The sequence below is a fragment of the Lytechinus variegatus genome, chromosome 9 (assembly GCF_018143015.1).
Source record: "Lytechinus variegatus isolate NC3 chromosome 9, Lvar_3.0, whole genome shotgun sequence".
NCBI classification, from domain to species: Eukaryota; Metazoa; Echinodermata; class Echinoidea; order Temnopleuroida; family Toxopneustidae; genus Lytechinus; species Lytechinus variegatus.
The window spans coordinates 30,042,287-30,186,465 of NC_054748.1; the positions used below are offsets into that span (position 1 = coordinate 30,042,287).

Consider the following 144,179-nt stretch of genomic DNA (forward strand, 5'->3'; position numbering starts at 1 on the left):
ACGTAATATCTTTGATCGGTCTGGAGTCGACTTTGGCAGTGTGAAGAGCAGCAGTAATTTCACCAGCATATTTTGCTGATTGTTGAAAGATAGTCCTTAAACGTCATACTCCTCCGCGCTCTTGCTCATTATATACCATGTATACGAGGGTGGATGTTTAGCACAAGCCTTGGAAATTAAAATCAAGAAAAACTTTTTCAATACAAATTCGGTGAGTATGACATTCTAATTTACATCATACTTATAAAAGTCTTTCTGTTCTCTCTTTTTACATTTCATTTTATCAGACATGCTTGTATTCATAATTTATGAGGGAAGTTATACATATTCAACTTAGAGAAATGACTTTGTCGTGGAACACGAGAATCTTTATTAAACCATAATGTATTATAGGCCTTCATTTTTATAATTTTCTGAGTTTGAATGCATATTACCCCTACCAATTTTCATTTTTTTTTATCTCATAGTGAAAATCCTTCTTATCTCTCTCTCTCTAATTTCTGCCTGCCTGTCTCGCACTCCCTTTATCTCATGATTTAAATGTATCTTTTTACTCTTCTTCTAGGACTGCCCTCGATAAGCGTCTTTTTGCTGTATGGCAATTCCTCATTATTCAGATTGTATTTTGTTCTTAATTCTTTTTTTTATCATGTTTTTATATTGTACAATTTAAATTTGAATATGTAAATAAACGAGTTAATTAAAAAGTTAATCATCAGGAGGTATTATTCAAAGTATTTTACAAGTAGGAATTTGATAGATTTCCCTGAACATGTTGAATTTATAGGTGATTGCGCCGACTTGAGACGGTATCGAAATTCCTCTAAATAGCAAAAGGTCTTTATGATAGGCCAATCATTTCATATTCAGCTTACTATCAAAACCTTTTTTAATAGATATAAGTGAAGCGAAAATCAAGAAGATTTTTATTAATTCAAATATATTTAGCAAGCTGATGAAAAATATGATTAGTTAGAAGTGACGACGTATGGTATGGTATACCGAAATAAGGAAGGTGATCGTTTCAAAATTGAAATTCAAATTCAGATTGCTATTGACTTTTCAATTCAATCTGGAATTACTGTTCCCATTCTAATACCAAGTTACTTTCAATGTTAAAATCAATACCAATTTCAAATTTAGATTGAAATCGAAATTCAAATTCAAATCCAAATCGAAATTGGAATTAAAATCTAAATCCTAATAAAAATTCAATCCAAATTTAAGTCAAAATTTAGACCCGAATTCAAATTCAATGCTAATTCAAATCCTGTTTCGTTTTTCAAAAATTGTCAATCTAAGGTTGATTGCCGCCGATAACCGAATATAACAAAATAACTGAAAATAAGAAAATCGGTCCGTAATTTGAGAAAACATTTTTTTTTATCCAGATTTAAATGATACTTGGTATATATGATATGATATACATTTAAGGAATTAAGATGAGATAATGATAGATGCGTAGCGTAGGGATTTTCCACAAGTTGTTTGTATTCATCTGATGTCTTTTAAATGATGATGATGATAATGATAATGTGTACTCATCTCATAAATTCTATTTCATACCGCATATATATATATATATATATATATTGTGACAAACGTGTTTTATATTTCCAAACTAGAAAAACAGAAAAGGGGAAAAATATGATTCATTGAAGAAATCATACTTTTCATTATCCTGATTGGAAAAATGTAAGATTTCTTTTTATTTATGCAACATATTTTTGCCCTTTCCCCGCTTAATTCACAACTGTTTTATCGTATTGATATGATATCATAGTATGTCACAAATGATTTGTAAAACGTCATTTTTTATTGTGATGACAATTTTTACTCAAAGCGGTTCAAGATGTATGAAAGAAAAAAGATCCAAAGATCAATATATATTTTTGAATATCTTTTATTTTTCCTTCTGTAATAGTTTCTGAATCTGTAAAATATGTTTGTTCTTTCATAAAGGTGAAAACATCATTTTCCTTCTAAGGTTCTTACTTGTATACCAAAAGTCAGCATGATGGTTTAGAAAATACTGCTGCACAAAGTACACTTTCTTCACCCACTCATTACTCATGGAAACAGTGGGATAACATAACGGTTAATTGAGAGGTCATAGGTCAGCATGAAGGTCAGTGAAGGGATGCCCAGGCCTGTTAAGCGGACTGACCTTTTAAGAACAATGTGGGGGACAATATTTTTTCTCATCATGGTGAGTCATACTTTAACTTCACTAGTCTGTGTGTGTGTGTGTGTGGGTGTGTGTGTGTGTGTGAGCGTGATTAAGGGTGGGTGTGTGTTCGAGTGTTTGTGCGTGTTAAAGTATTTGTGTTTTGAGGTTTTAATAGACGTTTATCAACCAGATATGAATACTCATGTGTGAATCTGACCTTGAATGTCATTTTCCGAAAGATGTCACATACAAGGGCGCGGATCGAACCACGAACCTACGTGTATCAGATTGTAGCTGGGTGACAGACGGACCGTTTACGCCTAGTTCAATCATTTTCGAGTATTTCAAAGAGGTACTCTGACATGAGGTTGCTATCGTCTCAATTATGTCAAATAAACTCAGTGACATAAAATATTTTACATTCCATTAAAATCAGATCTTGATCAATTTTCTCATAGGGTTTGGTGCAATGGTCATTTTATTCGAATCATTTTTGCGGCTATTCTGTAGAATTTAAATTGTTAATTTTTTTTTATTCATATGTGAGGGCGTCGCACAGTGGGCCAGAATGTGTTGAAAGTGCGCCATAAATATATTCCGTGTTAGATCTTTACTTTAACATGTTGAATATGGAAAAATTTCGGCCGTAGAATCGACTGAATATAATTTAAATCCGATATGACGTCACTTTTATACCAAATTTTGACTGGCTACTTAAAACCTATCTGTGAAAAGACAAATTACGATAAACAATGTGCAGTGTATAAACTTTGTGTGTTAGGTGTTACTTTAAGATTGACCAGAGTGAATGTTTGTTTATGCTTCTCACATGCCTTAAAGTGTGTATGAGATCCTGAAAACAATTTTATGGCATCAAAATGATCATTACATTAAAATAAATATTTAAAAATAAGATAATATTAACCGTGCTTTATTAAGCGGTGAAGACTTGGGTAAAACGCAGAGTATATAACATTACGAATGTTTTTACTACGAGGAAGATTTTGGGCTGAAATTATTCTACAATTTACTTTTATCTTCGGAAGAGGGGCGGGTAGCCCTGTATGCGTTATCAACTTTTATTTTGTTTGCATTATGCCCGGAATTCATGTCATTTTCACGGAATGGAAGATGAATCGTCCTCGCCGTGCACAAATGAACGGCAATGTACACCCCACACGTTGCGCTGCAATGACCGTGCGGTATAAAAATGACCGTTTTTTGAACAGTTTTTGGGGTGTTGTGTCAAGTAAAATCGGCTCTATCATGAAAACGGGCAGCTAAATTTGGTATCTACTTAAAGCTGAGATATTTGGCAAAATGATGAAGCAAGAATTTAAACGGAAATCCAAGTGAAATCCAAAAGTTTCTCATGTAAATGCAAAAACATGGATTATCAGCCTATTACGAGGAATGATTATCCTATAGACCCCCTGAAATGTGTCTTTTATCTACTTTGAACTATTTCACACGAAAAAAAATGACATATCAGGATTATGTGGGTGCCATTTCAGATTCGTACATTAAAAACCTCCTGTGAATTGGCTTGGTTTTCAACTGAATTGTCATATACGCGGCATATGTCACATTCTACCATTTGAGGTAGGAAATTAACAACCTTTATGCAAATTCCCGAATGAAATATTTTGCTGAAGTATTTTTCAAATTGTTTTCTTTCAGCTAGGCATGACAAAAATTAAAAATCTGAAATTGCCCAAAATGTCTTTTGGCGCACTTTTTTTTCGCCCCGGCCACTGTGAGTCGTCTAGTGGTTACAAATCTCGTCTTTCAATAAAGGGACGTGGGTTCGAATCTCAGTCACGGCGTGTTTTTCTTCAGCAAGAAATTTATCCACATTGTGCTGCACTCACCATAGGTGAGATGAATGGGTAACTGGCAGGATTAGTTCATTGAATGCACCAAGCGCCAAACTGGAGCTACAGCTGGGTTATAGTGCGCCATTGAATTGGAGACTAGATAAATAGGAGCCTCATAAAATGCTATATATTATTATCATTATTCATCTTTAAGTTGAAAATAATTATTTGTAACACATTCGATTAAAATCATGTTTCTATATTCTTGCAACAGATTAAGATTGAATAATTACATGTTGATTTGATTTGATTTATTTCCGATTCACAATATGATAAACATAACATAACAAGGTCGAAAATACTACAAGACAAAACATAATATGTATAACATAATCATAGATTTAAGGAACACAATTCAGCAAATAAAGATATCTCAAATGATATTTGTATTAAAAGTAAAACGTAGGGACTTGCCGAAAAAAGCAAAGCTTGTACAAGAGGCAAGCCCCTTTCTTCGTTACATTGCAAAATTACAACAAATAAATATTGGGTCTTAATAATAACTTTGTTTAAAAATACATTATGTCGGTGTTACGCAAGAAAATACCATGTGTACTGGCTGTATAGGGTTTAGGAAAGGCGGGTGAAGTAAAGATATCAGATATGGGATAAAATGGGCAGCCTATTTATTGCATATCCATGACGACATTGTTGTTTTCATACGATGATGTAATCAGCGGTGTACCTAAGTTCTCCCCCCCCCAAAAAAAAATTGATCTTCAACCAAATATAAAGGATTTCTTACCCCCCAAAAATTGACAGGCAAAAAAAGAAAAAAAAAGGTCTTCAGGTTCAAAAGAGGGGGCACCGATATACTAGTTGTGACTCGTCAGGGGGTAGTCTGCCCCCCTTAGGTACGCTGGTGGATGTACTAATCAAACGAGTTTTTTTTTTTTTTTTTTTTTGGGGGGGTGTTTTACCAGTACCATGTTTTTGATTACCCTAACTGATATGACACAGATTTCAGACCGCAGACTTCGTTTGAACTAAAATGAGTCAAATAGAGGGTGTTGACGCCGTTTTATACACATAGTGAATATTTAAGAATGACAAATGATTATAACTGTTATTACAAAATGCTCAGATTCTTGTAAAAAATATACAAGAAACTATTTGTTTTTACTATAGGTCATAGAAAACAACTTGGTGCCTCTTTTATAATGCGTTCACATTTTATTTCAGGAGACCTTTTTTTTGGGGGGGGGTTGTACTATAAATTGATAAGATAAAATATGTATAAAAAAATAGCGCATGGGAAATATAGGATTAATAAATTACCAGTAGAAATAAAATAAAAAGTGATCTTGACGTGAACTGCTGCACATCATATGGGGTGGATTTGAACATTTGATTTATTACATAACTAAATGTAAAGACAAATTGTATGATATAAAGTTTTTATAACATTTAGTAGGAATTTACTTCTTCTAAAATTAGGTTTTGGTTGAAAAAAAAATCTCGACCGATCAGAACAATAACTGAACTTTTTTTCTCTCCGACACGCTGAAAAAGTCATCATTTTATAAAGCAAAACAATTATACAGTTTATCAATTCCAAATTTGGTCAACCTTTTCCTTGCAGAAAATGAAAAACAAACTCAAGAAAATAAAAAAGATGCTCAATCCTTATTTGTTTATTTATTTACTTTAATTCATTTACTGGCGGCAGAGACAAGGCGAATCACATTTTGAACAGCCAAACGAAGGATCGCACAGTTTATGAGAAACAGAGTCCTCTACAGTTTACGCGCATTTACTTCGCATGCCTAGGGGGTGTTGCAAGAAATTGAAAATTTCTGCGGAATGTTACATTTAATAGAGAGATAAAGCAAAAATCAGTTTGCACTCCAAAATGCTGCAAACAGACGAGCAATAACAAAAAATGGAACGAATATTATACAAATAATGCACGTAAGCGCGTGAATGCAGGGCCGAGTAATGAACGATGTGCGAGAAGAGCCAATAGATATACCGAACCGAGGTCCGCAGGACCGAGTGCGGTAGATACACATCGTTCATGAGGGGAGACCGACAAAATGTCAAAATCTATACGCTGTACATTATCAACACACTAAATCGCACAGTCTTTAAACAATAACATGATATGTTAAGGGCGGATCCAGGTTATTTTAAAGGAGAGGGGGCACATTTTCCAGAGGAAATTTTAAACAAGCAATAAAAGGGTTCACCCAAGAATGAAGGTCATTTCGTCCTTGTCAAATTTGACAAGGAAAAACAGAACAAATTGTGTTTGAACGGCATATTCCCATTAAAAATATTTGCTGTGACTTCAAACTGGGGGGGGGGGGGGGCAGATTTACATTAAACATTTTGATTATGGCCCTCAAAAGGACTGGGCACTGGATCCGCAAATGACAATATGCCATTATGATAATGTATATGAATAAATGATTCCATCAATGGGAAAATATTTTACCGGTACACCCCATCTCTTTGTGTAAGAAAAGGGAAAGGATCTTTGAAAAATATGATGTTGGCAAACGCGGCGATCAAGGGATGTATTAATTACTGCTTCCTCTTCAGTCCCTTTTCTTAGTAAACGGGTGAGTACTTATAGTATCCCACTGTAGAAAGTGTCCGTTTTACCTTCTGGTAACTTATTATGACAAGTTATCCTTTTCAGCCCAGATATTCATAGCTTGATCTGCCGATTTTATCTTAACCGCTAAAACGCTGAAGCTAATACGTTTTACCAAATTTTGAGAAAAGAAAAGGCTATCTCAAGTTCATATATTAGTCAGATCATACACACTAAGAAATAAAGGTTCAAAATTGAACCCCGAAAGATTGATGCAAAATCAGCGCCCTATGGGTTCAAAAATTGAGCCCTGCGGTTGGGGTTCATTTTTTGCACCCTGCGGGTTCAAAACTGCACCCCTAAATTTTAAATTGAACCCATAGGGGTGCAGTTTTGAACTTGCAGGGTGAAAAAATGAACCCCAACCGCAGGGTTCAGTTTTTGAATCCCAAATCAGGGGTTCAGTTTTTGAACCCATAGGGTGCTGATTTTGCAAATCAACCTTTTCGGAGTTAAATTTTGAACCTTTATTTCTTAGTGTGTATTTGACAGCAACAAATAATCCACAATAATTAGAAAAACATGAGGTCACTTATGCGTCGCTTTGTCCCCCCCCCACCGGTAAAAAGACCAGGTGTCTATTTTAATATAAATAGACTGGATCCAAAAATGCTTTTTACCATGAATACACATAGCCTACTTCTGATTCTACATACAGACGTGATTAAATGCATTAAAGCTTGCAGCACTACGTTAATTTTTTTTGTCTGACAATCAATATATATTAGATACAATTACCCACGTTCAGATTCCCACAATTTCCGAAAATAACGGATATACCATTATGATAATGATATAGGAGTAAATAATTCTATCAATGGAAGGAATTTTTACCGTTACACCCTTCTTTGTGTTTTGAAAAAAAGGGAATGATTGTTGAAAAGTATGAAATTGACAGAAGTGTCGCTCAAAGAAGGATGTGTGTAAACATCCCCTTTTTTCAAAATATCTCAAAGTGTCCTATTCCTATCGAACGGACGACCCATATTTCTATGTTTGCCTTTTTTTGCACTTTTCCCTTGGGCCTTCCGATCACAAAGTTTGATTTCCTTGTAACAAGAGTTCTTTTTCTGCTATGAATTTCATAAGCTAAACTCTCGACGCCATCTTTTTTGTTAATTTAATAACTGCCCCAAACCTATATCTCTAACAGGGTTGGTGATATACGGGGAAGAATAGCGACCGCCCATGTAACTTAAAAATATTCGAGTAAGAAGAGGAGGTCATAAGTGAAACAGAGAGAAGAAAATGAAAAAAAAAACACCCAGACATACTAGTCTTCGTAACTTCATGTTGCTACTTTGAATATATATATATATATTTTGTTCAATGTTAGCTTGCATAAATCATAAATTTACAGCCATTGGTGTGACAGAGACCTGGTTTCAATCAAGTACAAAAACTGATATGTATAATATAGATGGTTATAATCTTGTATATATAAACAGACAACATAAATTAGGAGGTGGTGTTGCCATTTACATAGATGAAAGGTATGATTTTATAATACGATCAGATCTGAATTGTAACATGCCTGAATGTGATATGCTGTTTTTAGAATTAAGATGTAAGAATTATAAACCAACTGTGATCGGATGTGTGTATAGAGTCCCCAACACAAATATGGACATTTTTCTGGATCATCTGGATAGTTGTTTAGATATTGTAAATAAGAATAATTCAGAGGTCTACATTTTGGGTGATTACAACATAAATTTATTGAATGCAAGTACTCATGATAAAACAAATCTATTTTTGGAAAATATGTTTTCTCACAACTTGTACCCATTGATAACGAAACCAACGAGGATATCGAAAACATGTGCAACATTAATTGATAACATTTTTTGTAATACCCTAGATAATAATATTGACTCTGGTTTATTCATAGCTGACATATCAGACCACTTACCTATATTTTGTGTTAAGAAACACATTAGGATTTTTAATCAATGGCAGTCGCAATTACCGAAAAGACAGATAAATGATGATAATATAATTAAATTCAATAGAAAACTGTGTGAAGTTGATTGGAGTCATGTATATAGTACTGATGATGCTAATAATTGTTACGATATTTTTATGTCAATATTCTACTCAATTTATAATACATGTTTTCCAGAATTGAAGTCAAAATCAAAAGCGAAAGTCACTTTTAAGAAACCTTGGCTATCAAATGGCCTCATGAAATCAATAAATAAGAAGAATAAAATGTATAAAAAGTTACTAAACAAATATTCTGACAAGCAAAAGAAAATTTACATTAAGTACAAAAATAAATTGATAAACTTATTACGCAGTGCTAAATCTGAATATTATTCTAAACTTTTTAATCAAATTAGAGGAAACACACAGACATCTCTAGCATTCTTTTACTAATTTGTATCATTTGAAGTGGCTTTACATTTCGTTTTTCAATTAATACTTGTTTCTCCACACTTTTTCCAAGCTTGACAATGATTAACAAAATGAAAATCAAGCCTAAGCCATTTCATATTAATCACAGCTCAATGTAAAGAAAATATCGTCACGATGGTCTCGGTGTGTTGGGGAGTAGGGTGGGGCGCAACGCACTCTCTGAAGTGTTTTGGGCAAGGAAACTAGTTAAAGAAGGTTAAAGATATCTTCAAATTAATTTTACTAACTAAATTATACGTGTTCTTCATGATTAAGGTCTCCTTTTATTCGCATAAGTATTTCATGGTTCTGCGCAAATCATTTTCAAAAGTAGGTGGTGCTCACTCAAGCGGAAATATTTTTCGACAGTAAAATCGTCATTTGCTTCAATGGATCTGTACCAATGTTCAGATGTGGAAAAATCTTCAGGATATTACAAATGCATATTTTTACAGGATTTTATCTATGTGTAAACTTTCCCTTAAGACGCACTGTATATATATATATATATACATAATATATATATATATCACAATTTGGCTCATCTGACCCTTTTAATAAGACCCGGTGCCCGTGTGAAAAAAACTAGACCATGATTTGAATCAAGAACGCCTGCAATCATCATTACAATGATGATTCAAGACGTGTGAAAGGGCCCTAAGAGGGTTCGAACAAAAAACAAAAAAAGTCGCTTTTGAAAGATATTGAGTGTAAAGTTTGGTTATACAACTGCAACTGGCACCAGACCCTACAATTATTTCGCGTGCCTACATTCTTACAAATTCCAGTTTATCAGATTCATTGATATCTTTAGAAGTAGGCCAAACTAGCCAAGACAATCAAGACAATGCACATATCCTAATGAGCTCATCTCATAAATTTTGAAATGCAATATTAAGAGTTCGTGTATTTTAGTTGGAGTCAAGTCACTTGTTTATCTTAGAACGAACAACATGACATGTACGTCTTAATGTTATACACTTGGCAAAAATATGGAATTTGTGATGCTACCACTTCCAAATACCTGATGTTGTCTAAATTCTTGAAACTCATTCTACATACATGTAGTACATTTTTGTAATGCTAAATCGACAAATTTTGTATTTTTTTGTTCATTTGAGAAATGCGCAATGAATTCAATTTTCTATTTTTTTGATATATCAGTTTATGTTGATATTTCGTTAAAAGTGCATGTATTTATTTATATCTCTTGGCTTTACGTTGTCTTTGCATTTTTCAATCAAAATATTTCACTTTTCTAATTGAGCAAGTCAAAAACTGCTATGCTTCTTTGAATTATTCTTTATTCACTACATTAGCGTTTCGCTTGGAGTAAATTTGACTCAAAGCAAATCTTATAGAATCGAAACTTGTAAAGAGACATCACCTAATGCTAGGCTCTGAGTTTATTGACGTCCAATTAATGATTTAAATCAAACATATAATAATTTCTCATGATAACGTGATATGAACTACACATTTACCCCATAAAAGAGATTGTTTAAACAGGTTTTGTAGGATTATAACATTAAAAAACTGATCGATAGCGATAAAAGTATTGAAAATTAATACTTTTTATATACCCAAATTAATCGTTTTCAGTGGGCGGGTAGCACCTGGGCCGGATTCATAAAGATACAAAACGAAGCTAAAAAAAATCATTCGGTTAAAATACAACCATTTCTTGATAACGAGAATGTTTAATTTCCATTTCTTATTGAAATGTCCAAAAATTTGCGCTTGCGATTAGCGCTCGCATCATTTCGCGCGGTATGCAATATGGAAAAACACATTATTTTCTCGGAATGTTCTAACCCCTGTTGCAAACAGACTATTCATAATATAAGTGCCCCTTTTTGCCTTTGCCCCCAAAGAAATAAGTTCGGCCGCGCCCGTGTGATCCCGTCTTCATATCAATTGAAAATGAAACAGTGTTTCTGCCCCCCTTTCCCTTCCGTTAATCCCGGCTTCGCCACATTTTTTTTTTCGGATAAACGAATCTTCGGAATAACGAACCTTAATTCGTTTTCGCAGTAACGTACCTTTGGAATGACGAACACTAGTTTTTTGGATTAAGGGATTTTCGCAATAACGAACCTTTGGAATAACGCTACAAATGTTCGGATTAACGAACCCTTTTCTCTTTTGGATTAACGAACATTTAGGTAGGGCAATTTACGTGTCTCGGAATTACAACACTTCGAATTAAAGAACCTTCGGAATTGCGAAGTGTAACCGGTAAAACAGGTATTACATCCCCTCTTGCACGTAATGAAATACAATAATATTATCAATAAAATTTCAATCTCCATGATAAAATCATCAATGAAGCAATCGTCACGTCCAAGACCTCAATAAAGAAATGATTAAGAACAGATTATAAAACCGTCTTAATGGTGTCTGTCATGGGGGTGGGGGCAGGAGGGGGGGGGGGGGGTAAGGGCATGGTTGGTAGCTAGGATAAGATGTTTGCTGTCTTACTGGTCTAAATAAATACAGATGCAAATAACAGTACTTCAATTATATGCAGGCCTGTAACTTCTTGCAATGACTGTTCAAACTTAACTCAGTGTTTTTACTATAAATTATTTATCATGCATGTGAATATTTCCACCATGTAAACGGATTGATTTGATATTAAAATGCCCTCAGTATTAAACTACCCTTTCTTTTTAAGCATGGGCTAATTTTTACAAACCATCCCATATCCGGGCGTCGTAGCGTATATTCTGTAATCCAATCCAATCTACGTAGAAGGTGTTACAAATTAATGCTGGGGCCCGTTGCAGAAAGCGTTGGAATCAATCACAACTGTAAAAATCATGTGCAATTTGAATTTCGACCAATCAACAACGCGCATTTGAAACTTGCGCATGATTTTTAGACTTGCGATTGATTGCAACTCTTTCTGCAACGGGCCCCAGAGCTTCGAACCCTGGACACATCTTTCGCATGGTGACGCTTAAGTTCTGTCCCAGGCGTTAATAATCATGATAATCATGTGTTGATACACGTCTGCAATAATTTTTTCATATATACACACACACACATATTCTCTCTCTCACACAGACATTCTCTCACACACACCCACACACTCTCATGCATCTCTCCCCTACGGGTGGCAGGACATATACCCCTATTACGAGCGGGTTTTCGTTGAACAACAGTACTTAAAAATAAACAAAATTTTTGATGCTTTGGTTTAACATTTCTAATTGTGAAAATCAAAGGGATTTTTTGCAGGCAATTCCAGCAATCCGAAATGAGCACATGCGTGTATGGATGTGTGTTGTAATATGGGAGCGGTTGATTTGGCGTGTGTGAGGGTGTGTCTGATTATCTGATAATGTGTACCCGCACTTGTTTCATGTTAGAACGACGAGTAACATGCTGTATGTACTGTGACCAGCCACTCCAAAACCAGCAGTAAGAAGTCTCCCTGTTAATAGCCAAAAATATACTTTATTCTCATAAAGCAAAAGTGTTAAAATTGAATTTGAATAGGCAATACTTCTCCTTCAAATGCCACAATCTGAAGTTGTAGAGTTGAATAAGAGCCTAAACACGAGACTGTTTTAACATTATTTTTTGCGAACTTTTTGGAAGGGTCACCGATATTGCAAAGTGTGCACATTCCCAAAGCTCTCGCAGAATTTCTTCTGAAATTCAACCATTTGATATGGGTTATCATTGAGCAATAAAAAAAATCTTTTTAATGACCATGATGTTATTTTCACGCTGAATGAAAATCTCCAAACTATTTTTTGGCCACTTATTGTTGATTATGGGTGGCAAGACACATTTTAGAAGTACCTCTTCATTTTCTTATATGATCCCTTTCATGATAAAAGTCGTTGTGTTAAATATCCCAGAAAAAGTGCAATTCTTACCTACTTATGACTTTTATGTCATCAGAGCAATTTTCCCCTATTGCCCTTTCCTCAACGAAATTCATCCAGTAGTCATGTCTCGATTTTTCTTGCATCTTACAGATCTCCACAGCGTGCTCGGCGCAGGCTACAATGACAGGTAAGTACAGTGTTCATGGCTTCTGAGCTATAAGAATTGTGCCCGATCGACCTTGGACTTGTTTACAGCCTCACATTCATTGGTTCGTGGAAAATGGTCTCAAATATCAGGAATAAATTGCAATGTTAATGTGGGCACCAAGTGTAAATGTAACTAAAACAAAAGTCCTGTAAATCTTATTTTGTTACAAAATTAATGGACAGTAATGATTTTTTAATATATAATCAATCGACAGCCGTGATTTCGTTACTAAAACTAACTGTCAACGGGCGCAGATCTTGGAGGGGATGTGAGGGCGCTTTCCATAGTAAAAAGAGAATGACTCAGCATTTACAACGCATAAATTGAGCACCCCCTAAAAAATAATTGTTCATGGAACAACATGACCTCGATTTGATAGTGAAAACCTTATTTTGGGGGGTTGTCAAAGTTATCCAAGATCAATAAAAATCTATCAGACCTTTTACTTTGGGATAACAGGTCAAATCAACGGTACTTTTTTTAGCCAAACAATTGCACTGCTTGTTCTCGATTTAAATCTGAGTCACAAATATATATAAATGTGTGAAATTATGCATATACAAGAGCTTTGGCAACTCTTTTGTTTTAATATTTTGTGAAAGAAATGGATGAAGACAACAATGGTAGCCGTAGCTTGAATCAAGGTTCCCCAGAGCTATCTGCCCTTTTGGAAAAATTGACAATGCCGAAAAAATGTCTCTGTACCCTGAATCGAACCCGGGCCCCCAGCTTTGAACAAAAATATCATTTGTTTGTTGCCTATTTAAAATTTCTAACAAATTTACTTGCAATTAATTTGAATAAAACGGTCACCAAAAACATGAGAAACAATAAATACCCTTTTAACGTTTGTAGTTTAACTGTTTAATTCAACATTCTGATATAAATCAGCATACAATGACCAGATTAATAAATACATCCAATTCAGAAATGGCCTATGGAATTTCTTTTGCGTAATTTTGGGCAGGAACATAAATAAACTGAATTATCAGAAATGTAATACGAAAACATGTAACTTTAGCATATAATAATAACACATTCAGCAAATTGATAATTAAAGTTCTGTTTCTTTTGAAAAGAAACTGAGTTCCGGTATAACTTGATGATTTAAAATACTATGGTTAAGTCCTACTTTCTTCGATGAAAGCGGGTGAACAATACTCTATATTGGCGAACGAACGTTCTCTCGAGTCGACAGTTTGGGTAAATGAAGAAAATTATCAGAAACATAGCGTAGTTCCCCAATACCATTTGACGGCGAGTCCGTCGAAGATCCAATAACATTTGAATTAAGTAGGGTAATCAGGACCAGAAACCGTGTTCTATCTCTTGACAAGGATATAGACCAAAACTGCGAGTGTTTTAATGAAATAGTTTTCTAGGAAACTACTTTGTCCTATACGTATATTGTATCAAAGAAATATAGCTTTGATCCAGCTGCATGCATGGCGGCTTGTAATTCCCGACCTTTCGTTGGAGACCGCGAACGCTTATTTACGATGGTAGTTGATTTTGGAAGAGACATTTGGGCCCGTCGTCATGTTCGTAAAATTCTGTCCTGCAATGCAAATTGTGTGACATGATATTTTGTGTTCGTTTCGCATCTGCAACGGAAACATTCAATACGCGTTTCGTGTGCAAATTCTGGTTGCTACGATGGTAACAGCGAAATATCAGATTTAGGATGACTTTGCAGAGCCACATTTGGTTCCTCCTAGTATCGGCAGCACAGAGACGCTGTTAGCGTAACATTTCACTAACACTGCGCTAAAAAGGGCCCTGTTACAACCGGTAATCTCGCCGCGATGGCTATAATGCATTATTTACATCTGCGATCAACGCTTGACATCACAATCTGTATAGTATTATCCATTAATAAATCAGCTCCTAACAACATGGATAGAATTACCGCACAGAAGGCAGAGAAAGCTGTTGTTAGGGGATTGGAGTTAGGCAAAATCTATAATTTGTACGTAGTCATGGCAGTGACCTATTCATCTTAGATTTAGTTATGACTAATTGCATATCCTACAAGTTTAAAATCCTGTCTAGGAAAGGGTAAAGGAATGTAATTCATTATCACATAGGCCTACAAAATTGAATTATTACATTTTAAACATGAAATGGCAGCAGGAAGTAAAGATATATTTACTATTTCAATTAAAACAAATATCCAATAAGCTTAAAAAGGATTGAAAAATGCCTATCATGATATTACGATGGAGATTCTGTAAAAAAAAAATGCAATCCCACTTTTCATCATTTTTTTTACTTCACTCATCATGCTCATGATAGAGTATTTGCCAATGATGTTATCATGCGATAATTTCATCAGCTATTGTTCTTCATTTTAATGTAGGGTCTATTCATGAAAATGTATGAAATAGGTTTATTTTGGAAGAAAAAAGTCTTTGAAAAGGATCATATATATATTGGCACTAACTAACATCCCCCGCTATACACCTATTTCTAAAGGGGTACTCCAGGTTGAAGAAAATAATACGGTTTGAACAGTCAAGTGAGGCAAACAAATCACTGACAAATTGAAAAAAAAATGGAAATGAATAAAAAAAAATATGGTATCTTAAAATTTTGCATTAGGCCTTATTTCGGTGAAATTTATAATCTTGTCTTCAGAAATATGCAATGAGGGTCTGTTGTATCATGCAAAGTTAGGTTTATTTAAATTTTGTCAACACAGAATATTGCTTCAAATATCATTATTTTGTTACTCGGGCGACATACATACATTTGAGATTATTACGAGTTAATTTCAATATAATCAGAAAAAGGGGAAAGAGCTAGAGGATATGGCATTATCCTCCCATTCATTACATATTCACGGCCGTATGCTTCTCAGTAATATCAGTTGCAAAATGCAGCGTTTAATTTTTAATATCAAAGAATTTTGTTATTTTTTATGAGATTTTGATGAAATTTTCAGCAATTCGCTTTTCTGATTTTACTCAATTTATTCATATATTGTTGGGCCCAGAATACCCCTTTAATTCTATCGAGGTATATTTTAAATTACTTGGTATAAGAAAGCGAGGCAAGTTTTAAAGAGAAAAATTATTCACTAACATCGTCACTATTGGTGCCCTTGGCACTGTTAGTGATTTGCATTAACATTTAGCACCACCGTTATCTTCTGCTGAGCCTTTTATTGTTAGATTTTAAGGAATTCGGCTAAGTTTCTGAGAGTTTATCGATACTGGTAGACCTACTTAGAGTGCTCTGTTAGTGAAAACAATGCGTCAAGGCGGTGGTCACCCATGAAAGGTGTAATTGGCCCTAATGTTAGCGTTCTGTTACTTCTGTTCGGTCGCCACAGAGCTTGAGAGGCCGTGCGGGGGCCCACTTTGATTGACGAGTGGATACCAGGCGCGACCACGCGTAAAAGGGGACAGAGTGGGGAGTGCGTTGTGTTTATGCCTATGTAACGTTATGAGGGTGTCAAAAACGATGTTTAAAATACTGAAAAAGGGATATATTTCCAATACTTGTAGGGTTTCACCAAGCCAAATACTTGTTAAGAGATGCATTTTCATAATCTGGAAAAGACATGCTTTTCGAAACCCCATGGTCGTGCCTGGTATCCACTCATCAATGGAAGTGGTCCCCCGGGAATTTGAATCTAATCCCCGCCCCCATTTCTGGGGAAAGTAAAACAAAATGCCCATTACATTGTATGCTAGAGGCATATCGTTTGTGTAGAAGGAGTAAACAAAAGAAAAAAATCCGCAAATTCGGCTGAAGTTCAGACGTATATAGGCCTTTTGCATATGCTGGGTACATATCAACGAATGCGAAATAGTTTCGGCTGGAGAGGTGATCTGACCCATGGAATCAATTGCCAGTGATCCACCAATAATCCACATTAAATGCAATATCGATTCGATGGAATGTAATCTATGTCTAAGCCTTAATTCGGTAAGTTTTTCCTCACTCAATATGTACTCGATTTGATTGAGAAACCACTTCCTCATCCATGCCATAATCTATTGTGGGCCCTGCATTTCGAATATCTCCAGCCAGCTGTCAAAGTAGAGGCTGGCCGCTGGCTCAGGGGGCACATACGATGATGACCAGATGTACATACATGAAAACGGGATTAATTTATGGTGTAGGTGTCGCGTGAAAGAATTGCATATGAAAAGCAGATCTATAGGGCCTGTATCACAAAGCTTAGCAATGAATGTAGAACATTTTTCAATGATTGATTCCATTGATTATAATGTACAATTACTCCTGGAAATTGAATGTACAATTAATCGCTAGTTTTTGTGTTAGGGAACCCTAATGTTACCGTCCCTGCATGAGGTCTGCGAAAGGTGGCTATTGTTCAAAACTTACCTACACCCGACAAAAGGAAAATATATGACGTCCAATCGGATCGGGATCGCTCTAGCCACTAAACCGTCTCTGTGGTTTAGTTGTTAAGGCACCGGCGTTCAATGCTTGGGGCCCAGGTTCGATTCCCGGCAGAATTTTTTTTTTCGGCATCGCCAATTTTTCCAAAGTTGCAGATAGCTCTGGGGAACCTTGATTTAAGCTACGCCTACCATTAGTCTCTTCATCCAGTTCTTTCACAAAATAATAAGATAACAGAGTTGCCAAAGCTGTATGTTGTACATGTATAATTTCACATTTTTGTATACTTTGTCCTATCCGTGTGCTGTATCAAAACAATACAGCTTTGATCCAGCTGAGGCATGGCGGCTTGTCAATGTTCAAAACCGATCTACACCGGACAAAAGGAAATTATAATTGGTAAAGTGTCGAAAATCTGTCTATATGACGGTCAATCGGATCGGGATCGCCCTAGCCACTAACCCGTCTCTGTGGTCTTGTGGTAGGGAACCGGCGTTCAAAGCTGGAGGCCCGGGTTCGATTCCCGGCTGAGACATATTTTCGGCATTGTCAGTTTTCAAAAGGGCAGAGAGCTCTGGGAAACCTTGATTTAAGCTACGCCTACCAATGTCCTCTTCATCCATTTCTTTCACAATATATATATATATATATATATATATATATATATATATATATATATATATATATATATACAGTACCGTACCTAAGGAGGGGGTGGGGGGGGGGGCTGCACCCCTGACGAGTCACAACTGATAATTTGTAATGTTGAAATGCAGTAAAAACAGACGTGTGCCCCCTCTTTTGCACTTGAAGACACCTTTTTTTGCTTGTCAGGTACGCCGCTGTATATATTTATATATTTACAAATATATATATATATACTACAATTACTTAAATAATTGTGATTTTGCTAAACATTTTTAAAACTACAATCTATAAAAGTGAACGTACATTGAATGTTTTAGTAACAATATTTTTTATTATGTCAAATCTACTATTCTTTCTTTTTTACAAATGCAGCCGGCACAGCAGCTGGTGCAACTAATGAAGGCACCACAACAGCTTATACAGAAATTGAATATACTATACTAGTAAATATAACAGCAGAAGGCACTACACAAGCTGATACAACCACAGAAGATACTATACTAGTAAATACAACAACTGAAGACACTACGCAGACTGATACATCAACAGAAGAAACTACAGCTGATACCACTGAAGAATCTACACAAGCTGATACAACTGAATATACTATACTAGTTAATACAAAAATAGAAGACACTACACAGGCTGATACAACAACAGAAGAAACTATACCTGATAGCACTGAAGACACTACACAAGTTGATACAACAGCTGAGGAAACCACACAAGCTGATACAACAACTGAATATACTATACTAATTAATACAAGAATAGAAGACACTACACAGGCTGATACAACAACAGAAGAAACTATGACTGATACCACCGAAGAATCTACACAAGCTGATGCAACTGAATATACTATACTAGTTGATACAACAATTGAAGACACTACACAGGCTGATACAACAACTGAAGAATCTATACTAGTTGATACAACAATTGACACTACACAAGCTGATAAAACAACTGAATATACTGTACTAGTTAATACAATAATAGAAGACACTACACAGGCTGATACAAGAACAGAAGAAACTACAGCTGATACCACTGAAGAATCTACACAAGCTGATACAACAACAGAAGAAACTATGACTGATACCACCGAAGAATCTACACAAGCTGATACAACTGAATATACTATACTAGTTAATACCAGAATAGAAGACACTACACAGGCTGATACAACAACTGAAGAATCTACACAAGCTGATACAACCACTGAAGACACTACACAAGCTGATACAACAACTGAGGAAACCAAACAAGCTGATACAACAACTGAATATACTATACTAATTAATACAAGAATAGAAGACACTACACAGGCTGATACAACAACAGAAGAAACTATGACTGATATCACCGAAGAATCTACACGAGCTGATACAACTGAATATACTATACTTGTTAATACCAGAATAGAAGACACTACAGCAGCTGATACAACCACTGAAGAATCTACACAAGCTGATACAACCGCTGAACACACTACACAAGCTGATACAACAACTGAGGAAACCACACAACCTGATACAAGAACTGAAGAAATTTCACCTGATACCACTGAAGAATCTACAAAAGCTGATACAACAACTGAATATACTATACTAATTAATACAAGAATAGAAGACACTACACAGGCTGATACAACAACTAAAGAAACTACACAAGCTGATACAACCACTGAAGAATCTACACAAGCTGATACAACCAATGAAGACACTACACAAGCTGATACAAGAACTGAAGAAATTTCACCTGATACCACTGAAGAATCTACACAAGCTGATACAACAACTGAATATACTATACTAATTAATACAAGAATAGAAGACACTACACAGGCTGATACAACAACTGAAGAATCTATACTAGTTGGTACAACAATAAAATACACTACACAGGCTGATACAACCACTGAAGAATCTACACAAGCTGATACAACCACTGAAGACACTACACAAGCTGATACAACAACTGACTATACTATACTAGTTAATACAAGAATAGAAGACACTACACCAGCTGATACAACAACTGAAGAATCTACACAAGCTGATACAACCACTGAAGAATCTACACCAGCTGATACAAGAACTGAAGAAACTACACCAGATAATACAACAACAGAAGAAACTACACCAGTTGATACAACAACAGAAGAAACTACACCAGCTGATACAACAACAGAAGAAACTACACCAGCTGATACAAGAACTGAAGAAACTACACCAGATAATACAACAACAGAAGAAACTACACAACATGATACAACAACGGAACCACTTACAACAGCTGATACAACAGCAGAAATAACTACATCAGCTTATACAATAACACAAGCTGATACAACTGAATATACTATACTAGTTAATACCAGAATAGAAGACACCACACAGGCTGATACAACAACTGAAGAATCTACACAAGCTGATACAACCACTGAAGACACTACACAAGCTGATACAAGAACTGAAGAAATTTCACCTGATACCACTGAAGAATCTACACAAGCTGATACAACAACTGAATATACTATACTAATTAATACAAGAATAGAAGACACTACACAGGCTGATACAACAACTGAAGAATCTATACTAGTTGGTACAACAATAAAAGACACTACACAGGCTGATACAACCACTGAAGAATCTACACAAGCTGATACAACCACTGAAGACACTACACAAGCTGATACAACAACTGACTATACTATACTAGTTAATACAAGAATAGAAGACACTACACCAGCTGATACAACAACTGAAGAATCTACACAAGCTGATACAACCACTGAAGAATCTACACAAGCTGATACAACCACTGAAGAATCTACACCAGCTGATACAAGAACTGAAGAAACTACACCAGATAATACAACAACAGAAGAAACTACACCAGCTGATACAACAACAGAAGAAACTACACCAGCTGATACAAGAACTGAAGAAACTACACCAGATAATACAACAACAGAAGAAACTACACAACATGATACAACAACGGAATCACTTACAACAGCTGATACAACAGCAGAAATAACTACATCAGCTTATACAATAACAGAAGTTGATACAACTGAAGGCAGCACATCAGTTGATTCAACAGCTGAAAGCACCACAGCGAAGGTCGCCAGTACAGTGACTTCAACTAAAATGCCTACAACTACTCTTATAGTTTCTACCACAGGTGTGTTAATGCTCCTCCTTTTCTCATTTTCTTTAATCTTTGTCTCTCTCTCCCCTGTCTCCTTCGCTCTTTCTATCTCACTTGTTCACTCTTTATTTATATATCTATTTATCCATCTATCCATCTGTCGATCAATTTATCTGTATTGTTGTTCGAAGGATTTTTATATGGTGGCCCTGAAGGGATATCGCAAGTAGATCAAATCGCGAATATTGACGACAAAATTCACGACGTCGCCAATCCCGTCGTGAAATTTGCGACGATATTCTCGATGTCGCCATTTTTTTCATGAATTTTGTCGTGAATTTGATTTACTTGCTTGGGCGGTAGGGGCAAATGAAAGTCTTCCAGAAGACTTTTAGCCACGCTTTCTGTGAGAATGGTAGGTTTTGACTTCAAAGTATGATAATTTTGTACAAAGTGGAATGAGTATGGAGATTTGTTGGATCTTAGGCTGCCATTGCCTAGACCTACTGATTCTAAGTAAGTTGTTAAAGACTACTAGGCTTGATCGATATGTCTCATTTCTTAATTCAGTGCCAAGCCCATTCCAACATGCACAATTTCGACTGAAATCATAGTCGTCTTCTGGCACTTGTACGAGGACCACCCAAGCAAGCAAAACAAATGCACGACGAAATTGGCTACGTAATTTGCGGCATCGTGAATAATAATTATTACTTTGTAAAAAAAAGAAATCGATTCGAAATTAGCCCCAATAATGATTCGACTTTCATCAACAAACCATATATCTATCTACTGCTACTACTACTACTACTACTACTACTACTACTACTACTACTACTACTACTACTACTACTACTACTTTATCACTACTATTTCTACTACTATTGCAGCTGCTGCTATTACTACTACTACCACTGGCTGGTGCGGGGAGTTTCGGCAGCCCGGCATATATCGTTCTGCGCCGTTTGAGCTTGCCGAAGAAGTTCAAGACTGGAACGAGAAATAAATAAATTGATGGTCTCCAGAACGGGGAAAAGGAGTATCTATTGCTTTCTGAATCGTAGATGCTCTGGAACGAAAATTAACGCTGAAAATTGGGGTCTCAACCGCGGAACATACGTATCATTCATTGAAACTAAGTGTCCCCGGGCTGCTGCTGCTACTTCTACTACTACTACTACTACTACTACTACTACTACTACTACTACTACTACTACTACTACTACTACTACTACTACTACTACTCTTCTACTACTACTACTACTACTACTACTACTACTACTACTACTACTACTACTACTACTACTACTACTACTACTACTACTACTACTACTACTACTACTACTACTACTACTACTACTTCTACTACTACTACTACTACTCCCACTACTACTACTACTATTACTACTATTACTACTACTTCTTCTTCTACTACTACTACTACTACTACTTTTACTACTACTACTACTACTACTACTACTACTACTACTACTACTACTACTACTGCTACTACTACTTCTACTTCATCTTCTACTTCTACCATGACTACTATTACTGTTACTACTACTACTACTCTACTTATTCTTTTTCTTCTTCAACTCTCACTACCACTACTACTACTACTACTTCTACTACTCCTACTACTACTATTACTACTACTACTACTACTACTACTACTACTACTACTACTCCTACTTCTACCCGTAATCTCTATTGTTTCAATGACTGATTTAGATGCTGATGAATGTGCTTTGGGGACCGATGATTGTGACGTGAATGCACGATGTGTGAACAACATTGGAAGCTTTACGTGTGTGTGTAATGACGGATATCAAGGCAGCGGAACAATCTGTTACGGTAAGTTATTTCGGCCAATGATTGTTTTGATTTAATTTCCATTTACTTGTCATTTGAGAGTCTTCTCCCCGCGACGCATGGCGGATTCAAGAACACGTATTTAAAATGCCGGTCAAAATGACAGCTGGGAGAACGCCTTTGTCGAAAATTTGTGAACACGAACATAACATAACAATAGTTGCGTCCTAAGTTTTGGAGCTATAATAATAATAATAATAATGATAATAATAATGATAATATGGGTATATTTACCCAGGCTAGCCACTTCAGTTTCGAAAACTGTTCTACCAGCGGGCCCTGCATTTATTATTACCCCGGCTTTAGCTGAGCTGCCTAGGCGCTCAAGCATTCAAGGAATGTCTTCCTACAGGGTCCCCATTCACCTCACCTGGTTGAGTGCAGCACAATATGGATGAATTTCTTGCTGAAGGAAATTACGCCATGGCTGTGATTTGAACCCACAACCCTCTGTTTCAAAGTCAGAAGACTAATCCACTGGGCCACAGCGCTCCACATGACGATGTATACGTATTTTTGTGATTTAAAAAAAATGTAAACTGCTGTTTTGATTGAACATTTTCGACAAAGTCTTCTTATATTCATGGAGGACATTTGACAAAAACATTTTCTAGGTTCTTAAATACGCCTTGCGTCCTTGAGTAAAACTCCGCATTGGTATGATCATGAAAGTGAAAACATTAACCACGTAATAGTCTACTTGTAATGACCATCAGTAATGAATGGTTATTAATAAGATTAATCAAACATTAATAATGATCATAACTATGATAACAACCATTGATGGCAATGACCAGTAAGGCCGTATACTGCCCCCAGCATGCAATTATCATTTTTCGTCATTTCATTTTGTGTTGTAAATTATGTTTATTTGTTGCATTGGAATAATATTATGTTAATGAATAATAATGCGTGCTATTTTCTTTTCTTCATCACTTTATTCAATATTCAAAATCAAACAAAGGAAAATAGGTGAATACCTAATAAACAGGAAATTAGCCCAGGTCATGAACTAATAAAATACATGCAGGGCAACATATGTGAATTACAGATAAAACGAGTCACAATATAAAAAAACAGTAAAAAAAAACCAATAATAACAAAAAAAGGTGAGATTTAATTGTGGTAATAACATTTATAATGATTTTGATAATTATTATAATTTATTTCATTAATGATAATATATGATAATAATCATAGAAATGAAAAATATTAGGATCTTGTTTATGCTTTTTGATAGGTTATTATATTACATTTCTCATACATAATGTTAATAATATATTATTATATTTGCCTTATATAGCGCTTAACAAAGCAACCTTCTATATAAACTAGAAAAAAATAATCATGGAAGTCCCTCATGTAAGGGAAAAGACGTACAAACACTCCAATACACTGTCTTTGAAGCCCATTTACACAATCCCATGGGTCATCACGGAATCTTTTTTATATCATTTTCCATATCATGTTCCTTTGGCGCCATTTTCACCTTTTCATGAAATGCTGACCAAACCAACCACCCTCTCCCTTTTCCATCGACAAAAATATCATTTGCATGTCATTAATTTTGCTGCCACCCCGGAAAGTAACACTGAGTTGTTACACTAACAATGTATTAAACACTGTATTTCTCGTGGTAAAATACTGTAGAATATAAAACAAATAATCTCTTTTCGGTTTTAGTGGTTAGGACAAACTATAACTTCCTCCTCGGTTGGGCCTAATGACCTATAGATGCACATTCTTTCCTCCGGTCCGTTTTGGAAAGAAATAGCTTCATCTGAATCTCTTTGGAAATGACAGAATATAAAACAAATAATCATCTTTTGGTTTTAGTGGATAGCACAAGCTATTCCTTCTTCAGTTACAGGCATGTGAGTTTGCACACTTTCTTTTGTCATATTTGGTTTGGGGAAAACATAGCTACATGTAATTATCGTCTTGGAAATGATAGTTGTTCCGTCACACTCATCTGCTAATTATTTGCTTTATCTTTTATTTACGTCTAGAGCGTATTTACATCGATTATGGCTCCGGGATTGACCGGTCACTAGGATATGTTCGATACAGCTATCTAGCGTGGTTTACTGTAAGACTGGATACAGGGTTTCCTATCAGCTATGGTCAACTATACACCTATATAACAGTGAGTACTATGTTAAGTATAACATAGCCTAACAGTGTGGTGGTGCCACGTTTAAGTTTGGTATTTTGAATCTCAGTTGGGGTGAGAGGGGCGGGGGGGGGGGGGGCGGCTTCAGCTTGAGGCACTCAGAAACCCAGTGCTACCCGGGTTAGAAACCGGGTCTGACGTTCCACATCCCGTTCGAGTTACTCATGTGACCATATACATAGGTAAGATAGAACCCTATCTCTGATATACACAGAGCTGGGTTTGGCACCATTTAAGAGAGCATTTGCGTTATTAAGCATGCATGTGCCCCCCCCCCTTTTATGGCATGGTACTTGAGGAATACAACCCTTGTATTGGAGTCAACAGGAAGAATGCACGTACCAAGATTTAAGACCCCACCTCAATTCCTCCATCCATCTCTAAATACTAGACCTTGTACGATAATATTGCATAACTATAAGCAGCTCAAGTAAAGCACTTTCCCTTGCAATTTCGATAACGAAACATGGCGGTCTTATTTTTCTGTTTCATCTAATCATTACAGTGTACATCAACGGGCATGATACATTTTTCGAACTACTATCCACGCCGCTATCACTTGTACAAGTACATCAACCCGTCGTTATATAACCTTTTTGATATCTACCGCGATCCATCTATTGCGGTATTTGGTGCACCGGTCGACTTTTACCGCGGTAATCCAAGGATCTATTATCAGGTAAGTCATGCAAGTACATCTTTCGAATTAGTATCCAACGTAGCTAAAATATATACAAGTACATCCACCTTTCGTCCTATTAAGCATGTTAAGCATTATTTGTGTATATCTACCGCGAGGCATCTCTCGTGCTATTTGGGGGCACCGGTTGACCTTATGCCGCGTTAATTCAAGCGTCTACATGTATAATCAGGTAAGTTATTCAGGTACATATTTTGCAATACTATCCTCACATCTATAACCTCTACAAAGCCAGTCATTAGTATGTGCAAATATAGGACTAAGTAGCACATTCAAAATAGGTTTACACATTACCTTCATGACAAAGTTACTGCGGTAGTGAGTTAACTTAGTAATTTTTTGTAATTTTTTGTTAGAGATTATTTTGATTTATGACAGAACTATAGAATTGAATCTATCTTGTGTTGATAATATTTGCTATTCTCATCAATAAACACAAACCACAAACCATGATAATCACTGGTTCAATGAAGCGAATTAATATTAAACGTTTTGCTCATATATCCCCAAGTTCTCATTGTAAAAAAAAATCATCACGTCATATAACACACCGATACTCAAAGAATGCAGAGTTTGCCATGCCCATATACTTACTTTTTATTTCCTTCTTTGATAGTTTGCTATTCCCCAAATTTTACAGAATTTGAGAATATGTATTGGACTTTGATTGAAAGTGAACAAAGAAGTACCGGCTGTGAAAGGAGTCGGGTCAAATAAAGTCAATATAAAGCCCCACCAAGCACGTTTAAGTACTTCTCGGCTCGGTTCTCTGTTTGCACATAATTAAACTGGTTTATAAATCATTTAAAACTAAACATGACAAGTCTTTTTTGGAACTGGCATTTGATATCGTGATCAATGCTCGAAGCACGAGCGAATGAATTGGAGGAGGAGGAGGGGAGGGTCTAGGGTTTCCCGCTCCCGCTTGATGCGCAAGTGTTATATCTAAGCCTATAAGATACTACATGGCATGGCCCCCACCTATCTCAGTGAACTCCTTAAATTAAAATCACCCACCCAGTCTTACAGGCTTCGTAGTTCCCATGACACAATGCTCCTCAGTCTCCCAACATGTAAAACAAAGATCACACTAGGTGACCGTGCCTTTATCAGTGCTGCACCCAAACTCTGGAATAGTCTCCCTTCCTCAATGAAAAATGCATCCTCTGTCAACTTATTTAAAACCAAACTGAAATCCCACCTCTTTCAAGATAGTTTTTAATAAGAAGTCACTTTTTCATGTTTTTGATTATGTATTTTGTAGAAATAATTAATCTTCATTTCTTTTTCTTCGATTAATTTAGTGAACTAAATTTTTGCGTATCCTGTTAATAATTGTTTTTCTGCTTATCTGTTATGTATTGTAATGCGCAGTTGAGAATATCCAAATAGAAATTGCGCAATATAAATTTACAATTATTATTATTATTATTATACAAAAAATGAAAACCTGAACACTTGATCTATCGCTGTAGGCCTATAGCTTTTATAGTTTCATTGGGGGTATCAAATTCTTTTGAGAAAAAAAGGCTAGTGTGCTCCCCATTTTTGGTTCATCATTTTCTTTCTTTCCTTCCTTCCTTCCTTCCTTCCTTTCTTTCTTTCTTTCTTTCTTTCTTTCTTTCTTTCTTCCTTCTTTCCTTCCTTCCTTCCTTCCTTCCTTCCTCCCTTTCGTTCTTTTTTTTTCTTTGGGGAGGGCCCCAACGAAACCCATTACTTCCACGTCGCCTCCCAGAATATGGCAACCAAATCCCCCCCTTGCATTAGCGGACTGTGACCCGGAGGAGACAAAGCATTGGGGGGGGGGGGGGGCACTGCATTGTTTGTGAACAATGCCGTGCCCCCCAATGCTTTGTCTCCTCGGGGTCACAGTCCGCCACTGCCGCAATGAGATCTCATCGGGGGGTGGGGGATTCGGTCAGACGACAGATTCGGTCAGAAGTGATTTCGATGTGACTTCCGCAGTGAATCAATGAAGACAACTGCAGTGTTGTGTGTTATATATATGCTTGGGAATTTCCCCCTTTTTTAACGTTGCGTGAATTTAATATTCAAACGCATGTAAACGCAGAACTACTAATAATTCAATCTTTGAAGAAGGGATAGGATTTGAACTGGAAACATAAACGTACTCCAAATCAGACGACTTCTTTTATTTCATAAAAATGGACCACACTAATTCCGCGATTAAAATATTTTCCCCAAAATTGCAAAGTTGAATAAAAAATATTATTGCTTCCATTATCGTGATATTTTTTGTAATTTTTCCTTATCAATTTTATTGTTGTTGTTATTGTTAACATTACATTACAATTACCATCGTTTCGTAGGTATACGACATCAACAGGGGGTACGGAAACTCAGCTGCTCTTCTCGCAGCGGTACAAGAAAGACTGTATGCATCTCTGTCACTTCCGGCAGGGTTGGAGTCCTTCCGGTTTATCAATGGAATCAACTTCATTTGCAAGGTCACTTGGCAAAATGTGCAACCTCAAGGATCAGTGGCAGGACAAGAGGTAAAATGGAAATTATCAATTTAGTTGCTGAATTGTCATTAACGACTCTGGGTTGCTAAAGGGACATTCAATAGAGAGAGAGTTCAGCCAACCCGGTGATCGATTCATCAAAATTTGTGTCCGACAAGTGTCAGATCTGACAACTTTCATTGAATCTGATTGGTGTGAAAAACACTGCTACTATGGTATCTGTCAGATTAAACAGGACTTGTCGGATAAAATGTCCGACAAGTCCTTTCATGAAATGCTCCACCGGTTTCAATGGGTTATTCACATGGCGCAAAACGTTTTGTTAGGCAAACCAATTGTTTTAAAGAAATTGCGCCATGTTGTAACAATTTCGAACCTGGTTGGCAGAACTCTATTTCAATGGCTCTGAGGTGCTAGCTCCTATTGCACCCCAACGTTTCTCTCTGTTCTTTGAATGCAATAGGCCTACTGAAAGAAATATAATTTTGCTCCTAAAATGAATCATTCTCATTTTCTGTTGAATATCAAGTGTAATTAAAGCTAATTCATACACTATACACTTAAGGAAGACTATTGTGTTTTCGTGGGTTTGTTGGTCACACAGTGGGAAACCATTATTTTGCCCAAAGTAGTCTCTTTTTTTGCCAAAGTTCGATACATGACAAAAAAAATCATAATATTTAAAACCTTAATTTGAAAAAGCCCGTGATTTTCGCTAATTTTGTGGCTTTTTAGAAATTCTTTCCTATCGTATATACCACATTGTTTCCAAATTGAAAGGAGGAACATATAATACCAATTTAAAATTCGATGGTCCTATCACTGTAAAAAACAGGTAGGAGGTAAATTATCACAGTTGTACAGATGTCCCTAGAGGAATACACCCTAAGGTTTTGAAATTACATCCTAGAGATTGAACATGACACCAAAGAATATGAGTATAAGGTGTTGTAATAACATCCATGGGTGTTGAAATAACACTGTAAATTAAACACCGGAGTGTGAATGCTGGTGTAGTTCTCTATACACTGCAAAAACTTCGGTATTGATACCACCAGATACATGTCCACACCAGAGAAGTGTTAAACAACACCAGTTTGGTTTTGGTCTAATACAAGATATGTGTTCGCTTCCAAACTGGTGTTACAGATTGCAAGCTGGTAATAAATCAACACCGGACTTTTTGCAGTGTATACACATCTCTTTTATGTGGCGTTGCAAAAAAAGACTTGCGATCAATTGCAAATCTCCTTTCGGTCCCTCAATCGTTCATATGTCTTGTAATTAATTTGAATTTTGTGACTGATTTCTGATAATGGTTCATTAGCTTGCAACAAGGAATGTAATTTGATTTGCCACTACTAATATTGATCTATTGATTGCGACAGCATCTTTGCCACTAAATGCAAATCTTTCTTTTTCTTGCTATGCCCTTTAGACTGTAACCTACCAAGCTATTCTCTTTACTGACGGAAGAAGAAGTGGCGTTCTTACGATGTACCAGGGAGGCAGTTTCAACTGGAATCCACTCTCTAAGTCAGTACCGGCTAGAATCGGTTTCAGCACCAAGCATAATTGGTATAACGTCTATGAAGGAAACTCTCTAGCTGTACTGCAGGAAAGCTATCGTCCTGATTTAAGAGTTGGCAACACTGGTCTTCTGGTAAGATATGCGTTCCCGGGGGAGGGGCACTTCCATTGACGAGTGGATACCATGCGTGACCAAAACATACGTAAAGGGGTCTCTTTTTCAAGATAGGGCACGTTTCGTACGTAACGTAATAAGGATGTCAAAAACACTAAAATAATGAAAAAGGGTATATACTGTACATGTATTTCGCTAGGAAAACTACGTGATTATGGTCCAATTGGCGAATGTACATAAAAAGACTAAAATACCTAGGGTACGATTTGAGCGAACCAAATGAAAGTAAAGGTAAAGCCGACTATCGTGATTGTCCGTGACATAACAATTAAGATATCGTTGTACTTGTTTGTACTGTTTCCAATAATACTGTTAAAGGACAAGTCCACCCCAACGAAAACTTGATTTGAATAAAAAGAGAAAAAATCAACAAGCATAACACTGAAAAAAATTCATCAAAATCGGATGTAAAATAAGAAAGTTATGGCATTTTAAAGTTTCGCTTATTTTCAACAAAATAGTTGAACGAACCAGTTACATCAAAATGAGAGAGTTGATGACATCACTCACTATTTCTTTTGTATTTGATTATATGAAATATAAACTATTTTTTATTTTCTCGTCATTGTCATGTGAAATGAAGTTTCATTCCTCCCTGAACACGTGGAATTCCATTATTTTAACATTTTGTTATTCAGGCAAGGAGGTCCTAATCGTCAAATTCGTAAAAATTGAAATATTGTAAAATTCAAACAATAAAAAACAAAAGAAATGGTGAGTGAGTGACATCGACTCTCTCATTTGGATCTAACTGGCTCGTTAATATAACTATTTTGTTGAAAATAAGCGAAACTTTGAAATGTCATAACTTTCTTATTTTACATCCGATTTTGATGAAATTTTCAGCATTGCGCTTGTCTGATTTTCCTCTATTGATTAAAATCAACATTTTTCTGACGTGGACTTGACCTTTAAGGGTAGGGTTTCACACTCCAATACTTGTTATGGGGTGCATTTTCCGAACATGGAGATACTTTTTAGGGTGCTTTTCGAAACTCAATGGTCACCATGATATCAACTCGTCAATGGAAATGCTCCCCCCGGATAGATTCCTACTTTCCTAAATTTTAGTATTGCGTCTTACAAAATCCCATCAACTGTGGAAAGCCAACAACTGCAACATCTATGGTTCATGTTAATACAAGATGTTTTCTAGATAAGATGTATACTCATACATTCGTGAATATTGTTTTGACAATGTGTGTGTCCGTCTTAGTTTACACAGGACATTGTGCAAATTCCCTGGAAGGGAGGGGGGGGGGGTTGGATAAGGAGTTCCATATCGTTAAGGTTGATCAGATCAATCACAACTCTTTTAAGACGGTGCCCAGAAGTAAATGTTTAATTTAAGTGCCCCATCACTGTAAGAACGCTGTTTAAAATTCTAAGTACGTTTTTTAAGCCGTCGGTCTAGCATCATTTTTGTTTTTTTATTTTCCCATTCAACTTTTTATAAAATTGTTTTAATGTTTGAACAGTCTGTTTAAACCTTCAACCAATAGCTGTTAAAATGACGGACCTAAAGCAACGTGCTTCAAATCTTGAGCAGCATTTTAACAGGTAGAGGCTAAATCGAATTATTAATTAACATGACAATCCCCAAAGAAAAAATGAAATTAACGATGAAATGTCTTGAAGTAGTAGGGGATAATTATTTTCCTATCTAGACCTGTCTTTAAAATTCATGAAATGGCAGAGATTATCACAGTCTCATTCGATTGCTTTGAAATTATATCGATATCACGGCATGAAATATCAATGTCATTAACTCTCTTAAACAGTCTTAAAATCACAACATCTTTATCTAAAATTCTTTTTAAGTCCCTTTAAATCGCTTTAAAGAGGTTCGAGGCAACAAAACGATTACTAGTGACCTGAATATATATACCCTAGATCAGTTACATACAATTAAAATGCAATATGTAGACCACTGAGAAAATCTTTAGGCCTATACCCTAATTGAAACTTTGATAAACAATCCTTCAAGAAATATTTCATATGAAAAAGAAATAAATTTACACACCATTCCCTTCGCACAAATCAAATGATTATTGTCAAACAAATCAAGTAACGCACAAATTTATGCACAACGTAAATTTGTTTGAATTATACCGTATTAAATACCCTTTATTTCCAGCGTTAAAAACAGCGGGAGATTTCATTCATGGAATTAAGCACTAAAAGGAAATGATGAATAACAGGCCTAATCACATTTACACGACAAATTTATCACATTTTGCGTGCAGATGCCTGTCAACAACAGTAATTTCTGTTTCTGCTTATGACAACTCCCGTAGGAACTCGACAGGACATCACTTTGCTATAGTAAACGCCAAGCTGGTATATAACCAAATAAACCAATTACCTAGCAAATATTAACGTCAGGTTAATCATTCATAATGGCTGACCTTATAAACGACTATCGGGCCTTTTTATCAAAAGGGGAGGCAATGACAGAGTGGGGACTCGGGACTCACAACCTTGCGATTATGAGTCCAATGTTCTAACCACTGGACCACACGACCCTCGAATAGAATTCAACAATATTTAGTAATCAATTTATAGGACCCAATTACTTGGCCTAAATTTGCACGTTATCTTCTGCCAACTTTATTAAACAAACCTTGGATAGTATTTAAAAAATGATGGGATGTTATTCTAAATTACACAACATTCAACGAATTACCCAGCCTAATCATGATTTTGATGAGTAATGACATTTCGTTTTCATTCCATAAGAAATAAGTTCACGTTTCGATTGTCAATTCCCGCGTGCATGTTAATATTCCCAATTGCATTTATGTAAATTACGTGACATCAAAGTACACTGTCGAGTAAGCTTAAAGTCGTAAATTATCTACTGCCAGCTTTATAATCAAACAAATTAAAATTTTGACGAGATTCCACATTCCACGAATCATTTAATGATTGTAACAAAAAAGAAATGATCATAATAAATGAGTAATGACATATCGTTTTTATTCCACAGGCGATAACATCCATTTTTATTTCCGGCATCAACGCCCTTTTCACTGTTTTATGAGTACATTTATAAATAAAAGAAGAAACTAGTAGTATTAGTAGTAGCATCAGTAGTAATAGTCGTAGTAGAGGGGGAAGAAAAAGAATAATGATGAAAACAATTGAAAAGTAATAATAATATCAATAAAAATGATAATAATGAAAATAATGACGATAATGATCATGATAATAATAATAGTAATAATAATAGTAAGAAGAAGAAGAAGAAGTAGTAGTGGTAGTAGTGTTCGAAGTAGTATAGTAGTAGTAATGCTGATAGTATTAGTGATGCTAGGGTCAGGTAATAGTAGTTGTAGCATATAGTAGAAATAGTAGTATAGTAATAGTAGTAGTAGAATCATTATTTCTTCTAGTAGTAGGTCTAGTAGTAGTAAATAGGAGACGTACGGGGAACAGTGGTAGTAGCAACTACATCAGTGGTAACAGGCGATAGTTGATAACAAGATCATGTAAATGGCTGTGACAATTAAGCTAAATGATTCTGAAGATAATATTTCCCATACGACTCGTTTTCAAATAACGGCTTTCATAATACTATCCCTAGTCAGCAAGGTCAGATTCATCCGTTTGTCGAACCATTGTTGCTCCATAATATGCGAAAGCATTGCTACTTGTAGGCCTACATGCTTTTGTTTACGCTGGCCCTGTTCTCTGGAATGACTGCCCATGGTAATCCGAGAATACACTTCAGTTTGCACATTTAAACGCTTATTCAATGCTTCATATTCAATAATTGACAAATAGGCATACTCCTTCTCTTTTACCATTACATATACTTTTCTGTATTTCTCTCTCGCTCCTTCTCTCCCTCTTTCATTCCGCCTTTCTACAGAATGAATTTAGGACATTATAGATCAAATATCATCATTATTACCTCTTACTGAACAGGGCAGAGACATCTACCGTCTTGATTCGAACCCTGACTGGTACATCAACCCGCGCCGATACTGTCAAGATTGGTACAGAGATGATCTGAGCAGGCCATCCTGGGCATGGTGGGCAGAGCCATGCCCCTGTACTCGCTGGCAGGCCAGGATCGACCGAAGGTTTACTCGCTGCAACTACCCTATCTACCGCTACGGTTACGGCTACGGCTATGGCTACGGTTATGGCTACGGTTATGGCTACGGCTATGGTTATGGCTACGGTTATGGCTACGGATACGGTTACGGCTATGGAATTCCTAATTATTATTATGGTGAGCATGGTATTTTTCTAATAGTGCATTTTTTTAATTAAGACATTTCTTCATTATACTGGTACGTGGGCCATTTTATAATCATTCTTGTAAGATATCATATTCCTCAGACCTGAAAAAAAAATTCGCAGAACCTCCTGGACGATCATGTCGTTTAATAGAAGACATATCATTTAAGAGCTGTTAAGCTGCATCCAACGACCTCCTTTTTTCTCAACACTTCCCTTGTCTTGTACTCAACCTTCCCTATGCAAATTCACAATCTTAACCCTGTCAAAAATTAAAGTGGACCGGACGATCAGGCCCGGGGGGGGGGGCACTCAGTATATAATGCATAATGGGTATGTGCCGCGGAGGGGACCCCCATTTTTACACTCAAATTTCCGTCTCAAGGCATAGCTTTTTTGTCTTATTGAGAAAAAGAACAAAGAAAGCCGCTCCAAGGGATAGCATTTTCTTCTAATTGAGAAAAAATAAGAAAGAAATCCGCTCCAAAGCTTCGCATATTTTTCTGCTACAATGAGCGGCCGCAGAGCGCTGTCCGACCATCGCTTCTGCGCGAGCGCACCCGGCGGAGGCAGCGCTAGATGCATCATGCACACATGCCCGATCTATAGGGATGCAAACCAACGTACTCACACGCTAGCGATCCGCTCCAAGGCCCCCGTTTTTTGTCTCGCCCGCGGCACACCCCTACCACTTTTTTTTGGTCGAGTGCACCCCCGGGCGATCAGGGGTTAAATCAATTAAATGCCGTCAAGACCACGGCTTTTATTGGCCTCATGTCCCCTCAGTATACATTTGTGCAATGCTCCCATTTGATTTTCTTCCAGGTGCTGTAATAAAGAAAGGTGGGCTTGTCCTAAAAAATAACTAAACGTATGGATCATGACAAAGTGCAATACCACCGTTTAAATCAGGATACTTATATCGCTAAGGTTCATTTGCATTCTATCATGTCTTATGCCCTATTAACAGACAGTAGATGGACTTCCTGTTACCAGCCTCGATGGCCTAGATTTGGAGGTGGATACAGATGTACCTATGAGTTCTCTGCTTTGATCAGGGGCTATAGAAGTCTTTGGCGGTCCAGCCATTACCAAGCAGTCATGCCATCGAACGCTAGATTCTTTTCATTCTTCTATTACTCCCTTAGTTACTATTATGCATGGATTGGTGAGTTACCATATACATGTTGAGAGTTATGGTCTGGTGGATCCGACCCACGCTTTTGAGAGGGTCAAAGGTTCGATTCCCAGCCCATGGCGTAATTTTGTGCAGGCAAGTGAGGCTATTGGGTGCCCTGCAGGATTAATTCCTTGAATGTCCGAAGCGCTTTTTATTAGCTGGAACTAAAGTAAGATTAATAATAGAAAATGTGCCATTGAATAGGCAACCAGTCAACGCCTTCTAAATTTTGTATATTATCACTATGCACCATGACCATGAAGCGGCAGTTTCACCGCCGAAACTCGCTCCAGACCGACAGAGGCTATCACGTTATTACCAGTGACATGCCATCGGAGTCCGTTTCATTCATGGGGCTGCAAGCACTGCCGTCACAAAATACATCCGGTGCATCTTTTGAACTTGAACAGTTTCACTGCGCTATTGTTCTCAATGAAGTCGTGGGGCAATTCGAGGGGGGGGGGTAATACATATATATATATATATATATGTCGTCACGTACTCTGCGATTAAAGGAGTAAATTCATGTCGGGTAACCATTTACTTAACCTGGGTGAGTGTCGTATATAATATGGACACATTTCTTGAAATTAAAAATGGGAGCAGGATTTGAACCCACGACCATCTGATTAACCTGATTAATAGACGGGAGTCATGATCACTAAACACACACCATGATGCTTCCATTTTATCAAAACTTCAGTCATCTACATCTAACTGGTTTGAATAGTGTTCAGAATGGTATCCAGTCAGCAATATGAAAGCTAGGTATGTACATGCACAAGGGAATGTACATCTAATGAAATATGTCGAAATCTAAACTGTATATACATGTATGACGCGTGGCTTAAGTGAACTTTCTACTGATCTTTTTTATATGAGTTCATCTATAATTCAGCTTAATTCCTTGCATTCATTTCCTCTCCATCAATTTATCAAGTTTCGTAGTTACTCATGATGTAATTGCCATTTTATATAGAGAGAGATGTCTTACCCCGTTTCTACTGCTGTGGACTTGCTGGTGGAAACTTCTGTAGGCTTTACGAGCTACGTCGTCCACGGGCTCACTGCTTTGGATATAGGCGACCATGGTGGGGTATGTATATGTCACCAAACTGAAAAAATGCAAATCATAAATTTTACTGTTGTAGCATTTCCATTATTATAGTAATCCGCTTTTACACGGCACATAATACATCGGAACGACGTCTCCAACATGTCCAAGGAAATCACATAAATATCATTTTCTGGTCATCGGATTCTTACTTGCCGTTTGCCCGCAAAAAGGCACTACGGAGTTTTCGCAAACCTCTGCAATGCGAGATTAGGTTACACGATAGTTAACGATTAATCATAGACTCGATTTTCAAAATTGATTGCACATTATAGTCAATAGATTCAAACGTAGAAAACTGTTCTAAAATCATTGCTAAGCTTCGTGGTACAGGCCCTATAGATCTGCTTTTCGTGTGCAAAATTCGCTCATGCGTTACCAGCATGCCATTCCAACATGTCCAAATTGTTGAAATCCCACTTTCATGCATGTACGCGACTAGTCATCAAAGCATATTATGCCTGCCTGAGCTCGCGGCGAGACTGTACCAAGGCTATCATGACTCCAGCTAGCTGGGGACATTGATAAGAAAGTGGCTATTCAAACAAATCGAGTACATATTGAGTGAAGATAAACTTACTAAATTAAGGTTAAGAATAGATCAATGCAGTCCATCTAATCGATATTGCATTTAAAGTGGATTATTGGTGGATCACTGGCAATTGATTCCATGGGACAGATCATCTCTCCAGCCGAAACCATTTCCCATGCGTTGATATGTACACAGCATATGCAATAGGCCTGTACGTCTGAATATCATCCGAATTTGCACATACCAGCATGGCGGTTTTTCTTTTGCTTGCTTCTCCTACACGAACGATATGCCTCTAGCACACAATGTAATGGGCATTATGTTTACTTTCCCCAGAAATAGGAGATTTGATTCAAATTCCGGGGGGGGGGGGGCTTCCATCGGTGAGTAGATACCAGGCGCGAGCATGGGGTTCGAAAAACACTTTTAACAAGGGAAGCAAGTCTTTTCCAGATCATGAAAATGCATCTCTTAACAAGCATTTGGCTTGTGAAACACTACAAGTAGTGGAAATATATCCCTCTTCAGTATTTTAAACATCGTTTTTGACACCCTCATAATGTTACATAGGCCTATACGTAACGTATTTGCCCACTCTTTCCCATTTTACGCGTGGTCGCCTCTGGTATCCACTCATCAATGGAAGTTGGCCCCCGGACGGCCTCTGGAGCTCTGGGAGGAACCAAATGTGGCTCTGGAAAGTCGCCCTAATTTGCATTGCAGGACAGAGTTGTACGACCATGACGGGCCCAAAAGTCTCTTCCAAAATCAACTCCCGTCTTAAATAAGCGTTCGCGTTCTCCAACGAAAGGTCTGGAATATATCCACTCTTTGAGGGGTATTAAAAAATAAACAATGAAAACAACAAATACAGTAATTATAAATAGATAAAAAATGATATGCAAAAATATTAGTAAAGACCTTTAAGATATTGTAAAACTAAAGAAAATGACGCTGTAATCAAATACAAAATTTCTGTTTTTCATTTATGATCATTTGGGCAGTAAGCGAAAACATTTTTTCTTCAATTATTGCTTTATAATCATGATAGAAGTAAGGCTGATAAAAGATGGACACATCTTGTAGAAATGCACAGTTTTTCTGATAAATTTACTATTAACTAATCAATTTAAATGTTTTCCGTAGGTTTAAACTGACTTTCCGAATTTCATATGACAAGGTTTTACGAAACGGTCTTCGGTGATATCCCTGTAGAATCAGACGGGATTAGTTTTGTGAGATTAATTTGATAGACTTGAAAAAAGAATGATAACCCAAGGGACAGGCATCCAAGTGGTTTCGATCTTTTGTTTCATTAGCATAATTTTCTGATTGAAATCTTTGTTATTTATAGTAAGTTTTGAAATGGACTAAGTTTCCAATTCTTTTCGATTTCTTGGTAATTTTATAGGATGGTTTTGGGGTGATCCGCATATCAATACTCTGGATGGGAGGAAATACACCTTCAACGGCCTTGGTGAATACATTACGTTGTCTTACAGTCACGGTGATCCATTCGTTTTACAATCAAGAACTGGCAAGGCTTTTAATAACAGTGAACCCGTTGAACACGGAACGGTCTTCATAGGGTTCGCTGCTACACAAGATATCACGAAGGTACGTGCGATTCAGAATTCATTTCATACAGTTTATTCATTACAAGAACAATTGTGAGAAGTCAAGGATCGTCTTGATGTCATCCAATTTGGTTTGACCTTTCAGAGACTAGATAGACCTTTAACTGTACTTGGATAGTGAAGCAAAAATGTTTTGAGGGGATAATTGTTTTGATACTTGTTTTGGTAACATAGTTATTACGGTATAAAGGTATTGAGTAGTTATTTAGTATGTTATCATTCAGTGGGTCTATATTTCTAGATTAAAGAGAAATTCCAGTAGTTGCAGTTAACACTGATTTCATGAGAAAGTCTGTAAAACAAGGCTTAATTGCCAGTATATCATCGAGGATCTAGATCTGGTACAGTTACATTAACTGGACTTTGTGAAATCTTGAAATCTACGCTGAAAAATGTTCACACCGAAAATCCCCAACACAGATAAGCGCACGTGGGACAATGTATAATTATTGCTTAGGGCGTCGGGCCCGACGCCCTACACGAATCCCGTGCTTATTTGCTGATTTCTCAGCAATTACACAATTTCTTCCAGAAACCTTTGGCACATGCGTTTTATTTATACAAACAGACACTTTAGTGGTCATTTCATTGGATTCTGTACGAACTCATTTTGATATCGTTACCAAAACTAGCATTTACCTTTAAACTAGCATTATGGGTCAGGAAACTTGCCAGGTTTGAGTAGTTGAGGACTCGAGATGGCGCTATTGGTTCGTATCTGCTTTAAGGTTTGGAACGCGGAAATAATCCACCATGCTACATAAAGATAAATCAATAAACAAACACAAATAATAGCATGTACAACTGGATTCACATTTTACAAGTTTTTAATATCAATTTACTGTTTTTCTGTTATTTTGATCTTCTTACTCTTTTCAAGAAATCTCAAATTAGTAACTACTACTCTCTTGAAATCTGAGAGCAAAGAAGAATTACTATTTTTTAAAAGTGAAATGAGTCAGCATAAAAGCCCAATGAATCGGATATTGTGCGAAAACCAAACTTATTTTCAGAAAGGCCATGTTTCCATTTCCAACACCGTGGCCAATCAATATTTTTTTCTGATTAATTTGAATATACACATTAATCTGGTTATTAATGAAATAGATTAGTTCCTGCCATTATGAAATCACATGTGGACAATGCATCAATACATGATGCATACTTTCGATTCGTTTTCAATTTGTCACATTCTTCTGCAAGTGACATCCTATCTTGCCAAACATATAACACCATAGGGTGTAAATTATTTCTGAATCTACAAAATATGTGAAGATATGTTTTTTTTATTTTGTAATGTCAGTTGAGTCACCGGTTTTAATTCAAATCATTTATCTTTTTGCATTGGCTTATCACGGTGATTTTCAGGCTGAGCAGTGTTTAATTTATCAAACCAATATTTTGCAAAGCAGTTTTAATTTAAGCACATTGAGATAAGATACAAAGAGAATTCATCGACAGTTCGTCTGTATTACTTTCAGTGTTTCCATAATCCTTTGTCACATAAATGGCTTCCTTTTACTATACCCTTATCGTACCATTTTCTAAAAGACAATAACTAGTTTACATGTGTAATATTTGAATTTTCCTACATTATTTCATTTTCAAATTGAGTTACTTCAAATATATTAAGATAGTAAAGTTCAGCCCATGAAGTGAGTAAGTCTGTATAAAATGTGGGTACTGAATATTTCTTTACATATTTCAATTTTGTCTACTGGAGAACAGTAAAATTGAATGGATAATAGTATACCGCCTAATTTATGTAATCAAGACTCACAAATATATTTCTATGGTGGTTCATCACCTCTTACAATTATTGGTAACCAGGAAAGTGTGTGTGATATAAATCTAAGATTTATGTCAATCATGCCAAAGCTCCCAAATTGGGATGGATTAATGATGTAAGCTCTTGTCGCTTTTCTCTTTTATAATTCCCATAAATGAATTATTTATTTTATTAAGTTCTTTGGTATAACTTTAAGGGAAGATGTAGCATGTGCCTAAATATATCTATTGTGATATAAGTAACATTGTGATAATAACTATTCTCCCGTAATATGGTAGGTCAGATTTCTCAACTTCCAAATATTTATAATATGCTTGATTTTATCTATCTTGACAGGCCTAATAAGTACATTAAAGTCATTTGTGTTCTTGCATTATACAACCCCAAGATATGTAATTGGCTCATCAGATCATTCCCAGTTGCATATGCCATTTGTTTCATTATAATTTATGTTAAGTGGCATAACTTTAGTATTGTCTAATGTACGTTTTAAGCTTAACTGTATACGTACGTTTGATTTTTACGTTTTAATCGTAAAATGCAACTTTACATTCCTTTTTTATTTCACTGTACGCTGATTTCTGTGCTATTTTATTATTTAACATTGATCAGGTTGAATTCCAGCTGAACGACAACAGGACAGAAATGAGTATTCTTGTTAATGGTTCCTCCATTAATATGACAGATTTCCTAAATGGTAAGCATAGAATATTAAAGATTGATGGTGATGATGACGACGACGATGATGATGATAACGATTATGATTATAATGATGATAAAGATAACGATGATCGTTACGATGACATCTGACGATCTAGTTAATGCCTTGGTTCCTCCATTAATATGACAGACTTCATAAAGTAAACTAAAAAAAAGTTTGGAAATCTGACTTTGATCGAAAATCTCTCCCGGGTTTTAAAAAATATCAATATGTAAGTAGTATCACCGAATAGATCATATAAATTTCTTAAGAATTATACCCTACATATGATTATGGTTCACATGAAGGTGCAGTGCCTTGAAATGTGGGCCAAGGTCAAAACTCAAAAGTTGCAAAATGACACAATATTGAAAGTCATTCTTCTTTTTTCGGTCGTGATGAGTGATTTTCTCAGCGGTTTCTTTAGACATTGATCGAAAAATCCTCCTATTTTTTTTAGTAAACATCAATGTGTAATTGATAATAATGAATAGATCATTTAATTATCTTTAAAATGATGCCCTATATGATTTGATTATGGTTTACATGAAGGTGCAGTGCCTTGAAATGTGGGGCAAGGTCAAAATTTAAAAGTTGCAAAATGACACAATATTGAATGTCACTGTTCCGTGGTGATGAGGGAATTTCTCAGCGACGTCTTTAATTGGTTTCATGCACCTTAACATCAACATTAAAATGGACTCAAACACACCTCTGCACAAGCAAACACATAACAAACAAACCATGACTCAAACCATTATATTCCACAGAACCATCAGTACATAAACCACAACAAAACATTAAAAAAAAATGATGAAGCAGGGGCTTGATTTGATTTGATTTTCATTTCTATTAACACACACACACACACAGAAGAATCGTGTTCTGTATTGACCCTTTATCAGTGATCATGACTATTTCTGCTCTTTTTGCAGCTTTTCAATTCAGACCTCATCCAACACTTTTGAACCCTGCTCTTTTCGTGATGGCATAATCATAACAAGCATGGTATCATTTCAAAGAAAATTAAATGATGTTTTGAATAATATGAACTATGCATTGTTTAAAATTGGAAGTTAGGAGAAATTGATGGAAAAAACCCAGATTTCCAAACTTTTTTGAGGGGTTTATTTATTGAAGTTTGACAAAGATGACGGTGACGGTGGTGGGGTGGTGGTGTCGATGATACTACTTAATGATAATGACGATTTTAAAGTGTTGGTGTTGTCTTACTTTAATGTGTAGTTAATGGTGCCTCCATAATGTGCCAGATCCCCTAAACGTTAAAATAAAGTATGAATAACGATTTTGATAGAAGTTCTGAAAACATCTCATAGAAAGGCTAAAACTATACCAATAATATAACGGTGATGATGAGGAGGATGGTGGTAGTGGTGGTGATGATGAGGAGGATGGTGGTAGTGGTGGTGATGATGAGGAGGATGGTGGTAGTGGTGGTGATGATGAGGAGGATGGTGGTAGTGGTGGTGATAATGATAATGGTGATGAAACTGATGATGATGATGGTGATCATGACGATGATGATTGCCTTGGTATTGATGGTGATATTTTAAGCTCTAAAGTGATCGTGTTGATGGTGGCTAGGAAGTTGCTAAGAACTGTAGTCAATATGACTACAGATGATAAAAGCAATAACTTAATTAATATAACTTTAAAATATGCCCCAAATGAAATTGAAAAAAAAATCAAAATACTTAAATGAATCCAAATGATAATTTCTAGGCCTACCCAACAGCTAATGCCAAATGATGAATCTTATAATCTGTCTATGTTCATACCTAGATGGATATGACTCGCAGGATCCGACTTTCATCTTATCCTTGGATAATGAGACCGAATCCGAGGATGAGATCAAGGTCACAGCTCTCTTTCAACCTGAAGGCTATTCGAGTACGTCCTTTACAGTGACCTTTAAGAATGGGATCTTGGATATAACCGTCATGGTCCCGCCTGAGTATTCTGAGAACGCAACAGGGAGGGGTCTGCTTGGTAAGCCATCTACTCTGACCCACTCGTCAGCGATAGTTTCAACCCTAAGTCATGTAATTCATATAACGATGTAAGATGTAAAAAAAACACAAACATAATTAACACAAACAAATATTGAACATTTATTTTTCCAATTTTACCCAACGTTATTTCTATTTGATCAGTTTCTAATTCTAATTATCTTCATTGTTAAAAATGGGGGAAGAATCATAACAGTAAGCACAGTTTACCTGTTTTAAACGAACATGGTGTTCCACAGAAGTCGAAGAATGTGAAATGTAGAGTTATTTTTTTATGACAAGTATCTGCATGTGGTTTATTCATCGTCTGGCAGCGTTACAGGAAGTCTTATTCCCTTAAGTAGTGTTTTTCGAGCCGAATCCTCAGTCGTGCCGGTAGAACATAAAATTCGGCAAATTCTGTTTGCGATTATGTATTTCTAGATCTTGCCAGTGCATGATGTCAAAGAGATCGGGTCAAAACTACAAATTTTGTCGGATGGATCTGAATTAGAAGCGATGCTTTTGCTACAAAAAAAAGTTTGGCCATGATGAGTCAATTGCAATTTATGTAGAATACCGTTCATGACACATCTGGGCTAATGGCCAAAATGGGTATTGTCATTGGCGGCGGAACCCGAAAAAAAATTAGGGGGGGGGGCACCTGAGTTTAGGGCAAGGGGACCAGGAAACAAAATTGACAAGCATGAAAATAAAATATGGTTATTAACCATTTTTTTTTGGGGGGGTGTTGCACCCACAAATGTAATAACGCCCACAAATGTAATAACACTTTACCCACAAATGTAATAACGCCCACAAATGTAATAACACTTTACCCACAAATGTAATAATTTTTGATCGCCCACAAATGTAATAATGACTTTACCCACAAATGTAATAAATTTTAAGGGATTTTTGGCGAATCCGTTCTAAACTAAAATCCTATAGTAATCATAAAACACAAAAGTGCAAAGTCTTTTTTTCAGACCGGGTTAATAAAACATCAAAGTACAAGTCCAAAGTCTTCTTTCCAGACCCGGTTGTTTAAAAAATTATAATATAAATCCAAAGTCTTTTTTCCAGACCCGGTTGTTTAAAAAATTGTGATATAAATCCAAAGCCTTTTTTCCAGACCCGGTTGTTTCAAAAATTATAATATAAATCCCAAGTCTTTTTTCCAGACCCGGTTGTTTAAAAAAATATAATAAAAGTCCAAAGTCTTTTTTTCCAGACCCGGTTGTTTAAAAAAATTGTGATATAAATCCAAAGTCTTTTTTCCAGACCCGGTTGTTTCAAAAATTATAATATAAATCCAAAGTCTTTTTTCCAGACCCGGTTGTTTCAAAAATTATAATATAAACCCAAAGTCTTTTTTCCAGACCCGGTTGTTTCAAGAATTTTAATAAGTGCAAAGTCTTTTTCCTGACCCAGTTATTTCAAAATTTATAATATAAGTCCAAACTAAGATACGATAATGATATTCCTGTGGAAAAAAATGGGAATCGAGCTTAGTCTTTTCTCCAGACCCAGATAATTAAAACTGGTGGAATAAATGTCTTTGTTGTTGTTTTAACTTATACGGTGTATATTGTGAATATATGCACTAAGAGTAAATTGAGAATCAAGCGTAGTCTTTTCTCCAGACCCGGTTACCTGTTATTTAAACATTATGAATAACAGTTTAAAAACAGTATAAAGACCCCATAATCTTATTAATGCTGGATATATAGCGTAGTCTTTCAGCCCATTTTTTCTTAAAAACGCTAATAGTAAAGAATTTAAAAAAATCCAAGTTTAAGACCAAACAAACCTTCAACCTAAGAACCTGTTTTAAAAGATGTTTAGAGTGTTGTCTTTATTCCAGACCTAAAACAGTTACGAAAAAAAAATCTTCTAACATAAGACCTTATATTCTTATTCTCGTGGAATAACACGAGGTTTAAAACGTACTCTTTCCTCCAGACCCGGCTATTAAAAAAAAGTAACTGAAAAACTTCGAATCTAAGACCAAATTTCCGAAGTTTCACCCAGTAAAATTATGTCTTTTTTAAAAATAATACTACTACCCCTACAAAACATTGTAATAACGCGTGGGTAAAGCAGACATCCTTTCTCCAGACTTGGTTACTATTTGAAAAATAAAATAGTTTTTACAAATATTCTAAAACGAATATCCAATAATCTAATTACTGTGGAACAACATGAAGACCGATTATCGAAGATCGACTTTCCTCCAGACACAATTATTTCAGGAATAAAAAATCAATAAAACTCAACCCCCAACAACGAATCTAAGAACCAACAATCCTCCAAATTAAGACCATGCATGTAGAAAAGCACACGTTTAGAGCGTTGTCTTTATTCCAGACCCGGTGATTTAAAAATGATTTAAGCAATCCTAAAAACAAAAGACTCAAATTCTTATTCTTGTGGAATAATACGAGTATTATGCTTAGTCTTTCGTCTGGACCCGGTTATTTAAAAGATAAAGAAATATTGAAAAAAAATTGAGAGCTGAGACCAATCTTCAAAATTAAACCCACTTAAAATGCTTGGGCTTAGAGTGTTGTCTTTACCCCTCACCGACGTATATTATAACTTTTGAAACGACCGGGTCTGAAAAAAAAGACTTTGGACTTGCATTATAATTTTTGAATTAACCGGGTCTGGAAAAAAGACTTTGGACGTATATTATAATTTTGAAACAACCGGATCCGGTAAAAAGACTTTGGACGTATATTATAATTTTGAAAAACCGGGTCTGGAAAAAGACTTGGACTTGTACTGTAATATTTCATTAACCGGGTCTGGAAAAAAGACTTTGAACTTTTGTGCTATATGAACGTATTACTATAGGATATTAGTTTAGAACGAATTCGCCAAAAATCACTTCAAATTTATTACATTTGTAGGTAAAGTCATTAACATTTGTGGGTAAAGTGCATTATTACATTTGTGGGTAAAGTGTTATTACATTTGTGGGCGTTATTACATTTGTGGGCGTTATTACATTTGTGGGTAAAGTGTTATTACATTTGTGGGCGTTATTACATTTGTGGGCGATTATTACATTTGTGGGTGTAACAGGGGGTACCACCAAAACTTTTGGACAAGCAAAAAAAAAGGAAAAAAAGGTAACCAACAAAAAATTGAGGGGGGAACGCCCTCCCCCCGCTTCCACCCCTATGGTTATTGTTGGATGCACTGGGATGAGCTACTCTTCAAGGTCTGGTCCCACTGGCCGATGGACACAAAACGCATTCAAACGGATACAGCGGACAAGTAAATTTCGGAATGGTTACATCCGTCTTCATCAGCTACAAACAATGGCGCAAAATGGTCGAATGATGAAATCACAGTGAACGAATGCTATATTTATATAGGGCGTGTGACACACCTATGCAAAGAATGGTTACATCCGTTTTTATCCGCTACAGACAATAGTGCAAAATGGTCGAACAATGAAATCACAGCGAACGAATGCTAGATGTATATAGGGCGTGTGACACACCTATGCAAAGAATGGTTACATCCGGTTTCATCCGCTACAGACAATGACGCAAAATGGTCGAACAATGAAATCACAGCGAACGAATGCTAGATGTATATAGGGCGTGTGACACACCTATGCAAAGGATGGTTACATCCGGTTTCATCCGCTACAGACAATGGCGCAAAATGGTCGAACAATGAAATCACAGTGAACGAATGCTAGATGGATATAGGGCGTGTGACACACCTATGCAAAGAATTCACGACGGATACATACCGTTTTCAATTGGATGGCAAGATTCTCTTCCGTTTTACATCCTCTCTGCATCCGTAAGTACAATGGGACCAAGCCGTTACTCCTTTTCATTTGAAAGATGGGAGGTCGAAAGATTCGTCTCGGGGACAGGGACATCCAGGAAGCATGACAATGATGCACGTTCGAACGACTCCATGGCCTTGCAGTATGGGGATCGACATAATCATTTTTGTTTCCAAACGAAAGACTGCGGCAATGGCTTTCTGCATCGTCAACGGTATATCCACACAGAAATTTTCTGCTTCTGATGTTTTATGAATCTAAATTGCCCTATGGATCTTACGGGGTTTCCTTGTCACTTGATTAGGGTTTTGGGGTCTGGACAACTCTTTTGTGACCAATTTTTCATGCGAGGAGATGAATAACATGTATTTGTTATTCATCTTCCTGAAGTCCTGAATAACATGTTTTATCTGATAGTCGGCTCTATCAGGCCATTCTCGATGGAAGGCCAGTTCATGGTGTAACAGAGACAACAGTCCCTTAATCCGGTGTAATCGCATCATTCATATATTCATAGAAGGAATTTAGAGAAGGCTCTGGTTAGAAAAAAAGGAAAGTCAATGCAATTAGCATAAAAAAGACCGCGAGAATTTGATTAACTGCCATGGCCAAGCGAAGGCAACGGTCGTTTGCAAATCTTGTTTTAATGAATGATGAAGCGGATTTTTCTCCAAACGTTTGGTCGAGCGCAAACAAATTTGGAGCTGATATATTTGTTTCTTTTTACCCAACTTAATGTACATTTTCTTAGGTAATGTCAATGGAGATAAAACAGATGATTTTCTTTTACGGAATGGAACGTTACTTACCGATCAACCCGGGAGAAATCTAACAGAAGAAGAAATATACCAATTTGGACAATCATGTAAGTTGTCATGCTTTATTGGCACACGTATTCTTGCAGATGATGTTGATGAAGATGATGATAACCATCATATGATGGTTATAATAATGATAAGCAAGATGGCAATCATTTTAATATTGATAATGGTAAGTATGATATGTTGGTATCTATAATGGTAGTGGGAATATTGGTGATGATGATGATAACGATGTTGAAGACGATAATAAAAATGACATTGCCAATGGTTATTATCTTGACGATGACGATGATCATGACGATGACGATGATCATAATGATCATGTCGAGACGATTAATTCCGTGGTTAATGATAAAAATGATAATGCTGACGACAATGATGACGACGACGAAGACGATGATTTTGATGACGATAAATGGTAAGCTCGACCTGATAGTCATCTATCACGAATCAAAACAGCCATTAAACATGTTAAACCTCCTTACCTAACTGAACAGAATTCTTTCTCTACTCCTAAAGGGATGATAACGAAGAACGAGTCGCTGTTTGAATACGGTGATAGGGACTGGAGTTACTACAACCCAAGTAACTACACACCAATATTCTTAGACGCCCTGCTCGCCCTCGACCCAAACAGGACCAGAGACGCCCGGGAGACTTGCGGGGATAACGAAGCGTGCCTCTTCGACTTCCTCGCCGTCAACCCCGAATTGGGAAAACAGACGATGGACACCGGGAACCAACTCGACAACGAACTCGTAAACCTTGGTGAGATTCGTCATCGCTATCATTAATCCCATATAATCATGATAATGAGTATTATCATACATTCCTGTTTTTATTTTACACATGATTTCGTTATATTGACATTTTCACATTGGACTGACACTATAAGAGCACAAATACATTAAGGTGGCAGCTGAAAATGGGCAACCAGCCATAATTTTACTTAATTACGTCATGCATATTTTCAATATATAATTTTATATGAATTTTCATTTTCTGGAATATAAACAGCAGCTAACACCGACAGTCTTTAAATATAGTAAGCCTTGAAATTATGATTACATGACATGATTTTTCTTTAAAGGAATTGAAATAGTTTTCGAGTACCATTTGTGATTAATATGAAATTATTTTTTTTTCTTTTTTTTGTAACTTTATAGATAATTTCCCTCCGAACATAACAAGCGTCACGGAACTTACAGAAACAGATGCACTACAGGAGGATGACGTTCTCTTCGTGCAAGTGGGCGTGAACGTTACCTTAGAGATTACTGCACATGATCCTAACGATGATGATGACGTATACTTTACTTTCAACGATACAACTCCAGATGGCGCCAATATCAGCGCAGGTGAGATATTTACGCGTGCGAGTGCGTGTGTGAGTTTATTGTTTCTTACACTCCTTCTATCGCCTGAAAAATGATTAGTTTTTATTGACATTTCCAAAGATATATTGTAGTCGCATGAGTGAAATGAAGTTTGAATGATTACGCGTGCTCTATCATTGCTCTCTCTTTCCCTTCTGTCTTTCCCTATTTTTTTTAATCCAATTCCTGTCGTTATCTTTCGACCTTCTCTCTCAATTTCTCTCCCTTTTGTCTTCCTTTTTTGTATCTGTCATCTCCCTCTTGCCGTAATATCTCACGTTTTCCATTTCCGCAGTTTCTCCCACATTGTCTCTTTTGTCTGTTCGTCCCTCTCTGACTCTGCTCGTCTCCCTGCTGTTTCCTCTTATCTTAACACTTTTTCTCACATTCTTTCCCATTATATCTCACTTTTCTCCCCACCTAACACCTCTCGCGTAGATGGTATTTTCACCTGGACACCCACTAATCTGAACATCTCCTCCATTGAGATCATCGCGATGGACAACCGAGGCGCAGAGACTTCCCTCTCCTACAAAGTCCTCATCTGTCAATGCGAGAACGATGGCGAGTGTGATTTCGAGAGCCAAGCCGAGGGACAGGACCTCAATGCTAATGGCTTTGCTGTAAGTACATGTATATTCATTGACGAGCTTTGCTGGGGGAGGGGGAAAATCGTTAACAGAACACAAAAAGTAGGCCCAGTCACATCTTTCGAATCGTAGTGTTGAAAAAAGCCTTAAATAACGCGTTCGTGCGACATGAGGTATTGCCGGTTGTAACAGAGCCTCTGTTAGCGCATTTTCTGATGTATAGTGCTTTAAACGTCCACTTAAGTTTGTTCTGTCGAAAATGAAATAACACATATCCAGTTGAATTGAATAGAATTTTAGCCGTCCGCACTGATCTACTAACGCTTGATAACTGACATTGGTACTGACGATTTTTAAGTACATTCCAGATGACGAGATAATGAAAAGACGAGTTAAGAGACGAAAAGACGAGTTGTTGGAACTCTGAAAGCAGACTAATTTGGGACAAGATGACGGAACTCGGAAAGCCCCCTTTGCAAGGTTCAAAAACTCTTCATATATATTTGTCCATGTCCAAAAACAAGCTGTCTTTCCAAGCTCGTTGTCTTATCTTGTCCTAAACAGGTCAACCAGCCGAGTTTCAAATAATCATCATTTTGTCTTTTAATCTACAACAAGCCGAGTCGCCCATTTTCAACAACTCGTCATCCTGTCTGTTGTCCCCAATAAGTTTTCTCATTCCAACTCACAATCTCATATGTATTTCATCTGCAGGTATGATATTCTTGAACAATTGTTAATTATTCATCAAACACACATAGTTTGGGACCTTTTCAGCATTTTTCATGAACTAAGTTCACTCAAAGCATTCACATTTAAAAGAGCATAGAAATCAACGATTGTTTTTTCTACATGATTGTAATGATATTACAGGTGGTCACGTGCAACTGCACTGGTGGGTGGTCAGGTGACCACTGTGACGTAGACTACGATGCATGTGAGGGTAGCGGGCCTTGTTATGAGGGGGTTCTCTGCTACGATGAGCCCCCGTCCTCAGAGGAAGAATACAGATGCGGGCCCTGCCCTCCTCAATTGACAGGCAACGGGAGTAATTGCTTCGGTGAGTTATAAGAGAACCCAACCAATAAGGAAAAAGTTGTTTTTAGAGGAAAAGGGAAACAAAATAGAGAGACAGATGGGTAAGGTTTGAAAATGTCGCATTATCATTAAGAGTTATTGATTTTCAAAAAGTTGTAACACAGTGAAGTCATTACTTCTACGTGGACTTTAAAATGGCTACATTGGTGGTATCATTTTGAGGTAGCGAATGGACAACTCTTTCTCTTTTCTCCAATGCACAAAGTGGTTAGAATGTTTTTTTTAAAGCTTTACTTCAAATTATGTTTTTCTTGCACGAGGACATGAAAAATTAGCTATTTGCGTTTTCAATATTTTGATTACTTTTCCATGGGAATTGGTACTCGTGAGAGAATCAACAAATGCATGATAAATAAGTACACAGCCTGTATCGGAAAGTTCTCTTGAAGTGATGAACATTAATATTGCAGTCTTTTTTGTTTAATAAAGAGTGAGCTATCGTCATGCGTAGAATATGTGATGTATAATTGATTTCCTTTGTCCCAAAAATGATTTACAATTGCATACAATAACAATATTTCCTCATATCTCCCATCTTCATTCGTTAAGACTTCAACGAATGTGCTGAAGATAACACCAACGACTGTGACCAGATTTGTGAAAATGAATTGGGTTCATACACATGCTCTTGTGAATCGGGCTATAGGCTTGGCCTTGATCAACATTCATGTACTAGTAAGTTAATGTGAGGGAATCTGTATGGATAAACCAAGTGTGAATGGGGTAGGATAGGGTGTGTGTGCGTTTGTTTTGGTACGTAGGAATTTCGTAGGTGTGTGTGGGTAAGTTGATCGGCGGGTTGGTTTGTGTTGGTGAGGGTGAGTGCGAGCACACAAATTTGAGAGAGTGGGTGTAGTGTATGGCAGTGGAATGAACATGCCCATTTGCGGTTTTGTGTTGTTTCTAATTGTATGCCATTGAAATCTACTAACCAAGCTTTAACTTAGTTAGGTTCAATGTATGTTTTAATCTTTCAATCTATGTTTTAATCTGTTAAGCTTTAAATTAGGTTCAATCTATATTTTAATATTTTTTTATGGTTATAATATACATATTTGACATTTTATTTTTAAATCTACAATTCTAACCACATTTCCCGCTTTTTTCATGCATAGCGACCTGTAGTTATGCGTCTATTAAGACTGTATTATTATTATTATTGTTATTAATATTATTATTATTATTGTTATTAATATTATTATTATTATTGTTATTAATATTATAATTATGTATATTATTATCATCATCATAAATTGTTAATAACAATGATGAAAATGGTAGTTACTATTGTAATAGTAACAATAATGATATTAACTATTAGTAATGAGAATTCAAGAAAAAAAATGAAATTATATATAAATGTTTACAATTACGATTTCGGTTGGCAATAATATCCACAACATGACAGTTTAATTCCCTTCTCTTCATAACATTATTTTACCTAGATTCATTTTTTCTAATTGCTTTAATTCTATAGAGATAGACTGTACTGATGAACTAAAGCATTCCACAGGATCTGAAAACTGTACTTGCGAGCCAGGCTTTGAACTCATAAATGGATCCTGTATAGGTAAAATATTAGATCAGGCGGCAGTCACAGCGACTAATCCTACTACGCGGCTCCGATCAAAAGAATTACATTAGGCCTAAATCTTAATGAGAAAATACACTGCCCTCTACGTTTATCGGTAAAACGTTAGATCACGTGGCAGTTACAGTGATTAATCTTACTACCGTCCGATCAAATTAATTAATTCCAATGAAACACATTGATCGACTTGGTTTCAATGTTGTTGTGTTGACTGGCATCACTGTAGGCTTATATCTTCATGAGGAGCTGTTCATTTTCGCAGTTGATAATAATCAAAAATTGTTCTGATATCAAAACTCGAAACAGTAATAACTAAATATGTTTTGAGGTAATTCCTTATTGCAATATTATAGAGCAATTATTCGATTTTGAAAATTGTAATTGAAATTGAAATTTGAATTGAAATCCTCTTTCATCCGTTTATTCTATTTTCAGATTTTGATGAATGTCTGGCTGGTGTAGACCAGTGTCCACCTGATATAGCTTTATGCAAAAACCTATTAGGAGATTATAATTGTACTTGCTATTCTGGATACGAAAACATGTCGCCAAAAGAGTGTCAAGGTAAAAATATCAACTAGTAGCTATATTCAGTTTATTGTTTTATAATTTCTTTAATTTTATTACTAATTTTATTCATCTACGGATTTATCTATTACTTTATTCTATTATTCATCTTTTCATTTATGTATCTATTTATTTGTTACTCTACTTTTTTATCTGTTTATTCATGTAGTTATTTATCGATTTGCTTTTTCATTCATGTATTTATTTAATTTCATTATTTATTAGCAAGATGGCAAATTCATTCTATTCTTTTCTGTATTTGGAAACAGACAACTTTAGTTTGTAAGTTTTATGAACAGTTGTTTCCGGTATACTCTCTTTTATTCAATTAGACATCAACGAATGTGAACTTGACTTGGATAATTGCAACAAAGCTGAATTCAACTGTGTGAACACACTGGGTAACTTCTCATGCGTATGCAAGGAAAATACAACAGAAGTCGATGGAGTTTGCGAAGGTAGGAAAAAATGCATTCTTGTTCGTATTTTCTTATATTTTACATTTGTCACATTATATTCGTGTTTAAATAATAATAAAAATATAATAATGATTAATTTAGACGTAATAAACAGGAAATGAGTACTTTCTATACCTTTTCTTTACCCAGGCAGCATCTCCAACCCTCTCCCAAGTCGTATTGTCTTTATCATGCAACATTGGGATTGTTCTTGTTTAACTTGTTTGTAACTCTGTATTCTTTATGTATTTGAAATGCCAAATAAAACAACAACAACAACGATGTTGATGACAATGATAATACTCATAATAATGATAGTAATGATACTAATAATTGTAATATTAATAATGATACTAAGGAATGAATCTGTAACATTCTTGTTGATTGTCATGATTGTATGAAATAGGTGCATTGACGCTGTCACTCAACGTTCGTTTTTCATTTATCAACGGGCTTGACGTTGTTACCTACCCAGAGACAATTGACTCCCAAGAAAATCAGGAGAAATTGGCACAAGATGTAAGTTTTTTTTCGAAAGGCGTTTTTACACAAGGATTTAGACCTGGTTAAAATTCATGTTGAGTGCGTACGTGCACGTGATACATAACGCGTAATCTCATTGGGCAATACCGCGTCCAATGATCGTAATCTGACCAATGTGGCGAAGCGTATTAATCGCAGCACGTGAATATGAGAATTCAAAGTCCAGATCGGACTTAAATGTTTGTGTAAACCTCTCCTAGGGTCCGTTGGAGAAGGAATCAAGCTTAAACGCAACAAAAAATAATAAAACGTAATATCCTAGTACGTGATTTTCATTAGTTGAAAATAAAATTTCAATTAGCTTTTTTAGTAGCGTTTAATTGAACAGGTTCCCTTACAGAAAGGGTTGCAATGAACTAAGAAAAAAATTAGCTGAAGTTTCAACCAATCAACGCCACGTATTTGGGATTTACGTCTGATTTTCTAAATTGTTTTTATACGGAACACATTGTCCAGTGGCACCAGCTCAGTTGACATTTCTCATTCATGAGAATCACCCAAAGTTATTATGTGTAAAACCCGTCTATTATATTTTTAGTAATACTCTTTAAAATGTATAATTTATTGTGTTAGTATTAGAATAGAGCGGTAACTGTGCAAAATAAATGTTTTTTTTTATTATTATGGTCATTATGATGCATTTATTCGAATATCAATATAGTCGAAATACGAAAGGAATAATGTTCATATTTTCTCCCATGTATTCATCGTTCTATATAAAGCATTATCTATTTGTCCGAAAATCATTTTTAGTAAAAAGCAATATAAGAATAATAATAAGCTTTCAAACTATTATCGTGTGCAAATGTAATCGTTTCTCGAAAAAAAAATTAAGTAAACTTAATATATGAAACTGATTTAAATAAGTAGTTCCGTTCATCAACATTTATCATGATGAGAGGTTGAAAGAAAGTTATTATTTGCAATTCGTTTTGTTCCTTTCTCGTGTGTGAAATGAATCCAAAGATTTCTGCAATTCTCGAAGATCAAATAATACATGTTTTATAATCGAAATTATTCTCTCTCTTTATTATTTTTAAGGTCTTGCGTTATCTCAACACGTCTTCAGAACTGAAAGACGACACGTTGCAGGCTATATCTGTGCAGAACTACAGCTTGACAGGAATTTATCTTCTGATTTCCTTCCGGTGTGACTTAAAACCCGACTCGTCACTGACCGAATCTAATCTGGAGAACATTTTCATGGAACTCCTTCCCAGCTCACGGCTTATTGAACCAGACCATGAAGTTACTCCCGAGGGTAGGCATTCCCAAAATATTTGTTACGAAGAACTCCCCAGCCCTAGTTTTCAATATTAATCTTAAGCATTAAAATTATTCAATAAATTGTGATTATGTTGTTTTGTATGTTGTCTAAATGAATAATTTTTTTTTATTGCTTGATTTGAAAGGAAATAAAGAGGGATGAGAGGAGCGAGACATAGATCCATTAAGCACAATCAATGTTGCATTATACCAGGCAATATATTTTATTATGGTAATGTTTTATTTTTCCTAAATCCTCTTGATTCGTCTTTTTCCAATCTCTTATTTCTTCCTCTTCTTCTCTCTCCACATCATCTTCATCTTCTCCGTCATCATCATCTTCATCTTCTCCTTCATCATCATCATCACCACCATCTCCATTATCATTATGTTAATCAACATTATCACCATCATCACTATCAACCCCAATCATCTCCATCATCATCATCATCAACATTAACTTCAACAACAACATCATCATCATCAACATCATCATCACAACCATTATCATCATCATCATCATCATCATCAACAACAATAATAACAACAACATCATCATTACCAACTTCACCTTCTCCTTCTTTTACAGATATCAATGAATGTGAGCTGTCTACGGATGTGTGTAGTAACGGTAACTGTACAAATACAGACGGTAGCTATTTTTGTACCTGTTCTGTAGGCTTCCAACTCGGAAACGGGGATGCTTCTTGCATAGGTGGGTAAACGAGTTACCAGATATGTATATTTATTCTACAAATAAAGTGGAAATATAGGTATCAAAATGATTTAAATTAAATTGTGCGTAAATGTGTAATACTCTTAACAACCTTAAATTAATATCACTCTCGGCATATTTGGTGGGCCTACTTGTTTTTCAAAAAGTTAGTTGATAATTGAGAAGTTGTACTGCTATACGGCATTCAGTAAAGTCTTTTCCAAATTATGGCTAAACGTGTTGTCTATCAAGTATGCATGTCAGAGATACAAACTAGATCAAGAAAAATTCAGTGTTTTAAAGGCTTAGATTCAGTATGTTGGTAAGAAATTCATTATACCAAAATACCATACGAAAACACATAACCGAAAATTAAGAGTTTAGAAATCGCACGAAACCACTAGGACACTTTCTCATTTTTTCAGTAATGATTACTTCTTGGCACCTATGGCACGTTATTTTTTGTAGCTCGTATCAATCCTGGTGTATGTGCCAACGGCACTATGTCGTTATCACTCTAGCTTTAGCGTGTGTGTGTGTATTTGAGTTTTGTCAGACGTGTATCAATCATATATGATTATTTAAGTCTGGGACCGACCTTTTACGTCACCTTCCGAAAGACGTGACCAGGGCTGGAACCTCTGTATCAATTTGTAACTTCCCCTACAGCTTGGATTATAGGCGCACGCCACAACGCCCAGACATCCAGCAGTCGCCCGAAGCCTCCTTATCACACTCTTCTTTTTTTAATTACTTTTTAGAAACTTCTCCTTTTTTTTCCTCCTGTTATCATTTCTATACTCCTATATGTTTTTTAACCACTTGGAATATCTAAGGAGGCGGTCCTCGGCCTTCCCCTACCCCCTCGGTACTGACCTGAACTTAATACTTCCAACTCTATAATAGCCAGTATTCATGATATGACGTCATTGAACATTTTAGGAGTAGTCAAACTTATAATCGCTTTTCAATACTTGATGGTAAAATTCTTCCCTTTGTATTTTTGTTTATTTTAGATATCAATGAGTGTCTCGGGAATCATACATGCAACCAAACGTGTATCAACTCACCTGGAAATTACTCGTGTTCTTGTAATCCTGGCTTTGAGCTCGATGATGATGGGTTTACATGCAGCGGTATGTTTCGTTTACATAACACGCTCCGTTACATGACCTTACCGTTGTCCTACTCTTTAAAGAGGTTGAATGTCATCACTCTCGGATCCTCCCACTTACTGCGATAAAGCATTATAGTTTGTCTCCTTCCTAAACTATTTGTACGTTTAAGTAAATTACTAATTAACTCCGTTCTTAGGACATTTGGAGACATTTTTACTGCAAATCGATTCATTAAAAATGTTTCTTATTCTTAAATTTTTCTTTCTTTCTTAGATACCAATGAATGTAATGCAACAGACGTGTGTAGTAACGGGAACTGTACAAATACATATGGAAGCTACTATTGCACTTGTGATGACGGTTTCACTGGAACTGGAAATGATTCTTGTATAGGTAAGGATTTTCCTTGTATGTATTTCTACTTGTAATATGAATACTTCTACTTCTATTACTTCCATTACTTAAATTATAATATCACTACTACTACTACTACTACTACTACTACTGCTACTATTACTACTACAACAACAACTACTACTACTACTACTCCTACTACTACTACTCCTACTACTACTACTACTCTTTCTACTACTCCTACTACGATTACTCCAACAACTCCTACTTCTACTGGTTGTCGGGTACTGTACGATTAAGATTCTATTTTAAACTTGTTCCGTGTACTTCTCTTTCTTCTCCCTCTTGAAGTCTTCGCTCTTTGTAGTTCTCGTATGTGTTTGTTATGCGCTTTGCTTTGCTTTTCTATATATTCCTTTTTTTTCTTTCGATTATTACTCTTTTTATTATCTCTTTTCTCCTTTGTTCTTCTTCTTCTTTTCATCATCCTCTTCTCCTACCCCTTCTTCTTTTCTTCTTCTTCTTCTCCTTCTCCTCTTCCTTCTTCTCCTCCTTCTTTTTCTTGTTCTTCATTTACTCCTTTCCTTTCCTGCTTCCTGTCCATATTCTGCATTTCTCACTCGTGTCCCTTCCTGTTTTGTTCGACTCTTAACGATCTTACGTTACTTTTCTTTTTACGTATGTAGAAATCGATGAGTGTGAATCGAATCCTTGCCAAAATGGAGCAACTTGCATAGACGGGGTCAACATGTATAACTGTATCTGCGCATCTGGTTATACTGGAACTAATTGCACAATTGGTAATTTGACAAAAATAAGTAGTAGGGCGATCTATAGAGAGGTTGAGGGACAAGAGTGTGGTCGATTATTACCTTTTCATTTGAACTAAACCAAGAAAGTGGCTATAAGTACGCGTACCTTAATGCCAATCCAGGTACAATGTCTTGATTTGAAATTCAGAGTACACACTTCAGCTGGTTTAAAAAAGAACCGACATCAATATTTTTAATTATTACCTTTTATATCATTATTTCTTGATTATGTTAGAGACGACCATGTATTATAAACTCTTTAAAAAGTTTGGAAATATGACTTTGACCGATAATCCCTCTTTGGTTCTAGTAAATACTAATATGTGATTGATACCAATGAATAGATCATTTGATTCCCTTTAAAATTAAACCCTACATGATATGATTGTGGTTAATATGGAGGTGCAGTGCCTTGAAATGTGGGGCAGCGTCAAAATTCAAAAGTTGCAAAATGACACAATATTGAAAGTCGCTGTTCATTTTCCGTGGTGATGAGTGAGTTTATCAGCGGTTTCTTTTACATCAACATTAACATGGAATTAAACATACATCTGCAAACACATACCAAACACAAAAACAAACACATATCAAACAAGCAAACCTGCATGGGTATTTAAACCACGACTCAAACCATGTTTTATCACAGAACCATCACTACATAGGCCACAACAAAACGTAAAAAATGAAGAAGCAGGGGCTTGATTTTGTTGGATTTTCATCTTTATTTACACAGACAAAAGAATCCTTTTTTATTGACCCTTCATGACTATTTCAGCTTGTTTTGCAGCTTTTCAATTCAGATCTCATCCAACACTTTTGACTCCTGCTCTTTTCGCGATGGCATGATCATAACAAGCATGGTGTCTTCTTTAAGAGAATTAAATGATGGTTTGAAGCATATCAAATATGCATTATGTGAAATTGGGAGTTAGGAGAAATTAATGGCCAAACTCAGATTTCCAAACTTTTTATGGGGCGTTTATCATGATAGTGACCAAGATTAAGCAAATTGAGTACAACGCAATTTCTGATTTGTGTGCATCAAAATGATTGCATCTTGTGTATTGGAATGTAGCTTAGAATACTTTAAAGTGAAAAAGTTGCATATAAACGTTAGCGATCGTTATTAGAGTTAATGTCAGAGCAATATAGTGCAGCATTGAATATGCTGCTACATAATCATTAATTTTAAATGGTATGACTATTTTGTTTTATTATTATTAGTGTGATTATTATTATTACTATTATCAGTATTGTTATCATTATTTTTTTCATTATGATCGTTACAAAATGACACCTATTTCCTCTGTAATCTCTATTTTGTCAGCTACAACTACCACACAACCTAGACCAACTATTCCAGAAGATACTAGTGCTACAACGACTTCTGTTTCTGATTCTACCACTTATCTAACAACGATCTCTTCATCTGGTATGTTCAGAAGGGAAAATCAATTAAGAAAATGTATATCAACACATTTTGCATTTATGTTTCTGCCCGTAAAAGTAAAATGTCTGCACGGATATAAACGTTAATAATGAATGATTTAATTAAATCATTTCGGAGTAAATGTAAAAAGGTGATGTATAGTAAGTGTATAGTGCACGTAAGGACTTTTTAATAGACCATGTAATATCAATTTGCTATTATTATTATTATTATCATCATTATAATTATTATGATTAATATTATCAATATCATTATCATGATGATCATTGCTCTCGTAACAAAATGACAACCAATTCATCCATTTCTGGAAGAAATAGCCGCCACCACCACCACTACAACTGCCACCACCGCCATCGAGGGCCCGTCAGCTACAACTACCACACAACCTAGCACAACAACTCCAGAAGACACAAGGCCTACAACTGCTTCTGTTTCTGATTCTACCACTCATTTATCAACTATAACTTCACCTGGTATGTTCAGAAAGGAAATCGATTAAGAAAATTATTGTCAACACATTTTCATGTTTCTGCCCGTAATAAGCGAAAACATATACTCAGCTATATCCGTCAATGATCTATTCAATCAAATTATTTTTAGAGTAAAAGTCAGGGTAACGTACATAATGCACCATTGATTAGAACAAGTAATATCAGTACTTATATTGTCATTATTATCATTATCATTAGTGTTATTATCATTATGATTATCATGCTTATTATTATCATCATCATCGTAACAAAATGACATCCATTTCGTGAATTCATCCGTTTCTGGAAGAAATAACCACAACCACCACCACCGCCACCGAGAACCCGTCAGCTACAACTACCACACAATCTAGCACAACTACTCCAGAAGACAAAAGGTCTACAACTACTTCTGTTTCTGATTCTACCACTCATTCATCAACTATCACATCGCCTGGTATGTTCAGTGACCCATTTCGAAGAAAAAATATTGCTTTTACAGCTTTACAACAATGGAAATGCTGCTTTACAACAATGGAAATGCTACTGAAAAACCTTCTATTTTGATTGGCTGATATCAAAGTTTGAAATTTTGAAATATAAATTTTGCATTAATACCTTAATATGTCATTATGAAACGGAACCCAGGGGGCCGTTTCATAAAGCTCTTCGTAAGATAAGAGCGACTTTAAGAACGACTGGTGAACCATTCTTACGCGCTAAACCATCGCCAATGAATATGCGATTTACCACAAGGATCACCAGTCGTTCTTAAAGTCGCTTTAAGCTTTATGAAACACCCACCTGGAGTAAAATGAATCATAAATAGGACATAAAATAAACTAAATGTCAATACATTTTATTTATACATCTTCTGCCTGCCAATTACCTCAATAAATGTCCTGAATCTAAACTTGATTATTTACTTAAGTAACCGGCGGCTTCAGTTCTACTCTCTTATGTAACAATTATTTGATCTTTTCAAATTACCATGGGAATCAATTAGATATCATTCTAGTCGACTCACATAGTACTTGTGACATTATCTGCATTTGTAGTTAAGGTAACATTTGACTGCAGCATAAGAATTCCTTAAAATTTTAAGTACATGTAATTTCAACTATAAACAGGCAAATCACACTTCCTTATGGTAAGGAAATGAAAGTTACATGAACTTCAATGGTAATGATACTCATCATGTGTAATTTCATGAAAAGAAAATTACTAAAAGTATTGGTCGTTTTCATCAAACTTACATCGATTTTCACTTGAATTTTGCCGTGGCCGAGTGGTCTAAGGCGCCTGGGTATACATGGAAGGTGCGGGGTTCGATCCCCGGCCGCGACACCTATGGCCGCGTGATCAAGGTATTTAATGCTGTACATTGCTCTTTTATCCTGCTTTCAAATAAACTGAAATACTACATGCATTATTGGTAACTAGGTGTGCACTTAAAATAGAGGTGGGCTATAGAGGGTCAATTTTAGGTCACATTTTCAGAACATGCTCATCACACTCTAATTTGATGACTTTGTGCCTACTGACACCACTTTTGAGAAAAAAAATGAAAAAAATGCGTTATCCAGGGTGCCCTGACCGAAAACGTAAAAAATCCAAGATGGCCGCCATTTCGGCTAAAAAAAGACATTTTTGGCTGTAACTCGGTCATTTTTTTGTCTATTGTAATAGTTTTGGTGTCTAACCCCATGTTTTAGGGGTCAAAGAAATTGAATATAATGATATTTTTAGTGTAAAACCTAACCTTCTACATTAAACCCATATTTTCCCCATATTTTATGTTAAATTTTCCCTCTCCTTCACCCCTACCCCAATCGCAATTTTTGTACTTTATTTTCTGTATTTTCTTTAAGTCATGCTGGCTATGATACTACTAATAATAAATTCTAGCTACTAAAAGTTTTTTTTTCAATTTAAATAATACATCGAGAAATATACCCAAAAAAACTACATACATTGTCGTGCAGATATATATACCTGTATGTGGCTAGTGAGTTCAGAGTCGGCATACATGCCCTGCATGCATGGTAACTGTGGAGCCAGTACTATAACTGTATCTGCTTTAAAGTAACAATTATTTGGTCATCAGACCTCTAGTCAGAGAGAACTATACATTTCCACTGTGGGTATACATATTTAATTGTAAAATGATATGCTAATTGCCAAGCACAAATGTAATGTTTCTTCTGGAAGATGTATCCCATGAGCCAATTACATGTACATTACGGGTACATAGAAGAATCTGCATCGGCATTACTGTCTGTACGTACATCAGCTTGCCTTGGCCATTTCCAGTGCTAATGCTGATCTGCCCATTTTACTCTTTGAAGTACCGGTATCTTTCCATGCGCTCGATTTCATATCCCTCACGATGTTAGGTACCAGTTTCATTCATCATCGTAATCCCATATCACACTGCAGAACTCATTGATGCCCACTTCTTAGTCTTTGTCAGTATTTTCTTCAAGGTTTAAATGGGCAGTTGACTGTGCGATCCCATTGGATGACTTTAGATTGAATGCATGTCATCTTTAGTGGGCAGATCATGGGCAGGGAGATTATCAGACTCTCCTCCAGTCAATAGAAGAGTCAAGTTCACCTTCATTTCTGTTTCACATACGGTAGTTTGTTGACCTTATACAAGTGTTGGCGCACCAAGTAATCTAGATGGGATGTGTTTCTGTGATATGACAGCTCTGCACGTAACATAGTTTTAAACTTGGTTGAATCCTGGGTATCCTGGCATTCCTGAAGCTCATCAACGTTTGTTAATGGACCTCCCCATTTTTTACATTTCTGTAACAGCCTATGCACATGTACCTGGTACTTTACTGCTTGTTGTGCTTGGGCCACATTCAGCTGAAGATTTCCTGCGAGAGGATGTTTTGCTCTTAAACCCATTTCTGCTCACTCTTACCCAACATTTTTGCAATGTTATATGGGTCACTTTTTCCAGTGTACTACACCAGCCTTGTTCAAGGTCATATCATCTCAAATACCCTTGGCAGTGAAGTTTCTATTAGAAGCAGCAGCAGAAAGCTTTGCTAGTTTGTCAAACTTTGACAGATCCCGCTCACACTGCAAATTGTTTGAAGATAGATTGGTGAGATCTTCTGGTGTGAGTTTTTAGAGTTCAGTTGCTTTAGATTCTGCAAAACCTGTTTCTACCGTTTGCTTAAATGCATACTCATCTCCTCTCCGAATAGCCAAATCTTTGGCAGCTTGCTGACACATTTGCTGCAAATACATGCCTACAAGGTCTCAGGTTTTTCCACTTGGAACGAGTATGGTACCTTGTATGAAGACAGCATGAATGTCTTGTTATTCAGCATATCATTATGAAGACGTCGGAGGATGGTCACTAGATCATTCTGTGAGCTGACTTCCACCATGTTAAGGATTTCAGGGTTATGCAGTATGTGAACCAGGCCAATATCTTCAATGCTATCATGACTAAGTCACACTCAAGGTACAGATGGCAGGCTTGAACAAGTAGGCTGTTGGATTCGATGTTCTGCAATGTCGCCTCATACTCCGGGATGTGATATAGAATGACTGCAGCAGTGTATCCCATCTGAGCAAATTGGTGTTCATTGAAGAGGCTGTGCTTCTTTGTTTTTTTCCTGCAGACGCAACCTAACTCTCGAAGGTCTCCCACATGGATGACCTGTGTCCGTCCTAACTATACTTTTTTGTCAGTGCCTGTAATGCTGCTACAACCGACCACTCTTCTTGAGGAAGGATTTCAGGGTCAGCATGTATGGCATAGTATGCAATTAACTTTTCACGTAGCCCTAACTTGACTTCATGCTGAACAAGGGTAGAGATAATATTGCCTGCATCAAATATCTCACATGTGTGACTCTCATACAACACGTGTGTAGAGGGATGTGCTGACTGTTAAGAGATGCTCCTATTTGATGTTTGTAGTATTGAGGAGATCGAGTGGTATATTACATGCGGTGATAAAGGGAGCTGTGCTGGAACTATTGTGCATAGGCCTACTTTAATACAAAGTGGATAACATTTGGGATAATGGGCATGAGACTAGAAGAAGAAAAAAAAGAAAGCTTAAACTGTTGATTGTGATGCACACGTCATCTGTAGGATTAATATTGTAGGAATTTGCATTTTGGAGAAAATAAGTAGAAATTTCAGTAAATACTGATATAACATGAATTTTAACACTAATATATTAAAATGAATACCATAAATGAGTTCAGTGACCCCCAAAACATAGGTTTAAACACCAAAACTAGGCTAAAAGATTAAAAAATGACCAAGTAATGGCCAAAAACATGTTTTTTAGGCAATCCGGCGGCCATCTTGGATTTTCGGGTTTTTCGGCCAGGGCACCCTGGATTTCGCATTAAAATTTTTTTTTTCTGATTATGGTGTCAGTGTGCACTAATTCATCAAACTAAGGTGTGATGAGCATGTTCTGAAAATGTCACCCTCTATAGCCCACCTCTACTTAAAAGAAAAGAAAAGATAATATTGTGCAGGGGTCCATCGTATCTGGTATTTAATGAAAACATGATTGTAGAATCCTGATTATCTCCTCTCTAAACTTGTCTGAAACAAAACGCTAATTCGTTTACCCATGAGCATTATCAGTCCGTCAAACATGTATTTACATATTACAATTGTTATTATATTTTCTTTTCATCAGAAACGTTCGTGAGCATCATCAGGATAGAGATCACAGCCAACAGACGAAGTGGTACAGTGCTTGTATTCACAGAAGAACTTAATGATCGGTCTACAGACGCTTTTACGGATTTGGAAGATGTCTTTTGTGGAGCGGTGAGGAAATAGACTTATTTGATCTATTTGTTATTGCTTTTATTCGTTTAATGTGATGAGATTGGGTTAAATCAGAATAAATTAAATAGCATTAGATTCTATTTCAATCGATCAATGGACGCTTTTAGAGATTTGGAATATGTCTTTTGTGGAATGGAGAGCAAATAGTCCTGTTTGATTTATTTCTAATTGCTTTGATTCGTTTTATGTGATGAGATTAGGTTAAACCGGAATAAATCATGTAGGATTAGATTCTACTTTTTTAACTTGACTTAATTAGATATATATTTTTTGTACTTTATGTATATGCTTCTTGGAATAGGGACACTGTTGAAAGGTGCAATCACACCTTTTTAAATAGTATATATTTTTGTCACAAATTATATTACATTATATTCCATTCTGCCAACCATCTATAAACCTTGTTTCTATCCCAAATAAACCTTATCATTCACAGGTTTCAACGTATTTGAATGTAAGCTTGAAATCAGCTCAGCTCATTAGTATCACGTGTGAGGTAGTCTCTTTCCGAAATGGTAGTGTGATTGGTGATCTTCGAATCGGGCTTGCAGCACCATCTCAGGATTCCGCTGATAGTCTTGCTCAATCAGCCACAGACCTGTCACCTGCGAATGAGACATTACCCTATCTAGACGATTCTCTTTACGTCGAAGAGTTAGCCGTAGACAGTAAGTGCACATAAAATAATCTAACTTATTATTTGGCAGTCTGGCTAAAAGTAAAAGTGATGATAATTTGCTTCAAGACTGTTTGTAAGGGCATAATTTTTTTTAGGATATTATATATTGCCTCCAATATGTTACTTCTAGTGTTTTCAAAACTGCACCCCCCCCCCATTTCCTAACATCAAAATATAGCAGGCACTACAGACAACAACAGCAACAAACACAGACAAAATAAAATGTTATATTGTTATTATTATTTATTATTATTTTATTCGGCATACAGAATCAAATAAAATATTACAAACAAGTGAATACAAAATGCAATAGAGTCATACAGATTATAATATAAAATTCAAGACAAAATTACGTTGTATCAGGTGCGTCTGGTCAAGCTGCCAGGGTATGGAAAAAGTTAACTTAATAACTATGGTCCGCAGACCTTCCTCCCCATACCTGACCAGACGCACCTGATATTGATTGAAATAATACATATATATATACATACATGTATATCAAAGTAAAATACGTACATTTGGTAATGGTCATGATGTATAAACGAATGGAGAAAAATTATGAAATTATGTTATTATTATTTATATGTTTTACGAGATACCGATGACTGTGAGGTCGGTCCATATCGCTGTTATTATTCTTTGCCATGTTTTAATAGATACCGATAAATGTGAGAACAACCCCTGTAAAAATGGAGGGAACTGCACGGATGAATTCAAGACGTTTAGTTGCGCATGCCAGGAGGATTACACAGGAAAAGACTGTTCAACATGTAAGCATAATTTTTTTTAAATCACTTTGAACGCAGTCATCAATCTTTTGGTAAGATTCGTAAATAAGAAAATAATCAAACCAGCCCTCATAAACACTATAATAATAACGACACATGTTACCCAGGGTAGCAACTACTGTTATGAAAACTGTTCTACCAGCGGTCCTGCTTAACATGATCACTTTGTACTATCACGTTGTCCTGTTATTAATACAACAACTTTATTTCACCCTTTATAATCGTCAAATTTTTAATTCTTAGCAAAGAATGTCAAATTTAAAATCCTGCATCGACCAAAAGTATCCCTCAATATATACTCACTAATACTTTATAGAATTATTTTGAAATCGCGAGTATATCAGGTATAATGAAAAGATTTAGGGAAACATCGATATATCCCATCACATGATTACCTGTTCTATTTTCATGATTTTACAAGCTTTGTATCATAATTCCAGGGTGGGCGCTCGTAGGTGTGAGCGCTCAATCATTGTGGTCGTTCTCTGTATCTTATCCCGGTTGGATTTTGAACTTTTTAGCTAAAAGTTTTGTTTTGTCCTGTTATTGGTGAATTTAATGATATTAAAACACATGAGTTTACAATTCTTATTTGTCGAGCGGTTTCACACTCAAAATATGAAAATCATAACCTTAAATTATCAAAACACACAATCATTAAAAAATATCAATATCATCTAACAGAATCCGTTCTTATTCATTTATCCCCATAGTCTCTGGTAGGACTGGCCTATCACCTGGTGCTATTGTTGGAATCATACTAGGTGCTATGTCGGGAGCTCTGATATTCGTTATCTGCGCATGTTTAATGATGGTCCAGACAGTCCGTCGTAATCAGGCAAAAAGGATGGTGAGGGGGTAAGTTATATTTGTATGATTATTAGAAGCAGCTTACTATAAGTGTTGACTTTTTTCTTTTTCTTCTTTCGGTGATAAAGTGATGCCGTTTACTTAAGGTTGTAGCGGTTAATAATTGGTCAGACCGATCCTAATGAAATGATTGGTTGAATTCTATCACGTGACCAATCATTTACATGTGTTACTGCTAGCAGAAATATTGTCCAATGACTGGTACTAATGACTAGTTTCATTGACTGGGTTTGATGTGAGAATTGTCCACCAAAATTATAAAGATTTACCTCCCTATATCATAAAACAAATAATACACATAATTTGAATCGGGCATTAAAATAATTGCGCACACTTGTTACTTTTGAAAGAGCCTAAATGTTATAATGTGTCAAAAGTACCCTTTCTTATAATTCTCACTTATGCCTTCGACGATAGGTAATATTAGTGTAATATACTATAAAATTGCCAATCTGTGTATACACATTAATTTTGAATGTAATTTAACAGGATGCAGAAGCCTAGCAACTACTATATCTCCGAGCACCGGCGTATATTCGTTGACCGATGGTCGGATCGTTCATCAGACGATTACTCGATTGAAACTTCTCTTGATCGTCAACAGTATGATATCGGTAGAGCTGTTGATCGGATAAGACAATATCAAGGCATGGATAACCCCGGAAGTGAAATAAGTTATTATCGGGTAAGAATTTTTTTTCTTCATTCTTTTGTACCCCCTCCCCCTGTTCTCTCTCTCTCCGTTTCATTCACTCTCTTTATTTGTTTATATTCATATAGTTAAATCGAAATCATTTATTTATTCAATTCTCTTTAAAATACTGGCACATTTATTACCAGCAATGTACATGATTGTGTATAGAATGTTAAAGTATAAACAATGCATAAAGAATATGCGTCTTTTAGAGAAGACCGATAATGGAAATGGGGAACCTTTGGAAAAGCCTAATATTGCTTTGCAAAATAAAGGTTCTGACGGAAAATATACATTAAAAAAAACCATGGTAATATTATAGAACATAGATTATACATCAGAAAGTTATAGGGATTAAAAAGAACAAACAAACAATGACGAAAATTGAATCATCATTGATATTTTGAATATAAGTGAAGTTTTATCCAGTTTTACACAGTTAAATTTGATTCTATTTAACTCATTATTAATCAATTTAAGTAAATCATACTTATTCATTGTAAATCATGATGTATCGAGTTTTAATATCGTGAGAAATATTTATGTAAGCGGAGTAAAAATATGTTATTGCAAGTATTCTAAAGTAAGTTAAGTCCTCAAGTATCTGATACTATATTTCCAAAGCTAAAAATTATTATAATGCATTAGTATTTATAAATAAACTAAATTATATTCTCCTAGCCCTGCCACTTTCTGTAATTTATTTTTTGTGTTTTTATGGAGTCTTTTCATATCTAATTTGTCAGACACATATTTTGTTGAAGTATATATTCATGTGTGTATAATAATGTGGTTGATCAATAAAAATAAAACACTTTACAATCCCAACCCCCTCCCCCTATAAATAAAGGTCAGAATTTGGTAAATAGTTAAAATGTTGCACGTAAATGCATGTGAGTAGACACTACATAAGTATGCTATCGTCAACAATTTTTTTTAATGTCTTGGCAATTTCTTTTTATTTTGATTATTACCTTTGATTTGTTCTTTTAATGAACAGAGACCCGGTGCTTCAGACAACTTTGCTCTACCTTATGTAGCTGATGGCGAGAGAAGCTTTGCCAGCCGTGAAGTAAGTATCCTTTATCCCCTTACCCCCAGTTATGATAAATCATCGGTAAATCTCGATTTCGTTTTTTGTGGCAAGCACTGTATACACACACACACACACACACACACACACACACACACACACACATATATATATATATATATATATATATATATATATATATATATAGAGGCATCTTCGTTTTCCACGTATTGGCAATAATATGTCCTCAGAAATGCGAAACAAATTCACGAGTAATGGATTTTTTGCAATGCCAACAAGTTCTTTTATTCACCCTCCTAGCTTGTTGGCATTGCAAATATTACATTACTCGTGAATTTGTTTAGCATTTCTGATATATATATATATATATATATATATATATATATATATATATATATATATATATATATTAATTCATAACTATTTTATAGTTATCAGAATCTGATATTTGGAGGCAATATGTGTAAACGTGTGTTATTCTGTATAAATAGATTTGTTTTGCATGAACGTTGTAGATAGTTAATTAACAGAAAAATCTGTTGTCATTTTATTGGATAAGACTACAGGATCAAAGTGCTGCATTCGGAGTAATAAAGTAACACAGAAGTATATATGGCTGGGGCCGATATCATTATTTTAGACCTATACATTATAATATTTCTTGTCCTGTATCTGCATTTCTTTATTTTTTATACAGATGATCTATTATACCGTCAATATTTTTCGATAGCTACAAAGGTTAGGCCTATATCTGCTTAAAAACAAGAAATTATTCTATCCAGACCACCTCTTTCCCGTATAAAATAATTGAACGTGAACCTAATTGATATCCATTATTGATGTGATATACTGGCTTTAAAGTTCATAAGATAATCATGCGCACTTTCCAAAATATCCTATTGTTCGTTTTAACTTGTCCTTATTAATTTTTTTGTACGACTTTATTGTTCATAGAGCGCCATCGAACGGAACCCGTTAAACTACAGCTACTAAAAGCGCATCTGCAAACAGTCCAAGCACTTTTTATCTTTTTTTATTTGAACTCAAGCCAGATGAAATAAATTGGTACCCGACAGGATGGTTTCCTTGAAGGCACTAAGCAATGGAAACAGCCGACCTAAAACCGGGGTAATAAAAACAACAGTGCACCACGGAATAGATTTATCATCTACAATGATTATACAAATGCGTATTCATTGTCACCCAAATCGATATTAGAACTGTTCTAATTATCATGGAATAAACCTGTTTTGTTAGCTAAGCGTTTCTAAGTGAATTCAGTTATTCATTTTTTTTATTTTGTTGTATTCGTGCAGGAACGTCCTTAGCACATTTCTGCGCATCCCATCGGTGAAGAAACGCCGTTGCGAAACGCCCTTCTGCGCTCATGCAATAGACCAGTTCGTAGTTACTTCATGGACAATTTTGGTCAACTGACCTTTCATTTCTTTCATCAGGATGGTAGGTTTCAAAGCAAGGCATTACGTAAGCTTGCCTTACATAGCAGGATAAAGAAATTGAATAGACCAGGTGACTAGAATAGCACACAAATGAACACTTAATGAAGGCATTTGTTGCATCCCTTCTTTGAATGCATATCTTAGCATGTTGCACAATGTACTTTGCAAACTGTGAAATACCAGTCGTTCGTGGAAGCATTGTTGTTTTTTGTGGATGTAAATGAAAACGACAATTCAAAAGAATATATGAATAATCAAGACATCAAAGTAGGCGCTTATCTCATTAGATTTTAAAGCACGATGTCACTTTAGTACAAATGACCTTCCTCTGATCATGCGTAGAATATTTTGATCATGCGCAGAAAGTAACTACGAACTAGCTTATACGCAAAGGTATGGTGCTAAGTGCGTTACTGCAACAATATTACATATTATTGAATTGTGATTAGCCTATCATACAAAGGAAGGAAAGCCATGTTTTTAGGTTCAAAATATAAACGATATGTGATAACAAAAGGAAAAATAATAATACGTAGGTCGAGTTCGAGCTTTTTATAGATTTTATGGGGTCATTTTTTAACTATAGTTATTCACGTGATAATTTCACCGTTTTCATTAAGTGTTTCGTCTATTCGGAATATTAAGGTACATGTATGTATACAAAAGAGGAAGCAATTATGTTACGCAGATGTATTTTTTAACTGTTTACATAAAGTACATTTGCAATTTATAAAGAGAATAACAAAGGAAAGTCCTCCTTAGAATATGATACGTCAATCTTTATATTTTTGTCAATGGTTTGTAAAGCAACATCTTGCAATAGACGGAAATCACCACGTTATCAGGGAAGAGTTTCATCAACATTTGTTGTAAGAAAAGTTGTCAGAGACAACTTTCCTAGATGTTGATGGCTGAGAAGTAAAGCTCCCGTGAAAACTGTCTTCCCAGGAATTAATTAATTTCACGATAGACTATTTACTATTTCTTTCAATTAAGAACTTGGTGTAAAGAAACCACAGATAAGTGATAACATATAATTGTTTTGAATACTTAGTTTAGTTTCTTATCATATGGAAAATCAATTATCCATGGCTCTGATCTCAAATTTTAAATAAATATTGAAAGCTAGGCATATCTATATATTATACACAGACCATATACATGTACTGGATATGTGAAGGCTATCTTCTTGTCTCGGGGGAATTCTTCGTTTCTAGTAATATTTTTTTCTATATATTTAATATAATTTCTATATCATATATTAAATATGTACATGTATTTTAGTATTGTTTACTGTTCAATATATTTCAGATACAGTACTTGATATAGCAGCCTATTAATGATATATACAATTTGAATATTTTTTTTATGTATAGCCACATAAATTATTCCAAGTCTGTAAAAAGTCTGTATAGACATGCAGTTCTAACGTTCTTCCTTATGAATGCCTTTACGGTAATGTGTATGTGTGATCGAAGTGGTCGTGGAAAAAAACACCAAAATATTTTAAGTGCCCTCTCTTTTTGCAGCAGAGAAGCATTATTGAGGGCGCACAAAGTATTTATTTCAGATACAAGACAATGTCTTTCATTAAAAGGGCTGCTCCTGATTGAAAAAGAAATATATTTATGAATAGATAGAGTTAACTTTACCGAGCAAAATTTCATTAAAAATCTGATAACAAATGACGAAGCTATTGAAATCTAAAGTTTCGCAATATTGTATATGTATATGCAAGTCGTAATGAATATTTATTGGGCGGGGTGATGATGTCACATCCCCACTCTCCCTTGTTATGTTATCACATGAAATCTTAATCATTTCAGATTTCCATGCATGCGTGTATAACATGTCTCCCTTATAGCAAAATACGTTGAAGCAATTAATATTTCTCTGTTTCTGTTTATGGTAACTCCCATAGGAACTCGGCATAAACGCTAAGCTGGTATATATCCAATTACCTATAGGAAACATTTTACTTCTAGGTTAGTCAGTCATAGTGGCTGACGTTGTAGACGACAAATATCACTCTCGGGCTTTTTTTATTGAGTTAGAGACAATGGCAGATTTGGGATTTCGAACCCACAACCTTGCGATTATGAGTCCAATGCTCTAAAAATATGCAATAAATGAAAGTGCAATAAATCGGTTGCCAATCCAATTGCTTTAGTTTCTAAATGACAAAAAATTTAAATGAACACAATTTTATGTAATAAAAACAAAGGAACAAGTAAGGACATAACATCATCAATCTGCTCATTGAATATTCATGAACACATGCATAGAACTGTTTGACCGAAATAATGTAAATCTTTGGAATGCCATAGCTTAAATCCTTTAAATGAAATTGTCAGTGTTTTGTTCGTCTTCCTTTCTTTTTCTGTCAAAATAGTATTACTTTCCGCCTGAATTGCTTTTTGGATATTTTATTCGATTTGTGCATAATAGGCTGAGGAAGAATATATATTTGTTTGTTTTTCTTTATGTGAGAGAAGAAGTAGGATTAAGGATGAGGATACGCACTTGGTTGTGATTATATTGTCTTTTAGTAATATGAAATGTCTTAATCTGAAATATTTTGTTTAATTACATTTAATTTGATTTTGCATTTATGTCTATATGATTCTTCTTTATTATATTTTTCACGTTGAATGAAATAAATAGAAGTGAATATAAGTGATTATGAAATATCATTTTATACGCGTGTATATGTGTGTGTGTGTGTGCACCCTTTTAATAACATATAAACACCACTCTACTCTGTTACGTCCATTTTTGTTATGCCTGTATGTTGTAATTCATTGATATTTTTTACCTCTCCGTGGTAGGCATTTTCAAATTGTAATCTGTTCGTGAAATATTGTATTTTTTGTTATAAGATCTAAATCTTTAGCTCTTGCTATCGAATGAAGTAATTTGTATGCCTACATAATGATGCCAATTGAAGATGTTTGTTTGCATACTTGTACAGTAAAACGTGCAAATCAATACCCATTACTCTGAAAGTACAAAAATGCGTTTATTAAGGTTTTACTTCCAGATTTATTATACTCAGAGAGCAATATAATTGAAATATATGATGACGAATATATCTACGGTGATCTCCTTTTGGTAATTGTGTTGTTTTATTTGCGTGCTTTGTTTGTTGAAGTGAACAACAATGCATTGTGCATTTAATAATCAGCTGGCTTAAGGTTTTATTTCTAGGGGGATGGTTCAAACAAAACGGTGTTATCGAGATTTAAAAAAATACCATGTCCTTGATCAAGTCCACAGACGTTAAAATAGATTCTTACCACAAATCTAAAGATTACCCCTGAGAATGGTTAATATTCAAGTACTTTTTTATAGGAGCCTTAAGTTTTCGAAAGGGAGTGGGGGTTGGTCACGGATCACAAACATACATATTGGTAAATGTTTGTCTTTGGTAATTAAGCCCACTGCATGCCTATTGTCATCAGTAACCATAGGTATTAATGTACACACCATCACCGTCATCCTCATGTTATCATCATTATTATCATCATCATCATCATCATCAGTATCATCATTATCATCATCATCATCATTATCATAATCATCATCATCATTACCCTTATCATCATCAATATCATCATTACCCTTGTCATCATCAATATCATCACTACCATTGTCATCAACGTCATCACTATCCTATCGTCATCATCACCACCGCCACCATCATTATCATCATCATCATCATTATCAACATCGTCATTACCATCATTATCATCATTACCATCATCATCATCATTACACTAGTTTCACATCCTTCCTCATCATCATTAGGACCTCAAGGAAGAACAGCAGTATTTTGCAAATACAGCTGAATTGGGTGATCCTCCGTTATTGTATGTATCTCTCTTGTATATTGTATATTTTTAAAAATCTGATTTCGGAAATAAAACAAACAAACAACCACCACTATCCTCATCAAAAAAAAAATCGTTCTCAGGGTCCTGGCAGAAGATGAATACATTTACTGCAAATATTACAAAATCATATCTGTCGACTTAATATTATGATATTTCATAATCACCAGATGGCTGCACATATTTCTCCTAGTGAAAAACGTGTCAAAATTTAAAATGAATATATTTCTTCAACGATCATAATCCGTTTCAATACTATAGAAATTAAGAAATAATGGTGCAGGCCCAATGTAATATTACCTGCATTGTTGATATTTCTTAATCATATGGTGCAGTTTGTAGGTAGTAGTATATAATCGAGTGTCATACCAATTCACTTGGGTACTATCAAGGAAACGGATAAACTATCAATTTATTCATGCACTTCATAATCCACATGAATTACGTTCTCCTTGTGACGTCATTCATTGGTCGCTCACAATATACTCAGCATCACTGAGTTACTCTTTCAAAGTGATTACAAATATAATACATTTATACATTCAGGTTATCCCGAGAACATCTCCAACGCGGCATCTAAGCAATACCCATAATAAACTAACAAGTTAAAATTATTAAACTTCTGTTTGTTAGTGGTGTAATGGACCATAAAAGGAGGGGTCAAAACATGTGGAAATGTTTCTTTAGAATTCCAAGCGAACAAAAACTACGACCTTTCAAAATTAACATCTGATTATGTATCGGAATTTGACATGGCTCTTGAATGAATAAAAATATGAAATGTAATTTTCTACAAAAAAATATAACATATGCTAGTTTTACACATACAGTAAAAATCTTTCCATACGTAACGCTATTTGATTTGTTATGACTGTGTTGATTAAGTTGTAGCTATTACATTCAAAGTTATGGATGAAAGCCATATTCACATGCTATATATTGTCAAGAATTGTCTATTTTGATAGCACTTATCTGTTTACTTTATGTTGAGTGCCTGATTTTAAGACTTATTTTGTCTTACTTGGCTCCCCACAATAATGTACATTTCTTTGTATTATTTTTGAATAGCTCGGTTCACTTTTCTTTCCTTTTCTAAAATATTTATTTGTTTCGTATTTTGTACATATTTGTAGTGTTATTATATTATTTTGGAAATAATTTATTTGACTTGAATGAGATGTGATACTTTCGACATGCAGGCTCCTTTGTGGATCCAATGAAATCGACACAGCAACGTCTCCTTAAACAGAGGTTCCATAAAACTACAACTATATTATTATAGTGTTGAAATACGGAGAGAGAGGTGTGGTAAATTCGGAGGGCTCCCATGGGCGCAGGCTTAAAAAAACAAAAACTTTCTTCAGGAAACATGTTGACTGATGCCTCATAGATCTATTTTTCCAAGTCGATTTTACGAGTCAACCTGGCTTTGTAAAGTAGTGGGAATGCATTTTTGCCATTTCGGGGTCTCCAAATGATAGATATTTTAATAAAGTTAAACCATGAATTTAGGTGGAGGTACATTCGTCATGATTCATGCGTTTATATTTTTGATGTGCCAGAGCTTCATTATATTAATCTGTAAAGCAATGCCTCCTCTAAATTTTCCAAGAGATGCTATAAAACAAATTGTGTTTTACCGATACCGTAATGCATTTTGCCCATATATACCCATATCTTACGTTGTGGCAGACCAGGCGCGTAGTCAGGGGGGGGGGGCGGTGGGGGCGGTCGCCCCCCAAAAAAAACGTCCCCAAAAAGAAAAAAAGGAAGGGGGAAAAAGAGAGAAGAAAAGGAAAAGGGAAGGGAGGAAAGGGAAGAAAGGTAGCTTTGTGTTTTTTTTTCTTCTTTTCATTCTTTATTTTTTTTCTCAAAAGTGAAACTCCTTCACTCTTGCTCTAAATTTATATATGAATTTTGCTTCCGCGCTGCGCGCGGTTAAATGACAATATTGAAGATATCCATTGTTTCCCCAACCCTTTCTCCAAACCCTGTTTTTCCATCTCAGCTATATGCGTTTATTGACAGTTAAAGTTCAAATGTATGCATTGCGGCATGGAATTAGAGTAAGGTTAGGCCGAAGTATATGAAGTAATTTTTTTTAATTGATCGCGCAACTTCTGGTCGGGTCGGCTCTGGGCGGGTAGTCTTTTATCCATTTCTGCCGTCACCTCCATAAAGTCAACTTCTCCGCTTTTCAGCTCATTACTAAACAACCATACTTTTGGGGCAAACAGGTTCCTAATGTAAAAAGAGGAAGGTATAAAATTCTTGTCGTATTAAATAATAGAGTACAATATCTTTTTATCAAATTCTATTAAATTTCATGTCATTTCTCTGCACGTTCATCTCCTGTCCTGTTTTGCGCCCTCAGTTTGAAATTTTGAATGACACGTAAGTTTCTTTATAATTCAAAATGAAGCGCTTCAGTATAAGTCAAAGAAATAACGCATCATTTTTTTAAATCTAATTTCAATAAAATCACAGAAATCTCAACTTTTGCGCACCATTTTCTTTGTAATGAAGTTCAATAATCATAGAAAATCAATTGAATTAGAGCCGATGGGGGTATTGGAGATATCTGTATTGATGAAACGTCCGCCCTTTGAAATTTCAGAATTATATTGCCCTGCGCGGGAGGAATATCTTCCGCCCGGCATATACATTTCTTCTCCTCTGTTTTTCGAGTTAAAGATATGCAAAATATAAGGTTCAAAAGCACAATATAGTTAACTGAATTGGAGCTGATATACTACAGAGAAGAGAGACGGCTCCTTTTCATTTTAATGTATGAAACCTTGAAGGCTTCGCGCGTCCCTGCACCCACCCCCTAGGGAGCGCGCTTTGTAAGTGTTGGCACGCTTTGCGTGCATTTACCGCCCTCTCCAAAATGAAATCCTGGCTACTCGGTTGTGGCAGACACACCAACAAAAGCGATATGAGAAGACGATGGAAGCTATTGTGTTGGGATTGTGTTATCTCGAATAAGATACCATTAACCGCTTTTTGGTCGGATTCATGAGTGTGACTGTGACACAGAGCTTAGCTTTTGTCTCGTTTTAGCCCAATATCACGTTATACATTCTGGCATATTTGCCATCTTTAATACTTATACTTATACTAATACTAATACTGTCATGAAGCATATCAATGTTTTCGATAGTATATTCTCTTTCATGTAGAATGTTGACATTGTGCATTAATTGCTGTTATTCATAAAACAATTCAGGATTCATGAAAAAATACTGTTTTTATTATGATCTTCTTAATTCATGTAAATTACTGAGGTAATAGTAAACAAGGATATCCAAATATATATTTTTATGACAATTTTCTTTCCTTTTTTACCCAATATCTTTGTTTCCAATTTTAGAGCAGTTCTGGTTATATACTTGTTTTCACTACATCGACATAATATGCAAATTTATGTAATTTACTTTCTTATTTGCATGGATACAGCGTGTCTCTTTAAATGAATAGTTTTCTTTTGATTCAAGGAACATTTGTTCCAAGTGGGACATCTGTACTAAATAGATGCAGCGTTCAATCTCTAAATAAGTCTACTAGAACTTGTCCATTGGATATCATTTACTATTTGGTTTTATAGCCCTGCAGCCTTTTACAGCGCAGTGGAATTTCAAGGATTAAATTCCTGATAGGTACCCATTTACCTCACCTTGGTTTATACCCTTTTCATAAACCTATCCTCCAATTAGCCGCCTAAGAGTAATGCGGATAATTCAATAAAAATTGCGTTCATATAAACTCCGAAAATAAGCCGCATTATTTTTACGAGCGCCCGTCCTGAAAAAGGCGGATAATCGCCATGACAACTGGACACGCCCCCTCCGATGCGGTTGTGTTGGAAAAGGGTGACCTTGTGACCGCACCATGGCAATTATCCGCATTATTTGGAAATGCGTTCATAAACTCAAAATATTATCCCGATGCCGCTATTATGCGGATAATAGCAGCATCAGAGTAATGCGGATAACTCTTGTCCTCCTCCAATTTTACGACCAAATTATGCTGCTATTAGCCGCCTAATTCATTTTAATTGGGTTTATGAAAGGGGTATTAGTGCATCAAAATGAGGATAAATTCCTTGCCGAAGGAACTGACGCCATGGATTGGGATTTGAGCCCACAACTCTCTGTTTCATAGTCAAAAGACTCATCCACTGGGTCACAACGCTCCACATGATAATGCTACAAATGATAACACGTTTAATTTTACCATTCTCCTATCCTATTCGTTCCTCTTCTCTCTCTCTCTTTGTTGGCATTGAGACTCCGTGGGGTCCACAGCCACCCAAAATCCCATCTGTATACCCGTGAGAATGAATGAAATTTTCTGTTGAGTTGCAATTATCATTATACTTCTGATATGTAATGTCATTTAATGTGCTATTTACTTATGCTCCGGCTCTTTGCCCATGGAAGGAGGTGTAGTACTATTTAACTACAGCAAATATAGCCCCCTTCAAAGTTCAATGCCAATTCAAACAGGATCCTGTCTTGAATTCTATTGGCTAACTCTCTCATGCTCAGCGGGTCAGTCACACCAAATTAACCGACTCCAAACGGCCGATGGTACATGTATGTCATTGGAAGTAACGTAATAGATTTGATCGGTCTGGAGTCGGTTTTGTTGGTGTGACTGTAACCGAAACCGACTCCAAACCGACCGATGGTATGTCATTGGAGATAACGTAATATCTTTGATCGGTCTTGAGTCGACTTTGGCAGTGTGAAGAGCAACAATAATTTTACCAGCATATTCTGCTGATTGTTGAGAAATAGTTCTTAAACATCAAACTCCTCCGCGCTCTTGCTCTTTATATACGAGGGTGGATGTTTAGCACAAGCCTTGGAAATTGAAGTCAAGAAAAACTTTTTAGTTACAATTTCGGCAAGTATGACATTCTAACTCACATCATACTCATAAAAGTGTTTCTGTTCTTTCTTTTTACATTTGATTTAATCAGACATAGGTATTCATAATTTATGATGAAAGTTATAGATATTCAACCTAACGAAATAACTTTGTCGTGGCACACGAGAATCTTCATTAAATCATGATGTATTATACGCCTACACTTTTATAATTTTCTGAGTTAGAATGCATAATACCCCCACCAATATTAATTTTTCTCTCAATATGTAGAGCCTTCTGTTATCATCAGGACGTGTTATTCAAAGTATTTTACAAGTAGGAATTTAATAGATTTCTCTGAACATGTTGAATTTATAGGTGATTGCGGCGACTTGAAACGGTATCGATATTCCTCTAAATAGCAAAAGGTCTTTATGATAGGCTAATCATTTCAGATTCAACTTACTATCAAAACCTTTAATAATAGATATGAGTAAAGCGTAAATCACGAGGATATATATTAATTCAAATATATTTAGCAAGCTGAGGAAAAATGATTTATTATAAGTGACGACGTATGCTACGGTATACAGAAATGAGGAAGCTAATCGTTTCAAAATTCAAATTTCAATTTGAAATATAAATTCAAATTCAAATTCAGATCGCTATCAAAATTTGAATTGAAACTGGTATTAATGTTCCCATTCAATACCAAGTCACTTTCAATGTTAAAATCAATATCAATTTCAATTCTTAATTGAAATTCAAATTCAAATTCAAATCCGAATCGTAATTTGAATATAAATCTGAATCCTAATCAAAATTCGATCTAACTTTAAGTCAAAATTTAGATCCGAATTCAAGTTCAATGCTAATTCAAATCTTGTTTCGTTTCCCAAAATCGTAAATCTAAGGTTTTTGCCGCCACTTACCGAATATAACAAAATAAACGATAATAACAAATTTGAGATTTTTTTTTTTGGATCCAGATTTAAATGATACCTGGTATATATGATATGATATACAGTTAAGGACAGAAGATGAGATAATAATAGATGCGTAGCGAAGAGAGTTGCCACAAGTTGCTTGCAATTATCTATTTTTTTTCAATAAATAATAATAGTAATAATAATAATAATAATTTATATATATATATTATATATATTACAAATTCTGTTTTATACAGTATATGACTAACGTGTTTTGTATTTCCAAACTGGAAAAACAGAAATGGAAAAATAATAACATTAATTAAAGAAATTATACTTTCCATTATTCTGATGGGAAAAGTGTGTAAGATTTTTTTTCTTTATTTATGCAATGAATTAATAAACTGGTCTTTTGCCTTTTTTCCCTGTAATTCACAACTGTTTTATGATATTGATATCATTATCATAGTATGTCACAAATGATTTGTAGAACGTCATTATTGATTGTGATTACATACTCAAAGTGGTTCAAGATGTATGAAAGAAAAAAGAACCAAAAATAAACATTTTTTTAATATCTTTTATTTTTCGTTCTGTTATAGTCTCTGAATGTTTAAAATATGTTTGTTCTTTCATATAGGTGAAAAAATTCCTTCTATTAAAGGTTCTTACTTTTATACCGCAGGTCAGCATGATGGTTTAGAAAATACTGCTGCACAGAGTACGCTTTCTTCACTGACTCGTTACCCATGGAAACAGTGGGATAACATATTATATATAACGGTTAATTGAGAGGTCATAGGTCAGCATGAAGGTCGCTGAAGGGATGCCGAGGCCTGTTAAGGGGACTGACCTATTAAGAACAATATGGGTGACAATTTTTGTTCTCATCATGGTGAGTCTTACTTTAATTTCACTAATCTGTGTGTGTGTTAGTGTGTGGGTGTGCGTGTGAATGCGCGTGAGATAGGGTGGGTGTGTGTTCGAGTGTTTGTTGCTTGTAAGTGTTTTGAGTTTTTTTTAGTCGTTTATCAACCACATATGATTATTTATGTGTGAATTTGACCTTAAATGTCATTATCCAAAAGATTTGACCAACAACGGCGCGGCTCGAACCGCAAACCTACGTATCAGATTATAGGTTGGTTACAAACGGACCGTTTACGCTTAGTTCAATCAATTTCGAGTATTTCAAAGAGGTGCTCTGGCATGAGGTTGCCATCGTCTCAATTATGTACAATAAAATCAGTGGGAATTTTCCAATCCATTAAAATCAAATCTTATTTAATTGTTCATAGAGTCTAGTGCAACGGCAATTTTCTGCGAGCCATTTTGGCCTATTTTTGGAGAATTTAAATGATTAAAGTTGTGTTTTATTCATATGTGGGGCATCGTGGTTTAGTGGTTACGAGCTCGTCTTTCCTTCAAAGGGACGCTGGTTCGAATCTCAGCCACGGCGTGTTTTTCTTCAGCAAGACATTTATCCACATTGTGCTGCACTCAACCTAGGTGAGGTGAATAGGAACCCGGCATGATTTATTCCTTGAACGCACGAAGCGCCAAGCCGGAGTTACAGCCTGGGTAGTACATACTGCGCCATTGAAAAGAAAACTAGAATTATGCGCCTCATGAATTCTATATAGTTATATATCATTATTATTATGCATTATTATGTATCTTTCAGTTGAAAATAATTATTTGTAACACATTCGGTTAAAATCTTGTTCCTAGATTCTTGTAACAGATTCAGATGGAATAATTTCAGGTTGGTATGTGCTGGCTGTTTAGGGGGTGTGGTACACTCTAAAAATGAAGTGCTAATTCAGCTCTTAAAGAGCGTGTATAGTGCTGATTTGTCTAGTTCAAATTTGAACGAAAAAAATCAGCACTCCGAAGTGCAGTCACTATACACGCTCTTTACAAGCTGAATTAGCACTTCATTTTTTAGAGTGTAAGGTGGGTGGGGTAAGTGATATCAGAAATGGGATGAAATCGGCAGCTAATTTATTGCATATCAATGACCACATTACTGTTTCAACATGATGATGTAATGATTAATAGAATTTGCTTAAGCAACCAAAACTGGTTTCGGTTGATCATTAATTTACAACGCTCTTAACTTCCCAAAGGATTTTCCTCTAAAAAAAACTGGCATAAACTCCGGCCCAGCCTAATTTTCATACCCTTTGTTTCAGTCGGCAGTGCTCACTCAATCGTTTTCCAACTTTCTGGTGTCATTTGAAAGTTGACTTTATTGGCTTCAATATATAAATAAGTGTTTTCCTATAAAGTGATCTATATTTTATATTTGACGGCCATTTAAAAAAGTGTATAGTTTTATTATTATTATTTTGGCTACATTCTATGCATTCAGAGATAATTTGTTGGCTATGAACAAGTTAGTTTGGCTCTTGCCTTGTTTACCGTCACAACAAATGTTTTTATGTTACTGTTTCTCATAAGTGCACAATTATCGTCAGCAAACAGGGAAAACTTGAGAAGAAAAGAAGATTTGATAATATCATTGACATGTAAAAGGAACCAGAGAGGGCTCAAGTCAGATCCTTGAGGGACACCACAGTTGAGATTCTATATTGAGGATCTGACGCCATTGACCATCATTATATTGACTTCTGCGAGGTAGATAATCTTCACACCATTTTAGGGTAAGACCTCTAACACCACAAGAATAAAGTTTTTTGTAGTATGTAATGGTCAATGGTGTTAAATGCCTTTAAGTCTATACAAAGCCAAATAGAACAAAAATATCCTTTCCAAGTTCACTTTGAATAGAATTACATGAATTAGAAAAAATATAATTTTGAGGGTCGTGGGTTCGAATCCCAGCCATGGCGTAATTTCCTTCAGCAAGAAACTGATCCATAATGTGCTACACTCAACCCAGGTGAGGTAAATGGATACCGGTAGGAAGTAATTCCATAAGAAGCTGTGTGTGCTATGAACTCCTAGCTTAGCCGGGTAATATAGGAGCGCCTTGAGCACCTTATTATTATTCACAATTTTGAAAACTGGTGCGACCTTTGCAAACTTTTCAAATGATTAGGCACGATCCCTATAGAAATTGATGCATCAAATAAAGCATAGGTTTAATGAAATAATGTTTAGATTTCTTAATAACTTTTACATGTTTTATGATCTATACCATCGGGGCCACTTGATTTTGAAGCATTTCAAGTAGAAACTATTTTTAATATTTCATTTGGAGAAGTAGGTCTGAGAAACAGAGAGTTTGGTGATTTATTTTTAGTTAAAAAAGAATCATATGAAACACTCACAGCGGGAATATTATCAGCAATTTTCTTACCGGTATTAAAACAAGAAGAATTAAAATGTTCTACTATATCTCCTAATGAATTAAATTTTGGGTTATTGCAATACATAAATGAAAGTAACTTCTTAAAGCGTTTGTTACCCAGGATATCATTTATAATTTTAAAATCTTTTGTGTGTTTCCTTTTATTTGATTAAAGATTTAAGAATAATATTCAGATTTAGGTTTGCGTAATAAGTTTATAAATTTGTTCTTGTACTTAATATTTCTTTCGTTTAACGTACTTTTCTGATTAACAAATTAACAGGAAATGAAAGATTAAACATGTTAAAAGTAGAGTATTCAAATTCTAGGAACAAAAGGCATTGTATAGACGAGTGGCAAACGCACAGAAGCGTTGTTTTTAGCGTACCAGTACGATAACATTAGGGGCAGTCACACCTTTCACGGGCGACCACCGCTAGACGCATTGTTTTCACTAACAGAGCACTAAAAGTAGGCCTACCGGTATCGATAAACTCACAGAAGCTTAGTCGAATTCCTAATAATCTAGCAATGAAAGGCTAAGTATTGTAAATACACATAGAGAGGAACTGAGACAGGCAAAGAGAAGCAGAAACAGACAGAGACAGAGAAAGAGGAGGGCTAAACTGTATGCCTCGTAGAATAAATAAAGAACAATATCAAATGGAAATTGAAAAAGAAGGGTTGTCGTTTAAAGATCAAGTCCACCCAGAGAAATGTTGATTTCAAGAAATAGAGAAAAATCAAACTAGCATTACGCTGAAAATTTCTTTAAAATCGGATGTAAAATAAGAAAGTTATGACATTTTAAAGTTTCATTTAATTTTCACAAAACAATGATATGCATAACTAATTGATAAGCAAATGAGACAGACGATGATGTCCCTCATTCAAGATTTCTTTTGTTTTTTATTATTTGAATTATACAAAATCTATTTTAATACAGATTTGGCATTAAGGACCAACTTGACTGCACCATACATGTATAGTATTAGACATTCGTAATTCCACATGTTCAGGGAAAAATCAATTGTTGTTTCATTTGACAATGAGGAGAAAATTAGAATATTTCATATTATTTAATAAAATACGAAAGAAATAGGGAGTGGATGACATCATATGTTTCCTCATTTGCATAAAAACCAGGAAGTGCATATGAATGTTTTGTGAAATTAAGCGAAATTTGAAAATGTCAAACTTTCTTATTTTACATCTGATTTTGATGATTTTTTTCATTATGCTATTTTTTTTATTTATTAAAATCAACATTTTCTGGAGTGGACTTGACCTAAGGAATGACATTATAAGTGATTATGTATAGTTACCGTCCCCGAAGCGGTTTCAAAATCCGTGCCATATGAGCAATGGTTGATTTTTTTTTTCTTTAAATTTTATTATCGTGGGGAAAACCAGAGATACCGCATAAAATTGTTCGACGCTCGAGGCAAACCTAGATCTGGACAGGGTTCACTAACCGCCCTTTTACACGGTAAAAAATCTTAATTTTAATGATACCAGTGAATAATAAGACGAATGACGATTTTTTAGCACGTGTGAAACCCATACTAGAACATGATTAGAATAAAAAAAAAACGCCTGCAGTCATCATTGCAATGATAATTCAAGATCCACGCGTGACATTAAAGCCCTAAGAGGTTTCGAAAGTTTTTCTGTCCAAAACCTTAACAATTTGTTTTATTAAAATATTTTATTTTTCTAATAGAGCAAGTCTGAAACTGTCATGATTCTTTAAATTATTCTTTATTCACCAAATCAACGTTTCGCTGGGAGTAAATTTTACCTAAATCAAATCTTATAAAATCGAAACTTAGAGAGTCAAAAGGGGCCTAAGCTTTCGATCCTAGCATAATCTTCGTCGGAGGCAAAAGGACAAACATATAAAGTGGAACAAACATAATATAGACCATAGCCATGCGACAGCAACACTAGAACAAGGAGTCAAAAGGGAAAATAGAGAGTTGTTATTACCAATCGGGTTATAGAAGGGGATGAAGGCAAGTGAATAGGCAGACACAAAGGGAAGTAAGTATAATTAAGGCCAGTAAAAGACCTTAAGCTGTGAGGGAATCGAAACTTGTAAAGAGATATCATCTAATGCTAGACAAGGAGTTTATTGACGCCAATTTATGATTTAATTCAAACATATAACAATTCTTAATGATAGCGTGATATTTTGGTTTAATGACTAACCATTTTCCCCATAAAAAAGATTGTTTGAACAGGTTTTGTATTATTATGACCGAAAACAAATGATTGATAACGATAAGAACATTGAAAATTGATGTTTTTATATATCCAAATTAATCGTCTTCAGTGGGCGTGTCATACAGATCTGCAATAAAATGCAACTAAAAATCTATTGCAACTTGATTTTCAACAAATGAAATGATATCGTATTCTGTTGTATGTAAGCTATGGAATGGTAAAGCTGGATTTCCCCAATACCCGATTCCGAGAATTGCCTTTTATTACGTGCAATTACGTCGGTATGCCCTGTGAGGAACTTGCCATTATAATGGCAAGACGTCCACGAGGCCGATTTTTTCGGTATCAATGCGACTATCGTATTTGTTGTGTAATATTCTTTATAACTATGCTAAAAAAATACGACTACTACTAATAATAAACTTCCGAAAATGACTTTGGGTAGGCCTATTTTCGTTTACATTACATAATAGGCCAAACCGAAAGTCTGTAGTTAAAGTAGACAATCATCTTGAGGAAAGGAAAAATAATACTAGAAAATCGGCCTCGTGGACAATCGGCCTAGTCGACCCTCGCCTCGTGAACACCCCCCCCCCCTCCCTGGTTAAACATGTATGGCATCCCCTCCTGCACGTAATGAAACACAATGGCATACATTAAATTCTAATCTCCATGATAAAATCACCAAGAAGCAATCGTCACGTCGAAGACCTCCATAAAAAAACGATTAAGAAGAGATTATAAAACCGTATTAGAATACATTTCTGTTTCTGTTTGTGGTAACTCCCGTAGGAACTCGGCAGGACAGCATTTTGCTGGTAAACGCCAAGCTGGTATAAAACCAATTACCTATGAAACATTTTACGTCTAGGTTAATCAGTCATAGTGCCTGACGTTATAGACGACAGATATCACTCTCGGGCCTTTTTTATCAAAGTGGAGACAATGGCAGAGTTGGGATTCGAACTCACAACCTTACGATTATGAGTCCAATGCTCTAACCACTGGACCACAACGACCTGCCACCCCCAAAACCAACAATAGGTCGACCAAAATATTGATTTTTTTTTATTGAGCTTGAAATTTGATTTCCTAAGTTTTAAAATGATATATAACATGTTCAAATTGACCAATAATAGCCATTACAATTACTTAATTGAATACAGAATAAATTCACCAAGAGCTAATAGTCGGGTAGATATGATAAAAATAATGGTTACACTTCGTAATTCCGAAGGTTCGTAATTCCGAAACACGTAAATTGCCTATAACTCGATGTTCGTTAATCCAAAAACGAAATAAGGTTCGTTGTTCCGAAGGTTCGTTAGTCCGAAAACGAAATAAGGTTCGTAAATCATTACGTTTTCGGACTAACGAAGCTTCGGAATTATGAACCTCATTTCGTTTTCGGATTAACGAACCTTCAGAATTACGAACCTCACTTTGTTTTCGGACTTACGAACCTTCGGAATTACGAACTTCATTTCGTGTTCGGACTAACGAGCCTTCGGAATTACGAACCTTCGGAAATACGAACCTTCGGAATAACGAACCTTCGGAAAATCTGAATCTTCGGAAATACGAAGCTTCGGAATTACGAATGTATGCGAAAATTATTGCATGACCGTCAAGTCGGGTAGGACGTCGATTTTTTTTTTGCTGGAAGTTGTAGTATGGGGTGTCTACTTAAAAAAAATCCGATGAGTGCCACCGGGGGACCCTTGTGCATTTTTTTCTATTGACGTCATAGGCCACGCCTACATTTTCATATACCTCTTAAATATGAATTTCAAATTTTAAGGAATAAACATGTCATGTTTGGTATCAAATTAAAGCTAATGAAAAATTAAATGTAAATTCATGGATTGATTGACATTTAAATCACGCGTAGGTTAGTTAAAGGTCATTAAAGGTCCAATTGCCTTACAAATGTAAGCAATACTTATAATGTGGAACATATCATGTTTTAAATGCAAACAAGTTGCATATTATGTGAATTTATTAGCGAAGATTAAGCCGAGGGTGTCCATATTAAGAATCCGACTGGTGCTACTTTGGCATATCGAGGAATTTTATTTTTGTGACGTCTTAAACCACACCAGCTTTCTTACATTCCTCCTAAATATCTAACGCAATAAACATATCATGTTTGATTTCGAATTAAATCAAATTCAAAATAAAATCCATATATAAGAATCACTATAGGCGTTTGGAACCCTTTTTAGGGCAATTAAAGGTCGTTTAAGGTTATGAAAGGTCGAACTGAGCCACAGTAATTAATGCAACATAATATGGAATATCTCATGTTTGGTTGAGGGTGTGTATATTATGGATGGAACGGGTTCTACCTCCTCACCCTATGGCAATTTCCATTCTCTGACGTCACGAACCGCACCCACTTTTCACATAAGCCTATAATAGTAACACGTATAAGAAAATGACTTCTTCAACACAAATTCACATTTTTAGACAAGTATCCAATTAGACAAATTTGACATTTTACATCATCCTAGTTTCACTACTTTTTGTTCTCTCATTCATTTTCCAGACTGATTTTCCCCTCTTTAGTCTCAACTGCATGTTCAGTTTTCCTTGTATTTAGAATGACACAACGCAGGGGGGGGGGGGAGCGGCGATTTTTTGTTCACACATGTTTTTCCGATTTGTTCGTTTCTTTAAAGGGGTTGTCCCAGTGGCGTAATGAACCAATAATTTTGAGGGGGCTCAATATGGGGTATTGCATAAGATTATAGAAGTTGCGAGCGAAGCGAGTGAGCCAAAAAAAAATGATTTTTTTTATTGCAAAAATCCAAGTTTGTGGTAGATTTTGACATATGTGCAAAATAAAATCATATTTCACCCTTATCCCTTTCTTTTTCTCTTTTTTTTGTTGGTCATGATCTTTTTTTTTGGGGGGGGGGCAAAACAACCATTTCCTAACAGTCCTTTCTTAGCGTTATTCTTATAACGAACATAAATGTGAAACAATCTCTTAAGCCCTATTTAAATAAGTTAGCGAGAAGTGTGAGCAAAAAAAAATATTTCATGTATTGTGTCCTGAAAATTGAACACTCTGGGCAATGTTTGTGAACCTAAAGAAGATGCGTATGTTACTAGATAATAGCCACCTTTCGCAAACCTCCGGGACGGTAACATTAGGGTCCCCTAACACACACAAAAAAGAGATTAGTCGTACATTCGAGTTTCACGATTAATTGTACATTATAATCAATGGAATCAATCATAGAAAACTGTTTTACATTCATTGCCAAGCTTTGTGATACAGGCCCTATAGATCCGCTTTTCGTGTGCAAAATTCTTTCACACTCCCGCACCATAATTAAATCCCGTTTTCATGCATGTACGTCTGGTCATCATCGTATATGCCCCCCTGAGCGGGCGGCGAACCTCTACTATGACAGCTGGCTGGAGATATTCGAAATGCAGGGCCCACAATAAAATATGACATGGATAAGAAAGTGGTTTTTCAAACAAATCGAGTACATATTGAGTGAGGAAAAACTTACTTAATTAACGCTTAAATATAGATCATTACAGTCCATCGAATCGATATTGCATTTAATGTGGATTACTGGTGGATCACTGGCAATTGATTCCATGGGTCAGATCACCTCTCCAGCCGAAACCATTTCGCATGCGTTGATATGAACCCAGCATATGCAATAGGCCTATACATCTAAACACCAGCCGAATTTGCGTGTTTTTTTTCTTTTGTTTACTCCTTCTACACAAACGACATGCCTCTAGCACACAATGTAATGGGCATTATGTTTACTTTCCCCAGAAATGGGGGATTAGATTCAAATTCCCGGGGGGACCACTTCCACTGATGAGTGGATACCAGGCACGACCATGGGGTTTCGTAAAGCATCCTAAACGAGGGAAGCAATTCTTTTCCAGATTGTGAAAATTCATCTCTTAACAAATATTTGGCTTGTGAAACCCTATAAGTATTGGAAATATATCCTTTTTTCAGTATTCTAAACATCGCTTTTGACACTCTTAAAACGTTACATAGGCCTATACGTAACGTACTTGCCCACTCTGTCCCCTTTTACGCGTGGTCGCGGCTGGTATCCACTCGTCAATGAAAGTGTGCCCCCGGTCGGCCTCTCGAGCTCTTGGAGGAACCAAATGTGGCTCTGGAAAGTCGTCTTAAATCGGATATATCGCTGTTACCATAGTAGCAACCATAATTTTTTCACACAAAACGCATATTAAATGTTTCCGTTGTAGATGCAAAACGAAAAAAATCTCATGTCACACAATTTGCATTGCAGGACAATTACGACCATGACGACGAGCCCAATAGTCTCTTTCAATATCAACTACCGTCGTAGATAAGCGTTCGCGTCCTCCGGCGAAAGTCGGGAATTACTGCGAGCACGAAGCGCGAGCAGAAATTTTAAAAATGACCATATGATTGTCAAAACGTATAAATGACCATATGATTGTGATTTTTTGCATGGTTAGCTCCCCCTCCCCCTCACTTTGAAAACCGTTCCGCGGCCCCTGGGATATTTTGAGCACTTGAAATCAGAGTAGGATTCATGGGTTGATATATTTTAACAAATAATGCGAGCGCAAATCGCGAGCCAAAATTTTTCATAAATTGTCATAAATGCGGGATTTTTAATAGTTTGTTATAGAATTGATATAGGTATACATAACTCACCAATCTAAGTGCGATCACACAGTGCTAGCTAAAAGGCCTTCATTTTTTTTACAATCAGACACCTGAAAAGGGATATTTTGATAATCTTATGGAATACACAAAGTCATTAGGTAGGCCTACTTGGCAAATCAAATAATGAAAGCGCACAGTGCAAGCTGCAAAATGTTGACATTTTATAGAGCACTTAAAAAATCAATTGGTAAATGAAACAAAACAATGAAAGCTCGATTTCCGAGCTAAAACATGTTTTGTTTATTGACTTCAAAACTTGATATTTAAAGCTACATATCACCTTATTGAGCAAGATATGTATCCCATTGAACAGGCAATCCGAACGCGAAGCGCAGACGAATATTTAATAAAGTGAATCAAATATATTTAAAAATCATTTAAAAGTCTTCCCCTGACCTTATTTTATTAACTCGTATTCCTCCTCTTATTTTTCCTCTTCTTTTTCTCCCCTTTTTTCTTCATTTTTTGCTCCGCCAATAGGGGGGGGGCCTCCCCCTTGATCTGCCTATGCAATGTTGTTTACATACGATACACGATAAGTGGCAAATGCTTAGCCAAGAGCATGGTACGTGGCCCCGATTTAAATCCACATGGAACAAGATATGATAATTCCTTGAGAGTCAAGTTGCATGGGAGTCATTATAATCAGCCGCTCTCCAGATAAAGCTCCTGAGGAAGAGCACCTTTGATAATCATGTTCTTTTGCTGATTTGTGAGTTAGGGGTAGGCTCATGATCTTTGAAGCATCTGTCTTCTTGCTAAATGATGTAAAGTAGGTGCTAAGTAATGTTAGAAAGACTATATTTTGGAGATACGATGAAACGTATAAATATTACACCTTTAATTGATCCAGTCCACTTCTCCTGCATCGGACTCTATAGATTAAGATCTTATTCGAGAGGAAATCTTTCCCTTGCCAAATTTACACAATATGGTATCACAACCTGATAGGGAATTATGTGTGCAAAGCTAGCTTTTTTTTCTACAAACTTCAATGCCATATCTTTAATGTCAATTACTTTTCCATCAGTATGCACAAGACTTGTAAGTTGTAAACCCAAAATGATAACACTGGTAGAACAGAAATGTCAGTGTCGTCGGAGAAAAATTATATATGCTTCTAACCTTTAAATGCACATTCCATTTTCCATAAGCTCTAATTTGATACCAAACATGATATGCTTATCCTGTACACTAGATATGTCATAATTAAGAGGTTGACCTTTGTGAAAAGGATGGCGTGGTTTATAACGTCAAAAAATGACGTAGCCCACTGCTGCCAAAGTAGCCTTTGTCAGATTTTCAATTTGATTTTGATTTGATTTGAATTTATTTTTCCACTTTCGTTTACAATAACAAATCAAATATGACAATAATACATATCAAACAAGAAATAGTTACACAAAATCGAAAAATTAATAATAATTTGTCAAAAAAGATAACAAAAGTGGGGGAACCTAAATTAAAAGCAAAGCTTGTATTGCTTAGGACCCAGTGAAATAACATTTTTTATTTATACAACATTAACAAAAAAATAAAAACAAATTTGTTGGTTGAAAAATACTTGATTTTGTAAGAAAAGAGAAAAAAAAATAAATAATGATAACGGTGACAATATTTATAATAGCAATTATTATGCTATAGTAACTATAATCCTGCGAAGACGGACATGTAAAATAGAATATAGGACAGACAAAATTACAAAACACAAACATATAACAAGAACAAAAAATTATAGCACAAAAATTAAATGAAAATTAAATATTTCATACCCTGAAGAATTACTGTCGAAACAAAATTGTCATAGCATCAGATAAAACATTTAAAATTTAAATATTTAAATAAGGTAACACTGCGCGTATGGAATAAATAATAAAAGAAAGCAAGAGTGATAATGCAAAATCATTCAGATGATCAGGACAGATAATGTATGGGTGCGCGCGTAGCAGGAACAATAACTTAATCTTTGTATTTTAAGAGTAACGATAATTTCAATCTTTTTTTAAATACATGTAAAGAAGGAGAATTTTTTAAGTAATCAGAAAAGGAATTCCAGAGGTTTGGACCTTCATATATAAACGTATTTTTAGCGAAGAGAGTTCTAAGCAAAGGCAAATGAAACTCTTCTGATCGTCTCGTTGGGTAATAATGAATTGCGCGATTTCTTAAAAACATATTCTCGAAAGAATTTGGCAACAAATCGTTAGTATACTTAAACATAAATTGACCTAATTGAAGCAGATATAAATCTTTTACTTTCAGAATACTACTATCATAGAAAAGTGGATCAGTATGAGCACGAAAATCTACTTGATTAATAATTCTAACCGCTCTTTTTTGCAACATTAAAAGTTTGTCTAAGATAGTTTGGTGAGCGTTGCCCCAAGCAAGTAAGCCGTAATTCAAATACGGTAATGTTAGAGAAAAATATAATGTTAGTAAGGCAGAAGGTGGAAGTTGGATCTTTAGTCTATTTAGTATACCTATGTTGCGTGAAATCTTTTTAGAAATATTATCGATATGAATCTTCCATGAAAGCTTATTGTCAATTATTACACCAAGAAACTTAGAATATAATACCTTTTCTAAGGGAGTGTCATCAAAAACTATATCAGCTGGTAAGGCATCAATTGAATTACTAAAAAGGATATATTTGGTCTTTTCTAAATTTAGAGATAATCTATTTGCTCGAATCCACTGAGTAATGTTTTTTAGTTCAGTATTCACAATTTCAACAAGGGTGTTTGGATTTGAATGAGAGAAAAACAAGTTTGTATCGTCAGCAAATAATATAAAAGATGCCATATCTGATGATCTATAAAAATCGTTGATATAGATAATAAACAATAGAGGGCCTAGCAAACTCCCTTGAGGGACACCACAAGTAATATCCCGCAATTCAGAGGAACAGCCATTCAGAAAAATATATTGTTTTCTATTGGAAAGATAACTCCTGAACCACTCCAAAGCCTTCCCACGTATACCATAATGTGAAAGTTTATGAAGTAAAATGTTGTGGTTGATAGTGTCGAAGGCCTTGGAGAAGTCCAGGAGTATTCCAACCATATGAGAAGATGAATCGAGAGCATGGGCTACCTTTTCAACAAGTGATAATAACGCATGATTTGTACTATGTTTTGCTCTAAACCCATATTGATTATCACAAAAAATATCATGATCTTTTAAAAAAGCAATTGTTCTTTTATATATCAATTTTTCTAAAACTTTTGAGAGGGATGACAATAAAGATATAGGGCGATAATTGTTCACATCTTGATTGTCGCCTTTTTTAAACAATGGAATGACCTTTGCTATCTTCATCGTATTTGGCACTATCCCATCTAAAAAAGACAAATTAAATATATGTACGAGTGGATCAACAATAAAAGGTATTATCCCCTTTAATATAACATTGTTGATACTATCAAAACCAGAACTCTTTTTGTTATTTAAATGAGAAACAATATCCATTACCTCATTCCTGTGAGTTGGAACAAAGAAAATAGAGCTTGAATTTGGAGGATTTAAAAAATCTCTAAAAGATTTATTGGATGTAGGTATTTTTTGTGCTAACTTCTCACCAATTAAGGAAAAATGTGTATTAAACAGGTTAGCAATTAGGTTGGGATTATCGATTACATCATTATCTCTTTTTATCTTAGTAATTTCATTTTTGTTTTTGGTTAAATTCATAGCTTGTTTGAGGACTTTCCAGGTATTCTGCATGTCGCGTTTATACAACTCTAAGCGACTTGTGAAATATTTCTTCTTTTCAAAACGCAAAATTCTGGTTAAAGCATTCTTATATGAAGTATATTTTTGTTTTGTTCTATCTGTAAATTCGGATTTGTATTTGTAGTACAATTTATTCTTTTTATTTATACACTTTAAAAGAGATTTCGATATCCAGGGAAGTCTAGGAGTAATTTTATAATTTGTTTGACATTTTTGAAGGGGAATTATACACGCATCTAGTTCTTTATTCAGAATATCTAAAAATATGTTGTACGAACTATTAACATTATCAGTGTTGTAGACATTTGACCAGTCTACGTGTTCTAAACTCGCTCCGAGTCTAGCTATGTTTTCAGGGGAAGCTTGACGTCTTAATTTGGGAGGCGGTCCACCACTACTTAAATTAGAAAGAGTAAACTGAGAGAAAATTGGGTAATGATCAGATATATCAGACAGTATGACATATGAATTGGGATGCGGAATAATGTTACTGAAGATATTATCAATCAATGTTGCCGATACATTAGTGACACGAGTTGGCTTAGTAACAAGAGGAAAGAATGCATTTGATAAAAATGTTTCTAAAAAATCATGATATGAACTTTCATTATTATATTTTAGTAAGTTGATATTGAAGTCGCCCATTATACAACAATCTTTATTATTCATTACTGGATTATGCAAAATATTCCTGAGGGATGACAGGAAGTCAATGTTATTGCTATTTGGAGGGCGGTAAATTACACCAATTATCATATTTCTCCGGCCTGGCAATTGGATTTCAATAAAAAGGGATTCTAAGATATCATTCATTATAGTAACATCCTTGCAAATATTGAAAGAATATTTTTTTGAAACGTATAGGCCAACACCGCCCCCAGACTTTTCTATCCGACTATTGAAAATAAAATCGTGTTCATATAAGGCAAAAGGTGGGTTAGGATTCGTGGACAACCAAGTCTCAGTGAGCCCAATTACAGAGGGAAGACATTGAGATGAATTATCTAAGAGCAATTGAAAATCATCAAAGTGTCTATTAATGCTTCTAATATTCAAATGAAATAAAGAAAATATATTTTTATCGTTATTGCACAAAATGTTTTTAAATTTCTCGTTAGAAATATACTCAGTTAAGGAATTGGCTATAGCATCGTCGTATTGATCATCTGGAAGAGAATTAAACGCTAAATGATTATGTAATGTATCCATTTAAACCATTGATAATACGAGCGTTTTGTGACGGGTAGAAAATACAACAAATATGATAAAGCACAGTATCCTGGAGAGGTGATTCAGAGTATAGACCTACTATTCCGGCGAGGGTATGAAAGAAAAAGGTAAGACAAAACAAAACATGTAAATGTGAACAGATACAAACGGAATACAAACACATAACATTTACAAAAACATATGAATTAAAAAAGATCTTCGCAGGATTGAAAAACACATGACTCAGGTATGAGAAATCGTAATACATCATTACAAAAAACACGAAATTTGAGCTCCCTGGTAGTAAACGAAGTTTAAGAAATAGATTTTCAATAAAGCAGATAGAAAAAAATGAGATTTTTGTAGATGTAAAGGAAACACATTATGAATTAATACTTAATGTAGGAAACAAAGGAAGGGGAGAGAGAGAGGAGATTGCAAGTGAAAGGGGAGAAACAAAATTGTATCTTCTTCAACGTCATAGTGAAACAAATATATGACAACTTTGCACTAACTACAATATATACACTATCAATATACTCATATCAACTGACTCTTACGAACATAAGAACAGAACAAGAACAAAGTTAATTTTTTATAACATGCAACAATTATTGGAAAAATGATCACGACAACTAAGAACTGTCGAAAAAAAATCTAAGAATGATTTGATCTGTTAAAGATAGTTTTCTTCTATTTTTTTTTTATTGAAAACGAGATTTGTTTATAAAAGAAATCAACAGAAAAAAAAGGATAAGGATGGTTAAGATAATTTCAAACAGTAAAAAGTAAAACTGAGTGTCTTAAGAGAACGCAACCCGCTAAATTTATTAAACAATTACGCCATCCATAAAGGACGAATACATTTAATTTGTGCTACCTAGATGAAAATCTAATTAAGTATTCCGTAATGGCCAACAAATCTGCCATACAACAGATGCATTTAGCATGCCACGAAGAAATGAAAATAGATGGAAATAAATAAGCGAACAAATAAAAAAATAAAAATACATAGATGCATATAGGGAGGTTCATATACAGCTTTCAGAGTATAGGAGTAAATACATCAATAATTATACTTCATTAAGTAGGCGTGACGATATAATGAATACTTGCCAACATTTATGAAGCTTGTCATTAGAGCTGTGATAGAACATGAATTATCAAAAGGTAAGGTAACGGTCATTGCCTTGGTAAATCAGTAAGGTATTCAATGTTGTCTCCCTGATCGTTTGCACCGGAGATGCCAACCATTCCGGAACACTCATGAGAATAAAAACAAAATACGACGAGCCGAAGAGCCAAACAAAATAGTTTTAATCGTAAGAAATCATGAAGTGCAGCCAGACTCCTTTGCCTAGCCATCAATTTAAGAAGAACCGTACCTACATGAGAATAAATTGTATTAAGTGTTCCACATGCCTAGCGAATCTGTGTATATGAGCATGCCATAATAAAGGGATATTCACAAACGTAACAGACACCTACAAAGAATTAAACTAATCAAAATAAACAAATGCACAACAAAACGCATACCACTTACGAAGTCATTCTGTGCAACGAGAATGAATGTTACGTAATAGCACGTGTGGGAAGAGAAAAACAAAAACGAAAGAATAATTCAGTACGACCTCATCATTAGACCTTGAACAGGCCAAAAGGATGAATTAACAAAAGGTCATTGCTTGAGTATTTGTATTCAGCTTGAGTATTTTCACTGCGAGCAGTGAAAAGCTGATCAAAAGGTTTGCACATGCAAACAATGACAAGATCAATTCCTTCACCCGTCATCAATTCAGGAAGAGCGTAATAGAACATTTTGGATCTAAAATAAAGTATGCCGCAAAGGTCGGCAAATCTTTATTATAATTTCATTTTGCGAAAAGAGTTCAACCGAGGAACCTTGTTTGCATGAACTGAAAATAAGCAAACAACGAAATTAATCGAAATAAGAACAATTTTTTGGTTGTCCAATGAGTGGAATTTTTAGTCGGAAAAAAGGTTTTTATTTGAGAATGATTTGCAATTTTTGGTCGGAAAAAAATTAATTTCGTAAAATATTTATTATTTTGAAACCTTTTTTTTTGGGGGGGGGGGTGGCAGAAATAACTGTCAAAAACCTTCCAAAGTAGTTTTTTAAAGCTATAATTCATAGTTCCATTTTCAGAGGGTCGGTCGGTTGAGGACAACAACCAAAAAATAATCTTATTTTTGCCTAAATACGGGGAAAGCAAAACCTTTTCAAGATATCTAGGATACATGCATTAACAATGGCATTAACACGACGTATTTGAACACATGGAAACAAATGAAACAAAATAAAAAAAAAAAAATGAAAACAAATGACCATGCATTGAATGTCAATTGGAATGATCAACAAATATTAACACAACTCATAGTTGAAAAAAAAAACATATAAACTGCATCATTGAATACTTAAATCATGACAATTTGTGATCCCATGTATAGAATATAAAGTAAAATTGAACTGCAAATGGAAACATTGGTAGAATTACATGTTGGCAATTCATCGAATTTCGAATAGAGTAATTCAGAAATCCTGAAAAAGTTAATATATTATAATGACCTGAACATTTTTATATTGTTCTGTTCATGATTTCAACAGTTTTGACCAGTTCAATATAATAGTTCGGCATTTAAAACTGAGATTTCTTCGAAAATAAGTTGTGGAGAAATTATGTATGACAGACAGATTACTTGACTTCACAGGTCTTGTCAATGTTCAGATGCAGTGGTTGCCATGTTTGAAGGAAATCTCTTCGTTCTGTTTATGCGGATTCCTGTAGACAGATTTTCCTCGCTGTGGAGCTTGAATGCAGCTACAGCAAGATAGACGTCCGCGTTCCTCGGGGATCGTGGCCATTTGCAATTCCATGTAGTAATGTGAATGTACAGCAAATGAAACATTGGTAGGCCTATATAAAAACATGACACTCAAACACTCTCAGATCGGTTGTCATTTCATCAAATTTGAAAAAGGTAATTTATAAATCCTGAGAAGTGAATACATTATAATGATCTGAAAATCCAGTGTTCTGTTTATGATTTCGATAACTTTGATCAGGTTGGTAGACTAGTTCGGCATACAGTATAAAACGGAATTTCTTCGAAAATAATTTGTGAAGAAACTTCAATAATTTTTAGCAGTTTAAAGTTTGGCATATAAAACTGGAAATTCTTCGAAAATAATTTGTGAAGAAGTTATTACATAATTATTAAAGACAAGATTACTTAACTTCGAAGTTGGTCCACTTTCCGGGTCTAGTCGATGTCCCAGATGCTGGTTGCCTCGTTTGAAGGAAAATCTTCGTTCCGTTTATGCGGATTCTTGTAGACAAACGTTCCTCTCTGCGGAGCTTGAATGCAGCTGCAGCGAGGCGTCCACGTTCCCTTTTCATGGCGGGTGGGAGATCCGTTCTGATGGTGACACGGGCGAATTGTTCATCGGGCGTGGTCATCTGATCGGACGTCCCTGGCGTGGTCGCGGCCTGGGGGATGTTTCGAGTAGAGTCCTGGCTCGTAGAAGGCATGTCATCAGCCTGCTTGGGGCGTTGCCTTGAAGACTGCTCATACGCGTTCAATAAGCGATCGCGATCCGCCATTCTGACGAATCGTATGATAATTGGTCGAATCGTGGGCTGGTTACTAGCTCGTTGGGGGGCAGGCAGACGATGTGCATTTACGAGGGGAATCCGGACAGCTTCAGTTCTCGAGATTTTCATAAAATGAACAAAGATGTCATAAACAGTTTCATACACATTCTCATTAATGCCCCGCTCCCCGACTCCATACACCAAAAGATTTTGCTTTCTTTCGTGAATTTCTAAGAGAGTTATCTTTTCCTCCAATAGTTTAGTTTTTGAGTCAATCTCCTCTTTCAACCTGGGCAATTTTTCTTTTTCTACTTGATCAATCCTACCCGAATTGAAGTCTACCGACTCTCTCAGCCCCTCAATCGCCTTCCTAGACTCAGCAATGTCAGCCGAAACAGAATCGAAGCGTTGGCTCATATCGGCAGAAAGTTTGGCGAATAATCCCTTCATTTCGGTGATAAGATTGCTCCCAGTTGAGTCGCTTTGCTTATGTTGATCCGAATTGGGCGGGATCGCGGGATCTGCGGTCACGTGACTATTCCCGCCAAGGTCGTCGGCGTTTGCGTGTAGTTGCGTTAAGGCACCCTCATTGGTATGAAGAATTTGAGGTTCAAGTACTTTTTCTGAAGCAGAATTCGATGTAGAATCCATTTTTTTCTTCGCTTTCTTGGTCACTTTCTGGTGATGATGAAGTCTTGGTGGGTGTCTAAGGTTGTAGGACCTGTTGCTCATCTCAGATCTATTTCATATCTTTAAAGCGGTACAATGTTCGGGAGCTCAAAAATACGCGTGTGTCACCTACGAGAGCATGTTGTCGAATCTGCACATCCTCAACATATCTTTCAGCAAAAAAACAAAAATAGACCTACATTAATAATGCCCAATGTGTTTATATTCTAAACATGATTTACACTCCATATTGTTGCATTACTTACATTTGTGACCCAATTTGACCTCTTATGACCTTAAAGAGAAATGCCAGTAGTTGCAGTAAACACTGATTTCATGAGAGAGTCTGTTGTTAGTATATCATCGAAGATCTAGATCTGGTACAGTTACATAAACCGAACCTTGTGAAATCTTGAAATCAACGCTGAAAAATGTTCACGCTGAAGATCACCATCACAGATAAGCGCACGTGGGGCAGTGTATAATTATTGGTTTTGAGTGTCGGGCCCGACGCTTGACCCGAATCCTGTGCTTATTTGCTGATTTCTCAGCAGTTAAACAATTTCTTCCATAATCCTTTGGCACATATGTTTATTTATACAAACAGACACTTTGGTGGTCATTTTATCGGATTTTGCACGAACTCATTTTGAAATCGTTACCAAAACTGGCATTTACCTTTAAATGACCTTTAATAGCCCTGGACACGATTTAAATGCATAGCGATTCATATGATCATATGTGGATTTTATTTGGCATTTCATTTAATGCAGCAGTCTGAAGAAGTAGTGTCCAAAACCTCTTGTATCTTTTCTTTTCATTCAACTTCATGACTTCAAATTTTCACAGTATGAAAAAGAAGAATGGCTCTTTCAGGGAAGTTATATTTCTAATTTTGTATTTTGGAGACTAAATTACTATTTTGGCTATTGGCTGTCGAATTATTGGGGGTTTTGGGGTGGTATGTCACTATCATGATGTCTGTCATGGGGGTGGGGGAGGGGGGTTAATTGCATGGGTCGTAACTAGGAGCAGATTTTTGATGTTATGATGTTTGTGATTTTGCTGAACAGGTTAAATTTTATACATTTTTTTCATATCATTGATTGTATTTTGTTTATAATTGTGCCTCTATGTGATTGTGCATTTTTAAAGAAGCGAATGAAGAAATTATAATTTTGTTGCGTTATTATCATCATTATTGTTATTATTATAATTATCATCATTATCATTGTTACTTCTACTTACAGTACATGTACTTCAATATCTTTAGGCTGTACCTTCTTCGAATGAATGTTCAGACTTAAATCAGCGTTTTTATTTACCAGGCATATAAATATTTCTACCGTGTAGACAGTATTGATTTGATAAATTTTCTTAGTAACTATCCTTTATATTAAGCATGGGCTAATTTGTACAAAATCATCCAATATCCGGGCGTCGTAGCGCATATCTTTAATACAATCCAAGCTACGTAAGGGAGTTACAAATTAACAGAGGTTCGAGCCCTGGTCACGTCTTTCGGATAGTAACGTTAAAGGTCTGATTCACACGTAAATAATCAGATGTGTTGACACACGTCTGTAATAACTCCATTATACACACACACACACACACACACACACACATACACCACTCCCTTAAGGTGGTATGACATAATACATACCTCCATTACGAGCGGGTATCAATTGTTATCAAGAGAAATATTTTGCGTTGAGTAATATAAAATTTTGTATGCTTTAGTATGACATTTGTAACTGTGAAAATCAAAGGGTTGTTTTTACAGGCAATTCCAGCAATCCAAAATGAGCACGTGCGCGTGAGGGTGTGTGTTTGTAATTTGAGAGGGTGTGGTTGGGACTTATTATAATCACTCGGGTCGCGTTCGCGTTCGAAATCACTCGGGTCGCGTTCGATTTTTGGCGATTTTTTTTTATTTGCTTAACATAACAAACAAGCAAATCAGCCATGTGGCTCAACTATCCTAGAATAGATCCAGACTTCTGTTTTTATACGAGGACTCCGAGTCGGAACTTGCCATATCTGCCACATCGATATTACATCGTCATTCCCATGTGCGGACATGCATGCCTGCATGCAATTGCCCCAAGGCGGGACCCAGCCACGGTCGGACAAGGCGTGCATCGGTAGCATGGAGCAAGGTAACGTGAGTCGAGCCGAGTTAGATCCCACGTTACAGTGCCAGTCAGTCCGCCGATATTTTATATCCGATTTTTCCTTCAAGGGCATGATCGAAGATTGGCAGGTGATCGCTGATTGTGGTAAAATCGGGAGCCGATTTTAAAATCGGTTAATTAGAACAGGTACAATTACGATTTTAAAATTAATTTAAAATCGATTTCCAAAATCAATTTTAAAATCGATCTAAGATCAATTTTAGATCAGTTTTAGTATTAGTTTTTAAAAGCCCATTCACATTTTTACTGATGCTGACGAAAAGTTAGCTTGGTTGTCAGAGCATTATTTGTCCTGCGTCTAAATATCTGGAGTGGAAACAACAGTAACTAATTGCTTCGGCTGTCGCGCAACTTCACTTCCCCGTTTTATTGGAACATAATGCATAAACATATGGCCATTGGGTCCCTGTACAGATCGAGCTAGAACTTCGGTCTCTGTATTGGTGAGTGGAGCTAACGGAGTTCAGCGGAACAACGAACATTACAGAGACCGAAGCTTTTGGTCTAATTACGTATATATGCATTAAACCATGGATGGCTGGCTATGCATACCGCTGAAGACTGACTGGCACTGTAACGTGGGATCTAACTCGGCTCGACTCCATTATGAAAGATTTCTGCCTAAATGAGACAGAAAATCGTGTACAAATCTTAAACGCACACACAGGCCACGGAGTGACCCTGAGTGCAAACAGCTGACTGTGTTACAACGTAGGGGTGATACATTTTCGCAATAGGTGTGATCAAACTCACTGGAGGGACTTTAATTCACTTATAACAAAGAAATGTGTACTACAGTACTCCTGTTGAATGCTCTGATGAAAATTATATGAGTTTCACATTCATTTGAACGGGAGGACAAGATTATTGTATATATCGAGTGCATTATCCATAAATCATACTCCCATTGCGACCCCTGCCCGGCCGATGGTTCAGGCATGACGATCCTGAGTGACGTCACCGATAGAGACCTCAAATGCCAGGACAGCCTATTCGACAACTAACTTCATCTAGTAAAAAACACGTATTGAAGATATCCAATGGGAAAATGGCTTTCATTTTCATGAAATATACATTCCGTTCCTCAATAAATCTTTAACCCCGTCGTTAACTGCCCATTCATTCTCGAGCAATGGGGGAATGAATACAGAGTGTCTCAAAGTTTGTGTGAAAAAAGGTGCATTTTCCATAGAACTTCTGCCAAAAAGCAATGCGTAAGGGAAAGATTAGTCCCAAAACACGAATAGATGAGTTAATCAAATGGAATGAATCATAAAAATCAGTGAAATATAGTTTCTCCTGTACTCATTACTGAATACCCCGACTTGATACGATTAATTTTTCCCCCTCTCCATCAAATTTTAAGAAAAAGGGTGCATATTTTCATGAAATATCATGTGTTATATCGACGGACGCCCGTGCGTACGAGCAGGAGGAAGCCAAATGTCTCGTATTTTTCATAATGCGTATTACCTTGCTCCATGCTACCGATGCACGCCGTGTCCGACCGTGGCCGGGTCCTGCCTTGGGGCAATTACATGCAGGCATGCATGTCCGCACATGGGAATGACGATGTAATATCGATGTGGCAGATATGGCAAGTTCCGACTCGGAGTCCTCGTATAAAAACAGCAGAAGTCTGGATGTATTCTAGGATAATTGAGCCACATGGCTGATTTGCTTGTTTGTTATGTTAAGCAGTAGGCGAGTGCATTTAATTTGAGGCACTTGCCGGCTTAAAACGAAACTAGAATTTCAATTTCATTTTCCCAGCGTGTTTGTCCCATTGAAGACAACGTTAGAAAAAAAATTGCATCCAAATAAAAAAAATCGCCAAAAATCCAAAACCCGAGTGTTTTCGAACGCGACCCGAGTGATTATAATAAGCCGTGGTTGGGTGTGTTTACCCTTACTCTTTTCATGTAAGAACGACGAGTATCAATTTAACCAATATAAAGTATACTTCTGACCAGCCACTTCAAAACAAGCAATAGTCTCTCTGTTAATTACAGCTGAAAATGTCATTTTAATGGGTAATTAAAATCAAGTATTTACAGGGTCATTTTCGTGGTGCACTTTGGATGATTGTATTCAAAGTTAATTTTCTACAAGTACCCCATTTCGGGTGCCTGGATATGTATTTCTCCTTGCCGAAATTAAGTGCACTGCGAGAGTGACCCTTTGATTTTAATTTTAATTTAACTTTGATTTTAATTCTTATGATAATACTCTATATTGCTTATTGTCTTGTAATTGTTTTTATCTGTGATTCATGTTCATTACAGTTTGTACTGCAGACATGATGTTTTTAATAAAATCCATTTATCTATCTATCTATCGTAATTATTTTCCTTAAAAATTCCAAAAATCTGAAGTTGAAGAGATGAATAAAAGACTAGATAGAAGACTTGTTGACATCATTTTTGCGGACTTCTTGGCACGATTGCATAGTGTGCACATCCCCAAAACTCTCGCAGAATTTCTTCTCATTTCAACCATTTGATATGAGTTATTGTTGAGCATTAAAAGACAAAAAAAAGAAAAAAACAGGGATTTTCAAGTTAAACGAAAATCTCCAATTTTTTTTGGCAACTTATTGTTGATTTTGGGTGGCAAGTCACATTTTAAGAAGTACCCCTCTTCGTTTTTCTTATAGGTTTACTTTCAAAACAAACCCAGCAAAAATTGCGGTGTTAACCGGTGTACATAGAGGACCACACCAGTTGTTTTACACCGGTGTTAAATTGGTGGTGTTAGCTTTACACCCAAAGGTGTTATTGCAACACGTTTGGTTGTTACATTTACACTCTTTGGTGGTATGTTCAATCTCTAGAATGTAATTTTATCACCTCAGGGTGTGGTCCTCTATCAACACCAACTGGTGTCAGTTTTAACACCACCGTTTTTACAGTGAACGTATCCCAGAATAAGTGCAATTTGTGCCTACCTGTGACTTCTATTTCATTAGTACAATTTTCCGCTACTGATAAACCATGCCCTTCCCTCAACGAAATCATTCCAATAATCTTGCCTCGATTGTTCTTGAATCTTACAGATCCCCACAGCGTGCTGGGCGCAAACTACAATGACTGGTAAGCCCGGGGTTCATGGCTTCTGATATGTGTTTTGTTCGATTGACCTTGGAGTAGTTTGCAGCTGCAAACACCCTGGTTTCTTAAAATTGTCTCAAATATCAGGAATAATTGGAATCTTAATATGGGGCACCGAGTGTAAACCAATGTACCTAAACAAAACATGCAATTCTTATTTTGTTACAAAATAAATGGACAGTCATTATTTTATAACCCAATCAATAGACAGTCATGATTTTGTTACGAAACTGTCAACTGGGGAAGATCTTGCAGGAACGCTTTGTGTAAAAAAAGGAATGCAGCATTTAGAATGTATGAATTGTAGACCCCGTAAAATGAGCGATCATGACTTCTTTTGGGGGACGAATTCATCACACATAAACAAGGACCCTTTTTTGCTTTTCGAATTGATCGTATAACAAGAATACCTCGATTTCGGAATGAATACCTTCATTTCAGGGTTGAAAAAGTCATCAATGATCAATAAAAGACTATAAGGGATTTTAGGAGACCTTATACTTTGGGATGGATTGTCAAAGCAATGATGTTTTTCAGCTTAAGAATATTTACACTGCTTGTTCTCGATTTAAATCTGAGTCACAAATAATATATATATACATAACAATATATAGAAAAAGAAAGGAATTCTGGTCTTGCTGAACATTTCGAAGAACTATTGTCAAAAAGGAATACATAAACAAATTGTTCTAGAACAATTAAATATGGGTTTAAGTCTATTGTTCTTTCCTTTTTTATCATATGCAGCGAGTTCAGCAATTAGTACAAAGACTGAAGGTACCACAACAGCTGATACAACAACAAAACAAACTGGATCAGCTAATACAACAGGAACTACATCACTAGATACAACGCAAGAAACTGCACAAGCTTATAAAACAACGGAAGAGACTACTCCAGCTGATACAGCAACAGATAATACTACACCAGTTGATACAGCAACAAATGAAACTACACCAGCTGATACAGAAACTGAAGAAACTACATCAGCTGACACAAAAGCTGATGCAACAACTGAAGAAATTAGACCAGCTGATGCAACAACTGAAGAAACTACAAAAGCTGATACAACAAAAGAAAATACACCAGCTGATATAACAACTGAAGAAACTACACCAGCTGATACAACAACTGAAGAAACTACACCGGGTGATACAACAACTGAAAAAACTAGACCATCTGATACAGCAACAGAAAAAGCTACACCAGCTGATACAACAACTGAAGAAACTACACCAGGTGATACAGCAACAGATGAAACTACACCAGCTGATACAACAACTGAGGGAACTGCATCAGCAGATACAATAACTGAAGAAACTACTTCAGCGGATACAACAGAAGAAACTACACCAGCTGATACAACAACAGAACAAACTACACAAGCTGATACAACAACAAAGGAAGAAACTACACCAGTTGATACAGCAACATATAAAACTAAACCAGCTGATACAACAACAGAAGGAACTACACCAGCTGATAAAATAACAGATGAAACTACAGCAACTGATACAACAACTGAAGAAACTACACCAGCTGATACAACAACTGAAGAAACTACACCAGCTGATACAACAACTGAAGAAACTACACCAGCTGATACAGCAACAGATGAAATTACCCAGGCTGATATAACAACGGATGAAACTACACCAACATATACAACAACTGAAGAAACTACAGGTGATACAACAACAGAAGAAACTACACCAGCTGACAAAACAACTGAAGAAACTACACTAGCTGATACAAGAACTGAAGAAACTACACCAGGTGATACAACAACAGAAGAAACTACACCAGCTGACAAAACAACTGAAGAAACTACACTAGCTGATACAACAACTGAAGAAACTACACCAGCTGATACAACAACAAAAGAAACTACACCAGCTGATACAGCAACAGAAGAAACTACACCAGCGGATACAATAACTGAAGATACTACTTTAGCAGATACAACAGAAGAAACTACACCAGCTGAAACAACTGAAGAAACTACACCAGCTGATACAGCAACAGATGAAATTACCCAGGCTGATATAACAACGGATGAAACTACACCAACAGATACAACAATAAAAGATACTACACCAGCTGATACAACAACTCAAAAAACTACTCCAGCTGATACAACGACTGAAGAAACTACTCCTGATGATACAACAACTGAATTCACTACACCAACTGTTACAACAACCGAAGAAACTACATCAGCTGATACAACAACTGAAGAAACTACACCAGCTGATACAGCAACAGATGAAATTACCCAGGCTGATATAACAACGGATGAAACTACACCAACATATACAACAACTGACGAAACTACACCAGGTGATACAACAACAGAAGAAACTACACCAGCTGACAAAACAACTGAAGAAACTACACTAGCTGATACAAGAACTGAAGAAACTACACCAGGTGATAAAACAACAGAAGAAACTACACCAGCTGACAAAACAACTGAAGAAACTACACTAGCTGATACAACAACTGAAGAAACTACACCAGCTGATACAACAACAAAAGAAACTACACCAGCTGATACAGCAACAGAAGAAACCACACCAGCGGATACAATAACTGAAGATACTACTTTAGCAGATACAACAGAAGAAACTACACCAGCTGAAACAACTGAAGAAACTACACCAGCTGATACAGCAACAGATGAAATTACCCAGGCTGATATAACAACGGATGAAACTACACCAACAGATACAACAATAAAAGATACTACACCAGCTGATACAACAACTCAAAAAACTACTCCAGCTGATACAACGACTGAAGAAACTACTCCTGATGATACAACAACTGAATTCACTACACCAACTGTTACAACAACCGAAGAAACTACATCAGCTGACACACCAGCTGATGCCACAACTGAAGTAACAACACCAGCTGATACAACAACAAAAGAAACTACACCAGCTGATACAACAACTGAAGAAACTACACCAGCAGATACAACAACTGAAGAAACTACAGCATCTGATACAGCAACTGAAGAAACTACACAAGCTGATACAACAACTGAAGAAACTACACCAGCTTATACAACAACTGAGGGAACTACACCAGGAGATACAACAACTGAAGAAACTACACCAGCAGATACAACAACTGAAGAAACTACAGCATCTCATACAGCAACTGAAGAAACTACACAAGCTTATACAACAACTGAGGGAACTACACCAGCTGATACAACGACTGAAGAAACTACACCAGCAGAAACAACAGAAGAAACTACACCAGTGGAAACAACAATGGAAGAAACTACACCAGCTGATACAGCAACAGATGAAATTACCCAGGCTGATATAACAACGGATGAAACTACACCAACAGATACAACAATAAAAGATACTACACCAGCTGATGCAACAACAGAAGAAACTACACCAGCTGATACAACAACTGAAGAAACTACACCATATTACACAACAAAGAAATTGACTACACCAGCTGATACAACAACAGAAAAAACTACTCCAGCTGATACAACGACTGAAGAAACTACTCCTGATGATACAACAACTGAATTAACTACACCAACTGTTACAACAACCGAAGAAACTACCTCAGCTGGCACACCAACTATTGCAACAACTGAAGAAACTACACCGGCTGATACAACAACAAAAGAAACTACACCAGCTGATACAGCAACAGAAGAAACTACACCAGCGGATATAATAACTGAAGATACTACTTTAGCAGATACAACAGAAGAAACTACACCAGCTGAAACAACTGAAGAAACTACACCAGCTGATACAGCAACAGATGAAATTACCCAGGCTGATATAACAACGGATGAAACTACACCAACAGATACAACAATAAAAGATACTACACCAGCTGATACAACAACAGAAAAAACTACTCGAGCTGATACAACGACTGAAGAAACTAATCCTGATGATACAACAACTGAATTCACTACACCAACAGTTACAACAACCGAAGAAACTACATCAGCTGATGCCACAACTGAAGAAACAACACCAGCTGATACAACAACAAAAGAAACTACACAAGTTGATACAACAACTGAAGAAACTACACCAGCTTATACAACAACTGAGGGAACTACACCAGCAGATACAATAACTGAAGATACTACTTTAGCAGATACAACAGAAGAAACTACACCAGCTGATACAACAACAGAAGAAACTACACCAGCTGATACAACAACAGAAGAAACTACACCAGCTGATACAGCAACAGATGAAATTACCCAGGCTGATATAACAACGGATGAAACTACACCAACAGATACAACAATAAAAGATACTACACCAGCTGATGCAACAACTAAGGGAACTACACCAGCAGATACATTAACTGAAGATACTACTTTAGCAGATACAACAGAAGAAACTACACCAACTGATACAACAACTGAAGAAACTACACCAGCTGATACAACAACTGAAGAAACTACAGCATCTGATACAGCAACTGAAGAAACTACACCAGCTGATACAACAACTGAAGAAACTACACCAGCTGATACAGAAACAGATGAAATTACCCAGGCTGATATAACAACGGATGAAACTACACCATATTACACAACAACGAAATTGACTACACCAGCTGATACAACAACAGAAAAAACTACTCCAGCTGATACAACTACTGAAGAAACTACTCCTGATGATACAACAACTGAATTAACTAGACCAACTGTTACAACAACCGAAGAAACTACATCAGCTGGCAAACCAACTGATGCAACAACTAAAGAAACTACAGCATCTCATACAGCAACTGAAGAAACTACACAAGCTTATACAACAACTGAGGGAACTACACCAGCTGATACAACGACTGAAGAAACTACACCAGCAGATAAAACAGAAGAAACTACACCAGCGGATACAACAACGGAAGAAACTACACCAGCTGATACAGCAACAGACGAAATTACCCAGGCTGATATAACAACGGATGAAACTACACCAACAGATACAACAATAAAAGATACTACACCAGCTGATGCAACAACAGAAGAAACTACACCATATTACACAACAAAGAAATTGACTACACCAGTTGATACAACAACAGAAAAAACTACACCAGCTGACAAAACAACTGAAGAAACTACACTAGCTGATACAACAACTGAAGAAACTACACCAGCTCATACAACAACAAAAGAAACTACACCAGCTGATACAGCAACAGAAGAAACCACACCAGCGGAAATAATAACTGAAGATACTACTTTAGCAGATATAACAGAAAAAACTACACCAGCTGAAACAACCGAAGAAACTGCACCAGCTGATACAGCAACAGATGAAATTACCCAGGCTGATATAACAACGGATGAAACTACACCAACAGATACAACAATAAAAGATACTACACCAGCTGATACAACAACTGAAAAAACTACTCCAGCTGAAACAACGACTGAAGAAACTACTCCTGATGATAGAACAACTGAATTCACTGCACCAACTGTTACAACAACCGAAGAAACTACATCAGCTGACCCACCAGCTGATGCCACAACTGAAGTAACAACACCAGCTGATACAACAACAAAAGAAACTACGCCAGCTGATACAACAACTGAAGAAACTACACCAGCAGATACAACAACTGAAGAAACTACAGCATCTGATACAGCAACTGAAGAAACTACAGAAGCTGATACTTCAACTGAAGAAATTACACCAGCTTATACAACAACTGAGGGAACTACACTAGGAGATACAACAACTGAAGAAACTACACCAGCAGATACAACAACTGAAGAAATTACAGCATATCATACAGCAACTGAAGAAACTACACAAGCTTATACAACAACTGAGGGAACTACACCAGCTGATACAACGACTGAAGAAACTACACCAGCAGATACAACAGAAGAAACTACACCAGCGGATACAACAACGGAAGAAACTACACCAGCTGATACAGCAACGGATGAAATTACCCAGGCTGATATAACAACGGATGAAACTACACCAACAGATACAACAATAAAAGATACCACACCAGCTGATGCAACAACAGAAGAAACTACACCAGCTGATACAACAACTGAAGAAACTACACCAGCGGAAACAACAACTGAAGAAACTACACCAGCTGATACAGCAACAGATGAAATTACCCAGGCTGATATAACAACGGATGAAACTACACCATATTACACAACAACGAAATTTACTACACCAGCTGATACAACAACAGAAAAAACTACTCCAGCTGATACAACTACTGAAGAAACTACTCCTGATGATACAACAACTGAATTAACTACACCAACTGTTACAACAACCGAAGAAACTACATCAGCTGGCAAACCAACTGATGCAGCAACTAAAGAAACTACAGCATCTCATACAGCAACTGAAGAAACTACACAAGCTTATACAACAACTGAGGGAACTACACCAGCTGATACAACGACTGAAGACACTACACCAGCAGATACAACAAAAGAAACTACACCAGCGGATACAACAACGGAAGAAACTACACCAGCTGATACAGCAACAGATGAAATTACCCAGGCTGATATAACAACGGATGAAACTACACCAACAGATACAACAATAAAAGATACTACACCAGCTGATGCAACAACAGAAGAAACTACACCAGCTGATACAACAACTGAAGAAACTTCACCATATTACATAACAAAGAAATTGACTACACCAGTTGATACAACAACAGAAAAAACTACACCAGCTGACAAAACAACTGAAGAAACTACACTAGCTTATACAACAACTGAAGAAACTACACCAGCTCATACAACAACAAAAGAAACTACACCAGCTGATACAGCAACAGAAGAAACCACACCAGCGGAAATAATAACTGAAGATACTACTTTAGCAGATATAACAGAAAAAACTACACCAGCTGAAACAACCGAAGAAACTGCACCAGCTGATACAGCAACAGATGAAATTACCCAGGCTGATATAACAACGGATGAAACTACACCAACAGATACAACAATAAAAGATACTACACCAGCTGATACAACAACTGAAAAAACTACTCCAGCTGAAACAACGACTGAAGAAACTACTCCTGATGATAGAACAACTGAATTCACTGCACCAACTGTTACAACAACCGAAGAAACTACATCAGCTGACCCACCAGCTGATGCCACAACTGAAGTAACAACACCAGCTGATACAACAACAAAAGAAACTACGCCAGCTGATACAACAACTGAAGAAACTACACCAGCAGATACAACAACTGAAGAAACTACAGCATCTGATACAGCAACTGAAGAAACTACAGAAGCTGATACTTCAACTGAAGAAATTACACCAGCTTATACAACAACTGAGGGAACTACACTAGGAGATACAACAACTGAAGAAACTACACCAGCAGATACAACAACTGAAGAAATTACAGCATATCATACAGCAACTGAAGAAACTACACAAGCTTATACAACAACTGAGGGAACTACACCAGCTGATACAACGACTGAAGAAACTACACCAGCAGATACAACAGAAGAAACTACACCAGCGGATACAACAACGGAAGAAACTACACCAGCTGATACAGCAACGGATGAAATTACCCAGGCTGATATAACAACGGATGAAACTACACCAACAGATACAACAATAAAAGATACCACACCAGCTGATGCAACAACAGAAGAAACTACACCAGCTGATACAACAACTGAAGAAACTACACCAGCGGAAACAACAACTGAAGAAACTACACCAGCTGATACAGCAACAGATGAAATTACCCAGGCTGATATAACAACGGATGAAACTACACCATATTACACAACAACGAAATTTACTACACCAGCTGATACAACAACAGAAAAAACTACTCCAGCTGATACAACTACTGAAGAAACTACTCCTGATGATACAACAACTGAATTAACTAGACCAACTGTTACAACAACCGAAGAAACTACATCAGCTGGCAAACCAACTGATGCAGCAACTAAAGAAACTACAGCATCTCATACAGCAACTGAAGAAACTACACAAGCTTATACAACAACTGAGGGAACTACACCAGCTGATACAACGACTGAAGACACTACACCAGCAGATACAACAAAAGAAACTACACCAGCGGATACAACAACGGAAGAAACTACACCAGCTGATACAGCAACAGATGAAATTACCCAGGCTGATATAACAACGGATGAAACTACACCAACAGATACAACAATAAAAGATACTACACCAGCTGATGCAACAACAGAAGAAACTACACCAGCTGATACAACAACTGAAGAAACTTCACCATATTACATAACAAAGAAATTGACTACACCAGTTGATACAACAACAGAAAAAACTACACCAGCTGACAAAACAACTGAAGAAACTACACTAGCTTATACAACAACTGAAGAAACTACACCAGCTGATACAACAACAAAAGAAACTACACCAGCTGATACAGCAACAGAAGAAACTACACCAGCGGATATAATAACTGAAGATACTACTTTAGCAGATACAACAGAAGAAACTACACCAGCTGAAACAACTGAAGAAACTACACCAGCTGATACAGCAACAGATGAAATTACCCAGGCTGATATAACAACGGATGAAACTACACCAACAGATACAACAATAAAAGATACTACACCAGCTGATACAACAACTCAAAAAACTACTCCAGCTGAAACAACGACTGAAGAAACTACTCCTGATGATACAACAACTGAATTCACTACACCAACTGTTACAACAACCGAAGAAACTACATCAGCTGACACACCAGCTGATGCCACAACTGAAGTAACAACACCAGCTGATACAACAACAAAAGAAACTACACCAGCTGATACAACAACAGAAGAAACTACACCAGCAGATACAACAACTGAAGAAACTACAGCATCTGATACAGCAACTGAAGAAACTACAGAAGCTGATACAACAACTGAAGAAACTACACCAGCTTATACAACAACTGAGGGAACTACACCAGGAGATACAACAACTGAAGAAACTACACCAGCAGATACAACAACTGAAGAAACTACAGCATCTCATACAGCAACTGAAGAAACTACACAAGCTTATACAACAACTGAGGGAACTACACCAGCTGATACAACGACTGAAGAAACTAAACCAGCAGATACAACAAAAGAAACTACACCAGCGGATACAACAACGGAAGAAACTACACCAGCTGATACAGCAACAGATGAAATTACCCAGGCTGATATAACAACGGATGAAACTACACCAACAGATACAACAATAAAAGATACTACACCAGCTGATGCAACAACAGAAGAAACTACACCAGCTGATACAACAACTGAAGAAACTACACCATATTACACAACAAAGAAATTGACTACACCAGCTGATACAACAACAGAAAAAACTACACCAGCTGATAAAACAACTGAAGAAACTACACTAGCTTATACAACAACTAAAGAAACTGCACCAGCTCATACAACAACAAAAGAAACTACACCAGCTGATACAGCAACAGAAGAAACCACACCAGCGGAAATAATAACTGAAGATACTACTTTAGCAGATACAACAGAAGAAACTACACCAGCTGAAACAACTGAAGAAACTACACCAGCTGATACAGCAACAGATGAAATTACCCAGGCTGATATAACAACGGATGAAACTACACCAACAGATACAACAATAAAAGATACTACACCAGCTGATACAACAACTGAAAAAACTACTCCAGCTGATACAACGACTGAAGAAACTACTCCTGATGATACAACAACTGAATTCACTGCACCAACTGTTACAACAACCGAAGAAACTACATCAGCTGACACACCAGCTGATGCCACAACTGAAGTAACAACACCAGCTGATACAACAACAAAAGAAACTACACCAGCTGATACAACAACAGAAGAAACTACACCAGCAGATACAACAACTGAAGAAACTACAGCATCTGATACAGCAACTGAAGAAACTACAGAAGCTGATACAACAACTGAAGAAACTACACCAGCTTATACAACAACTGAGGGAACTACACCAGGAGATACAACAACTGAAGAAACTACACCAGCAGATACAACAACTGAAGAAACTACAGCATCTCATACAGCAACTGAAGAAACTACACAAGCTTATACAACAACTGAGGGAACTACACCAGCTGATACAACGACTGAAGAAACTAAACCAGCAGATACAACAGAAGAAACTACACCAGCGGATACAACAACGGAAGAAACTACACCAGCTGATACAGCAACAGATGAAATTACCCAGGCTGATATAACAACGGATGAAACTACACCAACAGATACAACAATAAAAGATACTACACCAGCTGATGCAACAACAGAAGAAACTACACCAGCTGATACAACAACTGAAGAAACTACACCAGCTGATACAACAACTGAAGAAACTACACCAGCTGATACAGCAACAGATGAAATTACCCAGGCTGATATAACAACGGATGAAACTACACCAACATATACAACAACTGAAGAAACTACACCAGGTGATACAACAACAGAAGAAACTACACCAGCTGACAAAACAACTGAAGAAACTACACTAGCTGATACAAGAACTGAAGAAACTACACCAGGTGTTACAACAGAAGAAACTACACCAGCTGATACAACAACTGAAGAAACTACACCAGCTGATACAACAACTGAAGAAACTACACCAGCTGATACAGCAACAGATGAAATTACCCAGGCTGATATAACAACGGATGAAACTACACCAACATATACAACAACTGACGAAACTACACCAGCTGATACAACAACTGAAGAAACTACACTAGCTGATACAAGAACTGAAGAAACTACACCAGGTGTTACAACAGAAGAAACTACACCAGCTGATACAACAATAAAAGAAACTACACAAGCTGATACAACAACTGAAGAAACTACACCAGCTCATACAACAAGAAAAGAAACTACACCAGCTGATACAGCAACAGAAGAAACCACACCAGCGGAAATAATAACTGAAGATACTACTTTAGCAGATACAACAGAAGAAACTACACCAGCTGAAACAACAGAAGAAACTACACCAGCTGATACAGCAACAGATAAAATTACCCACGCTGATATAACAACGGATGAAACTACACCAACAGATACAATAATAAAAGATACTACACCAGCTGATACAACAACTCAAAAAACTACTCCAGCTGAAACAACGACTGAAGAAACTACTCCTGATGATACAACAACTGAATTCACTGCACCAACTGTTACAACAACCGAAGAAACTACACCAGCTGATACAGCAACAGATGAAATTACCCAGGCTGATATAACAACGGATGAAACTACACCAACAGATACAACAATAAAACATACTACACCAGCTGATACAACAACTCAAAAAACTACTCCAGCTGAAACAACGACTGAAGAAACTACTCCTGATGATAGAACAACTGAATTCACTACACCAACTGTTACAACAACCGAAGAAACTACATCAGCTGACACACCAGCTGATGCCACAACTGAAGTAACAACACCAGCTGATACAACAACAAAAGAAACTACACCAGCTGATACAACAACTGAAGAAACTACACCAGCAGATACAACAACTGAAGAAACTACAGCAGCTGATACAACAACTGAAGAAACTGCAAAAGCTTATACAACAACTGAGGGAACTACACCAGCTGATACAACGACTGAAGAAACTACACCAGCAGATACAACAGAAGAAACTACACCAGCGGATACAACAACGGAAGAAACTACACCAGCTGATACAGCAACAGATGAAATTACCCAGGCTGATATAACAACGGATGAAACTACACCAACAGATACAACAATAAAAGATACTACACCAGCTGATGCAACAACAGAAGAAACTACACCAGCTGATACAACAACTGAAGAAACTACACCAGCTGATACAACAACTGAAGAAACTACACCAGCTGATACAGCAACAGATGAAATTACCCAGGCTGATATAACAACAGATGAAACTACACCATATTACACAACAACGAAATTGACTACACCAGCTGATACAACAACAGAAAAAACTACTCCAGCTGATACAACGACTGAAGAAACTACTCCTGATGATACAACAACTGAATTAACTACACCAACTGTTACAACAACCGAAGAAACTACATCAGCTGGCAAACCAACTGATGCAACAACTGAAGAAACTACAGCATCTCATACAGCAACTGAAGAAACTACACAAGCTTATACAACAACTGAGGGAACTACACCAGCTGATACAACGACTGAAGAAACTACACCAGCAGATACAACAGAAGAAACTACACCAGCGGATACAACAACGGAAGAAACTACACCAGCTGATACAGCAACAGATGAAATTACCCAGGCTGATATAACAACGGATGAAACTACACCAACAGATACAACAATAAAAGATACTACACCAGCTGATACAACAACTCAAAAAACTACTCCAGCTGATACAACGACTGAAGAAACTACTCCTGATGATACAACAACTGAATTTACTACACCAACTGTTACAACAACCGAAGAAACTACATCAGCTGACACACCAGCTGATGCCACAACTGAAGTAACAACACCAGCTGATACAACAACAAAAGAAACTACACCAGCTGATACAACAACTGAAGAAACTACACCAGCAGATACAACAACTGAAGAAACTACAGCATCTGATACAGCAACTGAAGAAACTACAGAAGCTGATACAACAACTGAAGAAACTACACCAGCTTATACAACAACTGAGGGAACTACACCAGGAGATACAACAACTGAAGAAACTACACCAGCAGATACAACAACTGAAGAAACTACAGCATCTGATACAGCAACTGAAGAAACTACACAAGCTGATACAACAACTGAAGAAACTACACCAGCTTATACAACAACTGAGGGAACTACACCAGCTGATACAACGACTGAAGAAACTACACCAGCAGATACAACAGAAGAAACTACACCAGCGGATACAACAACGGAAGAAACTACACCAGCTGATACAGCAACAGATGAAATTACCCAGGCTGATATAACAACGGATGAAACTACACCAACAGATACAACAACTGAAGAAACTACACCAGGTGATACAACAACAGAAGAAACTACACCAGCTGACAAAACAACTGAAGAAACTACACTAGCTGATACAAGAACTGAAGAAACTACACCAGGTGTTACAACAACAGAAGAAACTACACCAGCTGATACAACAACTAAAGAAACTACACTAGCTGATACAACAACTGAAGAAACTACACCAGCTGATACAACAACAAAAGAAACTACACCAGCTGATACAGCAACAGAAGAAACTACACCAGCGGATATAATAACTGAAGATACTACTTTAGCAGATACAACAGAAGAAACTACACCAGCTGAAACAACTGAAGAAACTACACCAGCTGATACAGCAACAGATGAAATTACCCAGGCTGATATAACAACGGATGAAACTACACCAACAGATACAACAATAAAAGATACTACACCAGCTGATACAACAACTCAAAAAACTACTCCAGCTGAAACAACGACTGAAGAAACTACTCCTGATGATACAACAACTGAATTCACTGCACCAACTGTTACAACAACCGAAGAAACTACATCAGCTGACACACCAGCTGATGCCACAACTGAAGTAACAACACCAGCTGATACAACAACAAAAGAAATTACACAAGCTGATACAACAACTGAAGAAACTACACCAGCAGATACAACAACTGAAGAAACTACAGCATCTGATACAGCAACTGAAGAAACTACAGAAGCTGATACAACAACTGAAGAAACTACACTAGCTTATACAACAACTGAGGGAACTACACCAGGAGATACAACAACTGAAGAAACTACACCAGCAGATACAACAACTGAAGAAACTACAGCATCTCATACAGCAACTGAAGAAACTACACAAGCTTATACAACAACTGAGGGAACTACACCAGCTGATACAACGACTGAAGAAACTAAACCAGCAGAACAAACAGAAAAAACTACACCAGCGGATACAACAACGGAAGAAACTACACCAGCTGATACAGCAACAGATGAAATTACCCAGGCTGATATAACGACGGATGAAACTACACCAACAGATACAACAATAAAAGATACTACACCAGCTGATACAACAACAGAAAAAACTACTCGAGCTGATACAACGACTGAAGAAACTACTCCTGATGATACAACAACTGAATTAACTACACCAACTGTTACAACAACCGAAGAAACTACATCAGCTGACACATCAGCTGATGCCACAACTGAAGAAACAACACCAGCTGATACAACAATGAAAGAAACTACACAAGCTGATACAACTGAAGAAACTACACCAGCTTATACAACAACTAAGGGAACTACACCAGCAGATACAATAACTGAAGATACTACTTTAGCAGATACAACAGAGGAAACTACACCAGCGGATACAACAACGGAAGAAACTACACCAGCGGATACAACAACGGAAGAAACTACACCAGCTGATACAACAAGAGAAGAAACTACAGCAGCTGATACAGCAACAGATGAAATTACCCAGGCTGATATAACAACGGATGAAACTAAACCAACAGATACAACAATAAAAGATACTACACCAGCGGATGCAACAACAGAAGAAACTACACCATATTACACAACAACGGAATTGACTACACAAGCTGATACAACAAGAGAAGAGACTACTCCAGCTGATACAACGACTGAAGAAACTACTCCTGATGATACAACTGAATTAACTACACCAACTGTTACAACAACCGAAGAAACTTCATCAGCTGACACACCAACTGATGCAACAACTGAAGAAACTACACCAGCTGATACAACAACAAAAGAAACTACACCAGCTGATACAACAACTGAAGAAACTACACCAGCAGATACAACAACTGAAGAAACTACACCAGCTGATACAACAAAAGATACTACACCAGCTGATGCAACAACAGAAGAAACTACACCAGCTCATACAACAACTGAATTAACTACACCAACTGTTACAACAACCGAAGAAACTACATCAGCTGACACACCAACTGATGCAACAACTGAAGAAACTACACCAGCTGATACAACAACAAAAGAAACTACACCAGCTGATACAACAACTGAAGAAACTACACCAGCAGATACAACAACTGAAGAAACTACACCAGCTGATACAACAACTGAAGAAACTACACCAGCTGATACAACAACGGAAGAAACTACACCAGCTGATACAGCAACAGATGAAATTACCCAGGCTGATATAACAACGGATGAAACTACACCAACATATACAACAACTGAAGAAACTACACCAGCTGATACAACAACAGAAGAAACTACACCAGCTGATACAACAATTGAAGAAACTACACCATATTACACAACAACGAAATTGACTACACCAGCTGATACAACAACAGAAAAAACTACTCCAGCTGATACAACAACTGAAGAAACTACACCAGCTGATACAGCAACAGATGAAATTACCCAGGCTGATATAACAACGGATGAAACTACACCAACAGATACAACAATAAAAGATACTACACCAGCTGATGCAACAACAGAAGAAACTACACCAGCTGATACAACAACTGAAGAAACTACACCATATTACACAACAAAGAAATTGACTACACCAGCTGATACAACAACAGAAAAAACTACTCCAGCTGATACAACGACTGAAGAAACTACACCAGCTGATACAACAACAAAAGAAACTACACCAGCTGATACAACAACTGAAGAAACTACACCAGCAGATACAACAACTGAAGAAACTACACAAGCTGATACAACAACTGAAGAAACTACACCAGCTGATACAACAACTGAAGAAACTACACCAGCTGATACAACAACTGAAGAAACTACACCAGCTGATACAACAACGGAAGAAACTACACCAGCTGATACAGCAACAGATGAAATTACCCAGGCTGATATAACAACGGATGAAACTACACCAACAGATACAACAATAAAAGATACTACACCAGCTGATGCAACAACAGAAGAAACTACACCAGCTGATACAACAACTGAAGAAACTACTCCTGATGATACAACAACTGAATTAACTACACCAACTGTTACAACAACCGAAGAAACTACATCAGCTGACACACCAACTGATGCAACAACTGAAGAAACTACACCAGCTGATACAACAACAAAAGAAACTACACCAGCTGATACAACAACTGAAGAAACTACACCAGCTGATACAACAACTGAAGAAACTACACAAGCTGATACAACAACTGAAGAAACTACACCAGCTTATACAACAACTGAGGGAACTACACCAGCAGATACAATAACTGAAGATACTACTTTAGCAGATACAACAAAAGAAACTACACCAGCTGATACAACAACTGAAGAAACTACACCAGCTGATACAACAACTGAAGAAACTACACCAGCTCATACAACAACTGAGGGAACTACACCAGCTGATACAACAACTGAAGAAACTACTTCAGCAGATACAACAGAAGAAACTACACCAGCTGATACAACAACTAAAGAAACTACACAAGCTGATATAACAACAGAAGAAACTACACCAGCTGATACAACAACTGAAGAAACTACACTAGCAGATACAACAACTGAAGAAACTACACCAGCTGATACAGCAACAGAAGAAACTACACCAGCTGATACAGCAACAGAAGAAACTACACCAGCTGATACAACAACTGAAGAAACTACATCAACTGTTACAACTATTGAAGAAACTACACCAGCTGATACAACAACAGAAGAAACTACACCAGCTGATACAACAACAGAAAAAACTACACCAGCTCATACAGCAACAGATGAAACTACACCAGCTGAAACAACAACTGGAGATTCTACTTCAGCAGATACAACAGAAGAAACTACAGCAGCTGATACAACAGAAGAATCTTCACCAGCTGATACACGAACAGAAGAAACTACACCAGCTGATACAACAAGAGAAAAAACTACACCAGCTGATACAGCAACAGAAGAAACTACACCGGCTGATACAGCAACAGAAGAAACTACACCGGCTGATACAACAACAGAAGCAAGTACACCATATTACACAACAACGGAAGTGACTACACCAGCTGATACGACAATAGAACAAAGTACACCAACTCATACAGCAACAGATGAAACTACTCCAGCTGAAACAACAACTGAAGATACTACTTCAGCAGATACAACAGAAGAAACTACACCAGCTGACACGGCAACAGATAAAACTACACCAGCTGATACAACAACAGAAGAAACTACATCAGCTGATACAGCAACAGATGAAACTACTGTAGCTGATACAACAACCGAAGAATCTACTTCAATTGACACAACAACGGAAGAAACTACACCAGTTGATACAACAACTGAAGGCACATCAGTTGATACAACAACAGAAGAAACTACACCATCTGATACAACAACAGAAGCAACTTCACCAGCTGATACAACAACAGAAGCAACTTCACCAGCTGATACAACAACAGAAGAAACTACACCAGCTGATACAACAACAGAAGCAACTTCACCAGCTGATACAACAACAGAAGGATCTACACCAAGTCATACAGGAACAGATGAAACTACACCAGCTGAAACAACAACTGAAGATATTACTTCAGCAGATACTACAGAAGAAACTACACCAGCTGATACAACAGAAGAAAATACACCACCTGATACAACAACAGAAGGATCTACATCAACTGACACAACAACGGAAGAAACTACACCAGCTGATACAACAACTGAAGGCACTACATCGGCTGATACAACTGAAAGCAGCACTTTGAAGGATGTTAGTACAGCGATTCCTACAACAACTAAAATGCCTACTACGACTTCTGTTATCGTTTCTACTACAGGTGTGATAATGCTTCTCCTTTTCTCTTTCTTTATCTCTCTCTCGTTTCCCTTCTCTCTTTCTATCTCACTGGTTTATCTATCGATCTGTTTTTTTTTATCTATCTATCTATCTAGCTAGCTAGCTAGCTATCTTTCAATTTATCTGTCTTTATGTTCCAATATTCTTGTGCCACTATTTCCTTGTAAATTAATTCAAATCCGGCATTACCATCAATAATCATTTGACGTTTATCAACATACCATTTATCTATCTGCTGCTGCTACTATTACTACTACTACTACTACTACTACTACTACTACTACTACTACGAGGCTGTTGTCACTACGTTCCTAAAACTAGTTTACTGGAAACTAGTTTAGTTTAAACTAGTTTAACGCGTAGTGAGAACGGTCAAAGCGGTCTTGGAAGCGATCTTCCAAACCAGTTTGGAAAACCACCTCGCGATGTAGTTTTCAAGATCGCTTTGCCTTGTTAAACTGGTTTTAGCGTAAGTGAGGACACAACCGTTCTTCGGGGAGCGATCCTCGCACGTTTTGAGCGCGCTACTCCACACGACAGGTGTAGAATGCCTATGTTGCGGTTTCAAATTTCGCGCGACAAAGTGTCACCCTTCTGAGAGCGTCTCCATTGCAACAAGAGCGCTTTACGTGAAGTGATTTTGAAAACCACTTTCGTGTGATCAAGTGAGAACGCTGGCAACGCGATCTTCCAAAGTGGTTTCCTGAATCGGTTTCCAGTAAACTAGTTTTAGAAAGCGTCATGAGAACGGCCTCTCTTACTTCTACTACTACTACTACTGCTGCTGCTTGTACTACTACTACTACTACTACTACTACTACTACTACTACTACTACTGCTACTACTACTACTACTGCTATTACTGCTATTACTTCTTCTTCTACTACTACTACTACTACTACTACTACTACTACTAATAGTGTGTTGGTAAACTTCGAGTCTCGAGTCTTGAGGTTCAAAAATTTCATTGGAATTGGTCATTAGAGACCGTCGCTTTTAATTGCTTTTAAGCCGCTATTATCCACATATTAGCGAAATCATGCACGTAAAACACTTTTACTCTGGTGCCGCTAAAATCTTCTAAGGACATAAAAGGAAATGAAGTTGAAATGTTGCAAGCTTGTGATTCCATTGGGGCAAAATATGCTTTATCGTTTCTCAGATAATCGAAGCGAGCTATGCAGTAGAAAATGATTTAACTTCTCGATTGGACGATTATAAAAAGATATGCAATTAGAGGCTGGAGAGTACACTCATGTAGCCTCCCGCGATTAATATAGAAATTTTAGCTAAAAACACTATGAATAAATTCAATTTAAAAAAGGCTCTATAATGACATAAGCAAAAATCGTTAAATACACTTTTCCACCATTAGTAGGAAAAACTAAATTTGATTGATTTGTAAATAGAATGTGAAGGTCTATCTACATTAACGAAATATTATAATTCGGATGAGAAAGGCGAGACTCGAATTTTTACAAACTTCGAGTTAAAACCGCTGTCCTTTATTACCAATAGTAGGAGCAATCAATTTGATAGATTTGTAAATAGAATGTCGAGGCCTATCTACTACTATTAACAAAATATTATAATTCCGATTTCTGATACTTTGTTTATAGTAGAAGATACACCTCGACATCCCATTTACAGAGCAATCAAAATTATTTATTCCACTATTGGCGGAAACGTGTATTAAACGATTTTTGTTTATGTCATTACAGAGCTTTGTTTTTTCCTTATTCTTTTGATTCATAATGTTTTAGCCACAATTTCTTTTTAATCGCGGTAGGCAAACACTTCTCATGGCTATTCTCCAGCCTTTAATTGCGTAACCTTTCATAATTATTCAATCGAGAAGTTTAATCATGTTCTTCTTGAAAGCTCGCAACGAATGGCTGAGAAGAGCGTAAACACGTTTGCTCCGATCAATTTCTTACAACATATCAATGTCATTTTCTTTTATGATTTTAGCGGCATCAGAATGAAAGTGTTTACGGGCGTGACAGAAATATTTCGCAAATCCGTGAGAAAAAAGCGGCTGAAAAGCAATAAAGTCTTAAATAACTAATCCAATGGAATTTTGGCAACTTAAAGGTATTGTTTAACTTTGTGAGCAGCCGATTTAAAAAATTATCAAACCAAGATGAAACATGTGTACAAAGCCTGAAAATAACCATCATTGAGAATGAAAAGCTAAAACTACAAGGCAAACCCCGATTGTGTACATAGGCGTCTTCTTGACGCCTTAATAGCACACATAAGTGTATGGGATGAAATTAAGATTTCAATTTTTGAAGCACTAAATAATTATTTTCGAACGCAATTTTTCTGGGCTTCATTTTTGTAACATATCACAGACACAGGTGACAAAGTGTGACCTTCTAGCTCAGATTTAAAAAAAAGTCAAACCAATGTTAACCAATCACTTTAAGACTCGAAACTCGAGACTCGAAGTTTAGCAACACACCTACTACTACTACTACCACTACTACTACTACTACTACTACTACTACTACTACTACTACTACTACTAGTACTATTACTTCTACTACTACTACTATTACTATTACTACTACTACTACTACTACTGTTACCACCATTACTACTACCGCTATTGCTACTACTACTTCTATTTACTACTATAACTACTACTGCTACTACTATTATTACTACTATATAGTACTACTATTACTACTACTACTGTTAGTTATTACTACTACTACTATTACTACCACCACCACCACTGCTACTGCTTCTACTTCAACGATTACTACTACTCCTACTACTGCTGCTACTACTACTACTACTACTACTACTACTACTAGTACTACTATTACTACTACTATTATTACTCCTACTAATGCTTCAACTATTACTACTAGTACTACTATTACTACTACTATTACTACTACTTTTACTATTACTACTACTACTTCCACCACCACTGCAGCTACTGCTACTACTACTATTACTACTACTACTACTACTACTACTACTACTACTGCTACTACTACTACTACTATTACTACTGCTACTACTACTTTTACTACTTGTACTAGTACCACTACTTCTACTACTACTACCACCACCACCACTGCTTCTGCTACTACTTCAACAACTACTACTACTACTACTACTAGTAGTACAACAACTACTATTACTACTACTATTACTACTACTTCTACTACTTCTCCTACAACTACTATTACTACTAGTACATCTAATACTTCTACTTCTTCTTCTTCAATTACCACTTGTATATGCATCCTCATACATGTCATAGGGGCGGCGGCGGAGCGAAGCTTAATGTCGGGGCCAGCGAAAAAATACACTTTTTTTCTATGAAACAATTACCATTGATGACACTGGTCAGTGAGGCCGTATACTGGCGTTCTTCTTAAAGCAGCTGTGCTTATGGTCGCTCCCCGGCATGCATTGCTGATTGCTGATTATTTTTACCATGATGAATTCATTTTTTGTTGCGTAAAATGTTTAATTGTTGTGTGGTATCAATCATTCAATGTTATATGTTAATGGATAGTAACGGTCATTACATCACAATGATACTATAGTGATTTTGATAATTATTATAATGATTCATTTCATTAATGATGATAATAGATGACGATAGAATAATACTCATAAAATACAACATATTAATATTTTGTTTATGTTTAATGATGGGCTATTACTCAGATCATATATGAAATTATCACAATACAATTCAGATATCAACGAATGTACATCGGGCATCGATGGCTGTGATGTAAACGCCCGGTGTGTGAACACCATAGGAAGTTATACATGTGAATGCCAAGATGGATACGAAGGCGATGGATTTTCTTGCAATGGTGATTATATTCATTCATAATGCTAATAATTATACTTGACTTATATATCGCTTTACAAAGAAACCTTTGTTATAAAGCGAAAAATAATTCAGGGCTTAGACGTACAAACACTCCATTACCCCGTCTTCGAACCCCATTCACACCATCCCTTGGGTCGTCATAAAATCTCTTTTATATCATCTCCCATACCAAGTTCCTTTTGACGCCATTTTCCCTTTCTCATTGAGTGCTGCAGTCAGTCGGCAAGCCCAGAACAAATAATTTCTTTTATCCAAGTGATATTCATGACTAAAGGATTTTTGCATTGTTAATGAGCTTGGTGCGGACGAAAATACCTCATTTTATTACGCCATTGCTGCTCTAAATATTGACCAAATCTAATGATTTTGGTATCTTTATAAATAAGAAATGTCATCCTGTCAGGTCATGCGATTGAATTTTTAAAAAAGATTGTGCAATATAGGTGAAACCTTCGATCTAAAACTTGAAAGAAAAAAATATGCAACAAAAGTTTTTGTTTTTCCACTTAATTTCTCTTTGAGACCAATTGATTTTTAAATTATGATAAAGCTGAGAATCTAAGCTTTAATATGACACAATTTCTATAAAAGATGTATTTTAGATGGGTTAACAGTCAGCTTTTCATAGGCCAAGTACATTTAGCAGCTCAAAAACAAGAATACTGCGCTCTGATTGGTCATAGAGACCACACAACTTCGCATATTCCAATGTTCCCCACACTGCGCCTCTGCAAGGTCACACTAATACCATGTGCTAATTTATTCAAATTACCCGCGCCTGTTGTTTTGAAAAAAAATTACTCAGCAAATCAGAACTCTGAATTTTATGTTACTCAGAAATTTCATAAATCTCGTCTTGCATCTTGATGGAAAAAGCTGGCTGCTGACCAATCTCAAAGAAGCCACTTTGTAAGAAAATATATAGTTTGAGTTTTTTGATGATACAATTAATGTCTGTGCCTAAAACACAAAATTTTGCACCATGCAAGTTAAGAAAGAAGGAAATTCTGTTTGAGGCATCTTATCAGCTCACAAAATCACTTATTTATCAATATAGTTTATTCAAAAGAAATAACTAATATAAAAGAGTAACATTTATTCCTTCCTATGGTACAACAATACTCAATATTACTCAAGGAAAAAGTGGCTAATTTTTTTGAGAATGAAAGTCTCACAATTCACGAGATTTTGCAGGGACATGAATTCAGCCATGAGAGGAATTATATAGATAAATCTTGCTCAATTGCTCATTAAAATGGGGACTTGCGGACTGACTGGCTTACCAAACCAACCACCCTCTCCTTTCCCGTCGACAAAAATATCATTTGAATGTCATTTACGCTTGCTAACACCCCGGGAAAAAAATTATTAAAAAAAATATAGCGAAATCTGTCCAACAAACACAACGGTGCTTTCCTATTGGTAAAATATTGTAGAATATAAAGCAAATAATCTCTTAGTTTTTAGTGGTTAGGACAAACTATAACTTCCTCCTCGGTTGGGCCTATTGACCTATGGATGCAAATTCTTTCTTTCCTACGGTTCGTTTTGAAAATATATAGCTTCATCTGAATCTCTTTGGAAATGACAGAATATAAAACAAATAATCATCTTTTGGTTTTAGTGGATAGCACAAACTATGCCTTCCTCAGCGACAGGCATGTGATTTTGCGCGCTTTCTTTTGTCATAAACGCTTCGGGGAAAACATAGCTACATGAAATTTTCGTCTTGGAAATGATAGTTGGTCCGTCACGCTCATCTGCTAATTATTTGCTTTATTTTTTAATTTTCTGTCTAGAGCGTATTTACATCGATTATGGTCCCGGACTTGACCGGTCACTAGGATATGTTCAATACAGCTTTCTAGCGTGGTTTACTGTAAGACTGGATACAGGGTTTCCTATCAGCTATGGTCACTTATACACCTATATAACAGTGAGTATTATGTTAAGTACAATATATCAGTGAGGTGATGCCATGTTTGAGTCTAGTATTGTGAATCTCAGCCGGGGGGGGGGGGGGGCGCTTGAGGCGCTCTCACAAACCCAGTGCTACTCGGGTTGGAAACCGGGTCTGACGTTCCACATCCCGTTCGAGTTACTCATGTGACCATATACATAGGTCAGGTAGAACCTTATCTCTGATATACACAGAGCTGAATTTGGCACCAATTAAGAGAGCATTTTTTTTTCTGTTCGTCTCCATAGAGGTAGCCTCTTTCATTTAGGGCTCTGTTTATTTTGTTGATTTTTGCATTAATTTGAGGTTATATTGAATTTAGTTGTTAACACTGTACTCTGTATATTTCAAGGATCTTGCTAGACCTTTTTCATTTCATATTTTGGTGAGTTAGCTCAGTACTTAGAAGTTGTATTCTATGTATCATATCTGAACTTGCTCAACACTGCCATTTTCAGTTTCCTGTTTTGCACTCATTCCTCTATTCACTGTCTATTTTACTCATTGTTCAGGCAGTTCAGTTTGTACTTCACTTCTGCCTCTTTAATCACAGACAGTAGTGGCATTCCATCTACAATGGAGGGGATTAAATTCCTCAGGTTCTTCTTTTGTGTATCATTGATTGTATTTCTTTTAAATGTTAACCATGTATTCACTCTGCCTTCTGATGCCAGAGATACCTATTCATGTTCTGTTATTCCCACTGGCGTAAATCCGTGTTGATGGGTGGGGGATGACTGAAATATTTTGGAATTTTTTGCAATCATGTATTAAGATATGCAAGAAATTGTCATTGATATGTCCACAGTGGTGTACCGTGGGTCACTACTCTCAGTCCTCCATTTATCCTGAACACTCATCTGCTTCTGATCTCGCCAACATATTCAGTGAATTCTTTTGCAAGAGTATCAGTGATATTGTGTCCTCTTTTGCACCAAACAGCTATTCAGTATTGTACATAAACTCTCCACCCCCTCTCAGTCCTCCATTTATCCTGAACACTCATCTGCTTCTGATCTCGCCAACATATTCAGTGAATTCTTTAGCAAGAGTATCAGTGATATTGTGTCCTCTTTTGCACCAGACGTTCCTAGTGATCAACAACATCCTGTGTGCTCTTTGAATTGCAAACTGAGTGAGTTTACTCCAGTGACTTAAGTTCAACTTTGCCATCTCATCAAGTCTTGATCCTCTTCCAACCTGGTTGCTCAAAGACTGTATTGACGAACTTCTACCGCTTCTCATAAATATGATCAATTCATCACTCACAACAGGTGTTGTCCCTGAATCATTCAAATCATCACTAGTTCTTCCTCTGTTGAAAAAGCCCAAACTTGATCCGAATGACTTTGGCTATTATCGCCCTATTGTCAATCTGCCATTTGTTAGCAAGGTTTTGGAGAGAATCGTCGCATCCCAGCTCACATGGCTCATGTGCTATGTGGACAGTCATCATTTGCTTCCTGAGAAGCAGTCAACATATCGCAACTTTCATTCAAAAGAAACGGCTCTCTTGAAAGTACTCAACGATCTACTGCTTACCGTCGACAATGGTAACGAGGCTGCACTCTTTCTACTGGACTATTATGCGGCATTTGACACGTTAGATCACTCAGTGTTGCTCTGGCGTCTTGCACATGACTATTCCATTACCGGACCGGCTCTAAATTGGATTGAGTCATACCTGCAAGATCGTACTCAGCGGGTGATTATCAATGGAACTTGCTCAGCACCTTTCGCTTTGAGCTGTGGAGTCCCCCAAGGGTCTGTTGTGGGCCCTCTTCTGTACACTGGTCCTCTCGCAAAAATTATCACTAACCTTCGGGGTGTGAGTTATGCCATGTATGCAGATGACACGCAAATCTACATATCCATGGCATCCGACCAGAATATATATGCTGTTAATCTACTGAGTGACTGCCTCAAGGACATCAAGGTCTGGTCAGCGAAGAACAGACTCCGTCTCAACGAAGCCAAATCAAAACTGGTACATCTTTCATCGCAATTTAGAGCTACGGAGCCTCTACCAGACTTCAATACGGGAGAGGGTATACTTATTGATGCCTGACTCCTTCGTCTCATCCCATCTAGACTATTGCAACTCCCTCTTTGCCGGCCTCCCAATTTCTTCCATCTCCCCCCTCCAGCGAATCTTCAACACCGCAGCAAGAATGGTAACCTTGAGCAAGAAACACGAACACATCACCCCTATTCTCCGATCACTTCATTGGCTTCTGGTTCACTCTCGCATAACATTCAAAATCCTACTCATTGTATACAAAATTACCCATAATGTGTCACCCAAATATCTCCAAGACCTTATTTTACCTTTGTTCTTCCACTTCTGCCAGATCCCTACGTTCATCATATTCCAATAATTTGATTCATGGCCCTCGCACTAAGATCCGATATGGTGATCGTGCATTTTCTGTAGTTGCTCCCACCCTCTGGAATAAACTCCCAACTCATATTCAAAATGCTCCATCCGTGTAAATTTTCATATCGTCACTTAAAACTACCCTTTCTCATAACTTGTTTTCTTTTTATTTTTTTTATTGTTTTAATGGATTGACTGTTTATTATTATAATCTGCCAACCTGTGCGCTTTGAAACACCAGTATAAAGCGCCCTACAAAATGTATTATTATTATTAAGCATGTGCCTTCCCCCTTTATGGCGTGGTACTTGAGGAATACAACCCTTGTATTGGAGTTAACAGGAAGAATGCACGTACCACGATCGATGATCCCACTACAAATCCTCCATCCATCTCTCAATAAAATACCTTGGACGAGAATATTGCCTAACTATAAGAAGTTCAAGTAATAATTTCGATAACGAAACGTGACGGTATTATTCTTCCGTTTCATCTCATCATTACAGTGTACATCAACGGGCATGATACATTTTTCGAACTACTATCCAAGTAGCTATCACCTGTACAAGTACATCAACCCGTCGTCATATAACCTTTTTGATATCTACCGCGATCCATCTATTGCGGTATTTGGTGCACCGGTCGACCTTTACCGCGGTAACCCAAGGATCTATTATCAGGTAAGTCATGCAAGTACATCTTTCGAATTAGTATCCACGTAGCTAAACCCTATACAAGTACATCCACCTTCCGTCATATTAAGCATTATTTGTTTATATCTACCGCGATGCATCTCTCATGCTATTTGGGGGCACCGGTTGACCTTATGCCGCGTTAATTCAAGCGTCTACATGTATTATCAGTTAAGTTATTCAAGTATATAAATTTATTTTGAACTACTATCCGCACATCTATAACCTCTACATAGCCAGTCATTAGTATGAGCAATATAGGGCTAAGTAGCATATCACAATAGGTTTACACATTACCTTAATGCTTAATGACAAAGTTACTGCGGTAGAAAGTTAACTAAGTATTGATTATTTTGATTCATTACAGAATTATGGAAGTGAGTATCTGTCTTGTGTTAATAATATTTGCTAAAGACAAACCATGATAATCACTGATTCAATGAAGCGAATTAATATAAAATGTTCTGTTCATCTATCCCCAATCTAAAATGAAGACCAACTGCAGTATTATGTAATATATATAGTTGGGATTATCCCCTTTTTAACGCTGCATGAATCGAAAAGAGAAGTCCATCCCAACAAAAAATTGATTGAATAAAAAAAAATTCAACAAGCATGACAATGAACATTTAAAATGATTGGTTAACATTGGTTTGACTTTAAAAAAGATCTGAGCTAGAAGGTCACACTTGTCATGCTTGTCACCTGTGTATGTGATATGTTACAAAAATGAAGCCCAGAAAAAATTGCATTCGAAAATAATTATTTACTGCTTGAAAAATTGAAATATAAAGTGACCGGAAACACCATCTTAATTTCATCCCATACACTTATGTGTACTATTTAGGTGTCTATAAGACGCAAATTTACAAAATCGGGGTTTGCCTTGTAGTTTTAGCTTTTAATTCTCAATAATGGTTGTTTTCAGGGTTTATTAGTTCTAATACAAGCACTTGTACTCATGTTTCATCTTGGTTTGAGATTTTTTTTAATCAGCTGCTCACAAAGTTAAACAATACCTTTAATCAAAATCGGATGTAAAATAAGAAAGTTATGACATTTCAAATTTTTGCTTCATTTCACAAAACAGTTATATGCACATCCTGGTCGGTATGCAAATGAGGAGACTGGTGACGTCATCCACTCACTATTTCTTTTGTATTTTATTATATGAAATAGGGGATATTCTATTTTTCTCCTCATTGTCAAGTGAATCAATGATTAATTCCTCACTGAACATATGGAATGAGCATTGTTTTATACTATGTGATTCAGTCAAGTTGGTCGTTATTGTCAAATCTATAGAAAATGAAATATTGTAGAATTCAAGCAATAAAAGACGAAAGAAATAGTGAGTGAGGGACGTCATCGAATTTCTCCTTTGGGTTGTGCATATCACTGTTTTTTGAAAAATAAGACAAATTTTGAAGTGTCACAACTTTTTTATTTTACATCCGATTTTGATGAAATTTTCAGCGTTTTGCTAGTTTGATTTTGCTCTATTTATTCAAATTAACATTTTCTGGGGTGAACTTGACCTTCAATATTTAAACACATTTAAGCGCAGAACTACTAATAATTCAATCTTCGAAGAAGGAATAATATTTGAACTAGAAACAGAAACGTACTTTAAATCAGCCGACTTTTTTATTTCCTGAAAATGGGACAACACTAATTTAGCGGTTAAAAGTTGAATAAAAAAATGGGAAGTTTGTTATAAATAAACGTGGCAAAATAAAGACAATCAATTTATGATAATATTCTGGTAATGTAAGAATACTAGTTTAATGTATATTTTACATGTCAAAATTATTATTAATAATTAATTAATTATTATTAATTTGTTATTGTTATCGTTAGTTTTATTATCATTTTTCGTTTTTATTTTTCTTATAACTATTTTTTACACGTATTATTATTAGGCCATTTACAACTGCTAGATGATTATAATTTCCATCACTGTCAGTATCAATATAAACATTAGTATTGATACTATAATTGCTATCATTATCGTGATATTTTCTGTCCTTTATCATTACCAGTTAATTGTTGATGTTATTGTTAATTTTATCATTATATCACAATTCCCATTGTTTGGTAGGTATACGACATCAACAAGGGGTATGGGAACTCAGTTGCTCTTCTCTCAGCGGTACAAGAAAGACTGTATGCATCTCTGTCACTTCCGGCAGGGTTGGAGTCCTTCCGGTTTATCGATGGAATCAACTTTATCTGCAAGGTCACGTGGCAAAATGTGCAACCTCAGGGATCGGTGCCAGGACAAGAGGTAAAGTTTGAATTATATATATATATATATATATATATATATACTGACGAAGAGTGTGACTTTACCTTTCATTTTTGAGAGCTATGCTCCTTTTAAATCTATGATTTTATTTCTACGGCATTCACTATACCATTTATGATTATATATATATATGTACATTTATATTAAAATCGATATCATTTTTTTGAAGTCACAATAAAGGAAAGAAATTTACAAATAAGTAAATACAAAAACGTAAGAGATTAAGATAGGCCCAGGCCATGACTCATTACCATAATTACTGTCGATGCAGGGCAGAAGAATAAAACTTAATCTACAATTTTGATATAAGTAACAGGTACATAACTTATACATATAAAATATCTTAAAAAATGAGTATGTGTAATGATAAATAACAGCCAAAAGTGAGGGTAAATATTAGAAAAGACAGAAAAACACCTTTCATAGGCGGATCCAGGTGGGCACGAGCCCCCCCCCCCTATGGGTGTTGAACTAACACTTTAATTTAAACACCGGAGTATAAATGCTGCAAAAATTGCCGTGTTGAATTACCACCAGATATATGTCCACACCAATATACAGTGCGTCCCACAAAAAACAAAACCGAGGTTTATCGATGATTTATCATAACTTAATCACGAATACAATAGACAAATGACCTACCATTGTAAAGCTTCCAATCTCCTCTTTCATCTAAAGTTACTTAGATTATTTCTCATTCACGCATGAGTAAGCAAACACAATTTGAAGAGGGGATACCTAAAAGTAATTTGGGGGCTGTATGTTGGTTTCATAAAGAAAACCACATTTTTAAAAAGTTCAATATCTGCTCTTTATTTTGATACCTAAATTACAGAAAATTGTCAAGAAATAACAAAGTTCTGGTTTTGTTAACCATGCAATAGCTTCAGTGGGAAACCAGTAAAAACACGTTTATTTAATGAAATTATGTTTCGAAGGAACATAACTTTTTCACTTCATGACCATTTTTGGTGATTAAGGCATCAAATAAAAGAGCAGATTTTGATTTTTTAGGCATGTGATTTTCTTTTTGAAATTCAGATACCCCCCGCGAAATGAGTGTTTGGTATCATTTCTTCATTTTTTTGCTCATTAATGCGTGAATGAGGAATGATCTAAGTAATATCAGATGAGAGAGGAGATTCTAAGCTTTGGTAGGTCATTTGTCTATTGTATTTGTGATTAAGTTATGATAAATCATCGGTTAATCTCGGTTTCGTTTTTCTGGGACGCACTATATATATACATATATATATATTCAATACCAATCAGTATTAGAACAGCATCGGTTTGATTCAAACCTGGCGTTGTGTCAACACTGCTCCGGCGTGGACATTATACATGTATATTCCGTGCTGAAAACTATGCACAAACATGCTTATAGTCCCATCTCTGTTATGGGGCGTTGCTAAAAAAAAAGACTTGCGATCAATTGCAAGTCTACTTTCGGTCCGTAAATCATTAATATGTCTTGTAATTAATTTCAAATTTGTGACTGATTTCTGATAATGCTTCTTTAACTTGCATCAAGAAGTTTAATATGATTTGCCACTGCTGATATTGATCTATTGATTGCGACAGCATCTTTGCCATTAAATGCAAATATTTCTTTCTCTTGCGATGCCCCCTTAGACTGTAACCTACCAAGCTATTCTCTTCACTGACGGAGGAAGAAGCGGTGTTCTGACGATGTACCAGGGAGGCAGCTTCAACTGGAATCCACTCTCTAAGTCAGTAACGGCTAGAATCGGTTTCAGCACCAGGCATAATTGGTATAACGTCTACGAAGGAAACTCTCTAGCTGTAATGTATGAAAGCTATCGTCCTGATCTTAGAGTTGGCAACACTGGTCTTCTGGTAAGATATAGGTTCCGGGGGGGGGGGTGGACTTCCATTGACGAGTGGATACCATGCGTGACCAAAACAAGGGAAGAAGGATATCTTTTTCAAGATAGGGCACGTAACATACTTAACGTAATAAGGGTGTCAAAAACACAAATAATGAAAAAAGGTATATATTTCGCTAAGAAAACTACGTGTTTATTGTCCAATTTGCGAGGGTATATACCAAAAAAAACCTAAAATACTTTATAAAGGATGTACTTTTAGCCCCAACACTTAGGGTCCAATTTGAGCTAACCAATGAAAGTAAAGTTAAAGCCAACGTCCGTGACATAACAATTGAGATGTCGTTGTACTCGTTTAGAGGGTCAATTCAGGGAATACCTGTCAAGGGTTCCGTTTTGTTTCCAATAATATTGTTAAAGTAGGGTATCACACGCCAGTACTTGTTAAGGGGTGCATTTTCAGAACATGGGAAATACTTGTTTAGGGTGCTTTTCGAAACCCAAGGTCACCATGGTATTCACTCGTCAATGGAAGTGGCCCCCGGGATACACGTAGGTTCCTACTTTCTTACATTTAGGGTTGCGTCTAACAAAGAATGACAAAATCCGATCAACCACAACTGCGGAAAGCCAGCAACTGCAGCAACTATCGTTCATGATAATACAATATGCTTTCTAGATAAGATGTATACATACATTCATCAATGTTGTTTTGACAATGTGTGCGCCCCTCTTAGTTTACACAGGACATTGTGCAAATTCCCTGGAAGGCGGGGGGGGGGGTTGGATAAGGAGTTCCATATCGTTAAGGTTGATCAGATCAATCACAACTCTTGGTAAGACGGGGCCCAGACGTAAATGTTTAATTTAAGCCCCCATCACTGTAAAGAACACTGTTTAAAATTCTAAGCACGTTTTTTTAGCCCGTCACTCAAGCAACATTTTTCTTTTATGTTTAGCCATTCAACTTTTTATAAAATTATTTAGACTTTTTAAGCAATTTGTTTTAATTTTTGAACAACTTGTTTAAACCTTCAACCAATAGTGTTAAAATGACGGGCTTTAAATCTTAGACAGCATTTTAACAGGTAAATACTAAATCGACTTATTTATTAACATGATAATAATAAACATTAAGTTTTAATAATAAACTTCAATTTGTATAGCACAGCTTATATATGGATATATTCAGCAGCGTTGTTCAGAGCTCTTTTCACTAATATCTGCACAGCATATTTCCTTCTTAAGAGATATGTTTGTATTTTTGATTTGAAGAGAGCCAAGGATGGAGAGCTTCTTACATGTATATCAATTGGCAGGCTATTCCATAGCTTGGGGGCAGCAAGTGCAAACGCACGATCACCAAGTTTGACTTTTGTTTTAAGAAATGGGATCTGAAACGATAATTTATCTGTGGAACTTCGCATGCTTCGTCTGTGTGATTGGGTTTTAAGTTTGAGTAATTCTGTAATGTGGGGCTTGACCGATTAATGATTTATATACAATTAACAGCATTTTAAATGAAATTCTTTGGCATACAGGCAACCATTGGAGTTCTCTCAGAAGAGGTTTAGTAGAACTGAACTTTGAGACACGGTAGATAAGTCTTACACATGAATTTTTGACTCTTTGTAACTTAAAAATAAGACTATCAGGTATTCCAAACAATAAACCATTACGGTAGTCAAGTAGTTGATTTGCATACATTCGTGACCTGGGTTTCCATATTGAGGTTTGTATCAATTAAACTCCTAAATTCCTTGCAGTTTTAGAGGGTTTGACATTGGAGTCTCCAATTTTCATACAATTAATATTAATTTTAGAGATCTGCTGTTAGGTGCCAATTTCTGTTTTCGCTTCTTCATGTTTGGAACAGAAAAACATTAAATGTGCACATTTCCTTTCGAAAAAATACGACATAGATGGTATTTCTATGCAGTTGAGGTTGATCGGATCAAATGCATCTCTTCGTAATTCGGGGTCCAGCTCTCCCATCAACCCAAGATGTCAGCTCGTATAAAAAAAACAATTTCTGGAAATGTGAATGAATTTGAAGACCGTTACTTTTTCCATTTTCATTTCTGATAACAATGTTGTTGTTTTTCACTGTTTTATGTGTACATTCGGAAGTAGAAGTAGAAACTAATAATAGTTAGTAGTAGAAGAAGTAGTAATAGTAATAATAATAATAATAATAATAATAATAATGATAATGATAATAATAATAATAGAAGAAGAAGAAGAAGAAGAAGTAGTAGTAGTAGTAGTAGTAGTAGTAGAAGTAGGAGTAGGAGAAGTAGTAGTAGGAGTAGTGTTAGAAGTAGAATAGTAGTAGTGGTAGTAGTATTAGAAGTAGTATAATAGTAGTAGTAGTAATATTAGGATTAGTAGTAGTAGTAATAGTAGTGGAAGTAGTAGTAGTGGTAGCAGTGTTAGAAGTAGTATAGTAGTTGTAGTAGTAGTAGTAGTGGTAGTGTTAGAAGTAGTATAATATAGTTGTTGTAGTAGTAGTGGTAGTGTTAGAAGTAGTATAATATAGTAATTGTAGTAGTAATAGTAGTATTAGTATTAGTAGTAGTAGTAGTAGTAGTAATAATAATAATAATAGCAGTAGAAATACGTGTAGTAGCAGTAGTAGTAGGAGTAGTAGTAGTAGTAGCAGTAGTAGTAGTAGTAATAGTAGTAGCAGTAATACGTGTAGTAGTAGGCCCAGTAGTAGTGGATAGGAGAAGTACGGGGGACAGTGGTTAGTAGCACCTACATCAGTGGCAACAGGCGGTAGTTGTTAACATGATCGTGTAAATCATTGTGGAAATTATGCTCATGCAGTGATTCTGAAGATAATATTTCCTAACGGGTCGTTTTCAAATTACGACTTTCATAATACTCTCCCCAGTCAGCAAGGTCAGATTCATCCGTGCGCCAGTATATAGTGCATAGTGGGAATGTGCCGCGGAGGGGACCCCCATTTTCACCCTCAGATTTCCGCTCCAAGGCATAGTACTTTTGTCTTACTGAGAAAAAGAACGAAGAAAGCCGCTCCAACGCATAGCATTTTCTTCTTATCGAGAAAAAAGAAGAAAGAAATCCGCTCCAAAGCACATATTTTTCGTTACGCCGTTCCGATCGCATTGATCTGTTACGATGAGCAGCATTTTTGGTGAAAAGCGGCCGCAGAGCGCTGTCCGACCATCGCCTCTGCGCTAGTGCACCCAGCGCCCATGCCGCCGTGCTAGCTGCATGCACGTTCCTAGGGATGCATACGCACTCACACACAGGCGACCCGTTCCAAGGATCCTCGTTTACACAAACATTTGTAGTTCCGAAGCCCGTTCTGAGGACCCTCCTTTTTACAATAAGCCCGCTCCAAGGCTCCCGTTTTTTGTCTCGCCCGCGGCATAACCCACCACTTTTTTTGGGGTCGAGTGCCCCCCCCCCGGGGGTTAACCATAGTTGCTCCAAGATCTGCAAAGGCATGGGTACTTGTACAGGCTTTTGCATTACTCTGGCCCTGTTTTCTGGAATGATTTCCCTTGGTAATCCGAAATGCATTTCAGTTTGCACATTTAAACGTTTATTCAATGCTTCATATGCCTGATTGACAAATAGGCCTACTCCTTTAGTTTATCATGACATATATTTTTCTTTATTTCTCTCTTTCTCTTTCTCTCCCTCTTTCATTCCGCCTTTACATTATACAGAGTGAATGTAGGGCATTAGAAATCAAATATAATTAATTTTATAATTATTATCTCTTACTGAACAGGGCAGAGACATCTACCGTCTTGATTCGAACCCTGACTGGTACATCAACCCGCGTCGATACTGTCAAGATTGGTACAGCGATGATCTGAGCAGGCCATCCTGGGCACCGTGGGCAGATCCATGCCCCTGTACTCGCTGGCAGGCCCGTATCGATCGAAGGTATACTCGCTGCAACTACCCTAGCTACCGCTACGGTTATGGCTACGGTTATGGCTATGGTAACGGCTACGGCTATGGAATTCCTAGTTATTATTATGGTGAGCACTGAGCAGTGTATTTCTCTACCAGTGCATTAATTTTTGGAGTGAAGACATTCCTTCATTATACCTGTACGTGAGTCATTTTATAGGCATTCTTTAACAGTTCAAAGATCTCATGTAGGATTCTCCCAGAACGTCCTTGACGATCATGCCGTTAGTAGAGCAGTTTAGCTCCATCCAACGACTGTCTTTATTCTAAACGTAGCCCTTGTCTTGAACTCGACCTTATTATTACCATGTGCAAATTCACAGTCTCAACCGTGTCAAAATTAAAGTGGACCGGGCGATCAGGGCTTAAATCAATCAAATGCCATCAAGACCACGACTTAAATTGGCCTCATGCCACCTCACTTTACAGTAGCGGATCCAGAGGGGGGCGCCCCGGGCGCGCGCCCCCCTATTTTCGCCGGATTTTTTTTTTTTTTGATGGTTATATTTACTGGATTGGTACAATGTAGTCAATTTCAAGGGCTAGATCTAGTCAAAACTATATTTTAACTTACGCTCATGGCCTTTGTGTTCGCACAAATGCACCTCTGTCATACTGTATTGCAATATGTAAATTCCGGAATTCCAGGGCGCGCAAGTCGATTGGTTGGAAAGTTGCACCACTTGTAATCGGGAGTTGCAGTGCAGTGACCAGTGTGAAGATGTTGGATTGGATATCATTTTTTCCCGAAATTTTGTGTTTTTTGTAACATGCGTTTGTCCGTCTTTATGGCAAATACATGTAAATTGTAAGTAACAGATCGCGAGAGAGAGTGTCAACGATGCGAATGATGTCTATCCCCGAGATTATTCTTCACTCAAAGATGAAGCCCTGTATCGGGCGCCACGTGCGCAGCATTATCATTCTGCCTTGGTCATGTACGTTTTCACTGAAATGTATAGGTCAGACATAATTGTATTTAATGTAAACTTTTTTTTTTTTTTTTCTTTCATAGAAAGATTTTATTCAGAAATCAAACACGAAAGCAATTCAATTTACAAAAGAATCATGAAGCGAACATGTTTACAACAACTGTACATGCGTGCTATTATCTAATGATATGACAAAATTATGATGTTTTTGACTGAGAACCCTTTCAATTTCACAATAGCGTTTCAATACACTCTTAAAAGAGCTAAAACACAACCGATTACCCTTACAACGTGTGGAAAAAATGAAATATTTAGCATAAAGAATATAACGGTTTACAGTAGAGTATTGAGCGTCTGGGCAACCAAACAAAAATAAATTCTTATTCAAATCCACGTTATTGTTCAAATAAGAGGTTTGGAAGTTTTGAATAAATTGTTGAGTTACAGGGCAGTCCCAAAACAGATGTGAAATACTTTCAACAGAGGAAGAACAAAATGTACATAAATTAGATTCAGACAAGCCAATATCGTAAAGATGTTTGTTCACCCCCATTATCCGATTGAAAAGTTTATATTGAAAGTAGCGGAGTTTTGTAGAAAGACAGCATTTAAAGGGAATCATATACAATCTGTTCCAATTATTAACCGGTTCATTTAAAATGGATGCCCATTTTGATTGCGAAGTGGGGGACTTTAAGATTTTATCAACAGAAATTCTATGGATAAACTTGCATACCTTAAAAACATTATTTAAATTATACAACAAATCTTCTTGAGTTGTTTTACTCTCGACAAGATGTTGACTAAAATGTTTCCATTCATTGGGTATTGCAGAAATCAATGAATGATATTCAAGAAAATTACAATTAATTTTGTATTTTTGTAAAAAAGTTGTATGTGAGAGAAAATTGTTTTGTTCATCCATTAAATGTTTAATACTGATGATCCCATTTTTAAGCCAAAGTTGTTTATATATAACTTTCCCATCTACTTTGATCAATGAGTTATTCCATAACACTTGATTCTTTATATTCAAATCAGATAAATTAGGAGAGAATGTTAAACGACTCCAAGTAATTAAGATTTCTCGAATGAATTGATTTTTTATTTGTAATATTTTGGGATCATCGTATTTTAAATTACATGTCCAAAACAATTCTCCTCCAAAGGTGACCAAGTTGTGTTCGAAAAAACATTTCCATTTTCCTTTATTTTCTGTGCTCATATAACGTTTAACCCACGCAATTTTCAAGCCAGAAATTACAGAAGGTAAATGTAACATTTTCAATCCACCTTGACTATAGTCTCCAATAATTGTAAGACGACTGATTTTATCCGGTTTTTCATTCCAAATAAAAGAGTAAATTGAATGTTCTAATTCTTTCATAAAATCTTCAGGAGGTTTTGGTAATACAGACAACAGAAATATAATTTGAGAAAGGCCGAGTGACTTCAAAATAATTATTTTCCCTATTGGAGTTAAATTTCTCATTTTCCATACTCTTAAAACATTCTTTATTTTCTTAAGCTTTGGAATAAAATTCAATTCAAATATGTCTTTTAAGTCAGGTGAAAAATATACTCCCAATAATCTAAATGGGCCATTAGAAAATCTTAATCCGGAAAAGGATATGTCTGGAGGATGTGCTTTGTAATAACCTAGTGCCACAATTTCAGATTTATTTCGATTAATGCAAAGCCCTGAAAAAACCTTAAATTCATCCAAAATATACATAATGATTTTAAGAGACTTGACGTCATTTATATAAAATGTTGTGTCATCTGCATAAGAGTTCAGCTTAATTTCTATTCCATTCACTGTTATACCTTTAATATCACTGTTTCCCCTTATCCATAAACACATAATTTCATTACAAATGATATAAAGAAGAGGACTTAAAGGGCAGCCCTGTCTTACTCCACATGAAATTTGAAAAAATTCTGAAGCATGTCCATTATTCAAAATACAAGAATATATATCATTGTACATAACTCTAATCCATAATATCAAATCTTCACCAAAATTGAAATATTTCAAAGCTTGAAGTAAAAAGGACCATTCTAATTTATCAAATGCCTTTTCTATGTCGGCCATTAACATAAAACCTGGAATATCGTGTTCATTTGTAAATTCAATCATATCTAAGGCTAAGCGAATATTTTCACCAATATACCGACCATGTAAAAATCCTGTCTGGTCATTATTGATAATACCACCTAACACCTTTCGCAATCTCAAAGCTAAACATTTTGCAAGAAGTTTATAGTCGGTGTTTAAAATAGAGATGGGCCTCCAACTTTTTAAAAGCAAAGGATTTTGGTCTTTTTTAGGAATGAGATGAATAATTCCTCTCCTCTGATCCAATGACAATTTACCTTGTATAAAGGAATAATTAAAACTATTGATTAAAACATCTCCTAATTCTTTAAAGAAAAATTTATAGAATTCACACGGGAACCCATCCGTTCCCGGAGTCTTGTTGTTATTCATTGATTTCAGAGCATTAATACATTCTTGCATTGTTATAACACCTTCACATTTCTTTTGTAACTCTGGTGATAAAATATTGCATTTATCACCCTGAGGTAAAATATCGTAAAGATCAATTTGAGATGGATGAGATGATGTGAATATAGTTTGATAATAGTCTCTGAGAGAAATTAGTATTTGTTTTTGTGAAGTCACAATTATATGATTATCAATTTGTAATTTAGTTATAACATTCTGTCGTTGATTCCTTTTTTCAAGATTTATGAAATAACGTGTGTTTCTTTCACCATTTTCGATCCAATTAGCTCTTGCTCTTATAATTGCACCTGCTGTCTTTCTCTCATATAACATCTCAAGATCCTCTTTACAAGATATTATCTCATTTTTAATCACTTCAGATTGATTCTGGGAATAACTGGACTCAAG

At 36.2% G+C, this 144,179-nt stretch overlaps 6 protein-coding genes across 6 annotated transcripts; all 6 read left to right on the plus strand.

Annotated features, from left to right (window-relative positions):
• Positions 1 to 13,065: 13,065 nt before the first annotated feature.
• LOC121421941 (mucin-22-like) lies at positions 13,066 to 21,510 on the plus strand. Its single transcript, XM_041616740.1, has 4 exons — positions 13,066 to 13,072; positions 18,488 to 19,999; positions 20,417 to 20,964; positions 21,472 to 21,510. The coding sequence occupies exons 1-4, from the start codon at positions 13,066 to 13,068 to the stop codon at positions 21,508 to 21,510; spliced, it is 2,106 nt and encodes a 701-aa protein (XP_041472674.1).
• A 4,338-nt stretch (positions 21,511 to 25,848) lies between these two features.
• On the plus strand, positions 25,849 to 34,608 carry LOC121421942 (mucin-4-like). Its single transcript, XM_041616741.1, has 4 exons — positions 25,849 to 26,007; positions 28,359 to 28,544; positions 29,953 to 30,177; positions 34,150 to 34,608. Exons 1-4 carry the CDS (start codon positions 25,849 to 25,851, stop codon positions 34,498 to 34,500), a joined length of 921 nt encoding a protein of 306 aa, XP_041472675.1. The 3' UTR covers positions 34,501 to 34,608.
• Positions 34,609 to 35,415: 807 nt separating this feature from the next.
• LOC121421943 lies at positions 35,416 to 70,670 on the plus strand. Its single transcript, XM_041616742.1, has 30 exons — positions 35,416 to 35,635; positions 36,627 to 36,743; positions 38,705 to 38,910; positions 41,332 to 41,416; positions 43,223 to 43,429; positions 47,994 to 48,107; positions 48,583 to 48,831; positions 49,230 to 49,421; positions 49,878 to 50,062; positions 50,903 to 51,089; positions 51,677 to 51,802; positions 52,605 to 52,697; positions 53,154 to 53,282; positions 53,618 to 53,743; positions 54,150 to 54,262; positions 55,328 to 55,547; positions 56,142 to 56,267; positions 57,284 to 57,403; positions 57,659 to 57,778; positions 58,426 to 58,539; positions 59,879 to 59,983; positions 60,313 to 60,474; positions 60,782 to 60,928; positions 65,162 to 65,295; positions 65,753 to 65,984; positions 66,652 to 66,765; positions 67,497 to 67,641; positions 68,143 to 68,338; positions 69,348 to 69,419; positions 70,356 to 70,670. Exons 1-30 carry the CDS (start codon positions 35,416 to 35,418, stop codon positions 70,392 to 70,394), a joined length of 4,395 nt encoding a protein of 1,464 aa, XP_041472676.1. The 3' UTR covers positions 70,395 to 70,670.
• Positions 70,671 to 102,115: 31,445 nt separating this feature from the next.
• LOC121421944 (cell surface glycoprotein 1-like) lies at positions 102,116 to 114,163 on the plus strand. The gene is made up of 10 exons (XM_041616744.1): positions 102,116 to 102,199; positions 105,286 to 105,322; positions 106,088 to 106,377; positions 106,627 to 107,020; positions 107,414 to 107,680; positions 110,630 to 110,895; positions 111,505 to 111,969; positions 112,318 to 112,527; positions 113,137 to 113,601; positions 114,041 to 114,163. The coding sequence occupies exons 1-10, from the start codon at positions 102,116 to 102,118 to the stop codon at positions 114,161 to 114,163; spliced, it is 2,601 nt and encodes an 866-aa protein (XP_041472678.1).
• A 74-nt stretch (positions 114,164 to 114,237) lies between these two features.
• On the plus strand, positions 114,238 to 115,216 carry LOC121421945 (mucin-2-like; the record flags this gene model as incomplete). The annotated part of the gene is made up of 2 exons (XM_041616745.1): positions 114,238 to 114,738; positions 115,094 to 115,216. Coding segments are annotated over 2 exons (624 nt in total), but the record flags the coding sequence as incomplete, so codon positions are not given.
• Positions 115,217 to 115,290: 74 nt separating this feature from the next.
• LOC121421946 (mucin-17-like) lies at positions 115,291 to 121,969 on the plus strand (the record flags this gene model as incomplete). The annotated part of the gene is made up of 6 exons (XM_041616746.1): positions 115,291 to 115,885; positions 116,504 to 116,889; positions 117,748 to 117,957; positions 118,831 to 119,040; positions 119,341 to 120,210; positions 121,844 to 121,969. Coding segments are annotated over 6 exons (2,397 nt in total), but the record flags the coding sequence as incomplete, so codon positions are not given.
• Between the last annotated feature and the right edge of the window lie 22,210 nt (positions 121,970 to 144,179).

Coding starts and splice junctions, on each gene's coding strand:
- LOC121421942 (XM_041616741.1), top strand. CDS start 25,849: ATGATACATTTTTCGAACTACTATCCACGCCGCTATCACTTGTACAAG. Junction 28,545..29,952: donor GATCAGTGGCAGGACAAGAG/GTAAAATGGAAA, acceptor TATGCCCTTTAG/ACTGTAACCTACCAAGCTAT. Junction 30,178..34,149: donor TTGGCAACACTGGTCTTCTG/GTAAGATATGCG, acceptor CTTACTGAACAG/GGCAGAGACATCTACCGTCT.
- LOC121421941 (XM_041616740.1), top strand. Junction 20,000..20,416: donor TGAAGAATCTATACTAGTTG/GTACAACAATAA, acceptor CACTTACAACAG/CTGATACAACAGCAGAAATA. Junction 20,965..21,471: donor CCACTGAAGAATCTACACCA/GCTGATACAAGA, acceptor TGTTGTTCGAAG/GATTTTTATATGGTGGCCCT.
- LOC121421944 (XM_041616744.1), top strand. CDS start 102,116: ATGCATGCCTGCATGCAATTGCCCCAAGGCGGGACCCAGCCACGGTCG. Junction 106,378..106,626: donor AAGAAATTAGACCAGCTGAT/GCAACAACTGAA, acceptor ACAACAACTGAG/GGAACTGCATCAGCAGATAC. Junction 112,528..113,136: donor CAGCTGATGCCACAACTGAA/GTAACAACACCA, acceptor GAAATTACCCAG/GCTGATATAACAACGGATGA.
- LOC121421943 (XM_041616742.1), top strand. CDS start 35,416: ATGTCTTATGCCCTATTAACAGACAGTAGATGGACTTCCTGTTACCAG. Junction 36,744..38,704: donor ATATAGGCGACCATGGTGGG/GTATGTATATGT, acceptor GTAATTTTATAG/GATGGTTTTGGGGTGATCCG. Junction 48,108..48,582: donor ATACCAATTTGGACAATCAT/GTAAGTTGTCAT, acceptor CTACTCCTAAAG/GGATGATAACGAAGAACGAG.